Raw genomic sequence first — 144,179 nt, 5'->3', positions numbered from 1 at the left:
GTTCGTTCTGTACGGCATAAGTCAGGTTGGGTGGTCGAGTCAGGTTGGGCAGTTGGGGACGTCGACGTGTCCGGGTTCAATGGAGCAGCCATATTGGAAGCTTCAGGTTCTTGCACTTCCCCTGAGCCAGTGGGTAGCAGACCGCCCAGATCAGAGGATGAGGCAGGTTCTTCTTCTTCATCACCATCAAAGGTCGCTGGAGTGGTCACTTCGGGAACACTTGGTGCTCTTCCTTGTATTTCGGGATCTTGTGACAGGCAAGGACGTAGCATGATTCGGTGGACTACTTGGGTAGGGGGACCCTTCTTAACCTCAGCTTGGACTTCATAGACAGGTCCATCAGTCCCAATTTGGCGTTTCACCCAGGATGGAGTTTGTTCCCATCGATGCTCTAGCTTGCCTCGAGGTCACTTGTCTTGGACCAATACTCGGTCCCCCACCTTGAGAGCTGTCCGTCACAGGGGTGTCGTCTCATGGTACTTAAGTTCCCGAAACTAGTCGACGCAGAGTCTGCAAGTGATGTCGATGTTCAAGAACCCAGGTGGACACCCCCATCTGTGGGTAGTCCTCCTATGGGTCCAACTCCAGTTCGTTAATCTCTTGTCCTTTTTGGACAAACAGCAAGGTATATGCCTTGTATCCGGTTGTACTGTGCACTCGGTTATTGTACACCCAGACTAACTCAGCTACATATTTGGACCAACGCACTTTCCTGTCTTCCGCCAACGTTGTCAACATTTGAATCAGCATCTGGTTGAAATGTCCACAGGCTTCATTCCCCTGCGGATGGTAAAGTGTCATCCTGGACTTTTCAATTCAATACAGGTGGTGGAGTTCCCCATCACTCGACCTTGAAAGCAGGCGCCTTGGTCAGAATGGATTCTTTTCGGGCATCCATACACACGGATGAAATCTTGACAGATGGCCTGTGCAGCTGACTCAGCCCTCTTATCCCGGGTCAGAGTTACCACAGCAAACTTAGTGAAATGATCGGTCATTACAAGGCAATGTTCATGTCAGGAACACCGCACTGCACTTGCTCACTGAGCTAGTGCACGTGTCTTAGTACAAAGACTGTGCACAAAGATACCTGCGGAGCGGGGTCTCAGTGGTGACGATGCATGCTCCAAGCTCACAGGACCTGAAGCACGTGACTGCTGGGGGCATGTAGGTAACTACAGGGCAATGTTACCAAGGGGCAAAGACAGAGACAGAAATCAGATCAAGCCGGGTCAAAGCACGAGATAGCAATACAGTACCAAAGGGTTAGACAGAATGGATAGTCAGGACGTAGCAATAGATCAGAAAACCAGAACGGGCAATAGACGGTACAATAGGGACAAACTGTAATGGAGTAACGATAGCCAAGCCAGGAGGTCAGAACCAGAAAAGACAATAGTACCAAAACGAGAGACGGAGTACAGAGTGAGGGAACGGACCGGATCATACACGGGAAGCAAACAAGCAACGCAGAATAAACGCACACCAGGGGTCAGACACACCAGAATAACAGTATAGCTGACAGAGAACCCTGTTAAAGAGTGAGTATAAATACCCCTCCCAGATCCAAAAAGAGGCCACGAACACTTAACCCTGTGAGTGCAGGGCAATAACCCTGTTCAAACCATGACAGTTCATATTCGAGAAGAGCAGTCAAGTATTCGATCATTAACAGTTCCAAGGGAGCGGAGGTCATAATAGTCTGCGTAGGAGCTCTCTGTTCTGGAACTTTAGCCATTTCACAATTCCAACATTGCCGACAGGCCTCTTTCACTGCAGTCATCAAACGGGGATGAAAAACCAGCTTCTGTAACCACTGAAATGTCTTCTCCGGACCAAAGTGAGCCCCTCTTACATGAGCTTCCATGGCCACCTCACTGATCATCTTCTCGGGGAGTACCACTTGTCAGGTGACTCCCAATTCTCACACCAACTGCACCTTATGATAGAGCAAGCAGTCCAGTTGAAGCCTCTCCCATTGTTGGAGAATCTGCAGCATTCCTGGGGACAAGGCATTTCGCTCACTCTGGCTGGGAAGTTGTCTTAGGGCCACCCATTGCCTCAGCTGAGTGCATTCTCTGTCTTCCTGTTGAAGCCACACCAAGTTGTTTCAGGGTCACCCCAATAGGTATTTTCCAGACGCCTCTTTGGCCTGTTCACGTATCGTCGCCAATGTCCTGGTGAGGTTCTGGAACCCAGGGATCTCTACTGCCTCCAACTCCTCGCCAGGTCGCTCATGAGTCACTCTGGACAAGGCATCGGCATGTGTATTCTCAGCTCCTTTTCTGTAGGCGATCTTGTATCGATATTTGGTCATATAGACCACCCATCTTTGCTCCAAGGCCCCAAATTTTGCATTTTCTAAGTGGGCCAGGGGATTGCTATCAGTGCGCACCAAGACTTTGGACTCGGCAAACTTCTCGGTCATCGCCAAAACTAATGCCAGTAACTCCAACTTGAAAGAGCTATATTTGTTGGGATTTCATTCTGAGTCATGGAGAGACCAGCTTGCGTAGGCAATCACTCGTTCCTCTCCATCCTGTATTTGTTACAATACAACCGCTAATCCCTGGAGACTCCCATTGGTGTGGAGGATGAAAGGTTGTGAAAAGTCTGCATAAGCCAGTATGAGCGCTTCAGTCAGGGCCATCTTAAGGGCTCAAAATGCTTCCTCCTGGTCTCTTCCCCACTGTATTATCCGATTCTTCGCACCAGACGGCACTCTCCAACAACTCTAGCAGTGGATTGACAATTCAGCCTTTCATGAACCATCAATAGTACCCCGTAAGTCCCAGAAAGGCCCACACGTCCTTCTCTGTCTTTGGAGTGGGCTATTCCTGTACTGCCACTATCTTTTCACGGACAGGTCTCACGCCATCAGCGGATACAACATGTCTGAGGTATTCAATCTGCTGGCAGAAGAGGTGACACTTTTGAGGTTTCACTTTCAGGCGGTGATTCTGCAGTTGACTTAACACTTGCTCCAGTCTTCAAAAATGTTCCTCGAAAATAGCCGCGTAGACATTGATGTTGTCCAGATAAATGAGGGTGGCTTCAAAGTTCATGTCTCCTAAGTACCTCTCCATCAGTCGCTGAAAGGTGCCAGGCACATTGGTAAGACCGAAGGGCATCCAGTTGAATTCGAGCAACTCCATAGGCAGTATGAACGCTGTCTTCAGCCGATCTTGCTCAGCCATGGACACTTGCCAATATCCACTGGCTAGATCTAACAACAAGAAGTATTTGGCTATTCCCAGAGCAGACAACGACTCCTCACAGTGTCTCCATTAATCAAGACTACTTCTTTTTGGCCCACATCCTTGCCACACACGGTAATTTGCATCCAGACCACCCTTGCATCCAAGATGTGCAATCAATTGGTTGGCCGCCATCAACTTGATCACTGGGTCCCATTCAGGCTGCATCGCCTCAGAGAAGTGACATCTGAAATAAGTTTCTGGCATGGTAGTCACTTGGGAACTAGACAACAGACAGCCTGTCCATCCATTTCAACCCACACGAGGGGGTTCAGGGAAACTAAACTTGCGGGACTTCCTTCTCTCCTTGGCAGCTCAGGTTCTGGGAGGCATCCCCCAGCCATGGAGCCCACTAGTTTAACGGTCGATGGGTCAGTGGCCTACCCCGTTTAGCACATCCTCAGGCATAATAATGTGGCATCAGTCATCTTCTTTGGTGTGGCGTGCTGGGGTAGTGACATATCAACCAGGGACAGGAATAGGCTGGACAAACTGATTAGAAGGGCCAGCTCTGTCCTGGGATTCCCCCTTGATCCAGTTCAGGAAGCAGGCGACAGGAGGATACTGGCCAAGGTGAGCTACATGATGCAGAATGATTCCCATCCCATGCATGAGACCGTGACAAAGATGTGCAGTACTGTCAGTGACCAGCTACTTCATCCTAAATGTGAGAGGGAGCGCTATCGAAAGTCCTTCCTTCCTGCTGCAGTTAGGCTGTATAACCAGCACTGTCCAAAACGGAGAAGGACCCAAACAGTGAACTGATAGATCCAAAGTTGTGATAGTCCGGTTATATCTTTTTTTTTTTTCTTTCATATATGTACCTACTTACTGTCAATGTAATGCCTTTATGCATCTGAATCTGTACTTGTTCCTGCCTTGCTGCTGTAATGCTCTGAATTTCCCCATGGTGGGATGGTTAAAGGATTATCTTGTCTTATCTTATCTTATAATGTCCAGTGTCCCCACATCTAAAACAAATCGCCTGTCTCCCTGCTCGGGGTGGCCCCATTTCCAGATGGGGCTCGGGGTTAGTTTTGCCCCTGGACGAGTTCGGCACTTCCAGGGGTTTTTTCCTCAAGCCAGACCACTCTTCTCGTATGTCCTGAATTTCTTACCAGATTTCTCAAACCCAGCCTGGTTAAGCTGTGGTATCTCCCCGCTCTGGACCTTCCCTGTCAAGGCTACTATCCCCTGCTCTTGCTCGCGCACGCGCTTCCACCCCAACTTCCAGAAAAGAAATATGCGGATTGGCTCGCAAGTACTCCCACAGGATTTGTTTAAGTAGCGCATCCCTCAGGCCTGCCATGAGCAGGTCCCTCAAAATTAAATCAGGGGGCCCCACACCCACATCATCCCAGATGATGATTGATATCAGGGGAGAGAAGCATCTGGCATATCTGATTTTGAACTTCCGATCCTTTTGTTCTTCGTGAGATAAGCCACCACCAAGAACCTGGCAGAGGCTCTCTGTAGAGACCACAGGAAGGCTTAACTCAGCCGAGCACTTCTACAGTATGTATGGAGGAGTCGGGAGAGATATTTGTCAGTCGGGCCATCATTCGGCTGACAGCAATCTATAATATTAATAGAGAGGTATCTTCCAACTCTTACTACCTCTTTTCAGTTAGGCACAAGATTAGTTTAAAATCCAAGAATAGGTAGCAAAAGCTCATCTTTAGAAACCAACAAAGAAATATCCATATTTTCGAATCTGTGCCGAATTATTATGGAACCTCAACATATTTATCCACATTATCCACAAAGGCTTAAAAAACAGAAGCCGGCATATAATTGTTCTAGCAACCCTTATTTATAACCTGGTGACTTCTTTATCCCTGGAAAATGAGACAGAGTCTGTAAGGGAGAAGGTTTCGTTGATAACCCAGGATCAGTTGTCAAATTCAAGTTATAATCAACTATAAATCCCATCAATGGGTTTCCATAAATGACTTCCTACTGATACTTAGAAAATGCTGGCGGATCACAATAAGGATGCTTGTCACATTCCTTATTTCTTTTTTTTTCCCATCAAGAACATTTGATTTAGTATCTGGTTACTGCTAATCCTGTGTCATGACACCTCCATTCACTTCTGATTGTGAGCTCAAGGCAGCTTCTTCTGAAGATAAAGAGAGAGAAAACTATTGTCATGAGCTGAAATAACCTGAGCAGAGCTGTCATATTTAAATGGAAACACTCTCGTGCTCTCTTCAACCTCTAGACACTCTGAATAATTTCCTTAATGATGATAAAGTCAAATAATAAGTCTATTGATAATACATTTCATATCCTCCTCCCGGTTACAGTAATCCTGTGTTTTAATTGTTCTGATTACCTCAAATAATTACAGAGGAGAAGGACGTAGAAAGAAGTCAAAATAAATAAGGCAATGCTTGTGTCTTGAGAATAAAAAGTGTTAAGGATTTTTCTTATTGGGCCATGGTTGGTTGTATCATCGATATAATATGTTGGTTGCTCTAATACAAGCGAGCTGGAATGTTACATTCTAATTCAACTCAGACTGAGAAGACCTTACCATTTCCACATGGCCACCACAACTGGACTTCAAGATGAGGTTTTTGGAACTCGTATGTATGATTTACTAAATTATTTGAACTATATTCAAAAGAGTGGTAATAATGATATTCTTGTGACTGGTATGAGTTGAAAGTGCTCTTCGTAAGGTCCAAATCTCACCTTAAGACCCTCAAGTGTAGTCCTCTTGAAGGATTTATTAACTTGGTGCTGTACGTCAGAAATGTGGATCTATAATGACAAAACATCTAATAAGGAACTCTAGAGGTAATTAATTATCTGTCTTAATCTTCTAGTTGAACATACCTTGGACTTGGGTTTTCATCTGAATAACATTCTTGTAAAATGGAAAAAAAACTTAAGTTTGCCTTACTTTAGTGATTTCAAGCAGTCAATGCCATATGATAAAATGACAAAAAGATTAATGATCTCTGCTGTGATTTGAGGCCTCATTTGGTCTTCTATTGAAGAGTTGAAGAACATCTCTCCAACAAAGCACTCAAAAATGACCAGCAAAGTCCAACATAACAAAGAAACTTTTTCACAGATCTGTCTTCAGTTAGCAACCATTCAACAGAAAAAAAACTAGCTACTGGCAGCTCCCTTTGTAATGGCTGACTAATGACATCCTATATGTGCTCGATGAGACAGAAGTTTAGAGATGATGCAGCCATGGTAGCATGTTTAGGCCATTGAGGCTGCTCACAGTAGCACAAGCAAAATCTGACCTGGCATTGTCAAGTTGAAAAACAGCTACTGGGACACTTTAACTTTCCAACGCGAAGGCTGCTTCATAGCATTGCTCACTAGGACTCCAGACCAATCTGTGGCTATCATTGTTTTCAAGACAAAACAGGTAGTTCTCCATTCCAACCTCCATTGCTGTCTTGCTCTGCACCATGATAACATGATAACCATCGAGAGCGGTGGCGTGAAATTGATGGAATACCTGTATCTTGATGTCTGGCTTGAAGCCAAATTTTCAGCTTGATATGTGACATCTAATTTCACTTACTTTGCTGAATGGATCATTATGTGCCGTTTTTTGAATCTGATGAGACCAAGTGTGTAATGTTGGAGCGCCCTCACTCACCAGGGCTGTGGGGTACTCGGTACCGGGCCGGTTGATCTTCTCAACGGGGGTTGTCACAGCAGCGGTGACCCGGTCCGTGGCCCTGGGGCTCCATTGTAAAAGGGGTTGTTTCAGTATGCTTATGGTAGTGAAAGTTTATAAGTGATTTGTGACGCCACCTGTGGTATTCGGCAATAGAGATGTAAGCCGACGCTGCAGACAGATCCTCTGGGACAGATGGTATGGTGCAGCAGTGATGATATAGCCCTCCACAGGCAGGGCTGTAGTCCCAGAGCAGTGTAGGTGAAGTGACATGTAGATGGTGTAGTGTCAGGCGCGAGGGATGTAGCAGTGCTGGGCAGGTTGGCGCAGGAATAAGTGGAGGACACCAGGGCATGTAGTTCCAAAGCTTTACTCACAGTCTGTTGTGCAAACAGGTGCCCGCTTCTGTGCCGTGTCCTCTGGGTTAGGGACTCAGTCAACCTCCAGGCCAGATGGAATACTCCTTTCCAACACTCTGCCAACATATCTGCCTTTTCTGACCGTCTCCTCTTATAGCGCCTTTGAGTGAAGTACTCCTAGTACTGAGTTACACTGGAGTTCCTCCTGTCACATGTTCCTATGAACTCTACTTGTACCGCAGACAGCTGTAGCCTGCTTCGGGGACTCCTTGCTACTTAGTCCCGGCTCATTAACATGTTGCTGTTGTGCCCCCAAGTCTTGTGTGGGAATAAAGCGGTCACTACTTCTATTCCTACGGTGTCTGCTGCAGGACCATTAGTATCCATACAACCTCGGGGACCGGACCCCGGCCTTGCGCTTAGAACTTGAAAAGGGTTCTCCTCTAACCCTGGTCCTTGTTCTCTTATTCTCCTCATGTTCCATGCTAATCCTTCTTCCCAATGGAGAATCAAGCTTCCTTTCTCTGTCTCTTTCCTGTGCCAGTAGACCCAGATCACTGTGGCCTGCTGCAGCACTTCCTTCCTCCATCCCTCTCCAGGGGATCTTCTCTATCTCACACTCTGTCCTTCTACATCTTCACTCACTGACTGAATGAAAGACTGACTGACTGACTCAACTCTTCACGCTCTTTTGGTGCGAACTAAACTCCACCCACCTCCCAGCACGTTTCGTGTTCCAAGCAGGGAGCCACCAAGGGGTGCTTTGCTATACTCCAAGCAGGGAGCTGCTGCCGAAGGTGCTTTGCTACACTACTTTGTGGTGTTGGGTGTAGGTGTTGGAGTGTGGTCAGGTGTTTCCACCTTACCTGGATGGTGGGGCACCACACCTCAGGAGGAGGTGCAGTACCTCTGTATCGACTGAGCCTCAGGGGCACCACAATGTCAGGAATAGGCCTTCACAAGGGATCTGTCAAAAAAGGGGCTCACTAGGTGAGGTGTGTTACACCGCTCCGCCATACTCACCCGGCCTCCGCTCCCACGCCGCAGTCGCCCTCCGCTCCCACGCCGCAGCCTCTCTCCACCCTACGGCCGCGGCGGTCACCTGAGACAGGTCCGCGACCGATGCCTTCCCTGCATGCTATGCGCATGCGCCATAGGCCGCGGCCGCGCCTCCTTCCTGCTCCTTATGCTCCGGCTGTGCCCTGACCCGGAAGCACCTTTGGACCAATGGCTGACCAGACGGGGCCATATCAGGCCGCTTCCCCCTGAGGGAGGCGCCTGATCGTTGTGTTTCCTGACACTCTGGCCTCGCTCCATCTTGCACACTCTGCTCCTGCAGTTCCTGTCTCGGCTGCTCCTCACAGCAGCTTCTCAGTCCTGCTACCCATGTTCCTGGTTACCTACTCCAGTCCTGCCTTCAGTGTTCCTGTCGTCCTACTCCAGTCCTGCCTTGTGTTCCTGCCGTTCTACTCCAGTCCTGCCTTCAGTGTTCCTGCCGTCCTACTCCAGTCCTGCCTTCAGTGTTCCTGTCGTCCTACTCCAGTCCTGTCTTCAGTGCTCCTGCCGTCCTACTCCAGTCTCAGTCTTACTCCGGTCCATCCTGAGCCGCCCCTCTCGGTACCGGCTACCGTGGTACTCGAACCCCTGGGCCTGCTCCTAACAGTCCCTGTATAGGGGTCGGTCCCACCTGGCAGCTCGCCCGGGGTCCCTCGGTGCCACGGTCCAGAGGGTCCACTATCGGAGTTCCCGCTCCTGACCACCCGTGCTAACAGTACGATCAGGCCATGGACTCCGCTGGTACTACGGCTGCTACCTGTAATGTATAATAATTAGATCTGTCTCTTTAAGCAAGCCAGACTTTTGGGACTTGGGGGGTGGAGACAAGAGGGATGAGAAGGGAAGTTTCAGTTTCACTTCTGTGTAGCATGGGAATGCAACTGTTATGCTGTGTGCTGGAGGACGAAGAATAAAACATATCTAAAGTTTAATACCTTGAATTCTTCATAACGTGTGGATATTACAACTGGCGACGAGGATGGGATATAATCACCTACTGCTGTGAGTACAGACTATATTTTACCGCTTCACACGCCAGCACCACTGAGAGACTCTATCATGGCTGACTACTTGCACACATTCCCACAATTTGATATGACTGATGTCATTAATCTCTCCCATAACTGGAGAAAATGGCTAAACAGATTTGAGAATTTCCTAGAAGCCATGGACATAAAGGAGGAGAAAAGAAAGAGAGCTTTGCTCCTGCATTGTGCAGGCACAGGAGTCTATGACATATACAGTACGTTACCTGCAGCAGAAACAGACACATACAGCAACTGCACTAAAGCTCTCACTGGTTACTTCAACCCCAAACAGAACATCAGATATGAAAGATATAAATTCAGGATTGCCAAGCAGCTTCCAGAAGAGTCCATAGACACTTAGGTCACACGGCTGAAAGAGTTAGCACATGGATGTGCCTTTACAGATGTAGATGATGAAATCCTAACTCAAATAATTGTCACCTGCTCGTCTAATAACCTAAGGCGTAAGGCTCTGCAGCAGGATATCTCTCTACATGATTTGCTCAAAATGGCCCGTGCTATAGAAATAGCAGATCATCAGGCTACCGTAATGGAGAATGGGGATAAATTACATGTGCATAATCTCAAACAGAAAAATTTACGAGACAAACAAGCCCAGAAACAGAAGAAATGTTATAGATGTGGACAGGATTTCCCTCACCACCAGAACAAATGTCCAGCTATGGGACAAACCTGCAGTAAATGTAGAAAAGGGAATCATTTTGCAGCTGTTTGCAAATCAGCGCACTACAAGCCTCCGCTGCCTATGACAAAATCTGCAGATGTAAAAGTGATAAATCAGGACACAGATGAAATGTCTGCGACTGAGAACTATGTGTTCACTACCTCTGTCACTGGTTCAGTACAGTCTCCCTGTGTTACACTCTCAATCTGCAACACTGACATTACCTTTACAATAGATACAGGAGCTTCAGTGGATATCATAGATGGCACTACATATGAACAATTGAAAACAAGGCCAGTCTTACAACAAGTGCAGACTAAAATCTTTCCTTATGGATCTAAAACACCTCTAGCTATAATGGGACAATTTGATGCTGAAATTAGATATAAAGAAAACAGGCAGAAAACCACTTTCCACACATTACAAGGATCGGGAGGCTGTCTTCTCAGCTATCACACTGCCTTGGAGCTAGGGCTCATCCAAATTATTCATACCATAACTGACCCTGCGGATATGGATGTACAAACTATGGTGAACAGCTTTCCCTCCCTATTTAGTGGTTTGGGAAAACTAAAGGACTCTCAAGTACACCTTCATGTGGATGACAATGTTCGTCCAGTAGCCCAGCCTCACAGGCGTATTCCATTTCACCAGAGACAGAAGGTAGAAAAGGAACTCCAATTGCTCATGGATGAGGACATTATTGAAACTGTTACTGGTCCCACTCCGTGGGTCTCTCCACTTGTGGTAGTTCCAAAACCAAAGACCCCTGATCAAGTGAGACTGTGTGTTGACATGCGCCTGCCCAACACCGCTATCCAGAGGGAAAGACATATCTCACCTACGATTGATGACATTATTCATTTATTAAATGGAGCCACCGTCTTCTCAAAGCTCGACCTCAATAAGGGATATCATCAATTAGAACTGAGTCCAGAGTCCCGATACTTGACCACATTTTCCACCCATGTGGGCCTCAGAAGATACAAAAGATTGACTTTTGGAGTCTGCTCAGCAGCAGAAATTTTTCAGGATGCAATAAGGAGTGTCATTCAACACATCCTAAATGCCTTTAATTACAGTGATGACATATTGGTTTTTGGTAAAACTCAAGCTGAGCATAATCATGCTCTATATGCTATCTTCGAATGTCTGCTTTCTGCTGGACTCACTTTAAACAAAGAGAAGTGCGAGTTTGACAAGGGTTCATTAGAATTCTATGGTCACATCTTCTCGGCAGAAGGAGTACAACCAGACCCCAAGAAAGTGGAAGCTATCAGAACAGCCTCAATTCCACAGGATGCCAGTGAAGTGCGTTCTTTCCTTGGAATGGCAAGTTACTGTGCTAGATATATTCCGAATTTTTCAACAATCAGCAATCCACTACGGGAACTTACAAAACAAAGTTGTATTTTTCAATGGTCTCAAGACTGTCAGGCCTCTTTTGAAACAATTAAAAATGAACTCTGCTCGACAACCACTATGGCTTATTTTGATCCAGCTCTTCGAACTGAACTGATTGTGGACGCCAGTCCCGTGGGACTGGGTGCTATTCTAGCGCAGTACAAGGATAACAATCAAAATCCTCACATCATTTCTTATGCAAGTAAGAGCTTAACAAACACTGAAAGAAAATATTCTCAACCTGGAAAAGAAAGCTTGGCAGTTGTCTGGGGATGTGAACACTTTCACTTATTTCTCTATGGAGCTCCCTTCACCATTGTCACAGATCATCAAGCACTTCTTACAATTTTTGGAAATCCCAGAGCTAAAATCCCTGCACGAATTGAACGATGGGGCCTACATCTACAGGACTACAACTATAACATTGTTCACAAACCTGGAAAATACAGCAATCCGGCTGATTATCTTTCAAGACATCCTACTAATGATGATATACCTGTGCATTCCTCCATTGAAGAATACCTACGTTTTGTTACAGATCATGCCATGCCAAAAGCACTTTCTCTTGATCAATTTATAAATGAAACAACAAAAGACAAGACACTCTGTGCCCTAATACAAATCATCCAAAATCGAAGGTGGCATGAAATTCAAAAGGAAAAATTTCCTGATTCTGAGATTGATCTGAAAGAGTTAAAACTATTCTCAAACGTACGTGAGGAATTATCAGTCACTGAAGAACACCTCATTCTTCGAGGTACCAAACTAGTTGTACCTAAGACTTTGCGTAACTTAGTCATACAGATAGCACATGAAGGTCATTTAGGAATTGTTGGCACAAAGAAGTTACTCAGAGAAAAAGTGTGGTTCCCAAATATGGATCACTTGGTGGAAGAAAAGATTAGACGCTGTTCTACTTGTCAATTAATCACTCCATCATCAACCTTAGAGCCATTACAAATGTCTCCGTTACCCACTGCTGTCTGGGAGGAAGTGGCAGTCGATATATATGGACCATTGCCAAATGGCCAATACATTCTCGTAACAATTGATGAATATTCTCGATACCCTGTCATTTCATTTATCTCTTCAACATCTGCTAATAATGTTATACCAGAGCTGGACGACATTTTCTCGGCATATGGTATTCCAAGAGTGGTCAAAACAGACAATGGACCTCCATTCAATGGACATGTGTTTACACAATTTTCTGAATACTTGGGATTCAATCACAGGAAAATCACACCTTGCTGGCCGCAAGCCAATGGAATTGTGGAACGTTTTATGCGCACTCTGGGGAAACGTATCAAGGCAGCGAGTCTGGAGCACATCCCACTGAAACAGTCATTATACAAATTCATGCGTAATTACCACAATATGCCACACTCCACTACTAATGCTGCTCCAGCTCATTTAATGTTGAGCAGAACCCTGCGTATACGTCTCCCTGATGTGACCAGCCATCCCCGACCGAGTGACTCCTCAGTGAGATCCACAGATTTCTCCAACAAACAAGCCATGAAACGTTATGCAGACAGAAGGCGAAGGACACAGTCAAGTGCCATCGAAAGAGGGGATGTCATGGTGGTACGTCAAAGACCAACCAACAAGACCTCACCTGTATATGGTCCTGCAAAATATTATGTTACTAAAAGGAAAGGCAGCATGATCACAGCTGAATGAGATGGACACTCCATAACGCGAAATTCTTCATATTTTAAAGTCATACCGCAGAATGATGACAATGAACTCTCTTTGGTGGAAGATTTGGTATCCGATGGTGGAGAGGACCAACAAGAGGTAGCTGGTCCATCAATAATGAACCCTCTCAATGAGCCCAGACGTTATCCTACACGAGAGAGAAGAGCTCCATCGAGGCTTATTGAAGAAGTGTAATTACTAGAGTTGAGCGAAACGGGTCGAAAAAATTCAAAAGTCGCCGACTTTTGGCAAAGTCGGGTTTCATGAAACGAAACCCGACCCTAGGATGAGGTCGGCCACGAGGTCGGCGACTTACGCGCCAAAGTCGCGTTTCAAAAGTTTGTTTTGCGCTCTTTTTCAGCCAATCAGGATCCACGGACACTGTGGGCAACGTGATGACCTAGGCACGGGTCACCACCATCTTTCAGAAGGGCATGCAAGTGATTGGCTTGCTTTGGTGGGCGTCACAGGGGGTATAAAAGGGCGTGCACGCCGACCGCCATCTTACTTCTGCCGATCTTAGTATAGGGAGAGGTTGCTGCTGATTCTGTAGGGAGAGCGTTAGGCAGGGAAGAAGACAAAAAAACTGCTTCTGCTGCTAGCGATTTGGCCTGCACAACACACAAGTCACTGTGTGTGCAGTGCAAGGGGAGGCTATATTGTGGTGTATCAGTGGTGTTGGTTGTTGGGCTGCCTTTTAAGGCTTCCTGACACGCTGGCATTGCTGTTTACCCACTGCTCCGCAAACTGCTTTTTTAAAAGCAATCCAATCTCCCTTATCCTCTAGTCACTTTTGTCACAGCTGTGCCATCGAGCGTGTCACATAGCGCTCAGATATCAGTGGGCCTCACACAATCCACAAGTGTCCAGTGTCCAAAAGTGTACGCAGAGATTCAAAATCTCCATTATCCTCTCGTCACTTTGGTCACAGGCAGCTGTGCCATCGAGCGTGTCACATAGCACTCAGATATCAGTGGGCCTCACACAATCCACAAGTGTCCAGTGTCCAAAAGTGTACGCAGAGATTCAAAATCTCCATTATCCTCTCGTCACTTTGGTCACAGGCAGCTGTGCCATCGAGCGTGTCACATAGCGCTCAGATATCAGTGGGCCTCACACAATCCACAAGTGTCCAGTGTCCAAAAGTGTACGCAGAGATTCAAAATCTCCATTATCCTCTCGTCACTTTGGTCACAGGCAGCTGTGCCATCGAGCGTGTCACATAGCGCTCAGATATCAGTGGGCCTCACACAATCCACAAGTGTCCAGTGTCCAAAAGTGTACGCAGAGATTCAAAATCTCCATTATCCTCTCGTCACTTTGGTCACAGGCAGCTGTGCCATCGAGCGTGTCACATAGCGCTCAGATATCAGTGGGCCTCACACAATCTACAAGTGTCCAGTGTCCAAAAGTGTACGCAGAGATTCAAAATCTCCATTATCCTCTCGTCACTTTGGTCACAGGCAGCTGTGCCATCGAGCGTGTCACATAGCACTCAGATATCAGTGGGCCTCACACAATCCACAAGTGTCCAGTGTCCAAAAGTGTACGCAGAGATTCAAAATCTCCATTATCCTCTCGTCACTTTGGTCACAGGCAGCTGTGCCATCGAGCGTGTCACATAGCGCTCAGATATCAGTGGGCCTCACACAATCCACAAGTGTCCAGTGTCCAAAAGTGTAAGCAGAGATTCAAAATCTCCATTATCCTCTCGTCACTTTGGTCACAGGCAACTGTGCCATCGAGCGTGTCACATAGCGCTCAGATATCAGTGGGCCTCACACAATCTACAAGTGTCCAGTGTCCAAAAGTGTACGCAGAGATTCAAAATCTCCATTATCCTCTCGTCACTTTGGTCACAGGCAGCTGTGCCATCGAGCGTGTCACATAGCGCTCAGATATCAGTGGGCCTCACACAATCCACAAGTGTCCAGTGTTCAAAAGTGTACGCAGAGATTCAAAATCTCCATTATCCTCTCGTCACTTTGGTCACAGGCAGCTGTGCCATCGAGCGTGTCACATAGCGCTCAGATATCAGTGGGCCTCACACAATCTACAAGTGTCCAGTGTCCAAAAGTGTACGCAGAGATTCAAAATCTCCATTATCCTCTCGTCACTTTGGTCACAGGCAGCTGTGCCATCGAGCGTGTCACATAGCGCTCAGATATCAGTGGGCCTCACACAATCCACAAGTGTCCAGTGTCCAAAAGTGTACGCAGAGATTCAAAATCTCCATTATCCTCTCGTCACTTTGGTCACAGGCAGCTGTGCCATCGAGCGTGTCACATAGCGCTCAGATATCAGTGGGCCTCACACAATCTACAAGTGTCCAGTGTCCAAAAGTGTACGCAGAGATTCAAAATCTCCATTATCCTCTCGTCACTTTGGTCACAGGCAGCTGTGCCATCGAGCGTGTCACATAGCGCTCAGATATCAGTGGGCCTCACACAATCCACAAGTGTCCAGTGTCCAAAAGTGTACGCAGAGATTCAAAATCTCCATTATCCTCTCGTCACTTTGGTCACAGGCAGCTGTGCCATCGAGCGTGTCACATAGCGCTCAGATATCAGTGGGCCTCACACAATCTACAAGTGTCCAGTGTCCAAAAGTGTACGCAGAGATTCAAAATCTCCATTATCCTCTCGTCACTTTGGTCACAGGCAGCTGTGCCATCGAGCGTGTCACATAGCGCTCAGATATCAGTGGGCCTCACACAATCCACAAGTGTCCAGTGTCCAAAAGTGTACGCAGAGATTCAAAATCTCCATTATCCTCTCGTCACTTTGGTCACAGGCAGCTGTGCCATCGAGCGTGTCACATAGCGCTCAGATATCAGTGGGCCTCACACAATCCACAAGTGTCCAGTGTCCAAAAGTGTACGCAGAGATTCAAAATCTCCATTATCCTCTTGTCACTTTGGTCACAGGCAGCTGTGCCATCGAGCGTGTCACATAGCGCTCAGATATCATTGGGCCTCACACAATCCACAAGTGTCCAGTGTCCAAAAGTGTACGCAGAGATTCAAAATCTCCATTATCCTCTCGTCACTTTGGTCACAGGCAGCTGTGCCATCGAGCGTGTCACATAGCGCTCAGATATCAGTGGGCCTCACACAATCCAAAAGTGTCCACTGTCCACAAGTGTGTGCAGAAATTCTAAATCTCCCCTGTCCTATAGACACCTTGTACCTTGTTTTACATTACTATATAGTTTGTTCGATTTTGTCTACATTTCTACCAAAAATGAGGAAGGCTGGTGGAAGAGGCCGTGGAATTGGGCGGGGGTTGGCAGCTGGTAATGATGGTGTTGGTGGTGGATCTGATGGTAGTGGCAAGAGCAAAATAGGACCGAATGCAGGAGGTGCTGACCCTGCGTCATCGTCTGGCTACATAAGGCCTCGAACGCTTAGTTTTCTAGGAGTTGGCAAACCGCTTTTAAAGGCAGAGCATCAGCTCTATCGCCTCCTCTTCTTCAGTTGTAAAAAGTAAAAGCACTGAGTCGTCATTGGAGGCTCATGTTCATGAACCACACCTTTCCTTGTGTCCTTCACCCCAACCAAGATTGAAGGATGACGCAGGCCATACTACTGATTACTCCATGGAGCTGTTTTCACATACCATGCCTGGATTATCAAGTCAAATGGTGAATTACCCAGGCCAAGATGAATCTGACATGGAGTGCACTGATGCACAGCCGCTGATGGATGATTCTGCTGGTACATTCACTCAGAGCACTACATTGTCCTCGCAGTGTACAGAGCCAGATTTTGACCCTGATGAGACTCAGGTGCCCCTTCCCGCACACTATACCACCATACACGGTGACACAGAGAAAGGTGCACATGACATAGAAGAGGAGGTGATGGATGACCCAGTTGTTGACCCAGATTGGCATCCATTGGGGGAAGAGGGTGCTGCTTCCAATAGCTCAGATGAGGAGCATCCACAGCAGACATCGACATCGCAACAGCTGTTATCTGGCAGGCCCGGAGCACTCCAAAGACAGGTTCCAAACATCAAAAGAGTTGCTGGACAGCTTGTCCAGAGGGTCAAAAGATCACAGCGTGCTAGGCCGCAAAATGTCTGCCAAAGTAGGAAGAGTGCAGTGTGGCACTTTTTTGAACAAAATCCTCATGATCAGGCCAAGGTTATCTGTAAGAAGTGCGCAAAGACCTTTAGCTGAGGGAAAAATCTGAAAAATTTGAATACCAGTTGCATGCTTAGACATTTAACCAGCATGCACTTGCAAGCGTGGACACAACACCAAACCTCAAGTGCCACATGTGCAATTGATCACAACGAAGGTAGTCAGCAACGCTACATTGTTTCCCCCACTGTAAGCCCACCGGTTAGCACAGCAGCAAATGTTGAGGTGTCGTTGCAAGGCCACAGCAGTCAGGGAATCCCACTGTTATATCAACGAAAGACTGATTCTAGGCCATCAGAAAGAACACCAACTCCATCACCATCATCAACCCTCTCTCAGTCCGCCCTGTCCACCGCTACTTCCACCATATGCAGCTCTCAAGTCCAGCTCACCCTCCCAGACACTATGAGTAGGTCAAGAAAGTACTCAGTCTCTCATCCGCGTACACTGGGTTTGAACGCCCACATTGCCAAACTAATCTCGTTTGAGATGATGCCCTTTCGGTTAGTGGAAAGCACAGCTTTCCGCGAACTCATGGCCTATGCAGTACCACGCTGTGACCTACCCAGTCGCCACTTCTTCTCTCGCAAAGCCATCCCAGCCCTCCACCATCATGTGAAAGACCGCATTGTCCATGCACTCAAGCAGTCAGTGAGCGGAAAGGTGCACCTCACAACTGATGCATGGTCCATTCGGCATGGCCAGGGCCGTTACGTGTCCATCACTGCGCACTGGGTTAATGTGGTGGATGCAGGGTCCACAGGGGACAGCGGTGGTGGGACAGTGCTGCCTAGCCCACGGTATAGGAAACAGTTGGCTGTAGGCGTTCGACCCTCCTCCTCCTCCTCCTCCAGAAGCGAAAGCTCGTCCACAGAGCGCAGTCGTACGAGCACTCCATCTGCAGCTGCCACTGTTGCACACGATGTGTCCCCCTATCGAGCAGCTAGTGGAAAGCGTCAGCAGGCTGTGTTGCAGATGATGTGTTTGGGCGACAGACACACCGCCGAGGTGCTGGCCGAGTACTTGAAGCGACAAACTGAGTCATGGCTGGGCAGTGTACATCTTGAGGCAGGCAAGGTAGTTAGTGATAACGGCCGTAATTTTGTAGCAGCCATAGCCCTTTCAAAACTCAGCCACATATCTTGCTTGGCTCACACCTTGAACCTGGTGGTGCAGTGCTTCCTCAAAAATTATCCGGAGTTAACAGCCCTGCTCCAGAAGGTGCGAAGACTGTGCGCGCACATCCGCCGGTCGCCTGTACACTCCGTTCGTATGCAGAAGCTGCAGCGATTGCTCCACCTTCCCAACCACCGCCTCATTATCGACATTGCAACAAGGTGGAACTCCACCCTGCACATGGTGGAGCGGCTGTGCGAGCAGAGGCAGGCCATAATGCATTTGTGGGAGGATACACGGCCAGGCACTTTGAGAGCAGACATGGAGTTGACAGGCGTGCAGTGGTCGAAGCTGAAAGACCTTTGTAAAGTCCTTCAGTGTTTTGAGGAATGCACACGGCTGGTAAGCGCAGACGACGCCATCCTAAGCATGAGCATCCCACTTATGCGTCTGCTCATGCAAACTTTGACGCACCTTAAGGAGCAGGCGTCTGCAGCCAATGTTGATGAGGAGGAAGAGGAGGAGGGAATCCTTGATGACATTCAGCCATTGTCTGCTCAGGGACCTCTCCTGGACGAGGTGGAGGAAGAAGAGGAGGAGGAGGAGGATGATGGGGATGATTACTTAGGGGAGGAGGATGCATCTCGTGGGGCAAGTGAAAATGTTGGCGTGGCAAGGTCTGGTACAGGGTTTGTGCGTGACTGGAGGGATGTGGATTTGCCAGAAAGTGCTCCTCCACCCAGCACTCGCAGTGCATCATTGACACCGGGAACATTGGCCCACATGTCAGATTATGCCTTGCGGATCCTAAAAAGGGACCCCCGCATTGCCAAAATGATGAACGATGACGACTACTGGTTGGCCAGCATCCTGGATCCACGCTATAAAGGCAAATTACAAAACATCATGCCACAGGAGAACCTTGACCTAATATTGGCTAATAAACAAGCAACTCTGGTAAATCGGTTGCTTGAGGCATTCCCAGCACACAGCAGCGGTGATGGTTCTCACACGAGCCGTACGGGCCGCGGGCAGCTTGGCAGAGGTGTTCGTGGTGCACACAGCAGAAGTGGCGTTGGAGACAGGGGTTTCATGACAATGTTGTGGACTGATTTTTCAAATACCGCTCACACAACTGGTAATACTGCATCGATGGAAAGTGACAGGAGACAGCAGTTGTCAACTATGGTTACAAACTACTTTTCCTCCCATATCGATGTTCTCCCACACAGGTCATTCCCCTTTGACTATTGGGCCGCTAAACTGGACACCTGGCCTGAATTGGCCCAATATGCCTTACAGGAGCTTGCTTGCCCAGCTGCAAGTGTGCTATCGGAAAGAGTCTTCAGTGCAGCTGGATCAATCCTGACAGAAAAAAGGACCCGTCTGTCAACCCAAAATGTGGATGATCTAACCTTCATTAAAATGAACCACGCATGGGTTTCCAAGGATTTTGTCCCACCTTCCCCTGATGACACATAGGGTGACAGAAAAATGGCTTGCTTTGGTCCACCTCTTCCTGGTACTTCACCTATTTCGCCTTTTGCATCAGCTGAATGTCCAACATCAACATATGCCACTTTCTAAAACTCCCTAACTGTGCTGCCTCCCCCCCATGGCCGGGGTAACCACCTAGCGCACGACACCGTGCGAGTGCCGTTGCCCTGGACAGGTGGGTAGGCCGACTCTTGGGCGCGGGCACTGGCACAGGGTCCCTCATAGTGCCTGCCTCCTGAGACATATATTTTGAATGTGTACGCTATCCATACATGTTATCCAGGGATACGGTACCCTTTCTAACCTTTGTGCAATGACGTGCAATCCATACTGGGCCTAACACCGTCTGAGCCTGCCTCATGCTGTATAGACATATATTTTGAATGTGTACGCTATCCATACATGTTATCCGGGGATACGGTACCCTTTCTAACCTTTGTGCAATGACGTGCAATCCATACTGGGCCTAACACCGTCTGAGCCTGCCTCATGCTGTATAGACATATATTTTGAATGTGTACGCTATCCATACATGTTATCCGGGGATTCGGTACCCTTTCTAACCTTTGTGCAATGACGTGCAATCCATACTGGGCCTAACACCGTCTGAGCCTGCCTCATGCTGTATAGACATATATTTTGAATGTGTACGCTATCCATACATGTTATCCAGGGATACGGTACCCTTTCTAACCTTTGTGCAATGACGTGCAATCCATACTGGGCCTATCACCGTCTGAGCCTGCCTCATGCTGTATAGACATATATTTTGAATGTGTACACTATCCATACATGTTATCCGGGGATACGGTACCCTTTCTAACCTTTGTGCAATGACGTGCAATCCATACTGGGCCTAACACCGTCTGAGCCTGCCTCATGCTGTATAGACATATATTTTGAATGTGTACGCTATCCATACATGTTATCCGGGGATACGGTACCCTTTCTAACCTTTGTGCAATGATGTGCAATCCATACTGGGCCTAACACCGTCTGAGCCTGCCTCATGCTGTATAGACATATATTTTGAATGTGTACGCTATCCATACATGTTATCCGGGGATACGGTACCCTTTCTAACCTTTGTGCAATGACGTGCAATCCATACTGGGCCTAACACCGTCTGAGCCTGCCTCATGCTGTATAGACATATATTTTGAATGTGTACGCTATCCATACATGTTATCCGGGGATACGGTACCCTTTCTAACCTTTGTGCAATGACGTGCAATCCATACTGGGCCTAACACCGTCTGAGCCTGCCTCATGCTGTATAGACATATATTTTGAATGTGTACGCTATCCATACATGTTATCCAGGGATACGGTACCCTTTCTAACCTTTGTGCAATCACGTGCAATCCATACTTGGCCTAACACCGTCTGAGCCTGCCTCATGCTGTATAGACATATATTTTGAATGTGTACGCTATCCATACATGTTATCCGGGGATACGGTACCCTTTCTAACCTTTGTGCAATGACGTGCAATCCATACTGGGCCTAACACCGTCTGAGCCTGCCTCATGCTGTATAGACATATATTTTGAATGTGTACGCTATCCATACATGTTATCCGGGGATACGGTACCCTTTCTAACCTTTGTGCAATGACGTGCAATCCATACTGGGCCTAACACCGTCTGAGCCTGCCTCATGCTGTATAGACATATATTTTGAATGTGTATGCTATCCATACATGTTATCCGGGGATACGGTACCCTTTCTAACCTTTGTGCAATGACGTGCAATCCATACTGGGCCTAACACCGTCTGAGCCTGCCTCATGCTGTATAGACATATATTTTGAATGTGTACGCTATCCATACATGTTATCCGGGGATACGGTACCCTTTCTAACCTTTGTGCAATGACGTGCAATCCATACTGGGCCTAACACCGTCTGAGCCTGCCTCATGCTGTATAGACATATATTTTGAATGTGTACGCTATCCATACATGTTATCCAGGGATACGGTACCCTTTCTAACCTTTGTGCAATGACGTGCAATCCATACTGGGCCTAACACCGTCTGAGCCTGCCTCATGCTGTATAGACATATATTTTGAATGTGTACGCTATCCATACATGTTATCCAGGGATACGGTACCCTTTCTAACCTTTGTGCAATGACGTGCAATCCATACTGGGCCTAACACCGTCTGAGCCTGCCTCATGCTGTATAGACATATATTTTGAATGTGTACGCTATCCATACATGTTATCCAGGGATACGGTACCCTTTCTAACCTTTGTGCAATCACGTGCAATCCATACTGGGCGTGGGAACGGCTGGCGAGCTGTTAAGCAAGCTACAGCACCTGTCCAGACAAGTACAGGGATTCCCTAGCGAGGAGACTTATTTGATTGTTTTCAATGTTGGGACAGCAATTTTTGGGGAGCACTATACTCTGGAGAATGATAGATGGGGCCCACCATACACTGGAACATTCCAAAGGTGGACATCAGACACTGGAGCAGCATTTACAGGGCCCATTATACACTAGAGCATTAGAAATGGGGCCCATTATGTTTGGAGCATTATTTGGGCCCATAAGACAGTGGAGCTTCATCCATGGGGACCAACATATACTGTAGCATTATGTGGAGCTCATCATATACTGTTTCAAACATTATATGGGACCAATGATTCTGTATGGAGAAATAGATGGGCCTCGTCATGAGATGTAAAAAGTGAGGTATTTTTCATTGTACTATACCGCTATTTCTCTGCCGTATCGGAGCATGATGAGTTGTGGTATGTGTTAAAGGGGCGCTCTTTCGCCCAGGGCACATGAAAACCTGCAGCCAGCCCTCCCCCCCCACAACTTTAGCCAAATAACACCCATTTTTCAGTGCGTAACTTATATTATGAAGTTAATTAAGGTTGACAAGCTTAAGTAAGAAGAATTGATGCTTTTGGCATTCAAATGGGCACTGTTGGTGTGTTTCCTGTCCTCCTCTCACTGCCGACTTTTATTCCCCATTGACTTACATTGGGTTTCGTGTTTCGGGACGACCCCGACTTTTCCCTATAATCGGACTATCTTGCTCGACCCGACTTTTGGAAAAGTCGGGTTTCACGAAACGAAACGCGACCCTAAAAAACCAAAAGTCGCTCAACTCTAGTAATTACAGTTTTGTTTTGTTTTTTTTTTTTGTTTGTTTCTCTGGTTTTGGAATTGAACAAATAAGGCAAAACGGACATATGATTTCTTTGGACGTTTTCATGTTGTTGCATTTATCAGTAATATGGGTTATTTATAGAAAAAAAAAAAAAAAGGGGATGATGTAATGTATAATAATTAGATCTGTCTCTTTAAGCAAGCCAGACTTATGGGACTTGGAGGGTGGAGACAAGAGGGATGAGAAGGGAAGTTTCAGTGCCGACTCCTCCCTCTGCGTCTACTGCACCTCCGACACCCCGCCTCGCCAAGCCGCCTCGTTTCACCAGGGATCCCAAGCTCTGTAGGGGGTTCTTAAACCAGTGTAGTCTCCACTTTGAATGGCTGCCGCAGCAATATCCCTCGGACCGGGCCAAAGTGGCCTTCATCATGTCCCATCTGGAGGGAGAGGCCCTTTCTTGGGTAAACCCGCTCTGGGAACGTGACGACCCGGTCGTTTCGAGTCTCCCGGTTTTCCTGGATACGTTTCGTAAGGTTTTCGATGAGCCGGGCCGGTTAGCCTCTCTCACTGAGTCACTCTTTAACTTACACCAGGGCTCTCTCACGGTCGGACAGTACACTATTCGCTTTCGCACTATTTCCTCCGAGCTCGGCTGGAATAACGCAGCTTTGGTAGGGGCATTCTCTTTCTAGTAAAATAAAGGATGAACTCGCAGGTCGAGATACCCCGTCCACCTTAGAGGACCTTATCTCGCTGGCTACCCGCATTGACCTGCGCTTCCTGGAGCGCGCTCGGGAGTCAGTGAGAGACAGGCGCTCCTCCAGGTCAGTTTCTCCTTTCACTCAGTCGGCCAGCTCACGTTCAGTCGGATCTTCTTCCCTCTCTTCGGGTGAGCCCATGCAGATAGATAATCTCAGGTTGGCCGAGTTACGTCAGAGAGAGAGACGGGCACAAGGTCTGTGCCTCTATTGCGGTCATTCGTCACACTATATCCGCACCTGTCCTAAGAGACAGGGAAACGACTCCACCTAGGTCAGGTAAGAGAGGCCTTCCTAGGTGATGATGATGATTCCTCTCAACCCCTTACGGTTTCTGTGCTTTTGGTTTCAGGAGGGAGGCGTGGTTCCGAGGTGGCCTACGTGGATTCGGGCTCAGCGGGTAACTTCATTCGGCCGGAAGAGGTAGACAAATACCAAATTCCTGTAGTCACTCTATCTAACCCAATTCAGATTGCCACCGTGGATGGTAAACCGCTACAGGTGACCGTCACCTTGGTCACTGAAGAGGTGGAATTGCAAATCGGAGCCTTACATCGAGAGAAGATAGCCTTTTACGTTTTACCTAAGCTCTCTCACGCCATTCTACTCGGTCTTCCATGGTTAAGGACTCATCAGCCTGTTCTCGACTGGTCTTCTGGGGAGATATTCCGCTGGGGGCACCCGTGCCAAGCTCGCTGTCTGACTCCTGTCTGCCTGGGGACCGCTCCACGGTCACCTCCAGACCTCCCGGGTCTTCCTCCAGCTTACAGCTCCTACGCCGATGTTTTTGATAAGAAGGAAGCGGAGGTCCTCCCTCCACACCGGCCGTTTGACTGCCCAATTAAACTTGTTTCTGGTTCAACTCCCCCAAGGGGCAGAATCTACCCTCTGTCTCCCGCGGAGACCACCGCCATGTCCGAGTACGTCCGAGAGAACCTCGCCAAAGGCTTTGTACGGAAATCCTCTTCGCCCGCGGGAGCCGGGTTCTTCTTCGTCAAAAAGAAGGACGGGACTCTACGGCCATGCATTGACTATAGGGGCTCGAATGAGATTACCATCAAGAACAGGTACCCTCTTCCACTCATTCCGGAACTGTTTGACCGTCTCAGAGGGGCTCGGGTCTTTACCAAGCTGGACCTCAGAGGAGCCTACAATCTGGTCCGTATCCGTGCAGGTGACGAGTGGAAGACCGCTTTCAACACTAGAGATGGCCATTACGAGTACCTGGTCATGCCCTTCGGTCTTTGCAATGCTCCTGCAGTCTTTCAAGAGTTCGTCAATGAGATCTTCCGGGATCTCTTGTACTCCTGTGTGGTCGTGTACTTAGACGACATCCTCGTCTTCTCGCCGGACCTCTCGTCCCACAGAAAGAGTGTCCACCTGGTGCTTCAGCGTCTTCGGGAGAACCGTCTGTATGCAAAGATCGAGAAATGTCTCTTCGAACAGACCTCTCTGCCATTTCTGGGATACATTATCTCCGATGCTGGTCTAAGGATGGATCCCGAGAAGTTGTCTGCCATTCTCAAATGGCCTCGCCCCGTCGGATTAAAGGCGATACAACGATTCCTCGGGTTCGCCAACTATTACCGGCAATTTGTCTCCCACTTCTCCGCGATCACAAGACCCATTTCTGTGCTCACTCGTAAAGGGTCTACTTCCAAGGATTGGTCTCCAGAGGCAGAGGAGGCCTTTCTGACCCTAAAACGGGCTTTCTCCACGGCTCCGGTCCTGCATCGCCCTGAGAGCGATTGACCTTTTGTACTCGAGGTGGACGCCTCCTCGACTGGTGCCGGGGCGGTGCTGTCCCAGAGAACCGCCTCCGGTCGCCTGCACCCTTGTGGCTTCTTCTCGAAGGCCTTTTCTCCATCCGAGTGTAACTACTCGATCGGTGACCGGGAACTTTTGGCCATCAAGTTGGCCTTGGAGGAATGGCGCCACCTCCTGGAAGGAGCTGTCCATCCTTTTGTCATCTTCTCGGACCACAAGAATCTGGCCTATCTCCAGTCTGCCCAGAGACTAAACCCTCGCCAGGCCAGATGGTCTTTATTTTTTGCCCGATTTGATTTCGAGCTCCTATTCCGTCCCGGCAACAAGAATTCCAAAGCTGACGCCCTGTCCAGGGTCTTCCAACCACACGAATCCACGGAGGAACCGTCACATATCATTGATCCCACTAGGATCATCACCGTGGCTCCAGTGAACTGGCTTACTCCTCCGCCTGGCAAGACGCTTGTGCCAGAGAATCTCAAGCAAAAGGTTCTTCTATGGGGGCACTCCTCCAAACTGGCGGGCCATGCCGGAACTAAGAAGACCCTTGACCTTATCAAACGTCACTACTGGTGGCCCTCACTTCGCCAAGATGTACTCGACTTTGTGGCTTCTTGTCCATCCTGTGCAAAAAACAAGGTGCCACGGAGATCTCCGTCTGGCTTGTTGCTTCCGTTGCCTGTCCCTACGGTTCCTTGGGAGAACATCGCCATGGATTTCATCACCGACCTACCCTGCTCTGTGGGCTGCACAGTCATCCTGGTGGTGGTGGATCGTTTTTCCAAGATGGCTCACTTCATCCCTCTGCCCGGTCTTCCCTCAGCGCCAGAGCTGGCCGAAATCTTCATTCATCAAGTCTTCAGGCTTCATGGACTACCTCGACGCATTGTGTCTGACCGAGGGGTTCAGTTTACCTCCAAGTTCTGGCGTTCGCTTTGTAAGCTCATGAACGTTTCCCTCGACTTCTCCTCGGCCTACCATCCACAGTCCAACGGACAAGTAGAGCGTACCAACCAGATGCTTACGGGATACTTACGCCACTTCTCTAACGCCCACCAGAACGATTGGGTCAACTTACTCCCCTGGGCAGAGTTCGCTTATAACAACCATGCTGGTGAGTCTTCGGCCAAGTCTCCGTTTTTCATTGTTTTTGGCAGACATCCTGGTGTTCCTCTTCCGATAACCCCTGCCTCTGAGGTACCCGCGGCCAATGCCTTGTCCTCGGAATTTTCTAAGATTTGGGCTGAGACCAACACATCACTCAAAAGATCCGCTGATCAGATGAAGAACTATGCAGACAAAAAGAGGTTGGATTCTCCTCCGTATCGTGTTGGCGACAAGGTCTGGCTCTCCTCCAAATTCGTCCGACTAAAACTGCCCTCCTACAAGTTGGGTCCATGCTACATCGGTCCGTTTGAAATTCTGGGACGTATTAACGAAGTTGCCTACAAATTGAGGTTTCCTGCTTCGCTCCGGATCCCGAACACCTTTCACGTCTCTCTCTTGAAGCCTGTGGTGCTGAATCGTTTCCATTCCTCGCTTGATCTTGGTCCTCAGCCGGTGGGTGCCGACAACGTTTTTGAAGTACAGGACATCCTCGCTGTGAAAAGGGTTAGAGGTAGGACTTTCTTTCTCGTTGATTGGAAGGGCTTTGGTCCTGAGGAGAGATCCTGGGAGCCTCGGGAGAATATTAATGCTCCCCGTATCCTCAAGAGGTTTTTTGTTAACCTCCGGGGGGGCGGCTTAGGGGAGGGGGTACTGTTACACCGCTCCGCCATACTCACCCGGCCTCCGCTCCCACGCCGCAGTCGCCCTCCGCTCCCACGCCGCAGCCTCTCTCCACCCGACGGCCGCGGCGGTCACCTGAGACAGGTCCGCGACCAATGCCTTCCCTGCATGCTATGCGCATGCGCCATAGGCCGCGGCCGCGCCTCCTTCCTGCTTCTTATGCTCCGGCTGTGCCCTGACCCGGAAGCACCTTTGGACCAATGGCTGACCAGACGGGGCCATATTAGGCCGCTTCCCCCTGAGGGAGGCGCCTGATCGTTGTGTTTCCTGACACTCTGGCCTCGCTCCATCGTGCACACTCTGCTCCTGCAGTTCCTGTCTCGGCTGCTCCTCACAGCAGCTTCTCAGTCCTGCTACCCGTGTTCCTGGTTACCTACTCCAGTCCTGCCTTCAGTGTTCCTGTCGTCCTACTCCAGTCCTGCCTTGTGTTCCTGCCGTCCTACTCCAGTCCTGCCTTCAGTGTTCCTGCCGTCCTACTCCAGTCCTGCCTTCAGTGTTCCTGTCGTCCTACTCCAGTCCTGTCTTCAGTGCTCCTGCCGTCCTACTCCAGTCTCAGTCTTACTCCGGTCAATCCTGAGCCGCCCCTCTCGGTACCGGCTACCGTGGTACTCGAACCCCTGGGCCTGCTCCTAACGGTCCCTGTATAGGGGTCGGTCCCACCTGGCAGCTCGCCCGGGGTCCCTCGGTGCCACGGTCCAGAGGGTCCACTCTCGGAGTTCCCGCTCCTGACCACCCGTGCTAACAGTGTGGATCCTCTAAGCTGAAGGTTCAGGTGGGCACATGGCCACAAGCGTCAGAGCATCAAGCGGCTGAGGCACGCAGGACACTGATAGGAACTGAGGAACTGGAAACCGCAGACAGGAGACATTCTGGAGACCATAGAAAGGTTACAGACAAAACAACAGAGTAACTAGAAAGTCTGAAAACCATGGAAGCCAGAGGCGGACAGAAGATGTCCTGGAAGCCGCAGGTAGATGTGTAGTACCGGTCCTGGAAGACCAGGGACAGGTAGCAGACAGAACTCTGGAGTAAGTAGAAAACCTGAATACCATGGAAGCCGAAAGCAGACAGGAATGAGAAAATGGAAAACGGTCTTAGGAGTTTGAAACATCCACCCAATGAAAACGGATCCTCCGTCGAAACGCATTGTGGTTTAAACCCATCTCTTGTCTGAGTCTCTTTCCTGCACTCCTAACACTGTTTTCCATTTTCTCATTGCTCCTATCCTCCATTGGAGGTTTTCAGCTGGAGCTGCGGTGGAGACCTAACATCCTTGTCTGCCCGTGGGTTGCTTCCTAAGCTCTCCTTTATGACCGCTTATCATTGACGCTTATTGAAAGCAGACAGGAGACATTCTGAAGACAGTAGACAGCCGTGGTACTGAAAGGCGCAAATGGGGAATTGTAATACTGGAAGCTGCAGACAGCAGTGGTACTGAATAGATATGAGCAAACTTTTTAAGTTTCAGTTCGACTATGTTCGCCGAACTTCCCGATGTTCACTGAACAGTTCATTGAACATGACTGAACACAATTGAATTCAATAGGAGGCTACACCAAGTGCCTAGACAACACCTGTAGAGGGGTCCAAAAGCTGCCAAAATAGCTCAAATTAGGGCAGACACCAGTAAAAGTGGCCCATCAATTGCGATATAAATAATTTTTGATAACCAGCCAGGCAAAACTGCAATCCTCAGCTGTCAGCATTAGCAAGGTTACTTATCAAAAATAGAGGGGTCCCAATACTGTTTTTTTTTTAATTATTTAAATAAATTTAAAAAAACGGCATGGGGTCCCACCCATTTTTCACAACGATCCAAGAAAATACAGCACCTAGTGGAATACAAATCCACAATCTCTCATAACATAAATGGCAAATCAGCAAAAAGAGAAAAAATAAAACATAACTTTTAATATTATATAAAAGCTACCAAACGATGAAGTGCGATTAAAATAAACCACTAAATCAATTGCCACAGACTATACGATGGAGTGTCTGTCTATATTAGCACCCCAGATCACACAAAGTACATACATGTGGCTAATTCCATGTCCAAAAGTAACATAACCTGGACAGACCAATACAAGACAATGTGAATAACAACTACAGTCTTATCATGAATGGTTATTTGACCAGAGGCATATGTAGCCCCTATCATATTTAACTAAAACAAATAACTCATTCATGTATAGAAAGGGGGCATCAAAAGCCAGAACAGTGGTCCATAAATGTGCTCAATAAAGGAAGGATCTCACCCATATGTCTGGAAGATGCCAATAATCAGATGTCCATCGGAGTTGAGTCGAGTCAGGAAAAGGGAATTACCCTAATCAAACCCTGTAGGGGCTAACAAACCTGACACCCATAGCTCCCGCCCTAACAAGGGCAGTCCACATCTGACACTCACAAAAATAGCCTCACATTGTCACCTAGGAGGGAGCCTAGTTACTATGTGTTAAGTCCAGCACTTGCAGTTAGATCCCTTGAAGAGTCAGTAAATGATGAAACGCGTTGGGGTGCATAGGGACATTGCAGGGCTATTTTTGTGAGGGTCAGATGTGGACTGCCCTTGTTAGGGCGGGAGCTATGGGTGTCAGGTTTGTTAGCCCCTACAGGGTTTGATTAGGGTAATTCCCTTTTCCTGACTCGTCTCAACTCCGATGGACATCTGATTATTGGCATCTTCCAGACATATGGGTGAGATCCTTCCTTTATTGAGCACATTTATGGACCACTGTTCTGGCTTTTGATGCCCCCTTTCTATACATGAATGAGTTATTTGTTTTAGTTAAATATGATAGGGGCTACATATGCCTCTGGTCAAATAACCATTCATGATAAGACTGCAGTTGTTATTCACATTGTCTTGTATTGGTCTGTCCAGGTTATGTTACTTTTGGACATGGAATTAGCCACATGTATGTACTTTGGGTGATCTGGGGTGCTAATATAGACAGACACTCCATCGTATAGTCTGTGGCAATTGATTTATTGGTTTATTTTAATCGCACTTTATCGTTTGGTAGCTTTTATATAATATTAAAAGTTATGTTTTATTTTTTCTCTTTTTGCTGATTTGACAACGATCCAAGCTAAAGCTGGCAGCTGGAGGCTGGTATTCTCAGGCTGGTAAGGGGCCTGGCGCTTTGCTCGGCTCTTCCCACTTGCCCTGTGGCAGTGGAAATTGGAGTTCATATTTGTGGGGTTGATGTCACCTTTGTGGCATCCTTTATTTGAAATAATGACACAGTGTCCTTTTTTGACTCTAATTTAAACCATACTCATGTCATCGCCCAGTTCTCTGCAAATGAATTAGAATAATAAACAACAATATTCATCACCTGTCTGAAGTGAAGAGATAATCCATAATGTCCCTTGATGATCCAGATGAATTTGAGAGTAATCACTTCTATGACTGCTCTACGTGGCAGCTGACAACACAGTGACAGGAGCATGTAATCACTCCTGCAGTGTGTAGTGCTGAACTGCGGTGAGAAAGTTCACCGGAGTTCATTAGCTGATGGTCCCCGTTGACCTCACCACTGCAGAGGTGCCGTAAGTGCGATTGCTGGGGGCCAGGCTCATCAGTTGATGAACTCCGCTGAACTTTCTCACCGCAGCTCAGCTCTACACACTGCAGGAGTGATTACATGCTCCTGTCTGTGTGTTGGCAGCTGCCGGGTAGAGCAGTCACATCAGCTGATGTGACTGCTCTACAAGTCTTCCTAATCATCGCGGGACAGTATGGATTACGGCGGATAGGTGAAGGATATGGTGGTTTATTATTTTGTATTTTTTCTCTTTTCCAGTTGACATGTACATTGGGGTTTAGCTGTTAAGGTGAGTATATGTTTTTATTTTTTTTTTACAGAAGACAAAGGACTTCAGGGATTAAGTGTTTAAGTTGAATATATACTGTGTTTTAATTTTTATTTCAATGTGTATTTCTTTTTTAACTTTTTTGTTCTTTACTTTGAGTACAGGCCCCAGCTGATGACTATGTCCATTAGCTGCTGACTACTATTGCTATTATCAGCGACAGCAGGCATAGACTGATGGGAGTAATAGACTTTCATCAGCCGATGCCTGAGACCTACAGTACTCTTTTTACCACGGGTCACAGTCACTGCTGCCAGATCACGCTGACATCTGACAGCATTACCCCGCAGTGCTCTGAACAACAGTAACGATCTTACCGGTGGTAACATTACCGCTGATCAGAGTTGCCGTGTGCACACAGCTTAGTGGAAACTCAATCATTTGTATGAATTTTGCAGATTTTGAGGAAAATGTTCGGGAATTCAAACACAAAACCGGATGTGCAATGTTCGTGATGACTTTGAGATTGGTGAACGTTTTCCGAACAGGTTTCCTCATCTCTAGTACTGAAAGCCGCAGGTAAGGGAACTCAGGGACTGGAAACCACAGGCATCCAGGAGACGTCCTGGAGAATGTAGACAGGAACTGTGCATAGGCATGTAGGTAGGGGAGCCGAATGGGGGGTGGGCCTCTTACCGCCGCAAACAGACTGAGACAGAGACTGAAGTGCGTCCAATAGATCCTCTTTATTGGCCGTCCTCTCGACGACCCGCAGCAACATACAGCAGCGGCTAGACACTCTCCGCACACAGGCCCGGGTACCTTCGCTTCCTCCTTACTTCTGTATAACGGCCCTCGCGGCTCTTTCACTGCAGCTGCCCTAGGCCTACCACTACAACGCTTTGCCTGCCCAAGTCCGTCCGTCTTGTGGTACCCCCAGGCTCTCTCAGTCTGCGGCTTCTCTTGCCTCACTGTCTGCGGCTTCTCCTGTCAGGGCCACCCCCCTGACTGTCTCAGCTGTCAGTCCCCTCTGGAGCTTTTTCACTGTGCTTCGCCTCCTTAGGTCTTCTCTACTCCTCAGCTCCTCTCCCTGGACTGACCACTTCTAGAACTCTCCAGCCTCCTTTTATCCCCCTCCTTGGGAATTCCCCCTAGAGTTCTTGCAACCCCACCCCTCATGACTGTGCGGTTTTGTAGCCCTAAGCTGATGTTCAGTCCTTTGCTCACAACTCTCTACTCCCATCTTGTGGCCAAACTGCAGTACTACACCAACCTCTCCTATCTCCAGCTGTCTCCCTTCTTTCAATACAACAGTCCACCTAAAGCACACTATACCTTTACCTTCCCACTGCAGACAGGTCCGTACGTCAGTCCACTTCCCCTACAGGCAAACAAAGTCTTACTATCAAGTCTTAATACCAAGACTCAAGTGTGTCTTGTAGGCCATATACCAGCCTAGGAAGTTCAACACATGGCAGCACACCGGGCTACTTGCAAAGCTTGACCTGGAACACAAGAAAGTTCACTGGACCGCTGTTTAAGGAGCAGAGTCCAAACTCGGGACAGGTATGTAACAGGAATGCCACAAGAATCCTACTCCTGGGATTATGATGTGGGGTGACATTATATATGGTAGCCGAACCCATGTAATTTTCATTCCAAGTACACTAAAAGCTCAATATTACATTGATTTGAGCATGCAACTAATGGTATGGCATTTTCTCTAGAGTGTCCTAGAAGCCATTTTTCAGTACAACATTACCAGGCTGCTTATTTCTGGTGCTACTGTGAGCAGCTTGCATGGTATAAACATACTCCTACAGATAATGGAAAAAGTATTCATACCCCACATTTTTTCATCTTACACCCACATACTTAAATGTATTTTTATTGGGATTTTATGTGATATACCAACACTACATAGCAAGTATTTGTGAAGTGTAATGGAAACGATTTATGGTTTTCTAAATATTTTAAAAATACCAATCTGAAAATTGTGAGGTGCATTTGTATTCAGCCCCAATTACAGGCCTCTCTCATCTTTTTAAGTGGGAGAACTTGCACAATTGGTGGCTGACTAAATACATTTAGTCACTGTATTCAGCCTCAATTACAGGCCTCTCTCATCTTTTTAAGTGGGAGAATTTGCACAATTGGTGGATGACTAAATACATTTAGTCACTGTAAGACCTAAATCCTATGGAAAATCTGTGGCAAGACTTGAAAATTGCTGTTCACAGACGCTCTCAATCCAATATCACTGAGTTAGAGCTCTTTTGTAAAGAAGAATTTGCAAAAATGTCAGTCTCTAGATGTGCAAAGCTGGTAGAAATATACCCAAAAAAGCTTGCTGTAGAAATTTCAGCAAAATTTGGTCTTACAAAGTATTGACTCAAAGGGGCTGAGTACAAATGCACATTAAAATTTTTATATTTACATTTTTAAAATATTGAGAAAATCATGTATCATTTCCTTTACACTACACACATACTTACTACTATGTGTTGGTAGATCACATAAAATCCAAAAAAATACATTTACATTTGAGGGTGTTACATGAAAAAATGTGGAACAGTTCACTTGGTGTTAATACTTTTTCAAAGCACTGTATGGTCTGTAGCAACTCTGGACTTATCTCTTATTGAGCACATCCAGGATTGATCAGCTATGGCAATAGGAACTGTCAGCAGCGGATCTTGATGATTTGCCGAAGTGCCTTTAGTGTGGTAGAATATTCCTCAGACAACCATTGATAACCTCATTGATGGCAGCCAAGGCTGTAAGTGCAGGGATTTTGCACCTGGATATACCGTATATACTCGTGTATAAGCTGAGATTTTCAGCACTTTTTTTGTGCTGAAAATGCCCCTCTCAGCTTATACATGAGACGTTGCTGGTGGGGGAGAAGAAACATCATACTCACCCTCCCTGGTGTCATCGCTGCAGATCAGTCCCTGCATCTCGGGTGCTGGCATCTCTCTTCCTGTCTTCCTTCTTGTGCTGAGTGGTCACATGGTAGCACTCATTAAAGTAATGAATATGCACGTGTCTCAGTAGTGATACAGACAAGGCGTGCACTCTGTGGATATGAGGTAGGTGCAAGCTGAACCTGGAACTTAGTCCAGACAGTCATCGAGTGAAGAGAAAACAGCTGCACTCTGGGAAATTTTGATTTTCAATGCAAAAAATTTTTTTTATTATTGAAGACACCACAGGGGAATAGTGCGTTGAGGTAACGTTTCGACCCTATGTCGGGTCTTTTTCAAACCTCACTAGAAGAGACACATACAAAGATAGACATTAGGATATATACAGTGATAATCACAAAAATGTACAAACTCTGTAGAGGTTTAAACAGATATACATATTTACACAATTACATATTTACACTATATACAAAATCATCATATACAGGATCGTTGTGTGCAAAATCATTATAGAACAAAATTGTACAAATCAATCAGTTAGCCCATAGGATGTTGGAGTTAGATCCAGTAAATATTGATTGAAGCAGCTGTGGAGCTGGGTTACGGCGATGCCGGCATAATGGAGCAAATCACATAAATGCAACATAATCAGGCAGTGCAAGCATGGAGACTGACCTTAAAGCACAAGAGAAAAAGAAGCAATCACGGCAGTATGAATGTGCAGGAGGAGCTGAAAAAGGAGGAAACAAACAAGAGTTTTGGACCAGTATAGGACACTGCAGTAGGGAAAAGAAAGGGGGTAGGAGGGACAGAGGAGAGGCATACCTAAAGTGCCATATGTAGAAGTCTGGTCTGGCAGGGACCAGGCAGAGGTCCTAAGATGAGCTGAGGGGACAGGTAATGCAAGAGTTAACAGCATGAAAGCATTCTAAAGTAGCTCACAGTGCAGCACTGCTGCAGGACATACCTGGAAGCGTGGGGCAGCTAGCGCCGTCTGTGGTGTAGTGTGCAGGCACTGGTGGTTAGTGAGTTAAAGTAGCCTGGAGACCGGAAGTCAGTGGGAGGGTCTGAGGTGTGCTACTGTGTGGGAAAACATCAGTGGTGTGTACTGAAGCGAGGCTTGTAGCGCTGTTGGTGGGGGCGCCTGCGCTGTGTGCTGAAGGTAGAAACTACAAGGAGAAGAGAAGACATAAACAAAAGTGTGCCTAGGCGTCTGCGTAGTAGCACTTTAGGTATGCCTCTCCTCTGTCCCTCCTACTCCCCTTTCTTTTCCCTACTGCAGTGTCCTATATTGGTCCAAACCTCTTGTTTGTTTCCTCCTTTTTCAGCTCCTCCTGCACATTCATACTGCCGTGATTGCTTCTTTTTCTCTTGTGCTTTAAGGTCAGTCTCCATGCTTGCACTGCCTGATTATGTTGCATTTATGTGATTTGCTCCATTATGCCGGCCTCGCCGTAACCCAGCTCCACAGCTGCTTCAATCAATATTTACTGGATTTAACTCCAACATCCTATGGGCTAACTGATTGATTTGTACAATTTTGTTCTATAATGATTTTGCACAAAACGATCCTGTATATGATGATTTTGTATATAGTGTAAATATGTAATTGTGTAGTTATGCACGTGTCTCAACTCCCATAGGCGTGGAGCGCATATTCATTACTTTAATGAGTGTTATCACTGACCGCTCAGCACAGGAAGGAAGACAGGAAGAGATGCCGGAGCCCGAGATGCAGGGACTGATATGCAGTGCCAGGAGGGTGAGTAGGACTGGGGAAGGGTGAGCTTTGCAATTTTCACCTGTCCCCGTTCCACCGCCATGCTCTGTCTTCCAGGTTCCCTGGATGAGATGTTCAGGTCAGAGGGGGCGATGATGTGGTTAGTGTGTGCCCTCTGCCTGAACAGTCACTGCAGAGAGCCAGCGACGCTGAGGAGCAGCAGGCAGCGACGAGAGGTATGTCATTTTTTAATTGCAGCAGCAGCAGCAGCACTATATGGGGCATATTTTAATATGGAGCATCTTATGGGGCCATCATTAACCTTTGTGCAGCATTGTATAGGGCATATTTGTGTATGGAGCATCTAATGGGGCATCATTATCCTTTGTGCAGCATTATATGGGGCTTTTTTTAATATGTATCATCTTATGGGGCCATCATTAACTTTGTACAGCATTATATGGGGCATATTTTTCTATGGCACATCTTATAGGGCCATCATTAACCTTTATGGAGCATTATGTGGGTCATATTTTTGTATTGAGCATCTTATAGGGCCATCATTAACCTTTATGCAGCATTATATGGGACATATTTTTTTTTTGGCACATCTTATGGGGCCCATCATGAACTTTATGGAGCATCTTATGAGGCCCATCATAAACTTTATGGAGCATTATATGGGACGTATTTTGTATGGAGCATCTTATGGGGCTCCTGATTCAATATGGATATTCAAAAACATTTAACCTACTGATGTCTCAATTAATTTTACTTTTATTGGTATCTATTTTTATTTTTGAAATGTATCAGTAGCTACTGCATTTCCCACCCTAGGCTTATAATCGAGTCAATAAGTTTTCACAGATTTTTGTGGCAAAATTAGGGGCCTCGGCTTATACTCTGGTTGGATTATATTCAAGTATATACAGTACTACTTAATACTGATTAAATTGAGAGATTTTGAACATTCTAGTTCCATCTTTTCATTATCTACATAACCTTATCAATCCTGTGATTTTCATAAATCTACAATTTTTTCTTCTTGCTGTTGCAAGTTCAGTGTTGGGGAGTGTATATTGGACTATGAGGAGGTTCCTTTTAAAGGGGCTATGGGTCGCCCTCCCAGGGTCGTGGGGTACTCGGTACCGGGCCGGTATCAGTGGGATGTGTCACAGCAGCGGTGACCCGGACCGTGGCCCTGGGCGCCCAAATAATAGGAAGATGTATATGGTGGAATGTAGTTAGATGAATAGTTCGTGACGCCACCTGTGGTGTTCGGCAAGGGAGGTGTTAAGCCAATGCTGCAGACAGATCATCCGGGACAGATGGTGTGGTGCAGCAATTATGTCATAGCCCTCCGCAGGCAGGGCTGTTGTCCCAGGGCAGTGTAGATGTGGAGGCACTTAGATGGTGTAGTGTTTGGCGCAGGGGATGTAGCAGTGCCAGGCGGACGGATGAAGGAAGGAATGGAGGACACCAGGGCATGTAGTTCCAAAGCTTTACTCACAGTCTGTAGTGCCCGCTTCTGTGCCGTTTCCTCCGGGTCAGGGACTCAGTCAACCTCTAGGCAAGATGGAATGCTCCCTTCCACACTCTGCCAACTTATGTGCCTTTTCTGAACGTCTCCTTTATAGCGCCTTTAAGTGTGAAGATCTCCTAGTACTGTGTTACACTGGAGTTCCTCCTGACAGATGTTCCCAAGAACTCTACTTGCATGGCAGACAGCTGTAGCCTGCTTCGGGGACTCTCTACTCCTGAATCCCGGCTCTCTATCCGTGTTGCTGTTGTGCCCTCAAGTCTTAGATGGGAGTAGTGCATTTACAGCCCACTACTCCACCGGTGTTTGCTGCAGAACCATTAGTGTTCGTACAACCTCGGGGACTGGGCCCCGGCCTTGCGCTTAGAACTTCTAGGCAGGGTTCTTCCTCTAACCCACGTCCTCTGTGTTCCCTTTTACTCCTACGTTTCGTACTTGTCTTTTCCCTTCTATGGAAGCTCAGGCTTCAGTTCAATGTCTTTCTCCTTCTTTCCTTTCCTGTGCCAGCTGGCTCAGATCACTGAGGCAACTGCAGCACTCCTTCCTCCATCCCTCTTCCAGGGATCCCCGCTCCTCTCTGAGTGGCTTCCTCCCTCAGACTCTCCGTCTGACCGACCCTCTGAACTCAACTGAACCTCAATTCTGGAACCGTCCCGCTCTTTTATGTATTCTATACTCCACCCACCTCCCAGCATGTCTAGTGTTCCAAGCAGGGAACCAACAAAGGTGCTCTGCTTTTCTCTAAGCAAGGAGCCGCAATGTAGTTTTGCTGAACTACTCTATTGTGTGGGGTGCGAGTGTTGGAGCGTAGTCAGGAGCCTCCAACTTACCTTGATGGTGGGTCACCACACCTTAGGAGAAGGTGCAGTACCTCTGTGGCGACTGAGCCTAAGGGGCGCCACTGTTATGTAAACTTTCAAACTTTTTTTTCTGTTGATCTAACATGAATATTTCTAAACTTGCTAATATAATTTCCAGTCCAGGAACACATCTTATCAAGGTTATTTGATTGGTAGTCCAATGACATTTTGTATGATGTTCCTCTCCTCTCTTAAGTCACCGAAAGGCAAAATGTAACAGGCCATGAGGTGGCTACTTTCTGTACAATGACACGTCCTGAAATTAGAAACGGTATAGAGAGGCGCAATAGCGCAGTTACCAAATTAACAATTCGTTTGCTGTAAGGTAAAATTCTCATCTTTACATGTTGTGAGTATGCACAACACATATAGTAAGTATGATAGGAGGGCTGTAGAAGGCACCAGACCCATGAAGGATCTTCAAGAAATTCTAGATAGGATATTCAAGATGCCGACAACTCCGTGCTCCTCCAAAATCAGAAAAGGGAATCACAGAGTTCAGAAGAGTTGCATATTTTATTCAGGGCTATAAAACTAAGCGATTCATGGATGTCCTGTCCACTTCCTCAGGTACATAGCCATAGTTTGGCTATGTACCTGAGGAAGTGGACAGGATGTCCATGAAATAAGTAGTTTTATAGCCCTGAATAAAGTATGCAACTCTTCTGAACTCTGTGATTCCCTTGCCTGATTTTGGAGGAGCGCGGAATTGTCGGCATCTTGAATATTCTATCCAGAATGTCATGAAATTGTCACAGGTCACACAATGATTGATTACTTGTAATAAACATCATTCACATAACATGAGGGGCAATATTGGTGAAAATTGAGAAGGGAGGCACATTTGTGAAGAGAGGTTTGTCTTTCTAAGGAGGAGTGTAACAGTTGGGAATCATGGTGGGATATATTTCCCAACTTCTGTTACATCTGAGCAGGGTAAATTGTTTTAAAAATTGGAGGAAAACAAAAGCACAAAGGCATAATAAAGACAAAAGAGTAGTTGGTAGGATATAGTTTGTTGTTTTTTTAATTAAAAAAACTTCTTTCAGAGAATTTTTTTCCAAACTTTATGGGACTATGAGGTGCCTACAAATATGTTCTTGATGTCCTTTTTTAAGATTCAGTTACAATGTCCTGCTGATTTCTTAGGGAATGACAAACAATCCAATGTGTATGGTGGAGCCTTCTGTCCGAGGAGATCAACTGTTAGATTTTTGCCTGACTCTTTTCTCAGACTAGATAAACTGCCTGTAGGTTTGTCTGAAAATGTCTTATTTCCCTCTCTTTATTCAGAATACATGCATGTTTGGCCGAGCTGCGTGTCTATATGTATGGCAAGATTGGGATGTTAAGATACTGGCCAAACAATATTCACTCAGTTGACCCCTATTGAGGGTTTATGGACACTGTTCTGCGTATGACACTGTGTGGATTCCAGCATACGGCTAAACCCATCATCCACTCCCAGTAAAAAGACTGTATAGATGCTTAAGTCTATGTTTATTGAGATGATGATGTGAACTTGGTAACAGTGAACAACAATGGTGGATGATAACGGGTAAAAACTACAAAGGGAAAGGCTCCTAAATCCAGGAACAGGAAAAGAGAACAACTATGACATCTAATGGTCATAACTGGTACAGCACTTATGAAAATACTTGCTGCACATAAATGGGCAGAACAGACACCTTTATAGTATGTCCACACAACAATGTATTTTTCAGTGGGGATTCCACTCTGGAAACTATTTGAAAAAGAGCTACCGTATTTTTCAGATTATACATGCACTTTTTTCCCCAAATTTGGGGGGAAAATGGGGGTGCGTCTTATAATGCGGATATACCTTACTGGCCGCAGATCTTGGTGCTGAGATCTCCATCTGTGCATGCTCCACCCCCGTCCGGCAGCCATTTTCCCAGAGTCCAGTCCACCACATAGGAAACCATGCAACTGGGGGGGCTCTGGGCTTTCACAAGATGTTGGCAGAGCTCCCGCAGCACCAAACACCCGCAGCACCGAACACCTGCGGCGGCGCGCCGCATCGCACATCCGAACATCCCCTCATCCCAGCCTGTGGCCTGCAGCAATGCTCCACTCTTGCCTCCTCCAGCGGCGACCCTGGGACCCCGCTTCACCGCAATCATCCCCCGGTAAACAATAAGACGCATGGATAATAAGAAGCACCACCATTTTATTAAAAAAAGTTTTTTCCGTATTTTTCTCAAAATTTGGGGTTCATCTTATAATCTGCAAAATATGGTAACTATGTTGAATAATCTTTGTTTTCAGATCATTTGAGAGTTGTATTGAGGAGCCCATGATGCCACTCTTCATAGGAGAATCAAATAGGAGAACTACTTGCAAGTGGCCACCTTAACTACCTTTTCTCATGATTTGATACACCTGGCTATGAAGTTCAAAGCTCAATGAGGTTACAAAACCAATTTAGTGCTTCAGGAAGTCAGTAAAAAGTAGTTAGGAGTGTTCAAATCAAGAAAATGATAAGGGTGCCCATACTTTTGAATCGGTCAAATTTTGTTTAAATGCAGATTGCACATTTTCTGTTAGTACAATAAACCTCATTTGAATCCAGAAATATAACTGAGTCCATCAGTTATTAGATATATGAAACTGAAATAGCTGTTGCAAAAACCAAAATTGTTATAAAGAAAAAAGGTTAACATTAATAGGGGTGCCCAAACTTTAACATATGACTGTAAATGCTCAAACGAACATACGCATTTCTATGTAAACACTACTCGCTGTTCATAGGTTGTCTTTAGATCGTCTTTTTACTGATTTAGGTTTCCAAAGACGCCAAGCAATTAAAAGAAGCGACCTGACTATTCATCAGGTATTTTCTGCTCTGAATACTATACTTTCTAAGAGAAGTCATTTGGGAGGCTCAAAAGACATCTGAGCTTGGAAAAAACATAAGCAGTTTCTTCTTTGTTGAGCGCAGTTAATAAAATGACAGAAAAACATCAGTAAAAAAGACAAAATAAAAATGCTAAAAAAAAAATCACTAGTAGTCAAAAACATTGAATAAGAGGTCAGGAAAAGATCAAAAACGGTAAAAAAGACACTTCAGGAAAATAAAGAAACAACGGTGTTACCCGAAGCTTCTTCCCCTTGAAAAATTTGGCAGGTTTGCCGCTACGATAGACATTGTGTGCACATACTCTTTCTGCGCTACTTGGCTACCAGATTTTGTTAGCAAATGGCAAAACCAAAGAAGTGAGCCAGAGCATAAGTTGGTACAGTATATGTGCAATGTGTAAGAGCACACTCACACTATGACAATTTCACAGACAAAACCCAAGAAAAAACAAAATGAGCAAATACCCTGTAGTAAGTAAATAATAATAGTACATGTAAACAACATGGGGTACTTAGTTAACACTATTTTGATCATAAAAGCCATCAAATCGCGACATGGTGTATCCCAATAGGGATGGTCCTAACCACTAGTATTAAAACCATACTTTGTGTCAGCTGACCTGAATATAGATAATAGCAGAGCAGGACAGGGGCCCTACTGTTCAGCTACCTGCCCATGGGAAGCTATGTACTTTGCCTTGCGAAAGTATTTGGCTCCCTGGAACTTTTCAACTTTTTCCCACAAATCATGCTTCAAACATAAAGATACCAAATGTAAATTTTTGGTGCAGAATCAACAACAAGTGGGACACAGTTGTGAAGTTGAACGAAATGTATTGGTTATTTTAAATTTTTGTGAAAATTCAAAAACTGGAAAGTGTGGCGTGCAATATTATTCAGCCTCTATAACTTAATACTTTGTTGCGCCACCTTTTGCTGCGATTACAGCTGCAAGTTGCTTGGGGTATGTCTCTATCAGTTATGTAGATCGAGAGACTGAAATTCTTGGCCATTCTTCCTTGGCAAACAGCTCGAGCTCAGTGAGGTTTGATGGAGATCGTTTGTGAACAGCAATTTTCAGCTCTTTCACAGATTCTCGATTGGATTCAGGTCTGGACTTTGACTTGGCCATTCTAACACCTGGATATGTTTATTTGTGAACCATTCCATTGTAGATTTTGCTTTATGTTTTTGATCATTGTCTTGTTGGAAGACAAATTTCCATCCCAGTCTCAAGTCTTTTGCAGACTCCAACAGGTTTTCTTCAAGAATGGTCCGGTATTTGGCTCCATCCATCTTCCCATCAATTTTAACCATCTTCCCTGTCCCTGCTGAGGAAAAGCAGGTCCAAACCATGATGCTGCCACCACCATGTTTGACAGTGGGGATGGTGTGTTCAGGATGATGAGCTGTGTTGCCTTTACGCCAAACATATCATTTGGCATTGTTGCCAAAAAGTTTGATTTTGGTTTCATCTGACCAGAGCACCTTTTCCACATGTTTGGTGTGTCTCCGAGATGGCTTGTTGCAAACTTTAAACAACACTTTTTATGGATATCTTTGAGAAATGGCTTTCTTCTTGCCACTCACCATAAAGGCCAGATTTGTGCAGTGTACAATTGATTGTTGTCCTATGGACAGACTGTCCCACCTCACCTGTAGATCTCTGTAGCTCATCCAGAGTGATCATGGGCCTCTTGGCTGCATCTCTGATCAGTCTTCTTGTTTGAGATGAAAGTTTAGAGGGATGGCCGGGGCTTGGTAAATTTGCAGTGGTTTGATACTCCTTCCATTTCAATATGATCGCTTGCACAGTGCTCCTTAGGGTGTTTAAAGTTTTGTAAATCATTTTGTATCCAAATCCAGCTTTAAACTTCTCCACAACAGTATCACGAACCTGCCTGTTGTGTTCCTTAGTCTTGTTGATGCTCTCTGTGCATCAAACAGAACCCTGAGACTATCACAGAGCAGGTGCATTTATACGGAGACTTGATCACACACAGGTGGATTATATTTATCATCATTAGTCATTTAGGACAACATTGGATAATTCAGAGATCCACAATGAACTTCTGGATTGAGCTTGCTGCACTGAAAGAAAAGGGGCCGAATAATATTGCACGCCCCACTTTTCAGTTTTTGAATTTCCACAAAAATTTAAAATAACCAATACATTTCGTTCAACTTCACAATTGTGTTCCACTTGTTGTTGATTCTTCACCAAAAATTTATGTTTGGTATCTTTATGTTTGATGCATGATATGTGGGAAAAGGTTGAAAAGTTCCAGGGAGGCAAATACTTTTGCAAGGCACTGTAGATGAATGCCTAGCTTAAAAAAGAAGGGCCATGCACCTGTTTGTACAAAGTGCAAGAAACTACAGCAAAACGAAAGAAATTAGCTGCAGCATAAGCTTCTTGTACTTTGTAAAACCAGGGGCATGGTCCTCCTTTTATGAGCTAGGTATGTCATCAACATAGCTTCCATGGGTAGGTGTCTGAACAGTCTGGCCTGTGTCCTGCTTTGCCATTCTCTATATTGAGATCGGCTGGCAAAAGGTGAGATTTTAATGCTAAAGACAGGATAATCCCATCCCGATTGGGTACACCTTGTTATGGTGGGATGGCTTTTATGCTTTTTTTTAATCAAAATAGTATTAAATAAGTAACCTTTGTTATTTACATCTACTTGTCATGGGTGTGTCAGGGGGGACTGACACTCATCCTGGATCCGGCTGTGGAGGATCTTTGCGATTAGCTCAAGCACCTTCTTGATTTTTGTATCTCTGCTGTGGAGCTATATCTCTCTCCTTTAGGACCCAATGGTTACCTCCACCTTCTGATGCTAATTAGACACCTTTGCTGATGATTTATATTCATTCCGTGTCTGCATGTGTCTGCAGCATGTTGCTGCGGTTAGTTCTTACTTGTCTCTGTCTAGTTGGAAGTATGGGTCGCCCTCCCAGGGCCGTGGGGTACTCGGTACCGGGCCGGTGTCAGGGGGATGTGTCACAGCAGCGGTGACCCGGTCCGTGGCCCTGGGCGCACAAGTAATCAATGGGAGTTTGTAATGTAGTTTAAGTGGAATGTAATAGTTCATGATGCCACCTGTGGTGCTCGGCAAGGGAGGTGTTAGGCCGCCGCTGCATGCAGATCCTCTGGGGCTGGTGGTGTGTTGCAGCATAGATGGTGTAGCTCCCCACAGGTGAATCTGTAGCCTCAGGGTCGTGTAGTTGCAATGTTTGAGGAGAGGCACAGGCGGTGTAAATAATGGTACCCAGATGTAGCGGTGCTGAGCGGGTTGGCGCAAGAATGAATGGAGGACACCGGGGCTTGTAGTTCCAAAGCTTTACTCACAGTCTACGGTACACCAGGGTGCCTGCCTCCAGGCCGTGTCCTCCGGGTCAGAGACTCAGTCAACCTCCAGGCAAGATGGAACGCTCCCCTCCAACACTCCACCAACTTATGTAACTTATGTGCGTTTCCTGAACGTCTCCTCTATAGCGCCTTTAAGTGTGAAGATCTCCAGTACCGTGGTACTCTGGAGTGCCTCCTAACAGGTGTTCCCAAGAACTCTACTTGTACAGCAGAGAGCTGTAGCCTGCTTCGGGGACTCCCTTCTCCTGAGTCCTGGCTCTCTATCCAATTGCTGTTGTGCCCCAAGTCTTAGATGGGAGTAGTGCATTTACAGCCAACTACTCCACCGGTGTCTGCTGCAGAACCATAAGTGTCTATTCAAACTCGGGGACTGGGCCCCGGCCTTGCGCTGAGAACGTATAGGCAGGGTTCCTCTTCTAACCCACATCCTCTCTGTTCTCCTACGCCATCATTCCGTACTTGTCTCTCTCTCTTATGGAAGCTTAGGTTTCAGTTCTACGTCTTTCTCCTTCTTTTCCTTTCCCGTGCCAGCTGGCTCAGATCACTGAGGCAGCTGCAGCACTCATTCCTCCATCCCTTCTTCCAGGCATCCTCACTCCTGTCCGAGTGACTTCCTACCCGACTGACCTTCTGTCAGACTGACCTCTCATCCTACACTTTCCCACTATTTTATATAACTCAACTCCACCCACCTCCCAGCACATCCAGTGTTCCAAGCAGGGAACCACCAAAGGTGCTCTGCTACTCTCTAAGCACTGAGCCGCAATGTGGTTGTGCAGAACTACCCTGTTGTGTGGGGTGCGAGTGTTGGAGTGTGGAAATGAGTTCCCACCTTACCTGGACGGTGGGGCACTACACCTTAGGAGAAGGTGCAGTACCTCTGTGGCAACCGAGCCTCAGGGGCGCCACAAGTACTAACAGTTAATTTGCAACTTCTCAGAAGTAGGATTGTTGGTGTGACATCTCACTGGTCTTCAAGCCAAGTGTTGGTCTACCCTTTCTGTCATTAGTATTAGTGGGGACTGATTAGTGCATACCCCATCCTCTCCCTATGTAGGACCTATCGCTAAGGTCATTCAGGCATTATGCTCCTGCTCACCGATAAGTGCAGAACATATATAGGGACATTTAGGGCAGACAGGGTGATTTTAGATCTACCTAGGGTGCTCCACTACCCACTTCCCTAGTGTTTGGGCTCCCCCTCCTTCTCCCCGCTGCTGTGCACTTACTCCTTTCTCACCCAGCATGACAGTACTATTACTATTTACTTCTTTCAGGGTATATTCTCGTTTTTTTTTTTTTTTCTTGGGTTTTCTTTGTTAGCAAATGGTACATTTGGACATGGTCCATGTGCAAAAATTAATTTGATACATTTTGACACAGTTGCATGACTGCAGTACTACAAAACTGTACATCAATGAAGCAAAATACAGCCTTGGGCATAAGCTATAATAATGAAAACAATTGTTTCTAATCATTACAATTTGATAATATACTTATCTTTGGTTTTGCCGCACCCATGGCATTGTAGCGCAAAACTATCTAGTCCGTCTCCAAAATACAGCCCATCTGGATCTTCTAATTAGCACTATCCATAATCCCATTGCTTAGTAATCAACATAGCAAAGTTAAATAATTATAGGTCAACTCGAGAGAAAGAGAGAATCGCTTAGGGAACATAGCCGATCAGAGCCGCTGTAAGCAGGCCATTAGCTAAACTAGTATTGCAAAATTACCGTGTTTCAAAGAAATTGCTGGCTAATAATGCATTAGACATTAATATGCAGTATATAAAAAGCATTCCTCTTGGGCTGTTGCGGCATGCTATAATTTTCTAATAAGTGACTAATAATATCGCACCTTGGAAAAAAAAAAAAATCACAAGAAAATAATTATATTAATGCTTCGTGAAAAGAAGTGCGGGGTCCCCGAGGAAAACGCAATTTTAATTTCCAAATAGAGAATTTCAACAGATGAAAGTTTTCTAACCACTTTTTATCAGGTTCTTGTAAGCACTTCAAGACCTTTTAGCGTTCTGTTCCCTTCTTACTGAATTACATGCCAGTGGTTGTAAATTACTATTCTATAATGCACAGATGGTAGCACACAGTTGTTCAAAATACCTGTACGTTTTTTTTTTTTTCTGCAATATAAAAAAAAAGAAAAAATCCCATTTTTTTGTGTCCTTAAGCTAAAAAAATACATGCAACTACAGTAATAACAAATATATCATTTCCTTGTAAATTGTCTTGTGGATATATTTCCAGGTTGTGTATAGACACGGTTTGGTAAAATATCATGGCAGCTTAGCAAGGTTTATGTACCTGTTTGCAGAAGCAAATTAGCGCGTCCGGCGAGAACGAAGATCCTAAGTCTCCTGTTTGTTTGTGTTTTCAAGGATCAATAGAGTAATAAATAAGAAAATAAAAAAAAGGAAAAGAAAAAAAAAAAACACAGACAGTTGCTGCCCATGTGGTAATTCGCATGGTACGCTTGAGTCAGGACGAGAACCAAACAATCTCTCACAAAACATCTGCAACCATCTGACCCTGACCATAACCTTTAAATCTATCTTTTCATATTCATCTCAAAAGACCTTGTCAATGGCGAAGGAGAACGAAGAAAAGGGAATCTTCAACAAACAATAAACGATACAAAGGAAATTCAACCCAGATTAGGTGGCAGTAGATAATACAGTTTGCTCATTTTTATTCCGCTGCTCAAACCGGAGTTGAATTCATTTTCCCCTCTATCTTTATTCATGTTATTTAAACATTACATTCATTAGGATTGTGAACTGCAACAGATAGAAAGAACAAAACTACTCGCCAAATTTGTTGGGCATCTGTTCCCACTAGAGACGGCCTTCTGCCAACTTCATATCATGTCATTTTTCTTGCTTTCTTTTTTTTTTTTTCTATTTTGAATTCATTTCAAAGACAATCCATCAGTTTATGAACTGTTTGATCAAACTTGTCATTAACCAAGAGAAACATTTCATTTGTATTAACACACACACAAAAAAATTGGGACAAATAATTAGCACGGCGATTAACTATGTGACTGCTTTATGTCCCTACTTGCCAAAAGTGTTTAATGTTGTTCTGATTTTTTACTTTTTGTTTTGTCTTTTTTTAGGTGTATTTTATGTTAAGGGGGGAATTTCTGATTGCTGTTATTTGTTATTTTGTGCTTGCAAAAATGTGCATCCAGTTAGCATATTTTCCTAATCCTATGGAATCACTTGGACATATGTAAACATATACAGGATTAAAGATGGTATAGACATATCCAGACATTTCCATGTATCTCAGAGTCTAAACAAACAGTATGATAGCCTACTGTGGCTTCCAGTGGTCACATAGAATCTTGAAAAATGTAAAAAATTAAATAGTTTCAGACTAGGAATACATATAAAGATTAAACTTTTTTGGCGTGATCAAAGTCGGGATCCATATCACATAGTACATGTTTATTCACCAATCTGATTTTTTGTTGCTGTTGCAGTAATCAAGTATGGGTTAGAACAAAGTTCAAAAAACAAAAAAAGATGGAGATGTTTACCTATCCAGGCCTTCAAACAAATGCACTAACAGGATGCAGTGGACCCATTTTAGGGTGGTTTCACATTTGCGTTTAAGGCCGCAGCGTCGGCCTGCGCACGGCCGCCGCTAAGCCCCGCCCCCTGCCGTGCCTTCGCCAGTAGCTCCGCCTATGGGTGCATGACGCTGCATGTGTCCCCTATCTTTAGCACTGGGGACGCAGGCCTGTTGCGTTTGGTGCTGGTCGGCGCAGCGTCAAAAGGACGCATGTGCCGCCAAACGCATACCTGCGCACGGCCTGCGTCCCCAGTGCTAAAGATAGGGGCCGCAGGATGCATGCAGCGTCTTGCGCCCGTAGGCGGAGCTACTGGCGGAGGCACGACGGGGGGCTGGGCTTAGCGGCGGCCGTGCACAGGCCGACGCTGCGGCTTTAAACGCAAATGTGAAACCACCCTAACACAGGTGCAAAAATGCAGATGAGACAACCAAACTCTTCATGGATTGGCAGGCTGTTTGGCATATTAATGCACGAAAAAGGTCTGTATGCAGTGCTGTTCACACACAGGCAATGCAGAGCATCTGGCTTACAGCATATTGGTGACACCCATACTATTATATTAGGCGGGTTGCCCAGTGCTATCCAAAAATCATTTATTGCATTTGTCTGGAGGCCTGGGCAGATAAACATCTCTGCCTTTTTTCTGGTTGTTTTTCAATTTTTTAGAGGATCTTTAAGTCCTCTTTTTGCTGCTTAGTGTAAGAAGAAAGTTCCCAAAAGCTTAGAGGCAAATGGATAATTAAAAACCATCATAAAGTACAATGTTCCAGAAAAAGGAAATGGATAGAGGATAAGTTGCTGCGCTGCCAGAAAAAGGAATTCAGGAGACGTAATGATGGCCAATCATGCAGGTTATTTGCTGCTTTTCAACGTGTTTCAAAGTAGTACCAACTTCTTCCTTAGGGGAACCACATTGACAGGGCATGAAAACTACATAGCATTGGTTTAAATAGTTTGAAATATGCTACCAAAAAAGGCCTCTGTGAGTGTAGATGATGTTTTTGTCCTTTTCAGTAACTTAAAAACAATTTAAAAAAGTAAAAAAAGTGAAAATAAAAGAGAAAAAGGGGGACTGTATCTCTTTCTAAAATCGCTTCTTTTCCTTAATTTTCCAATAATTTTTTCCACTCAAATCCATAATTATGCTCATGCTTCTTCACATACACATTGGTATATATTTTTCCTCTGTTATACACTGCCGTTGTTTTGTACCTATTTTAATTTCTTCTTTTTTTTATTGTTTTAAACATTATTTATGCTCCCAGAGGGTGTTTTTGGCACAATATTTCAAACTATTCAGACTAGCACTGTGTAGTTTTCTTGCACTGAAAATGTGGTACTCCTGAAGAAGAATTCAGTACGACTTCGAAACGTGTTGAGAATTAGTGAATAAACTGTATGATTGTCCATCCTTATGTCTCCTGGATTCCTTTCGCCGTCAGCGATTGGGTTTCCCATTTGATGCTACCCAATAAGATTAACTTTATGTAGGTCCTAATATTTAGAGATAATAAATAAAAAAAACTTTTACAAATTGAAAAAAAAAAAAAAAATCTCCATTTCTATTGACTTGATAAGTAAGAGTGAACCAAAAAGAAAAAAGTGCCATATATGAATAATCTCATGTTCAATAAAAATTTGTATAGCTTTTATGGAATAACATTAGAAAACACAAGAAAAATGCCAAAAATAAATAAAATGATGAGTGAATGAACAAAAATTTTTATGTATATGCATGGAACAAAAGGAATCACTTCAAGGAAATGAAGATATAAATAAGGAGCAAAATATTGACATTAACAATAGAAAAAGGGGGAATACTGACAGTAATGGTCACAGTGGCCCAAGATTCACTTTGATAAGAGTACCGATTCCATGATTGCCATAGTTGAAGGAATGTAAAGATTTCTCAACCACCAAATTAAGCATGTTTCACTAAAGCTTCAACTGGGGGTCTTGCGAAATGTCCAATTTATTCTATGTATCTCTGTGTTTTAGCAATTTTCGTGTTTTAATGTTATTTAATAAAAACAATACATCTTTTTATTGAACATGTGATTAGTCATCATCTTGCACTTTTTTTGTTGGTTCATTATTGACACATGTGCATTTGGATCTATTTTTTGGCGTGGGCCAATGCCCCTTGGTTTATATTAAGTAAGAGGAGGCAAGGGTGGATGAGGTACTTTAGTAGGTTAAAATGTTTGCACTCTTCCACTACATATTGTGTTGGTAAGATAAATATATAAAAATAATCCGTATGGGGGAATTTCTGGAGTTTTATTTTGAAATCATTAAAACTTTTGTAGTAAAAGGATTTATTTGGTTATTTGACCACAACTCTATGGGGTAATTTGCACAAATGGGCTCGAAGTTCAAAGGGTCCGTTACACATAGCGATATCGCTAGCAATATCGTCACTGGTTTTGTGACGCAGCAGCGATATTGCTAGTGATATCGCTATGTGTGATACTTACCTCCGACCGGCTCCCCCGCTGGTTATCGCTGATCTCGCGAGAGTGTCCTGGGCCGTTTCTCGTCGTCTGCTTCCTGCTGTGGCAACGAGCGATGCGTGGACGCGGGTGGGAGGATGTCTTCATCGCCTCGTCTGACAGGTAAGTAGCGACTGCCAACCGCTGCTATGTCGCTGGTGAGATCTGCCTGTTTGGCAGCTCACTAGCGACCACTTAGTGATGCACCAGCGATCCTGACTGGGTCATATCGTTGTTGGGATCGCTGGTGCATCGCTAAGTGTAACGGTACCCTAACTTAATTTGACACCAGGATTGCTGACCTCTATTATTATTTGGTATAGCTGGGATCTAGATAAGAATTAAGTTAAATTGAGCTTAGAATGTGGTCACACATTGTACCTTGTAAACATGCAAAATAACTATGTGTATTAAATTATCTGAGTCTATCATTCGCACACTTGTCAGAAAAGTTAGTGGACGATCAGACTCTATAGTGTATTTGGATCACAAAAATATTTAGCAAAGGTGTTTTCAAGAATTCAACTGATCAGTTGAATCTGACACTTATTGTGCCAACTCAGTCAAGAACTACATTGTACAAATTACTTTTGGAGGCTAAAGAATATAGTTTTGAATTTTAAGGTTAAAAGTAGACATAGGTCCATGGAATTCAACCTACAACCTAACATGTTGATCCAGAGAAAGGCAAAATCCCCTCTATCTCCTACAAGGGCCATGTACAGCCTTTATGAAGACTATATTATTGAAGAACTTGAAGACACTCGTATGCGCACACCCAAAATGCTCACTTCAAATCTGTACTATTCTTTTTACAATATTTTTCTCTTTGTAAGTGCCATTTCATAATTCCAAATAGCATAGCAAAACAAATAAAAAAACTGTTTTTAGAGTGGGAGAGTATGGGAGGAAACTGAAGTTTCTGGTAGCAAGTAGAGATGAGCGAATCCATTGAGCTTCTAATTTGGCAAATCATGCGGATTTCTCAAGGAAATTCAATTTTCAGTGAATTGAATGTTCCCTATTATATTCTGGCACCTTTACAGACCCCAGAGCATAATTAGTTATTGTAGGATCTAAGAAAAAGAGAGTTAATACTCACCTCATTCACTTCACTAGGCGCCATGCCATAACTTGGCCAATTTATGTCGTAACGACACAATGTATGCCACAATGGCATGGTGCAAAGGGACTTTAGAGGCATAGAAATGCAGGGACTCCTAGCCTGGAAGGAAAATTCAGAAGAGGATCCTCGCCATGAGGGAAGGGGAAAAGAAGAGGTGCTGAAGATCTGACGAGTCATGAGAGTGGCAGGACAGGTACAGGTGAGCCGTGAAGTATTTTTACTTTTTAATCTAAACCGTTTGCTTGGTTCTCTATAGTCCTGCAAAATGGTGACCGCAGCTGACTGCTACTTTGCTGAAATCACGTACAGCAAATAAAAAAAAGTCTGTATTCTGTAGAAATTTTGTTAAATTTGAGAATTAAATTCCACTCAAATAAATTCCCTCATCTTTAGTAGCAATGGCAACATACACAAACATGGCAGCTCTATGGAGCCCCATTGATACAGGTGCTTCTCACAAAATTAGGACACCATCAAAAATTTAATTTATTTCAGTTCTTCAATACAAAAAGTGAAATTCATATATTATATAGAGTCATTACAAACAGAATGATCTATTTCAAGTGTTTATTTCTGTTAATGAAGATGATTATGGCTTACAGCCAATGAAAGCCCAAAAGTCATTATCTCAGTAAACTAGAATACTTTATAACATCAGCTTGAAAAATTATATTAAAATCCAAAATGTTGGCCTACAGAAATGTATGTTCAGTAAATGTACTCAATGCTTGGTCGGGGCTCCTTTTGCAGCAATTACTGCATCAATGTGGCGTGGCATGGAGGCGATCAGCATGTGGCATTGCTGAGGTGTTATGGAAGCTCAGGTTGCTTTGATAGCAGCCTTCAGCTCGTCTGCATTGTTGGGTCTGGTGTCTCTCTTCTTCCTCTTGACAATACCCCATAGAGTCTCTATGTAAGGAGTAAGGTCAGGTGAGTTTGCTGGACAATCAAACACAGTGATACTATTGTTTTTAAACCAGGTATTGGTAGTTTTGGCAGTGTGGACAGGTGCCAAGTCCTGCTGGAGAATGAAATTTCCATCTCCAAAAAACTTGTCGGCAGAGGGAAGCATAAAGTGCTCTAAAATTTCCTGGTAGATGGCTGCGCTGACTTTGGTCTTGACTTTGGACCTACACCAGCAATGACATGGCTCCCCAAACCATCACTGATTGTGGAAACTTCACACTAGACCTCAAGCAGCTTGAATTTTGTGTCTCCCCACTCTTCCTCCAGACTCTGGGACCTTGATTTCCAAATGAAATGCAAAATTTACTTTCATCTGAAAACAACATCTTGGACCACTGAGCAACAGTCCAGTTCTTTTTTTCCCTTGGCCCAGGTAAGACGCTTCTGGCATTGTCTGTTGGTCATGAGTGGCTTGACTCAAGGAATGTGACACTTGGAGCCCATGTCCTGGATACATCTGTGTGTGGTGGCTCTTGAAGCAATGACTCCAGCAGCAGTCCACTCCTTGTGAATCTCCATCAAATTTTTGAATAGCCTTTTCTTAACAATCCTTTCAAGGCTGTGGTTTTCCAGTTGCTTTCTCTACCACACTTTTTCCTTCCACTCAACCTTCCATTAATATGCTTGGATACAGCACTTTGAGAACTGCCGGGTTCTTTAGCAATGACTTTTTGTGGCTTACCCTCCTTGTGGAGTGTGTCAATGACTGCCTTCGGGACATCTGTCAAGTCAGCAGTCTTCCCCATGATTGTGGAGCTACTGAAACAGAATAAGGGACCTTTTTAAATGCTTAGGAAGCCTTTGCAGGTGGTTTTTGTTAATTATTCTAATTTACTGAGATATTGACTTTTAGGTTTTCATTGGCTGTAAGCCATAATTATCATTAATAGAATCAACATTAATAGAAATAAACACTTGAAATAGATTACTCTGTTTGTAATGACTCTATATAATATATGAGTTTCACTTTTTGTATTGACGAACTGAAATAAATTAACTTTTTGACGATATTATAATTTTGTGAAAAGCACCTGTAAATGCAAAACCAAGTTGCTAGTGCTTCAAATAAATAATTTAGTATTGTACTTTTTTTTATACCTATTGGGTGTTAAAAGTTAAAAATTACCCAAGTATGTAAAAAAATTCTATAAATTGTCTAGAAGATGTCAACAATCAAGATCAAGGAGGGGTAATGTGCACAACAAGTTCATTCTATGGTTTATTGAGAAATAACATCTTAGAAATATTTGGGTTGTACCTGACTTTTGAATCCTCCTGCGTCATAACATATTTTGACATTGTTATGTTGCAGAATATTTCCAACTCCTATGTATATGTTGCCATAAGATATAATTCCAATTAGGAGAATACTCAAGATTCTGTTAATGGTCTTCATCATTAATCTGTTGTCCAAAGGTTAGAATCGATCATAAATGGATATCGCGGACTTGCTGTAATTTTTGCTATCAAAAATACAAAAAATAACCTTGAAAAAAAAGTGAATATGGTCTAGCAATACTATAAAAAGTAGTGTTAATAAAGTTTGGAGAAATTTGCTAATTACAAGTATCACAGAGTATATCTTGTTTAAGAATTGGGTGGTGCCACTTTGAAAAATTATGCTACGATGTTATGTACTTAGGAATTATATCCATCATATCTAGTTTTACCCCGTGCATGAAAAATATTCTAGCAAGCCACAAACATATTCCTTGGCCGAAAACCGTACTTAAAACCCGTCTTACTGTTTTTGAACTCCAAAAAGAAAAAAATTCTAGTGCTGATGTGCTTCATTGTCACCTTCACAAAGGGCTGAGCCTTAAAATCCTTTACTCAACTAAATTCTTAATAAGTAAACTGAGACTAACCCTCTAATTCCAGATTTGTTGAACAACATGATTTAGGTCTTTGCTATTCATGCACCTTGTACTACTAAAATGACTGTTGAAGCTAAAATCATGAAAGAGTCATTTCATGTAGCTGTTAAACTCCTCTCAAATCTCCTTGCAACTTAACGAGGAAAGAAAGCTCAACGTGTAATGCCGGCTAATGTGGTTTATGGTAGAAAATAGTATCAACCTATCTTTGTAGCTTATCTAAGCCAGGATAATACTTTTAGCTTTTATAGTAGTCCCAACTCTTATTTTTTCAACTCTTGACTATGTATCTCCTGAAATCCTTTTCCAAAGAGTTAAATTGAATGTGAAATCTGTACCAGGCTACGAGACTCTCTTTGTTCTAAGACTAGACTGCAAAGCTTAGCCGCTATATCACTTTCATTGCCTTCTGATTGAGCTTGACAGTGTGACAGCAAAGTAAAGGTTGGCAGTTCCAAAGTGAATGAGAGTCTTTTTCAGCCACACAGCAGCCCTCTCCTCTTGAGCCCCCTGTGAAATGGGGTAGCAGATGCCTATAGCAGGAATCCCTAACAAAGTCTCAACTTTGATGCGGACTGGAGGGAAAAAAAAAGAAAAGATTTTCCCACTTCTTAGATCTTTGCATGGAACACAATGGAAGATTCAAAGGGATGAGATACGGAGACTGCAAAAGGAAGATGGAGGTTTGCACCAACTGTGTTAGGAACTGAAGGACATTTACTATTTTCTTGTAATCTTATCCCGCCATTTGCGTAGAACAAGTGTCTTCCTAGAGTCCTCAAATGTGCCTTTAGACAGTATGTATTTCAAGAGTTACAAAATTAGATCAAATTGAAAAAGTCAAAATTTTCATAATTTTTCTATAGGAAACAGAAGAGCGAAAGTTTAAAACTCTCTTCTCTAAGAAATCTTCCTGATGGGAATTGACTTAGATCACTTCTTAAACCCTGCTTATCACTGCTATCATTTTATGCAAATGAGTACATATAAAAAAATTCTCATTTCAGGCTTGACTTGGCCTTTGATATCACTGGACATTATGTAGGCGCGGTGCATATCATGACGTGACGCTGTTACAAAGTGTTTTGATGGCGCAGTGCTCAGTGATGTCGGAGTCTAAGTCAAGTTGGAATCTGGAAGATGCCAAAGAAGATGTGTGGTAAAGGGAGGGTAAAAGAGGAGGAGCGTAGGACTGGACGGCGGGCTGCAGGTGAGCAGTGAGGTGAGTATTATGTTTTTTCTTTATTTTTTACATGCCATGTTTATTATGCTCTGGAGTCTGGAGAAACCCTCCAGCATAATAAGGAACATTGAATTTGCATTTAATAACAATTTTTTTTTTTTTTTAGAGATAGTCATTACTTAGTTGTCTTCAAAATCAGTAGGTTCACTGTCAAGGGTGAACTACAATCTCTTTGGGGTCTTCGATCGCTGGGAGATGGGGATTATTGGCAGGCAAAATGAACAAAAATCTCCACCAGACCTTCCTGCAATTCTGCTTATTCTACACATTCCACTTTGTCATCACAGCCAGGTCCTCTGCAGGATGACCCAGTGGTTCAGAGCAGAAGGGACCTGTCATGTCAGAGTGGGCCAGACAGCAGAAAAGCTCAGCAGTGATGAGCGGTGAGTAAATCCATTCAAAAGTTTGCTATGGGCCCCTAGATTGTCTAGTCATGTTCCTGGTAATTGTGTTATGCTTTAAGGTGATGGGATCATTGGATCTTTTTGCATTAATTCTCCACTCATAGATCACGTCCTGAGCATGGTATGTCCCTCTGTGACTTGTTGTACATTTGTAATAGGGTTGTGTTTTTAGTTTTCTTTTTTTTCTGAAAAAAAATATTTTTAAATAATAAATATCTTTAATGCTACTGCATTTAATCTCTATATGTAAATGCAATAACAGTTTGTGTGCCATCAATATTCCTTTTCTGTCCCTGTAAATGAAAAGAATAGTTTGTGAATGTGGTTTTTACAGTTCAGTTCCATTTGGCTTTAGGCCTCTTTCACACTTCCGTTTTTGACAATCAGTCAAGATCCGCCAATTTTGAAAAAAAAACGGATCCGCCATTTGCCATTTTTCTTTGTGGATCCGTTTTTTTCCCATTGACTTTCATTATTGGCGGATCCTGACTGATTGCCGTCCGTTGCATCCGTTTTTTTGAGGATCCGCCACAATGTTAGTGTCCGTCAACATCCTCAAAGATTTCCAAACGGAGCTTGCAACTTTTTTTGGCCGGCGGATCCTCCAGACACTGAATTAACCCCAAATTCTGTCTGGGTGCCGGACAAAAAAAAAACTCTCTCTCTCTCTCTCTCTCCCAGCCAGCGGTTCCTTTAAATTTCCTCATTTTCAGGATCCGTCTAAAAACGGATCCTGTGCCATCCGTTCACATCAGTTGAGAACGGGGATCCGCTTGTCCGCCTTTTTGGTGGATTTTAACTGATGCAAATAACTGAAGTGTGAAAGAGGCCTTAACAGGCTTTAGCAGAGTTTTTGGAAGCAACTATTGGTGAGTTCCAAATGGCACCAGGAAAAAGTCAGGAGCAGAAATCTACATTTGGGAAATGAAACGAATACTGATTTTTTGATTCCAGAACTTAAAAACTCTAAAAATGTGGTTATCTATAAATAATGCATACACCAGAGATGTCATATTTACATAGATTGCGGCAGTGAATCGGGTCTAAAACAGTAAGAGAAATGAATTTTATAAACCAATTTTCTGGATTTGAGTGGGTGACATTACCTATGTGCATCCAAATTTGAAATTTGCAATAAAGAATTTATAAAATGTATCCAGAATTTGTTCTCTGACCCCTCAAAATAAAATTTCCTCTACCGAAGCAAGCAAATAAAGGAAAACCGTATTGCATCTATGCGTTTACGATTAAAAACAATTGACTCTTTGTGCAATGTTACTGTGGTTTCAACAAACCTTGCATAAATTAATAGTACAGGAAATTAAAAGAAACTTTGTAATGTATCTTGTTAGAGAAATCCATTTCCTTTGTCACTTATCAAACACTGAGGATTCAGGAGCAGGGAAGGGAGCAGGGAGAGGTAGACTGAAAAACATTGTGCAGATCTCTATAACAAGTGTTTTACCTTACATCAGAGCTTTATTCAGATCAAGACAGTTAAGCTCTCTCTAATAATCTTCATGTTGCTACAGCTTTTTTCTGTGAGCTATAAAGTGAATGAAGAGCAGGTATTCCCCTCTTTTGTTCTGTGCTGTGCATGGGAAAAAAATCACTGCAGCTCGTCTCCGCACCCCAGCTCAGAGTAGATTGCATATTTGACACAGAGCATGTAGAGGGAAAAGCTGGCGAGCATGCAAGAATAAAGAATAGAATGGCAAGAAATGATGTTATTCCTCATGTGCACACACAGGACACCTTATTTTGAAAAGTTACATGAAAGTAAAGTTATCCTTTAAAAGGGTTTGTTACTTTTCAAATATAGTTAATTCTTCATGCATTTTGTTTTAAAAACAAACAAACCATGCTGTACTTGCCTTCCTTGGGTCTTCCAGCGAGTCTTTGCCTCTGCTCTTAGTGTTGGGCATTGGTTGTGGCGCTGACATAATGTGAGCAGCCAATTAGTGAGCTCACATTAGTGGGGGGAATGCCATACTCAGAGTTGCTGTGCTCACTGTTTGGCTGCCATTCTGTCAGGGTGATGTCAGCGCCGCAGCCAATGCCCCATACTGGTAGCAGCAGAAGCAGAGACTTGCCTGCTGACATGGGAAGGGGAGCACACAGCATTTTTTTTTTTTTTAAAACAAAATACAGAGAGGAGCGAATTATATTTAAAAAGGAACATCCCCTTTTAAATTAATTTACTATGTTCATCAATACAGGATAGAGAAATGTGAGCTTTCAAAATATTTATAACTATGGATTGGAGAAGCAGGAAGCTCATCTGCATATTTCCAGTGCATTCTGGGAAGAGGAGAAGAGTCGCCTTAAGCTGATCGATCGCTGGGACTTGCCGGGTCTTGCTGTTTGAGGACATCGCAGTTTCCACCCATCATAGACTGCAATAGCAATATGGAAGAGAAGAAAATCCACATGGTCACCTGCAACACATGCTACATGTTTACGGATCTTCCGGCCCAAAAACTCAACTTTACCTGTCAGAAGTGCAAACTTGTTGCCCTCTTAGAGGAAAAGGTGCAGGGACTGGAAGAAAGAATAGCAACATTGAAGGTAATTAAAGAACATGAGGACTTCTTGGATGAAGCAGAAGCAACTATTCAGGATACCGAAAGTGAGAAAAGCTTCAGAGCACATACAGAGGCTGAAAAGTGGAGCCATGTGACGAAAAGAAGCAAATGGATCAAGTGGTCATCACCACCCACACAGCTTAGTAACCAATATGAAGCCCTCATGCTGGAGAACGAAAATGGCACAGCTCAGGATGATACCGTATCTACAAGAGAAGACACACTATCAACAAAAGAAGCTACTGTGTCAACAAAGTCGGAAACAAATGACACTGAAAAACACTCACGATCAACAAGCAGTGCGTCCGGAAAGAAAACAAGAGTGGTAGTTATGGGCAACTCACTACTAAGAGGCATGGAGGCAACTATCTGCAGGCCGGACACAACCGCACGAGAAGTATGCTGCCTCCCAGGAGCAAAAATCAAGGATGTGGCCAACAGGATACCAACTATCCTCAAATCCAAGGACGAATACCCTTTCCTACTGATACATGTAGGCACAAACGACACGGCAAGAAATGATCTACCAACTATCTGCGAAGACATTGAAATTCTGGGGACGAAAATAAAGGAACGGAACGTACAGGTTGTTTTCTCATCAATCCTCCCAGTCGATGGTCATGGCATCAGGAGATGGAATAGGATACTAGAGGTGAACAACTGGCTACGACGGTGGTGCAGGCAGCAAGGATTTGGATTCTTGGACCATGGCATGAATTACCTCTACAATGGACTTCTCGCAAGAGAGGGGATACTCCTCACAAAACCTGGGAAACACACATTCACCAGAAGACTTGCCACACTCATCAGGAGGGCTTTAAACTAGAAGAAGAGGGGATGGGAGGAAAAACAGCAGACAAGAACATGCAGCAGAAGGACAAACTAATCAAGGATACTAGATGTGGTAAAGAGGACCCAAGACAGGGTACTCAGAAGGAAGCTAAGAAAAAGGAAGCAAAACTTCTTTCCTGCATGCTGACCAACGCAAGGAGCCTGACCAATAAGATTGAAGATCTGGAGTTGGTAATGTATGAGGAAAAATATGACATAGTAGGAATAACTGAGACATGGTTAGATGACAGCTATGACTGGGCGGCTAACTTGCAAGGATATGATTTGTTTAGGAGGGATCGTAAAAAAACGAAAGGGGGTGGAGTCTGTCTATATATAAAGTCCACTTTAAAGCCCACACGAAGAGAAGATTTACAAGAGGGAAACGAAGAGGTGGAGTCTCTATGGGTGGAGATACAAGGAGGGAAAAGTAATAAAATTCTCATAGGGGTTTGTTATAAGCCACCAAATATAAGAGAAGCCACTGAAAATCTATTATTGAAACAAATAGACAAAGCAGCAAATCACAATGAGGTGATATTATGGGGGACTTCAACTACCCCGACATAGACTGGGAAACCAATTTCTGTCAGTGACCAAGGATAATTATCTGTCACAACTTGTGCAGGGCCCAACTAGAGGGACAGCTCTTCTGGACTTAATTTTAAGCAACAGGCCAGATAGCATAACAGAAGTACGAGTCGATGGGCACCTAGGGAACAGTGACCACAATATAATACAATTCCACTTGTCCTTCAGTAAGGTGCCCTGGAAGGGGGTTACAAAAACGCTGAACTTCAGGAAAGCAAAGTTTGATCAGCTTTGAGAGGACCTTCGCCAAATTGATTGGGACAATGTCCTCAAAAATAGGAGCACAGAAAATAAATGGGAAATATTTAAATCAGTTTTACACACCCACTGCGAGCTAGCCATACCGTACAGAAATAAAAGGGCTAGGAACAGGAGAACACCAATGTGGCTAAATAAGGATGTAAAAAGGGCAATAAATAACAAGAACAAGGCATTTAAGAAGCTAAAACAAGAAGGCAATGAAGAAGCATTAAAAAGTTATAGAGAAAAAATAAAATGTGTAAAAAACAAATACATTTAGCAAAAGTGGAAACTGAGAGACTCGTTGCTAAGGAAAGTAAAACAAACCCCAAACTATTCTTTAATTATATAAACAGTAAACTGATTAAAATTGATGGTGTTGGCCCTTTAAAGAACAATGAGGGTGAAATCATAGAGAGCGATGTGGGAAAAGCAAATGTTTTAAATACTTTTTTCTCAACAGTGTTCACACAGGAAAAGGATTTGCCAGGGGAAATGCAGAGTGATAATGTAAACTCCCCATTAAGTATTACCTGCCTAACCAAGGAAGAAGTGCAGAACCGCCTTAGTAAGATTAAAATTGACAAATCACCAGGCCCTGATGGCATTCACCCTCGGGTATTAAGGGAGTTAAGTAATGTGATAGACAGGCCTCTATTACTTATATTTAAAGACTCTATAGAAACAGGGTCTGTTCCTTTTAATTGGCGGCAAGCAAATGTGGTACCAATATTCAAAAAGGGGTGTAAAAGGGAACCTGGAAACTATAGGCCGGTAAGCTTAACATCTGTTGTGGGTAACATTTTTGAAGGGTTTCTAAGGGATACCATTATGGAATATCTCAATGTTAATAAATGTTTAACTCCATATCAACATGGATTTATGAAGGATCGCTCTTGTCAAACTAACCTGATCAGCTTCTATGAGGATGTAAGCTCTCAAATGGACCAAGGAGAATCATTCAATGTCATTTATCTCGACTTCTCTAAAGCATTTGACACTGTCCCACATAAAAGATTGGTAAGTAAGATGAGAAAGCTTGGGCTAGGGGAAAATGTGTGTAGATGGGTAGGTAGCTGGCTTAGTGATAGAAAACAAAGAGTGGTTATTAATGGTGCATACTCAGATTGGGCCAGGGTTACTAGTGGGGTACCACAGGGTTCTGTATTGGGCCCCCTACTATTTAATATTTATTGATGATCTAGTGGATGGCTTACACAGTAAAATATCAGTATTTGCAGATGATACAAAACTATGTAAGGTAGGTAACACAAAGGAGGACAGTTTGCAACTACAGACAGATTTGAGTAAATTGGAGAATTGGGCTGAAAAATGGCAACTGAGGTTTAACACAGATAAGTGTAAGGTTATGCACATGGGAAGGAGAAACAGATGCTACAATTACTTACTAAATGGGAAACTGCTGGGGAAATCAGACATGGAAAAAGACTTGGGCATCTTAGTCAATAAGAAGCTAAATTGGAGTGCCCAGTGTCAGGCAGCTGCCACCAAAGCAAATAGGGTCATGGGATGCATTAGAAGAGGTCTGGGGACACGAGATGAAAACCTAATTCTCCCTCTGTACAAATCACTCGTCAGACCACACTTGGATTATTGTATGCAATTTTGGACGCCGGTGCTCAAGAAAGACATTACTGAACTTGAAAGGGTTCAAAGGCGGGCTACTAAAATGATAAATGGAGTTGGTTCACTACAATACCCAGAAAGGTTATCAAAATTAGGTCTATTTACTCTAGAAAAGAGAAGACTTAGGGGAGACTTAATATATAGGTACAAGTATATCAGAGTGCAATACAGAGATCTCTCCAATGAACTGTTTGTACCAAGGACTGTGACAAGAACAAGGCGGGCATTCTCTTCATTTGGAGGAAAGACAATTTCTGCACCAGCATAGAAGAGGGTTCTTCACGGTAAGAGCAGTGAGGCTCTGGAATTCTCTTCCTGAGGAAGTGGTGATGGCCAACTCACTGAATGAATTTAAGAAAGGAATGGATGCTTTTCTTGTGAGTAACAGTATAGAAGGTTTACGAATAACATAATATTATAGGTAGATGGTTGACCCAGCTTAGGGGAAGGAATTTTTTTCCCTATGGAGAAAATTGGCTTCTACTCTGTGGGTTTTTTGCCTTCCCAGGATCAACAATGCATAACAGCTGCACTAAAAATAGGCTGAACTAGATGGACATAAGGTCTTCCTTCAGCCTTCAAAACTATGTTACTATGTTACTATTAAAGCGGTTTTTCGAATAAAGAAAGTTATGCCCTATAAAGTGGATAGAGGATAATTTGATTGTCAGTGGTCTGAGCACTGGGAATCCCAGAAATCACAAGAATAGGGCTCTGAACTCCCGATTAGAAAGGAGCAGATGTGTCCATGCTTGATCTACACTCCATTAATTGTTTATGAGACTGCTGGAAAAATCTGAGTACAGCGTTCGTCAATTTCCAGCAGTCCTATAGAAAAGGAATAGAGCATGTGCACTTCTGACCCATTCAAGGCGAGACCATGCAGAACCACATTTGCGGGATTTCTGATCCAGTCTATGGGAGGCATCCAGTAAAAAAATATACAGTACTTTTTTTTCTTTTACATTGTAATCCCAAATGTTGCAGATGCCACTTAACAGTATGCATTAAATATATAAATCCGTGGTCTGAAAAATCTTCCAAATGTTAATCTTCTCCCTTCACTGTAATGCAGTGTAAAGGAGCCTTCCGTGCAGATTTTTCTGCAGATTTGTCACAGATCTTCCACAGATTTCTCAGTTTCCGAATATTCGCAGCAATCGCACAATGGGTATCCTGCAGATATTAAGCCCCAATCACATTCATTATAAGTCATAATACTGTATCTCAATATTTCCTCCAAGATTTCATTGCTGAAGGCAAAACAGATGAATGTGTCATTATGAACCATTGACTGATATAATAGCATTTTGAGCTGCAATCAAAGGACATCATATGTAAGCAAATCAATTAATCCATTCAATCCTTGCCACACTGTGACAATCAGATAATCTGATATTTTACAGACTTTACACTGTATAAGAGGGAATTTATCTGATAGCGTTTCCAATAGTACATCCCCATGTTTCCATTGAGCCTTCGAGTGGTATTAAAGCCTTACTTTAATATGTTAAACTCCAGCTTTTTTAAGTATTACCTCTGGATGGACTGCGTATTAGATTTCCAGTATGGATACCACTGGAAAGTTATAGTCAGTGCAGCATAGTAAGGCCTATCCATAACATCAAATTTCTAGAGGTTAAAAGGGATTTTCTATTAGGTCTAAAAGCCTGAGCTGTTAAAAACCTTATCTCCCTCTCTGGAGGATGCATTAAGGGCCTGTTACACTTAGCGATATCGCTAGCAATATCACTATAACTTGTGACGTTATAGCGATATTGCTAGCGATATCGCTGTGTCTGATACTTACCTCCGACCCGCTCCCCCGCTGGTTATCGCTAATCGCGCGAGAACGTCCAGGACTGTTTCTCGTCGTCAGCTTCCTGCGGCGCTTCCTGTGGAGAGACGAGCGACGAGCGTGGAGCCGGGCGGAAGGACGTCAGGATCGCCTAGTGTGACAGGTAAGTAGCGACCCCCGACCCCAGCGATGTCGCTGGTGAGATCTGCCTGTGTTGCAGCTCACTAGCGACCACTTAGCGATGCACCAGCGATCCTGACCGGGTCATATCGCTGGTCGGGATCGCTGGTGCATCGCTAAGTGTGACAGTACCTTTAGTCATCCATTCATCTCAATAGATGTCACAATTCCTTCTGGATCCATAGCAATCAGTCGATTAATAGAGGATCATTATGTAGAGAGCAAATGAAACAAATTATCCAACTGGGTTAACTTCTGTAACCAATGACCACCATTTCATGATGGACATTAAAAAATGTGATCCTCATTTTAGTAACCTGCTCATCAGATTCATTTTCCAGCCATGGAAAATGTATTTTGAAATTGTACTCTATTTTCTTCCAGTGTCCACCATTGAATCTACAGAACATTATAATTTCCACCCATATGTCCTTTTAGCTGCTGAATGGTGAAGAGCAGCGGGGTTGGTGCAGTGTGACTGGCAGTGACCACAGGAAAGTTCAAAGCAAAGTGTCTATAATGTCCACGTACTCACAAAAGGATAATAAATGGTATTCTCCGGATCGCAGCCAGGAATCAAGACAGTCAGTATCCGAGAACGGTTGCCATCGGCAACTGCACCACCATGTTACGCTGAGGGATGCCAGGTCTCTTGGCTTCGCTTCACTCAGTGTTACTTCACACAGGCTGAACCTTGCAGAGCCTCATCTGCAGTTGCAAATCAAGACTGACACACCCAACCCTTTGCTGAAGGGTTTTTAAATGGAATCTTTAGCCTTGGGCCACTTGTAAGACCCGGCCTGGAGGCAGCGAACCGCTCCACTACCATCCTGTAGTTCACTCCAAAAATAAAAGCCCATGCCAGATTTTCTTAAATCTGCCTTGGGCAAATAGCTTGTCCAAGACCAAACTTTCTTTTATCTTACCAAACTTACTTTTTATCTGTGGCTGCAATGCACTCCTACGGCCTTAATAAGCCTCTATGTGCATCCTAGGGGATACATACCATCCCTCACATATGATACCCCTCACTGCCTCACAATGGGCAAAGCTGAAATCAAGCAACTACATTGGGTTAACAGTCCAAATGATAGACTGCACTTAAAGCAATTCTTTTAAGAAGATTTATTAATCCAGTGGTATAAAAGGTACAACAATACAAATATTAAAAAGGCAGAAAAGAAATATCTTCTGCGCTCCCAGGCAACATGTTTCATTCCTGCATGGTCCTTTCTCAAGCCATGTTGGGTTAGTTGTGATCATCTTCAGGAGTGGTTTGTTAGACATCCATTGGTGGTCAGACATTGTGAATAACTCGATAAATTGTATACATGAGAATTCTCCATAGCCTATCAGTTTACATCTATAGGTTTTTGGTAATATCATCATGTTCAGGCAGCTTGATGAAAATCTCAATTGGCCATAAAAACTTGACCAGTCCTACCAATATGTTTTGACTACATCAGGTTATAGCCATCTAAGTCCCCGCCATAGCATTTTTATGGCCTGGTACTGTTGAATGAGGTTGTCCAACCAGGGCAACTTGCTGTTGTGTAGCAGTACCCCCTGATCAGGAGATGATTGATGGGTCTGACTGGTTGAATAGCTATTGAAGTTAACGACCAACCATGTAATAAATAGTCTTGCTGATCTTTGTAAAATTTTTTACCATCTTTGCTGTGGCTTTCTTACCTTGCTTATCCATAGAAGATCTCTACCCATTTACTATGGTGGGACAATCCCTTTTACCTGATAAGCATATCATACTTCATATAAATCATCAATGTCTGATCATTGGAGGACTTTGGAGATCCTTGACGATGACAAAAAAGGAAGAGGCCATGGTTTTACTACTTTGTTACCAAAGGTGCATAGGTTCATCCACATGGCTAACAGTAGGTGGTACTGCAACTCCTACCATTCAGTCCTATTTGAGTGAACCTTTCACTATGAAATAACATTACTATGATATAGGTCTTATCACAGATAATTTCTATTCCTATACCCTGCTAGGTAAATGAGATCCGAAGAAAACTTGAGTTAGAGGATCAATTTTGCCTCAATTCTGGTGGTGTGCAATGCTGAATGTTTGGATATAGAATCATAGAATCATAGAATCATAGAATCGTAGAGTTGGAAGGGACCTCCTGGGCCATCTGGTCCAACCCCCTGCTCAAAGCAGGATTCGCTAAATCATCCCAGTCAGATGTCTGTCCAGCCTCTGTTTGAAGACTTCCATTGAAGGAGAACTCACCACTTCTCGTGGCAGCCTGTTCCACTCATTGATCACTCTAACTGTCAAAAAGTTTTTTCTAATATCTAATCTGTGTCTCTTCCCATTCAGTTTCATCCCATTGCTTCTAGTCTTTCCTTGTGCAAATGAGAATAAAGTTGATCCTTCTACAATGTGACATCCCTTTAGATATTTGTAGACAGCTATTAAGTCTCCTCTCAGTCTTCTCTTTTGCAAACTAAACATTCCCAAATCCTGCAACCTTTCCTCATAAGACAGGGTTTGCAGACCGGTCACCATTCTGGTCGCTCTTTTCTGAACTTGCTCCAGTTTGTTGATGTCTTTTTTAAAATGTGGTGCCCAAAACTGGACACAATATTCCAGATGAGGTCTGACCAAAGAGGAGTAGAGGGAAATAATGACTTCACGTGATCTAGACTGTATGCTTCTGTTAATACATCCTAGAATTGCATTTGCCTTTTTTGCTGCTGCATCACACTGTTGACTCATATTCAGTCTGTGATCTATTAGTATACCCAAGTCTTTTTCACATGTGCTGTCACTTAGCCCTATTCCTCCCATTCTATATATGCTTTTTTCATTTTTATTGCCCAGATGTAGTACTTTGCATTTCTCCCTGTTAAAAACCATTCTGTTAGTTGCTGCCCACTTCTCCAGTTTATTTAAATCTTTTTGAATCCTCTCTCTCTCTTCTCTAGTATTAGCTATCCCTCCTAGCTTTGTGTCATCAGCAAATTTAATCAGTTTACCCTCAATTCCTTCATCTAAATCGTTGATAAAGATGTTGAACAATACAGGGCCCAGGACAGAGCCCTGTGGTACCCCACTTGAGACATTCTTCCAACTGGATGTGCAGCCATTTACGACCACTCTTTGGGTCCGATCACTAAGCCAGTTATGAATCCACCTAACAGTTGCCTTGTCCATTCCATACTTAGTCATTTTTTCAATAAGGATTGTATGAGAGACTTTGTCAAATGCTTTGCTGAAGTCAAGATATACTATATCTACAGCATTTCCTTGATCCACCCAATCAGTGATACCATCATAGAAGGAAATTAAGTTAGTCTGACATGACTTATTAGTTACAAACCCATGCTGACTCTGTTTAATCACTTCATTCTTATCCAGGTATTGACATACATGTTGTTTAATAATTTGTTCAAAGATCTTTCCTGGTATAGAAGTCAGACTCACCGGCCTATAGTTGCCTGGGTCCACCTTCTTCCCCTTTTTGAAGATAGGAACAACATTTGCTCTTCTCCAGTCTTCTGGCACTTCTCCTGTTCTCCAAGAACTTTCAAAGATTATGGAGAGGGGTTCAAAAATTTCTTCTGCTATCTCCTTCAGTACTCTGGGGTGTAATTCATCTGGACCTGGAGACTTGAATTCATTTAGGTTAGCTAAGTGTTTCCTCACTATCTTTCTGTTTATAGATATCCTGGATTCTTCTATTCCCTTAATAGGACAGTGAATAACAGTTGATGTTGCATTTCCTTTCTGAGAGAAAACAGATGCAAAATAGGAATTTAAAAGTTCAGCCTTCTCAACATCCTGTCTTACCATTTCATCATTTTCATCCTGTAAAAATCCTATAGCATCTTTGACTTTTCTTTTACTTTTGACATATCCCCAAAATCCTTTATTATTGCTTTTGACATCTCTTGCAAGCCTCAGTTCATTTTCAGCTTTAGCTAATCTGATTTGTGCCCTGCAGGTTCTGCAGACAGCATTATATTCTTCTTTAGATATGCCTCCCTCTTTCCATTTTATAAACATTTTTTTCTTCCTTTTTAGCATGTGCTTAAGTTCTGTGTTCATCCATCCTGGTTTCCTTAAATGCTTCCTATTCTTCCCTCTTTTCGGAATTGTTAACAACTGTGCTTTGAGAATTTCATTTTTCAAGATTTCCCATCCTTCCTGGACATTTTTGTCTTTAAGGATATCCAGCCATTGGATCCCTCCAATTCTCTTTCTGAATCCCTTAAAATCTGCCTTTCTGAAATCTAACCTTGACGTCTGAGTCTTCACAGGTCTTCCACCTCTAGTAATCCAAAATTCTAAAATAGCATGGTCGCTACCTCCTAGGGTCCCAGCCACTTTTACCTCCTCAACCATTTCCTCCCTGTTTATAAGGATTAGATCCAAGGTAGCAGTTCCCCTTGTTTTCTCCCTTACCTTTTGGAAGATAAAGTTGTCAGCAAGAGAGGATAAGAATTTCCTTGACCTGTTAGTTTTGCCTGAGAGAGATTCCCAACAAATGTCTGGATAGTTGAAATCTCCCATGACAACTATGTCATATTTTTTGGAGAACTTGGCCATCTGATGCATAAAGAGTTCATCTATATCTTCGGCTTGCACAGGCGGCCTGTAGTAAATGCCTACAATGGTGTCCTTTCCATTGTTCTGTCCTTGTATTCTTACCCAAACAGTTTCCACAGAACTCCCAGTCTCTGAAGCTTCAATCTCTGTGCAGATATACGCGTTTCGAACATACAATGCGACACCCCCTCCTCGTTTATCAAGTCTATTTCTTGCAAATAAGTTGTATCCTTCTAGTCTTGTATTCCAATCATGTGTATTGTCCCACCAAGTTTCAGTGATTCCAATTACATCATATTTCTGTTCCTGTGTTAGTAGTTCCAATTCTCCTTGTTTGTTGCCCATGCTTTGTGCATTAGTATAGAAACATTTTAGTTTGTGATTGGTTTCTCTTTCTCCATTATTTTTATTAATTAGATTCTTTCGTCTTTGTTCTTCCTTTCCACTTCTAATAGCAGAGTTCTCAATAGCATTTGTCAGGTGTATGGCTTTTTCTGGTCTTTTGCTTCCCTTCCCATGTTGTTCTAGTTTAAAGCTCTCCTTACAAGTGTAGCAAGGCGACTTCCAAATACATGCTTTCCAGTCTTCGTAAGGTGCACCCCATCTCTAGCAAGTAGTCCATCGTATAAGTAGTTCACTCCGTGATCCAGAAATCCAAATCGTTGCTGACGGCACCATCGACGTAGCCAGTTGTTCACCTGCAGAATCTTATTCCACCTCCTTGTTCCATGGCCATCCACTGGGAGGATGGAAGAGAAGACCACCTGCGCTCCCAGTTCTTTCACTTTCTTGCCTAAGTCTTCAAAGTCTCTGCAGATGATTTCCAGGTCGTTTCTTGCGGTGTCATTTGTCCCCACATGTAGTAGCAGGAATGGGTAGTCATCTGTAGGTCTGAAGAGTCCTGATATCCTGTCAGACACATCTTTAATTTTTGCACCTGGAAGACAGCACATTTCTCTTGTAGTTATATCCGGTCTGCAGATAGCGGCCTCTGTTCCTCTCAGCAGGGAATCCCCCATGACCACCACTCTCCGTTTCTTCTTCACAACATTTTTCTTTCTCCATCCAGGAGGACTCTGAGGGCGTACAAGGTTGCTGTTTGTTGGCAAAGTCTTATCCTGATGTATTTCTTCATCGTTTTCCTGCGTGAGAGCCTGGTACTAGTTCCTGAGCAGTATGGGTGCTGACTGCCTCCTGATCCTCCTGCTTCTCTGGGTCACATGTCTCCATTCCTCTGTTTCTTCAGGTGCACTTCAAATTTCTTCTCTTTCTGTAACATGAAGAGATAATTCTGCTCTGTCCAAGAACTCTTCACCTTCCTTAATGATCTTCAACGTAGCTAACCTCTCTTCGAGATTTTGCAACTTTTCCTCCAACAGGGACACAAGCTTGCATTTGTGGCATGTGAAGTTTGGCTTTTCCACTGGTAAATCTGTGAACATGTAGCAAGAAATGCAGCTCACCAAATGGCTCCTGGCCTCTTCCATCTTGAGATTTCTTAAAAACGATGAAAGATGAGCCAAATTTCCAATTTCCTCTTTTCAGCTGCAACGGCCAAAACCCAGTGATCGTTGAGCTCGCGGAGACTCTTCACTTATCCCAGAAGGCACTGGGAATATGCAAATGATCTCCTCAAGACTCTTCCCCTGGTTTTCCGATTTCCTCTTTTCAGCTGCAACGGCCAAAACCCAGTGATCGTTGAGCTCGCGGAGACTCTTCACTTATCCCAGAAGGCACTGGGAATATGCAAATGATCTCCTCAAGACTCTTCCCCTGGTTTTCCGATTTCCTCTTTTCAGCTGCAACGGCCAAAACCCAGTGATCGTTGAGCTCGCGGAGACTCTTCACTTATCCCAGAAGGCACTGGGAATATGCACATGATCTCCTCAAGACTCTTCCCCTGGTTTTCCGATTTCCTCTTTTCAGCTGCAACGGCCAAAACCCAGTGATCGTTGAGCTCGCGGAGACTCTTCACTTATCCCAGAAGGCACTGGGAATATGCAAATGATCCCCTCAAGACTCTTCCCCTGGTTTTCCAATTTCCTCTTTTCAGCTGCAACGGCCAAAACCCAGTGATCGTTGAGCTCGCGGAGACTCTTCACTTATCCCAGAAGGCACTGGGAATATGCAAATGATCTCCTCAAGACTCTTCCCCTGGTTTTCCGATTTCCTCTTTTCAGCTGCAACGGCCAAAACCCAGTGATCGTTGAGCTCGCGGAGACTCTTCACTTATCCCAGAAGGCACTGGGAATATGCAAATGATCTCCTCAAGACTCTTCCCCTGGTTTTATAATATTAATAAAAATTGCAGAAAAATAATTTCCTATTTTTTTATGGCCTGGCACTGTTGAATGAGGTTGTCCAACCAGGATATAATATTAATAAAAATTGTAAAAAAAATAATTTCCTATTTGTTCAAAGTCTGAATAATTTTGGGCGTACAACAAATAAATAAGAATGCTATTTTTAGTCTTCATTTCCACAATACGTATAAGACAGCTTCTCAGAAACCCATTGGATTTTAATATGAGCAGAATTAAGGAGGTTGACTTTCCAGCATTGTTCACACTGCAACCTGCAGGATTCAGCGCTCTTTTCACATCTTTTTTTTTAGCACTTGACATCCTTTCTCTCTAGGGCACTTCGCCTGAGAATCCGAGACTTCACCAAAATTTAAAGTGCAGGGATTATCGTAAGGAAAAGAACCAGAGAAGATTTTCCTTTCAAGTGAGGACATAAAAAGAAGACTGAATTGTCACATAGTTCTTGCAAACGCACAATTACTATCTTAAATGTAATGGAGGCATCATTCTCTCAACTTAATATTTGCTGCTGGAGAAAAATCCTTAATGAAAATCCTGCGATGTGAACGTGTTCTTCACTGTCCCTTCATTTGCTGCTATTTCTCTCACTTTGCATTCAGGCTGTAGTCAAGACAATTTCTTAGTAAATAAAACATTTTTCTCTGCTTGATTTTTGGAGCTCGAGAAGACACTTGAGAGAATCGACACTTATATGAAACGGTCTGAAGTGTATGTCCTCGTTGTGTAGAGCTGTGGCACAGAAAGCATTTGCATGTTGTTTAATACGTTATAGTCATTTTTCTTCTGTCTTTCTCATGAAATTAATTGAAATGTTAAAATCGTTTGTACCGATGGCTCCATGGGTCGCTGTGGGTTGCAGATGTCCCTTTCCCTTCTTGGTAGATCCATCTGTCCAGTATACTGGCTAGTGATGGCAAAAGTAGGCATTAATGAGGGCACCACAAGGCACATGAGGTCATGGTTGGTCCCATCTGGATCCATTTTTAACTTTATGAGGACATCATTACTATTAAAAGTAGTGGTAAAGCAGTGAACTCTGCCCTCCCTTCCCTACCTGCGTCCAAAAGGGCATTCGGCAATGCACAGGAGGTCAGCATCCCAGTACAGGGAGAATGATGATGATGACACCACTTCTTGTTGCCTGCCCTCGACTACTAATTCAGCAGCAAAGCACTCCACTGCTCGACATCTTGAGGTTAGGAGAGTATAAATTTTATTATATTTTTTTTTGGATGGGGATTTCACTTTTTAAACCTTCACAACATGCGCCGTACATGTATGACGCATGTCGTGTCTCCCTCTGATGTGGGCTCCAGCTGTGAGCTGTTTTAAACAGCTGACATGTGCCCGGAACACCTACGGGTGGAATCGCGATCCACCCATGGCTATTAACCCATTAAATGCTGCTGTCAAACTGACAACGGCATTTAACGCACGCTTCTGGCCATCGGGCCAGAAATCCGCCCATCGGTGACCCCCATCACGTCATCGTGGCTCACATGACAACAAGAGGTTTCCTGCAGACATCTATGGTTGTCACTTCCTCATTGCTATGAGTGCCGCCCTTTCGTCAGCGCTCATAGCAAGTCAGCAATTCTGCTACATACAGGTGATCTGGTCATCGCCTGTATGTAGAAGAGCCGATCAAGTTATGGAAGCTTCTAGTCTCTCAAGGAGACTATTGAAATATGTCAAAAGTAAAAAAAAAAGTTTTTAAAACTATAAAAAAATAAAATATATAATAGTTTAAATCACTCCCCTTTCGCCCCATTCAAAATAAAACCATAAAAAAAAATCAAACATACCCATATCTGGTATTGCCACGTTCAGAATCATAGCGAGAAAAAAAGTCAAAATGCAGAATTACCGTTTTTTGTTCGCCACGACATTTCATTACAATGCAATAACGGGCGATCAAAAGATCGCATCTGCACCAATATGGTATTAAAAACGTCAGCATGGCATGCAAAAAATAAGCCCTCACCCAACCCGAGATCATGAATAATGAAGATGGAAAATGGCACAATTTTTTTTTACAAAATTTGGATTTTTTTCACCACTTAAATAAAGAACCTAGACATGTTTGATGTCTATGAACTTGTAATGACCTGGACAATCATAATGGCAGATCAGTTTTAGCCTTTGGTGAACATGGTAAAAATAAATCCAAAAAACCGTTGTAGAATTGCACTTGTTTTGCAATTTCACAGCACAATTTTTTTTTACTGTTTTTGAGTACACCAATGGTGTCGTTCAAAAGTACAGCTTGTCCCGCAAAAAACAAGCCCTAACATGGACATATTGACGGAAAAATAAAAAAGTTATGGCTCTTCGAAAAAGGGGAGCGAAAAACAAACGCAAAAAAACGAAAAGGGCAGGGGTTAAAGACATGCTCATGGGCAGCTATTGGTTATATAAGAGGCTCGATCACCCATAATTTGGCACTATTACTAAAGGAGGCACTGTTAACCTTTAAGTGGGGCATTATTACCCTTAAAGGGGCAGTATTATTACTCACTAAGATGCACTCTTAGCATTATTATTCGTATTCATTAAATCACCACTCCAGCTTTTTTTTATGGCATCGCTGGAGTGGTGCTACTAATGTAAGTACCTTGTCCTCTGTCTTATACTTACTAGCTGCTGTCTTCAGCTGTTCCCATCACTGCTTCAATTGGTCTTCTGCAGGTTGTGATCTGTCGGATCGCTCCAGTGTTTGCTGGGTGATCCGGAAGTCACAACTCAATGTAAGTCTATGAGAGCCAGAACGAAACCAGAACCAGGCTCTCATAGACTGTTAGTCAGACGTGGTGGTTGCAAGATGACGCTGAGAAACCGGAGCAGTGCCAGGAAGAGTTGAATATGGCGGCTGCTAAGTATAATAGAGAAGTTACATTAATAGCACCACTCCAGGGCTGAAATAAAAGAAAAACGCTGGAATGGTGCTTTAACAGGACATTAAATCTTACATCTTATTAAGGGGGCAGTTAATGGGTATTTTATTACTTTCTGGGGCAAAAGGGGGCATTGTTACTTTGGAAGTGGCACAATGGTAGGTATTATAACTATTTTAGTGCACTAAGAAGATCACATACTGTGTGGAGCACAAAAGGAGGTACTTTTACAGTTTTGTTTTTTAACCACTTTCATCTAGAGTGCAAAATAGGTCACTGTGGGGATAATACTATGCTTTGAGGCTCTATCTGACACAAACAATAAGACAGAAACATGTGATGCCTGGGTTAGATGTCCACTTGGAGGTGTTACACCACCCTTGTGGTGACCTCCTAGCTTTGTCTCTCCATCCCACCGTTTACTTGTCCAATCTGTAGAAGATAAATATGGTAGGTTTTTCTAATTGTAAAATTGACCATGTTTGAAGCACAAGGACTGCAGTAAGAAGTGCATTATATTTATGGTTGGGGCAACAATGGGTTAGAGTAAGGCCATGTCCTCATGTTAAGAATTCTGTCAGGATTTAGGTCTTCTGTGCCTAAATCCAGACATAAATATCCATTATCTATTATTTAATCCATACTAATAAGGTACTTTATACCAAATTCACACGCAATAAATAAGATGAGAAGTATAACATCAGGGCGAGAAATCCAAGTTTTGACCTCAGATTTCTGATGCAATTGCCTTAAAAAGAATGAATGTCAAATTTGCCATCTGCAAATAAAGACCAAAATGTATTGACCCATCTGAGACCATCCTTATTGGGCAATTAGCTGGCACCCCTAGGGACAATGGCATAGAAAGGCATGGCTGGCCAGACAATTTCCCAGCAATGGCAAATACAGCAGAAATGTACTATTACAAGGTGCTCAATTAATGTGTTTTTTCTTGTGTTATTAGGGCTTCTCCTAGATGGTGGCCATATAGAGGCACCCTCTATGGCATAGGGCTTTTTTCTAATGGCATGTGAGTCCTGGTGACTTGATGGATGAACATTCTGTAGGAAGATCGATTTTGTGCAAGCCTAGATAGGTCCACAAGGGTCTTCTTCACCATTATCTTAATAGTATTGTGGTGTAGTAACCACTGAGTCTGCTAGGGGGTGCTGTGTGGATGTCCCAGGAGAAAGGATGAATGCAGAATACGAAATGGCCGTTATGTATCCCAAAGTGGGTGACTTTGGGATGAAGACTTATGTGTTGTTCAGCAATGATATTGCTGAGGTGTTGTGTCAATGTGTAAGGGAGAAGTCTCCGGGTAGCTAGAGAGATGGGCGGCCTGGTTACCTACAAACCCACCCAGGGGGTGTGTTTAAAGCACTGTTGGAAAGAGTGTGTAAATGCTTGAAGGACCTGTGAAGAGGTCAGAGTCATGTGACCCGGTGGGCATGGCTATGAGCCATATAATGTGGCCAGGATAGGTCACAGGTGGTGAATGCTTGGACCCGGTTGGTCCAGTGTGGAAGGTCCCGCTGAGATGGGGCTTCCTGCCTGACAGCACGTGTGGATGCTGTGAGTAATGGCTGCAAGTGCCTAAGAGTTCCCTGGAGGGAATGAATGTCTGCAGTATGGAGAAGTAGCCTTGAGAGAACCCTGACAGGGTGAGATATAACTGTGAGGCTGAAAAGCCTGCGTATTGGACATTGCTAACAGAGTGAAGCTCTGTCATGGACGCTATGCCGTTTATATATTGCTGGTCATGGTTTATGATGTGTAATAAACCGCATGGACTATACTGGTTTATGGAAAACCTGTGCAGGATCTGATTTTGTGGCTGCCAAGCGAGTGATCCCCTACTTAAATGACAGCGCTACCTCACAGTATCAAGCTGCTGATCTTCCTCTTTGCCTTATTCCTTCCAACCATAATGTACTTCTCCAGTGATTGTGCTCTTCGCATGATGTATTAAAGGTATGCTAGTGACAGATTGGTGATCCTTGTCTCGATTTGTCTGGCAAAATTGATATGTTTTTTCTTCTTGCTATCCATGGTATTGGTAACATCCTTCTCCTGCACTATTCAAAGGTGTCAGTTCTTCTTTTGTCTTGTATCTTTATCGTCCAGGTTTTTTACCCTTATGTTATCACAGAAAAGACCAAACTATGAATTAGCTATTTCATCACCAGTGAAATGTTCCCCAATTATTTGAAGACCTTTTCCAGTGACTTCACTGCTGATTTTCCCAGAGCTATTTTCTTATTGATTTCTGCTGTCATCGCTGCATCTTGAGTGATCATTGATCTGAGTAGGTTAAAGTCCTTTACAACTTCCAGTCCATCTCCATCCATATCAAATGTGTCCCAGTCTCGTACCTGGCAGCAGTCAATATCTTTGTCTTCTTTGTGTTGAGTAGCAGTCCCATGTTCGAAGTTTCCATCACCTTAATATGTACTTGATTCCAGCTACGCTTGTTGCTATCAATGTACGATATAAAGCAGGTCATATATGTCTATAGACATACATTTATAGAGTGTTCAGAAAGAGATGACTCTCCCTAAAGCCCCCTTCACACATAGCGAGATCGCTAGCGATATCGCTAAAGCGTCACCGATTTTGTGACTCAACAGCGATATCGCTAGAGATCTCGCTACATGTGACACTTACCTCTGTCCCGGCCTCCTGCTGGATATCGTTGATCACGCGAGATCGTCCTGGTCCATTTCTTGTCGTCGACTTCCTGCTGGCGCCAACGAGCGACTCCATGGACGCGGGAGGAAGTCGTCACCAGAGCTGCCGTCTGACAGGTAAGTAACGACTGCTGACCGCTGCTACGTCGCTGGTGAGATCTGCCTGTTTGGCAGCTCACTAGCGACCATTTATGCACCAGCGATCCTGACCGGGTCGTATCGTTGTCGGGATCGCTGGTGCAACGCTAAATGTAACGGGACCTTTATGGGAGAAGTGACGTGGAGCCTTATCTGTGTGTATAGTGTGACTAGTCTGCCTAATCTAGTTCCTTTGCCATTAACCACCTTCATTCTATTTAATATGACATGATTCTGCTGACTCTGTCCCAGTCTACACAGTAAAATTGAAACTTGAGCAGGAAATGTCAATTTACTTTGTGATCTCTAGTCATTAGAGTGAATACTGAAACATTTTCAGGATTTTTTTCTATGGATAGTCAAGTAAAAAACATCATCCACTATAACACATAAACAATCATTTTGAAGCAGATTATTAAAAATGTGTTTAGCACTTTCCCTGACATAGGAGGTACCAGTAGTACATGTTATGTCAGTTGCCAGCACCAGCCGATAACGACTCTGTCGCACCAGTCGTCAGTCTGACAATGGCATTTCAATATTACGATTGCATGGTGCAATCATTCTTATGCTCATAATGCATGTCAAGATCACAAGGTGATGATGTTTTAATTTAGCAGCCAGGGGTTTCATAAGAGATCAGTAACATTGTAGTACTGCAGTATATATAACAATTGAGCAAATCAATACAGGTTAAAGTACCCTGAAAGAGCAAAACAATAAAGTAAGAAGTAAAAAAAAGTTTTAAAAATATCAAGCTACATGGAGGATATATATAATTTATTTTTTAAACTAATTTTCCAAGTTTGAAAAAAGAAAAACATATTTGATATTGTGTCCATAAAAGTCTAATATATATGAAAATATAAAATTCTTTAAATAGCTCATTGTATGTTGAAAAGAAAAGAAAAATCAGAACGCAAGAATTGCTATTTTTGTGTGCAATACAAAGGAATCAAAACATTTTATGTAACCCAACATAGTATCAATAAATTGTCTTCTTGGACCTCAAAAAAACAATCCTTCATACAGGTCCAAGTCTCAAAAAGTAACACAAGCCCAATTTTTTTTTTTTTTTTTTTACAAAGCTATAAACAAAAAAAAAAAATAGAAACAATACAAGTTTGGCATTGCGTAATAGTACTGTCCTGAGGAATTATATTAGCCAGAGCACTTTTACTCTGCAATGAATGCCATTAATATAACCCCTCCCCACCACCCTCTTCCCCCCAAAAAACAAGCCAGAATTATGTTTTTTCACCATTTTATCCAGTTTGGAACTTTTTTTATATAGTACAATAAATTATGTTATTCTACAACTCATGCCACAAAAAAAGGCAATAAAGCAAGGCTATAACGATGCAAAATTTTAAAAGTTGTGTGTCTTGGAAAAAAAGAGGAAGAAAAAAAAAAAGGAAAGCGCAAAAAATGTAAAGTTGCCTGGGAGGGAAGGGTTAAATAATTTTTTTTCTCATAGATATAAGTATGTAAGGAACAAAGGGATAGACTCTAAGTGAAACAATTTAAATTACTGTGCCCACGCAGAAGAGACACGGGCACCCATCCATCGCCGGCGTAAGTGTGCAACCCTCAAAAAACAAATTAACAAGGGAACCGATTCTTTGTAACTCGGGAGGTTAAGTGACCCACTTAGATTTCCCAAGTGAAGTGTCACAGTGCTCAGGCCTGAGCAATCTCATTTGGTTTTGAAGAGCTGAAGACACAGAGACTACATCAATAATAATTTTACACTGTTGACACACATATTCAGACAGCTACTTTGCTCACTGATGCAACCAAAACAGACAGTGGCTTTTTATAATGTGCTCCTCTCTTGGAAACTCAATGTTTATATAATGCAAATGATAGTTATTAACATTCAGATTCCTTTGTTTTTCTTTTCGCACATTACCTAATCAATGTGAAGTATTCTGTAAAATGTATATTTCTTCTTACAAGTCATTTTGAGCTAGTCAAGTGTTGCCCCACAAATAATCCAATCCTATGATTCAATTACCTTTCCTTATCATTTGTTTAACTTACAAGACAAATTTGTGCAAGACTTTTGAATTGTTACAGTAAATTTACTTAAAGAGGATGGTTCATGAAACAACCTATTTCCATATGCCAATATTTGGTCATATGAATATCGTCTTTTAGGTTTGACGAGTCAGAAAAGCTCTGCAAGGCCTCACCTTGTCTCTGGTACGTGTGGTGACAGACACACGTACACACATTATAATCTATGGGTCTGTGCACATGTGTGTGTTTTCACACGGACCTTGTGTCCGTGTACAAAACATGTAGACATGTCCGTTTTTTTCCGACAGTATGTATCGCAATACGGACAGAACATGTGCACACCGTGTACTGTTCGTATGCATTTTTGCAAACATTGTATCACTATTGTAGACAGGTGTCCTGAATTTGAGACGGAAAAAAAAAAAAAAACTCTCTGGCCTGTTCTTTGGTTCTTTGGTGAGGTAAACTAGTTGTGTGTGGAGGCACATGTGTGTAGTTCTTCGCCTGTATTTTCATGATATCATGGCACTCGTGTGGAGGGATACCACGACTGGCTGAATATCCAGCGTGGATGGCGTGCAGTTGCAGCAGCACTGTTTGCACGAAGTGGTTGGTCAACATATTCCCCATCCAAGCAAGCAAAGTATGGTGAGTGCACCCATGGATGTTCCTATGTCATAACAAACTACTTACTTAATTCATATTTCAAATAGTGCTAACAGTGCTGATGTGTTAGTGATTCAGTTATTAGGCCATCAAAATAGCATGTCATTTGTAAGCCCTTATGAGTATCATAGTCACTAGACTTCTGAATGTGCTTGTTGAATGCCAAACATAACCTTCAGGATGTAGATTGGAATAGTCTTTTTAAATACACTCAAAAAACTTTAAAATTGTTGATTCACAATGCTATCACACATTACTGTTGGGCCTTGTCTGGACAGCCATGCTTCTGCAAGCCCCCAAAGTATAGTTCCCCTGTTCAGTGTTGGTCATACACAAGTGTTAGTGGAGCCAGCACTCTTTCCCTCTTCACTTGTTTCTTTCAGCAGTAGTTGCTTATTTTGCAAAACCGCAGCAAAAATCTTCCTCCAATACTGCCCTTACAGGTGTCAGGCAGGCATTGTAAAGGCAGTGTATACTTACTACTCTACACACAAAAATCTTGAAATGAAATTTTTCTGTTACTAACCCTAGCACTGTGTACATTATGGTGCTGGGTACAGTTGTAAACGTTATGCATGGCATAAGGTATCTAAGTGCCAAGAATTAGATGTATAGTAATGCAATAGCTGCTGTTTCCTTTTGTGAACATACTGAGAAAGTTAGCATTAAAGGCATATTATGTTTTTAATAATTCTCTTTGCGTATATTAAATAGGCGTAAATTGTCAGATTATGAATTTTTTTTTTACTATGTCAACAGTGGCTTTGTTGAAACTACGCTGGCAAGGGACCAGTACCGCTGGGAATATAATCCCCTTCCCTCTACATCTGGGGCAACTAGAAAGCGCCAATAGGTGTTTTTCCAGCAGTTACAATTCCTGCGCCCAGTCATGGAACTCAACCAGTAAGTGTACTGCTTCAAACAGCTCAGTTTTAAGTGTTGTTTCTCCCACACCAATATTGTTTGAGGCTAATTATGTAGGTGGTACTGTAAATACTCAAGGAAGCATCATTGTACATGCACATGTAAAATGCCTTGTCACACGCATATTTGTGTTGTTTTTAAAATTAAGGTTCAAGATGAATCCTACAGAAACCAACAAAAAAAGGGACAAAAATTGGTTGACTAAAGATACCAAGGTTGCCAAAAATCATAGTTGTACTAGAAGGGTGTGACCTCACGTTCCCTATTGCTAGCTCAAATTTTTTACATTTTGTAATTTTTAAAGAGAATATTGAAAACATGTTTATGTGACCCCTTTTGTTACAATATCCATTTCTTTCATCCTAGGACTGAGGACAACTTGGATGATTCTGATGAATCCCCAACAGCGGCAGCCTCTGCACCTTGTACGTCAGCATCGGAGACGGATCAAACAGCTGAGGCCAGTCAAACAACACAGCCACAACAGCCATCTGATGCTGGGGAAACAACCACTGAGGGTACGATTGCAAGCAGTCAAATAACAGAACAACTATCACAGGAACAATAGCCCCAGCACAAGCATCACCAACCATTCCACCACGGTACACAGCACCTAGTGTGAGAGGAAGATTCAGCAGGTGACATGAGATCAGGATGTTGCCTGAAGCAATTGATGCAAGAGTCCTGCATATCATGAACTCACTGATGCCAGAAACAGATGTTGACTGGTTTTGCCGCTCACTGTCTTCCTGTCTGGCAAAAGTACCAACACAACGTCAAGAGCGTGTCCGAGCAGCTATGCTCACCCTCCTTGCTGCCAGCCAGGGAGAGAGAGCCCAACCAGGTGCTTGCACCCATAGAACAGTGGTGTGCAGACCAAAATCTGACCCAGTTGACAACTACAGCGTCAACACACCACGAGCAACAGGTGCCTGCAACCTCTTATGGCCCGGAACAGCAATCAACCAGCCAACAATACCCACAAATGGCCACACCATATTCTGTCTATGAACCACCCCCTGCATGCAGCCAACAGATACAACATAGGCCACTGGGTGAAGTTGCTCATACATTTCAAGTGCAACAGCAGTACACTGTGCCACCAAGGCAAATGACACCTAGCCTAACTAGATTTGTGCATCCGACTCATCTGCCAACAACACAACAAACAACTGGCCAAACATATCAAGGTTACATATCACGGCCACAAAGGCAAATGAACCTGTTAGTCAGGTTGTACAATACTCAGTCAGCGCAAACTACCAACAACAACCCTTTTATGGCCCCTCCTAGAAACCCAAAGCTACCACACTGCTACCTCAGGATACCGACAAATGTATGTTAGAACATCCGTTGATAATCCACCACTGCAGCCAAAAATAACACAATCTCTCTGACCTTTCCTGGCACCTGCGCACTGCAGTACTCTGCTCTGCCCTCAATAGGGCAGATATAGTACACCTGCGCAGGAGCCACGGCAGGAGAAAGGAGGAGGACGTCATCGCTAGAAGATGGGAGGCGCCGGACCGGACCATGACACTCATCGGACCAGACCGCTCCCGGGTGAGTATAATCTAACTCTTTTTTCTTATCTTTCAGGTTACATTGGGGGCCTATCTACAGCATTACAGGGGTGGTGGCTGCATCTTATATCAGAAAAATGAGGTGACAGATTCCCTTTAAAATTTTATAACATTTTTTGAGGGGAAACACATTTATATTATTTTTAAGAACATTAATGTCACTTAAAAATTCAATGGCAAAAAAACAATGCCTCATTGTAAAAAAACATAAAACCTCACCCACAAACAAAAAATACATAAGCCAAAGGAGAAATGGCCAATATCAGTGTATTTATTAAGCTTTAAAATACAAATTTGGAAATTAGCACACCTTTCCCTCAGCTAAACCTTTTAATTACAGGCCCAACCCTTTATTTGCAGACTCAAAAAATTCTCTCTGGTACTTGTCCACACGGATGGCACATGGATGACACACGTAAATTCTACATGGACACACGGATGACACACGGAGTATACACATGGATATACGGACACGGATATCTCCGGTATCGGTTTTTCCAGTATCGGAAAAAAATGGACGTGTGAAAGAGGCCTAAGAGAGTATCCTAATCTAGTGGACCCAGCTTGTGCATGCACTAGATATTTGGGCATTCATTAGAAAGGACCCCATGTATTACTCCAGGCTGCTCCATGGGAAATTACTGCAACTCTAGGGTTTATAGAAGCAAAACCCAAGAGATTATCTCTTTACTAAGGATACCAGTCCTTTAAAGGAACTCTGTCAGTACATTTTTGCTCTGGAATCTGAGGACAGTATGATGTAGTTGCAGAGACCCTGATTCCAGTGATGTGTCACTTACTGGACTGCTTGGTGCAGTTTTGATAGAATCCCTGTTTTCTCTGAAATAGAGGTAGCAGTGTTCTAAATTCTGAGCTGTGTTACCCTGTCCACACCACTGATTGGAACGCTTGTCAACAGTGTACACAGGAATCTGCCAATCAGTGGTGGGGGTTGGGTTACACAGATTAGCTGGACTGCTCTGCATATGATTACTAGTCCTGCAGTGATAATCTCCTGCTGATAAAACACTGATTATATTGAAACTACTGCAAGCTGCTGAGCAAGTGACACATCCTTAAAAACAGGTTCTCTGATTATATTGCAAAAACCTGTTGACAGATTCCCTTTAATATGCAATCTTTAGAAAAACATATTTTTGCTATAAGGTAAAACCACTTTTGGTGCACATACCAGTGGTACGTACCTGTTTCCGATCCAGGCTTTGCGTCCCGTGCCACTAGACTCTATTGTTTTCCATGTCGATCTTTGCAACTAGCCCTGTGTGCTCCCATGTGTTTATTTCCTAGACCTACAAAAGACCCTCCAAGACACACACAGGTGCCTTGTTATCAAAATTTCCTACTAAGACTTTTAGTTTGTCTGTGCACAGTTCCAGTCCACAGTCATCAGGACGTCTCCTGGCTGTCAGTGGTTTCCCGTCCATAAATTGCTTGTCTGCGGTTTCCCGTATTCCTACTACCTTCCAGTGGCCTTCAGTACTTCTCCTGTTCGTCTGCAGTTTTCAGTAATCCCGCATTATGTAACCAAATACCAAGACCATGGTACATACCAAGACCATTGTTCCCAGTTTCCTGTCTGCTTTCTGTGTCTTGCATGCTTCACACATTTGCTGCACCGGTGCCCATGGCTAGTGTGCCCACCCGGGCCTTGGGATTAGAGGATCCACCACAGTAGTGGTCTCTCTTTCCATGACAACCATTTTAATATCCCCAGAAACGGCTCTGATTTTCACACTCATCACTTGTCATCCACTCTTTTTCAGTTCCTCTGTCAACATTTTGCCAGTACTAGTTGCTAGAACATTCTTTCCGTTGCTTCCAATCATACATTATTCCTGCCTTGTCCAATGGCTTACTTACTCTGAAATAAAAGCATGCCTCCTTCTTAGGCCTGTATGCATATTGACAGACAGAAGAGCAGGATCAGAGACATATAGACTTACCCTTAATTGGTCTTGGCTTCTCTGCTGCTTGAGATTGATTGCACTTGACAACAGGCAGTGGGCAGAAGGTTAAAAGGGAGATTTCTTGCGTCTGGAACTTTTGAGTGATTTTGTTAAGGGTAACACAACATTATTTTTAAATACAGTGATTTGTAGATTACCTCATTGTAATCACTGGGGTTTCTAGCTCATAGAAGTAAGAACGTCAGATGCATAAATATAATTTGTTCAGGAGTTGCAATCAAACCCAGGCACTGGAGACTAGGGCCAAAAGATCCCTTTGCCCCATATGAAAAAACTATTACTATTACAGTGCCTTGCGAAAGTTTTCGGCCTCATGGAACTTTTCAACCTTTTCCCCACATATCATGCTTCAAACATAAAGATACCAAATGTAAATTTTTGGTGAAGAATCAGCAACAAGTGGGACACAATTGTGAAGTTGAACAAAATGTATTGGTTATTTTACATTTTTGTGGAAATGCAAAAACTGAAAAGTGCAATATTATTCGGCCCCTTTAACTTAATACTTTGTTGCGCCACCTTTTGCTGCGATTACAGCTGCAAGTTGTTTGGGGTATGTCTCTATCAGTTTTGTACATCGAGAGACTGAAATTTTTGCCCATTCTTCCTTGGCAAACAGCTCGAGGACAGTGACGTTGGATGAGATCGTTTGTGAACAGCAGTTTTCAGCTCTTTCCACAGATTCAGGTCTGGACTTTGACTTGACCATTCTAACACCTGGATACGTTTATTTGTGGACCATTCCATTGTAGATTTTGCTTTGTGTTTGGGATCATTGTCTTGTTGGAAGACAAATCTCCGTCCCAGTCTCAGGTCTTTTGCTGACTCCAACAGGTTTTCTTCAAGAATGGTCCTGTATTTGGCTCCATCCATCTTCCCATCAATTTTATCCAGCTTCCCTGTCCCTGCTGAAGAAAAGCAAACCATGATGCTGCCACCACCATGTTTGACAGTGGGGATGGTGTGTTCAGGGTGATGAGCTGTGTTGCCTTTATGCCAAACATATCATTTGGCATTATTGCCAAAAAGTTCGATTTTGGTTTCATCTGACCAGAGCACCTTCTTCCACATGTTTGGTGTGTCTCCCAGGTGGCTTGTTGCAAACTTTAAATGACACTTTTTATGGATATCTTTGAGAAATGGCTTTCTTCTTGCCACTCATCCGTAAAGGCCAGATTTGTGCAGTGTACGACTGATTGTTGTCCTATGGACAGACTGTCTCACCTCAGCTGTAGATCTCTGCAGTTCATCCAGAGTGATCATGGGCCTCTTGGCTGCATCTCTGATCAGTCTTCTCCTTGTTTGAGATGAAAGTTTTGAGGGACAGCCGGGTCTTGGTAGATTTGTAGTGGTATGATACTCCTTCCATTTCAATATGATTGCTTGCACAGTGCTCCTTGGGATGTTTAAAGTTTTGGAAATCATTTTGTATCCAAATCCAGCTTTAAACTTCTCCACAAGAGTATCACGGACCTGCCTGTTGTGTTCCTTGGTCTTCATGATGCTCTCTGTGCTTCAAACAGCCCTGAGTCTATCACAAAGCAGGTGCATTTATACGGAGACTTTATTACACACAGGTGGATTATATTTATCATCATTAGTCATTTAGGACAACATTGGATAATTCAGAGATCCACAATGAACTTCTGGAGTGAAAGTAAAGGGGCCGAATAATATTGCACACCCCTCTTTTCAGTTTTTGTATTTCCACAAAAATTTAAAATAACCAATAAATTTCGTTCAACTTCACAATTGTGTCCCACTTGTTGATTCTTCACCAAAAATTAACATTTGGTATCTTTATGTTTGAAGCATGATATGTGGGAAAAGGTTGAAAAGTTCCAAGGGGCCGAATACTTTTGCTTGGCACGGTAAATACCAGTGATAGTTGGGGACCCTGTTGGAGATTATGCACTGGGTTTTCTGAGCTTCAAGTTAGGCCAATGGATCGCATATTTATTACATCATCTCACATGTTATAAAGATATAACTGAAATCTTACGAATGGTGAGAAATTAGAATCCCAATTCATTGGGAAAGTCCTCCTTATTAGCACTTTATTCCTTTTAAAACCCAACATGTCCAATTCCTATTTTCCATGACGGCAGCTGTCCCTAGTGCCGGCAATTGATTTGTTACATTCCACCAGTGCCCCATAGTTCTCCAGATGTCTTCATAACAATTGGGAAAGTACGTCCCTTGAGGATCTTTATGTGGTCGCTCATCCAGCATTCGTTTGCATACAAGAGGAGGTACCCTCCCCTCCGAAGATCTCGTAAGGCCGGAGTCACACTAGCGAATAAATCGGACGAATGCAATGCGATTAAAAAAAAAAAAATTGCATTGCTTTCGTCCCAATATTATTCTATGGTTTAGCTCCCATCATCCGATTTTTTATCGGATTTGTTCCTCGGACCGAGACAATCGCAGCATGCTGTGATTGTCAGCGATTTTCGGATCGGATTCGTCAATGCAAGTCTATGGGTGCGATTAAAAATCGGATTCAAAACGGACCACACGTGTGACTTGCGATTAAATCGCAACACTTCTCCTGGTCAAAAGGAAATAGCATCAGGCATTGGCAGGAAGCTTTGGGATGCAAATTACACTTGCAACATAAAAAAAACCCAGGAAGAATGCCTCCACGGAGTCCTCCATCATGTCCACGCCAGTCAATGTGGAAATGCTGATAGTTCTGGTCCAGGAGAGGCCTAGAACTATGGGACCAGAGAGATCCCCACTATGCTGACCAGACACGCAAGGAGGCAGCGTGGAGAAAAATCTGTGCCCAGATGTTCAGTGGCTATGCGGCAAGACCTCGGGAGGAGCAGGAGAAAATTAGTACGTTATAATGTGTACACATAATCAAAAACTCTAATGTAATATGCTCAATGTAAGTTACAAGATGTGGCGTTAATGTGTGCTTATTTTCAACATCTAAATTACACCTCCCTGACTGGTGGCCCCATGACGATTTTTGGTCCTAAAAATTTAAATACTTAGCTAATTGTTCTACCACCAAATGCAGTGCTCTCCTTGTTTCTTTGTCCGTATCTTAGCCAGTATATATCTTTTGTTTTTTGACTCAAAATGTAATAGATGTTCGCATCATTACCACAGGTTTTTCTACATTTTCTTTGAAATTCGGTTGTTTAGAAGGTCCTTTTTTTAGTAGGCCTCAACCTGTTACTTATTTTGGTAGTATTGGTGTCGAGCCATCAGAAATATTCATTTAAGTTTCAAAATGTGTGCCTAAGCATATGTAAACCGTTGATAACATAGCCATATGTGTGGTCTTAGGAAATGCTGTGTTTTGTTTCACATTGTAGTGACTGATGTGACAAGGAGTTGGCGCAGCTGTAGGGACACATATAGGAGGGAGAGACAGCTGAGGGTCCGTAGTGGAGTGGCCGGAACCACAAAGAGGAAATACCTCTACTTCGACCGCCTGCATTTCCTTGCTCCTGTGATGGATCTGAGACCGTAAGTGCAGGGTTTAATGTAGTACTTTGTATTTTCGCTATGCAAACTCTAAATATATATATTTTTTATAATTGTAGCACCGAGTCAAACCTCACAGAGAGGGAGACGGGTTCCGACTCTGAGGTGGTGATTGATCCAGAGTCGGATGTTGCTGCAGGGTCAGGCCCATCTGCAGGACTTCCCAGAGCCACACCACCACCACCAAGGTCACCACCACCAGAATCTGGTAGCCAGGCAGCACAGCATGATGACCAGGGCAACAGTAGCAGCCCCACCATGCCTCTGGATCCCTCGCCACAGCCTTCTGCCCTACCACGACGAGGCAGGCGCAGGAGAGAAGGAGCACCTTTGGGAACAAGGATGCAGGTTGACCGAGGTGTCTTGGACTACTTGTCCACAACTGCTCATGATGATGGGGAGGAGGCTTATGGGCACAGTACTTGAGGGCAATTCCCTGTGGGTACAGGCTGCGTACCAGAGGGGCTCTCCAAATCATTTTGGATGCCAGCACACCACCCAATAATCCCCGCACTGTGTTTCAGTTTCTGGAAAGGTGGCAGCTGTCAGATGAAAATCAAATTGATAGGCTGGTTGGACTTGATGTGACAAGTCAACCATCCTTGGAACCTGTTCCTCCTCCTCCGCCACGGGTGCCAACACCTCCACCTCAGCCTGCACACATCCCCAATGTGGCTCCACAGGTCCAATATATGGGCCAGGGCGCACATGCCCATTATGGCCACTTTAACGTACTCAATGTTGGAGGGTGGCCCCAACATGGGTATGTTAGACATGGCCATATTGGGGGATATGGGCAATTAGGGCAGCCCTACCATGACTACCCCCACCAATTTCAAAATTACCCCTACCCAAACCCCCAAATAGATCCTGCCAGGATGCAACAGATGGCACAGCCAACTGGCAGCGCACAGGGGGACAGAGATGTGGCCCAGCAACCAAGGGCAAATGTCCAAACAGGACCCCCACCTTCACCACCCCCAACCTACCATGACTTGTAGGTTTTCCTTTTGGCCTTTTTTTGAGGTTGTCTGTTTTATACATGATGTTTCTTTTTGTGTCTTTAATGTTAACTACTAATGTGCTGCAAACATTATGCCATATGGCATTAATATGGTTATTTGCTTTTGGCATTCCCCCCCCAAAAAAGCAAGTAATAAACTTGTTAACATTCACAATGTGTGCCTGTTCCTGTTCGTACATGTTCTGTAATGTGTTAGATAGATCTACTAAAAATTACTCAGAAGAAAAAAAAAAACAAAAAGGGCAAGCAAAAAATCTTTATGAGAACACAACACAACCAAACCACTACATAGATAAGGCATCATTTTGCCAGGGAGTAGCACCCTGAGGTGTTAGAAAATAAGTAGTGAACACATCACGTACTTTGAGTCCGGAAATTAGACGACGGGGTGGGATTACATGTGTCCTAGGCCTAGACACATTTGCAGACTCAACTTCAGCATCATCATGTGAGGGTCAGTCATGAATTCTTGTGAAGTTATGTAGGACCACACAGGCTTTAATAACTTCATTGACATTTGCTTCACTCAGCTGAATTGCGGACTGTAGGACCCTCCATTTTGCCGAAAGAATGCCAAAGGCGCACTCCACCAGTCGCCGAGCACGTGATAGGCGCAAGTTAAATATTCGACGCCGGCGGTCAAGGGTTCGTTGTGGATATGGCCTCATGACATGTCTGCTCAATTGAAACGCCTCATCTGCTACAAGAACATAAGGTACCGGTTCCAGATTTGAGTCTGGAGGCTGACGTGGTGGTGGTAGGTCAAGCTCATTATTACACAGCCGCCGACCCATAATGGAAGAATTGAAGACTCTGGAGTCTCCAGTTCTTCCATAGGCCCCAATATCTACAATTATAAGCCTGTAGTGAGTGTCGACCAGAGCCAACAATACTACAGAAAAATATTGTTTATAATTATAGAATTGGGACCCCGAGTTCGGCGGCTTACGCACATGGATGTGCTTCCCATCCAGGGCTCCAATATATTGTGGACACTGGCACGTGGCCTCAAATCCACGGGAGATACGCAACCAGTCTGCCATTTTGGGCTCCGGCATTACCACATGATGGAGTCTGGTCCAGATTTTGGAGCATGTAGACCGAACCATGCCAGAGATTGTTTATTTCCCAATTAAAAATTCTAAATGCAGACCAGCATATGAAAGGCCAGTTGAAAGGAAGCTAAAAAAAAAAAAAAAACCACATGAGTACACAGCCCAACAAACAACAGATAAAGCTTAAATCACATTTCAAGTCTAGGAATTCTAAAGTAGGCATGATCAACATTAAATTACATGCCATGGCTTGGTTAAGTAATACACAAGCATATAATGTTTATTTGTAAATGTGCTAGAAAAAATGTGATCAAAAATTGCAATAATAAATAAGGTTCAAGGTCTGGTAAGGAAATATGCTGCTTCACACATCATCAACATATTGCTTTAAGACATACTGTAAGGTGAGGAGTAGACGCTCCTCTGCAGAAATAGCTTTGCGCATCCTCGTGTCCTGAAATGTGATACCAGGGCACACAATCTCGAGCAAAAGATCAAATGTAGCAAGGCTCATCCGACAATATTTATAGAACTTCTCCGGATGGCTACGCAGAGATGTATAGAGACGATGGAAATGGCCTTTAGATATCCTGCGTACTAAAAGCGGATGGACCCACATTCATCTACGCCTCCTCGGATCCACAATCACAGGGTATTGCTCCCCAAAACGTCGGGATATAACCCAATAGAAAAGAACATGCTCAGTGGTGTTAAAAGTCAGCCTGTCATGTTTAGCACAAAGCAGAGATAAAAAAATCCAAGCACTGACTGTATGGCAAAGGTAGCAGGCTCACACCTGTTGGAGAGCCCATAAATATAGGGCGGGATGAATTTTTAAATTAGTTTCAGGCCTAAAAACCGTTATTTGTCCATTTTGTAAGACTCCGAAAAAAAAATAAATAAAAAAATAAATCGCAAGACGGATGTCAAACGGATGCTTACATGCGAATAAAATTGGATCAACGATGAAAAATCGGACCACAGACGGATCACTGGTCAAGAAACCTTGGTGCGATTTCGGAACGTAAAAATCGGACCGATTTTTTAATGGTTGTGTGTGACTCCAGCCTAAGGCTTGCACAGTATCTGACTTTTCCCATTTTCTCTCTGCAGACAACCGCATCCAAATGACCCGTCTGGAGTCATTTCTATGCACCCAATAACTGAGACTTTAATGTAGCAATTATCTTACGAGGATAGCTCCATGGTGATTTATTTAAAAAGACATGTGTGCTATCATTATATTCTCCTGCAAGCAGCATCACCCATCTCTAATGTATGTACATTGAATGACCCAACGGCATAAGCAGCTTGTGTTTTGCACAATTCTGCCTGGCAGATCTACGTCTATAAAAGCTTTCCGCTAGGCAGGAGATCCGAAAAGCACATGTAACTCTCCTGCTCGATATACTCCATGTTAAATTAAACAGCCTGTGGCACAGATATGTTTTTTTATGATCTGCATTTAAAATATAACCAGAACGCCATTAGAAAAAGTTACAAGTGCAGGGGGGGATTCAGCAAATGTTGTACTGTAGCTGCTAACGCCGCTGCGTCACTTCGAGCTATGTTTACCCTGTGCCATTGAATAAACGTTTCCCATCTACACCCAGATGAGCTGCGAGGGCTGGCAATAAACCGAGATCCTGCTTAATAATTTACTTGCGGAGCTTTAATTCACACACTGTACACCTAGGAGCAGATACTGGTAAAAAATTGCATGATATTGCCACCTAATACCCTACTACATAAAGAGGTAGAGAGCTAGAATTGCTGGAGATATCAGTAGTAAAAGGCGATGGATGAGGTTGATCCCAGAGAACAAAAGCTTGACCATTCACAAATGATCTGTGTTTTAAGCCAAGTTCACACTATCAGTATTCAGTCAGTATTTCACATCAGTATTTGTACACAAAAACCAGGAGTGGGAGTTAAATCCAGAAGTTTTGACGTGTTTCTATTATACTTTTCCTCTGATTGTTCCTCTCCTGATTTTGGCTTCCAAATACTGATGTAAAACACTGACCAAATACTGAGTGTGCGATCATGGCCTTACTGATACACATCATGTAGCAACTAACAGAATGGTTTTTAACAGGGAAAAATGCAAAGTACTACATCTGGGCAATAAAAATGAAAAAAGCATATACAGAATGGGAGGAATAGGGCTAAGCAACAGCACATGTGAAAAAGACTTGGGTATACTAATAGATCACAGACTGAATATGAGTCAACAGTGTGATGCAGCAGCAAAAAAGGCAAATGCAATTCTAGGATGTATTAACAGAAGCATACAGTCTAGATCACGTGAAGTCATTATTTCCCTCTACTCCTCTTTGGTTAGACCTCATCTGGAATATTGTGTCCAGTTTTGGGCACCACATTTTAAAAAAGACATCAACAAACTGGAGCAAGTTCAGAAAAGAGCAACCAGAATGGTGACCGGTCTGCAAACCCTGTCTTATGAGGAAAGGTTGCAGGATTTGGGATTGTTTTGTTTGCAAAAGAGAAGACTGAGAGGAGATTTAATAGCTGTCTACAAATATCTAAAGGGCTGTCACATTGTAGAAGGATCAACTTTATTCTCATTTGCACAAGGAAAGACTAGAAGCAATGGGATGAAACTGAATGGGAGGAGACACAGATTAGATATTAGAAAAAACTTTTTGACAGTTAGAGTGATCAATGAGTGGAACAAACTGCCACGAGAAGTGGTGAGTTCTCCTTCAATGGAAGTCTTCAAGCAGAGGCTGGACAGACATCTGCCTGGGATGATTTAGCGAATCCTGCTTTGAGCAGGGGGTTGGACCAGATGGCCCAGGAGGTCCCTTCCAACTCTACGATTCTATGATTCTATGTTTGAGAAGAATTCATGGATTCTTTGGCTACTACTTCTTCCACGCTCATCTACTATCTCCTCTGCTTCAATATTTCATTAAACTCTTATTTCTAAAAATGAAAATAATATCTTTGCCTTTAAACTTAAATAAAAAGCTCTTGCCATTTAATGTATACAGCTCCGATGCATAATTACAGTGGGGAAAATAAGTATTTGATACACTGCCGAATTTGCAAGTTTTCCCACCTAAAAAGAATGGAGAGGTCTGTAATTTTTATCATAGGTACACTTTACCTGTGAGAGACAGAATCTTAAAAAAATCCCGAAAATCACATTGTATGACTTTTACATAACTAATTTGCATTTTATCGCATGACATAAGTCTTTACAATAGAATACAATACAATAGAAAAACAGAACTTAATATTTGGTACAGAAACCTTTATTTGCAATTACAGAGGTCAGACATTTTCTGTAGTTCTGGTCCAAGTTTGCACACATTGCAGCAGGGATTTTGGCCTTCTCCTCCTTACAGATCTTCTCCATATCTTTCAGGTTTCGGGGCAGTCGCTGGCCAATATTGAGTTTCAGCTCCCTTCAAAGATTGTCTATTTGGTTCAGGTCTGGAGACTGGCTAGGCCACTCCAGTACCTTGAAATGATTCTTACGGAGCCACCCATCATCCCTATAAAGGTTACGCACCTATTGCCGAGCACAGGTACGGACTGTGGCTGAAATTCAGCCCTGACACTTGAAATCACACAGGCCCATGCTGTCAACATCCCCAAGCACCAAATGGGATATATTACTAATATTACCCTGGATGGAGGAAAGCAAGATTTACTACAAGACCAATATTTCTAATGATTCCCGTGGCCTGCTGGGGTAAGATACAGAGTCAGTGACTTTGTGCTCCGTCACAACTCTTAACAGTATGGGTGTCTTGAGAACACCGATTCTGCTAACAAATTTAGCAAACAAGGCAGCCCACAACCAGGCAGGCCCTTCTTGCATTTGCCAGAACTAGCAGATGGCCAGTCCGGCCCTGGCTGAGCAGGATACCTAATCCCTGCCTGACCCTGGCGATAACCCAGGGGAGGACATGATGAGTGCTAGTCAATCCTCACTATCGCTAAAGACAACTGGGATAAACAAACGAAACTATGGAACACTTAGCTTGAGAAGAACAGAGAGAAACTTGGACGTCCTCCAAACATCAGAGAGGACGCTAGCAGACTTCTGTAGCACCAAGCCTTTGTAGGGAAGGTGACTTGATGGACGTGTCAGAATAGAGAAAGGAAGGTTTGCACAGCTTAGATAGGTGACAGTTACTGCAATGGGGAAACAGCTAGGAAAGTGTAGTGGACGTGCAGTACCTTGGGTTGACCATTAGATGGCAGGGAGGAGTGTGAGCAAAGGACTTGACATCAGCTTAGGGCTTTAGAAACCGTTGGTCATGGGGGGCAGAGTTACAGTGACAGGGGATCGGGAATGCTATAAATACTGAAGGAGGGTTCCAGAAAGTTCCAGTCCCCAGGGGGAGCTCCAGTGACAGGAGGACTACGACAGTCTGTGCGCTGTGAGGAGAATCCAAACCAGGGGGACTGAGGAGAGAGAACATCAGGGGGGTGGTCCTGACAGGAATACCGCAACAGAGACGAGTAAAAGAGAGTAGGCATACCTTGTTAAGGACGACGTTTGACTAGTGAAAGGACTGTCGGTGATTAGGCCTATGGCAGCCACAGTGTCGGAAGCTGTCAATGCGTCAGCAAGGAAAAAGGGACAGGACGTATATATAAGTCCCAGGCGAAAAACACGGTGTGTGACGTGGCCCTGGACACGGAGGGCCATGAGTGAGGTACTGTGTTGTAATGTGAGGGCCGTCAGTCGGACGGCGAGAGCACGATTAAACTTGGACCTGTTGTACCTGAAAATGGCCTCTATTTGTCTATTTTTATCTCTGTGCGGTATGATGAGGGATCACCCCCACAGCTCGGCTACCGACTCTACATTTGGCGTAGTCAGCAGGATCGCCGCCGCTAATACCTCATCTTCTGCGGCAGGCCTGCCTCAAATAATGGAAAAGAACTTGGACTATGCTGCTTGGAATATAAACACCTGTGGATTACAAATGATTTACCTGTGGAATATGAGTTGGGGGCGCTGTGACAGATCTGCGTGGCCAGCAGAGGATCCGGGGCGGTACTAGGTACTGTGCAGTATGGCGGTGTTGCTTCAGCGCAGAGGAGAGGTCCGGGTGTTTGCAGTTGTTCAGAATGGACTGGGACCCCCTCCAACGTACCCCAAAAGGAAGCAGTATGTGTCCGGAGACCAACGCTTCCATATATTGGACCCTGACAGGTGGGTGGAGAGGCCAGCCGACACCGCATCCCACAGAGGGAGTGGCACAGAAGAAAAACTTGGCTGTGGCTGTCTGGCACCATTCGAGTGCTGCCCAACGGACGGTATGAGACGCTGCGGGTGTCGGGGCATCGGCCGCCTAGAGTGGCAGTGGCGGCAGGAGATGGAGCTGCACCAGAAGTCATCTTCAGAACCACGGGCAGGCAGCGGGATGCTGAGCCGGGGAGCGGAGCCTGAGCGGAGTCAGCGAGAGCGGCCGCCACCAATACCGGCAGAGGACTTCTCAACGGAGCCCCCGAGTTTGGAGGAAAGGCCCGCAGGACAGTGGAGCTAGGAACGGAGGCTGCGGGGGAAGCAGCGTGATGCTGTGACGGAGGCCGCAGCGCCGGGGAAGGTGAGAGTACCCCCGGCCCCACCAGTGCCTCCGCAAGCGGCCCCCACCATTCGGCCGCAGCACACGGCCCCCTGCGCACCGGAAGGCCTAGTTACATCGGACCCTGTGGTGTATGCAGAACTGAGCGAGGGCCCTTCTCAAGTCCCCAAACTACCCCGCCCGGAGTCACCAGTGCAGAGCTCACCCAAAGAAGACGCTGCTGCGCTCCCCCTGCTAATAGCAGCTGCATCGTTGGAACCGGCTGTTACTCCAGCTCCATTGGAAGTAGTGGATGTGGCCTGTCCTGAGGCCGCGGTTATGCCGGTGCTGGAGTCGGCTGCGGCCGACTTAGCGGGCCCTGTGATTCCAGCCCCTGAGGACCCGGTTGTCCCCATTTGCCACCTGACCCCAGCGGCTGCTGGGCCACAGAAATCATCGGTCACTTCTGTCTCACGGTCTTTCTCAGCGGAGTCCCATCTACCGGACTTCAGGGCCTGTGCTGTACCCTCCGTGTGGATAGCGGAGGTGATCAGGAAGTAGAAGGCCCGGGAGCAGGAAGTGTGGAACCTGCTCCATACTCAAGGAGAGGCCGGCATGGAAAAGAAGAGATCTAGGGGACGGCTGGTCTATACCAACCTTGACCGGGGATACGGGTTTATCCGTGGTGAAACAGGCCAGAAGGTCTACATTAATGTGGCTTCAATTCGCCACGGTTGGGCTCTACAGGAAGGGGACTTAGTGTCCTACTATAAGGAATACTGTCCCCACGGGTATTATGCGGTGGCCGTACTGGCAGAGTCCGAAGGGAGTGAACGCCCGTGAAGAGGACTTAAATGGACACCCTCAGTATCCCCGGGGCTCCACGGCTGTGGGGTCCCTCACAACTAGCCACTGCGTAGTGGAGTAGACTGTCGAGAGTTCGGTGCACTGTAGTGCAGGTTCTGCAGAACAGTTCTAGAAAAAAAATGTTTTATTTGCTGAGTGTATTATTAGTATGTTCCTCTTACAGGATGTTATTTGTTTATTTGAAACTTGACAGAACGGGGATACGGAGAAGCGGAGGAGTGTCCAGGTCCAAGGAAGGGGGGGGGGAAGAAGACATGCAATGTTTGTTGTTATATGTTGGTCTTAGAAGTAAAAAGAAAAAAAAAATTATAAAAACTGGGGTACTTGTGCTATTATAAAGTTGTTTTGATGTATAATATGCAAAAGTAAAGTGCAACAGGTCCGGGTAAGAGAAGGTCTGAGGGACCAAAGGGAAGTGTGAGAACCAAGAAGGGTCTATGTGTGGAGAAGGTCTGGGAGACCAGGACGCCGACCATGACATATAACTGAAAGAAAGGTAAGAGAGATGGAAGACGTGAGAAAGACAGCCGTCCTAGGTCAGGTCCCCGACACCACGGACACCCCTGAAGAAGGAAGGCGGGCGCCGGCAATGATCTGGTAGGTGTGAGGCCTCGATCATGGCGTACCGGTTAGTGGAAGGTGACAGAAGGGGATAGTAGGGGAAGGTACATGCCATAGAGAGAATATGGGTGTACCTAGCCCAATTTGAAAGATGTTGTCATGTGGCGTGCGCGCTGGTGAGTAGCAGTAGGCTGCTCAGAGCATGGTGCTCCCAGTATGGTTCGGCCCCCGCAGGAAGTGGGTTTGGCCCAACAGCTGGTCTTACAGACAACAGAGTGTAGGTGAAGCTTCAGAACGACGAAGGCAGGGATTACGAATTGTTGAGGACGACAATAGACAAAGGAAGGGAGAGTGTAGGGAACGTGACCTGACTGACGGACGTGTCAGAATAGAGAAAGATAGGTTTGCACAGTTTAGATAGGTGACAGTTACTGCAATGGGGAAACAGCTAGGAAAGTGTAGTGGATGTGCAGTACCTTGGGTTGACCATTAGATGGCAGGGAGGAGTGTGAGCAAAGGACTTGACATCAGCTTAGGGCTTTAGAAACCGTTGGTCATGGGGGACAGAGTTACAGTGACAGGGGACCGGGAAAGCTATAAATACTGAGGGAGGGTTCCAGAAAGTTCCAGTCCCCAGGGGGAGCTCCAGTGACAGGAGGACTATGACAATCTGTGAGCTGTGAGGAGAATCCAAACCAGGGGGACTGAGGAGAGAGAACGTCAGGGGGGTGGTCCTGACAGGAATACCGCAACAGAGACGAGTAAAAGAGAGTAGGCATACCTTGTTAAGGACGACGTTTGACCAGTGAAAGGACTGTCGGTGATTAGGCCTATGGCAGCCACAGTGTCGGAAGCTGTCAGTGCGTCAGCAAGGAAAAAGGGACAGGACGTATATATACGTCCCAGGCAAAAAACACGGTGTGTGAAGCGGCCCTGGACACGGAGGGCCATGAGTGAGGTACTGTGTTGTAATGTGAGGGCCGTCAGTCGGACGGCGAGAGCACGATTAAACTTGGACCTGTTGTACCCGAAAATGGCCTCTATTTGTCTCTGTTCATCTCTCCGCGGTATGATGAGGGACCACCCCCCCAGCTCGGGGGGGGTGGTCCCTCATCATACAAGCAAACAACCAACACCTTTTGTAGACAGATGCATTGCAAGGGTCTGCAGCCTCTGACACATCCGTGACAATACGACACTGCAAAAGCCCCTGGTAGGAGGGAGAAGCTAGGTCAGGAGTTTAAGAGGGGGATGACTTGTGAAGGGAAAAGAGACTTTCTACATAAAGCAGAAAAAAAGAGAAGAATTAGTTGAGTAGAAAGGTAAAATTAACAATTGTAAGGACACAGAGGATAAAAACTTTGCTGGGAGTGATTCTTTAAAGCTAAAAACCTTTTTAGTGCAAAAATTAGGAGATTTTGTAAAATGTCCTAAAAACTGCATAACATTTTTTCTGTACTACTTAAAATCACTTCGGGGAGGACTAAAGAACATTTTAACAAAATGTTCCAACATTTTGAAAAGTTGCACAAGTGAATAAGGTAAAAACACCTCGAAAGCCTAAACATTGTGCAAAATAGTGAACTAAAAAATGACTACTGGATTGAATTGAAAAAGTGACTTAAAAAAAAGGCGTAAATGAAAAAACTAAATATGGCGCAAACAAATAACAGATACAAAGAACACAAAACTAGGTGAAAAAAATGGCGCTAGTGTGAACATAGCTTAAGGGTATGTGCACACTTTCAGCATTTGCAGCATAAAAATCTGCTGCAAATACTGATGTTTTGACAGGAAAAACGAAGGTTAAGATACATTTGTTTTTGACACTTTTTTCTGCATGTGTTTTTGAAGCGTTTTCCCCCATTCGTTAGTATGGGTAATATCTGTAGCAGAAACACTGAAAGAATTGACATGCTGCAGATTTAAATCTGCTGCAAATCTGCTGCAAATCTGCAAGGAAAAAATAAGCAACTTTGCTGGTACTAGGAAATACTTCAGGTTTTGTGACAAATCATAATCACAAATGCAGATTCTTTACTGTAAGAGCAGTGAGACTATGGAACTCTGACACATTTTGCTGTACTGGTTGATTGTCTACTAAAAAGGTTTGGACGCCTTTTTTGGTAACTATCATTTTACAATATATGGGCACTAGATTCTGTGATGGGGCGTTAATCCTGGGAACTGATCTGATTGCTGATTGGAGTAGAGAAGGAATTTTTCTCCTAATATCGAGCCATTTGTTTCAGCCCCATGAGGTTTTTTACCTTCAACCATAAAAAACAAAAACTATTAAATCTGTGCAGAAAAAAACGGAACAATACCAGAACGTGAGCACAGATCCCAAGAATAATTTTTGAAAAAAATCCCTAAGCATGTTATGCCGATCATAACCCATTATTGTTTACTCTACGTGTTATTTTTTCACAGTATTTTATGAATATATTAGCCAATATTCTTCGATGAAGAAAAGCCTCTGAGTTCGAGAAGATTTTATGCTTTTGCAAATATAATAAATAACCCCCTGGATCTCTTGAAAAGAATTCAAAAGATTCCCTCTACAGTTTTTAACAGCTCAGTTTAGTTCACTTTTCACATTCATATTATCTGCATAGCAGTTTGTCCTAAAACTCAGAAAATTAGACTATTGTATTGTTTTCTAGCAGCATGAGGCCCCTGTGCCTTAGCGAACATCCCTTTCTTCTTATTTCCCAGATACATTTCCAATTCTAATGCATCTGAACAAGGCTCCTTGAATGAGCTGCAAATCTCTTTCCATGGTTAAAGTTGATTAGTGGGACAGCAAGTGAAAATTAGCAAATATCATCAGCCTGCCAGCTATTGTGTCCTCGGGGCCTTTATGTCTTAAATGGTTCCTATCTTGTATGAAAAATACAATCTCTTATTATTTTATGTGACGAATGGCATATTTTAGCAAATGCTTAAAATAATGAAACGGTAAAAAAAAGCGTAGACAATTCTTGCATTAGTTTTTTATAAATACTCATTGTCTGATCTTATGCACATGGCTATATTACGTATTGTCATGACAATACCAATAACAAGGCAGCCATATACATCTATGGGGTCCAATTATACCTCCAAAGCTAATTCAGCAAATGGTTATCTACTCCAAACCCCAATACACATGCCCACAGTTTGGCCGAGCATGTTGCAGATTTCGGCTTTCAGATATGCTTGCATTTGTTTTTTACCTTGAAAAAGGCATCGAATCGTCTTGGTGTAAGGCTGGGGTCACACTAACCGACGCAAAATACGGTCAGTATTTTACATGTGTAATACGGATGAATTACCCCTAAATAGTGCTCCGTATGTCATCCGTAAGCAAGGTGTGGCATCCGTATGGTGAGATTTTCTCGCAGGCTTGCAAAATGGACATATAATGGAGCCCTATGACAGGGTTTCTAACAGAAAACAAAGAATAGATATAGACACATAGAATGCATATATATATATATATATATTTATATATATGTGTAATCTATGTGTCTATATCTATTAATTCGTTTCTTTATTAAAACTGTCAGTGTGAGTTTACTGTAAAGCGCACTGAATTGCCGGCTTTGCTAAAAGACACCTGGTGCGTATTTCTCGCAAGTCACATGTGTGGTCCGTGTGTAATCCGTATTTTTTGCGCACCCATAGACTTGCATTGGCGTACTACGGCCGTAGTACGCTGACAATCGCAGCATGCTGCGATTGGCACGAACCGTAGAATACGGATGAGAAATATACGGCTGGTGCGAGTGACCCCATAGAGAATCATTGGTCCTTGTCTAATGCGTGCTTTTAGCGCCTCTCACTCGGCCGTATTCCTCGCCAGTGTGACCCCGGCCTAATAAAAATCTAGATTCTATTGAGGATTCTTAATTTCCTCAAATGCAGCTCAGGTATTGTGACCTCTCCACTAAAGTGAACTCCTATGCACATGCACACTCAATTCAGCCAAGCATATTGCAGATTTGGGCTTTCAGCAGAATCCTAAGCACTCAGGTGGTGTTGGAAAATGAATCGTTTTACTTGGGGCAAACAGCAAAGTTTATCTGCATCAGTACAACATGCAGGTTTGTAGGACCAGACACAAACAAGTACAGGGTGTCATACAATACAGTGTAGAGAAGAACTATACACATATAAACAAGCTGTGAAAATTAACACTGCGCCATCTGCTGTCTGCTCAACACAGTCTCCAGCATAAGCCTGCAGCTGTTTTGTAGTCCAAAAGACCATGCATGTGTTCTGAATCAGGAGTCAAAGCTTAATGGTGTGTGCACACATTGCGGATTCTGCTGCAGATCCGCAGCGGATTTGGCCCTGCAGATCTGCAGCAGTTTCTGATGAGTTGTACAGTACCATTTTAGTGTATGTAAAAAGAAAAAAACAGTGCACACACTGTGGATTTTTCCATGCGGATTTGCTGCGGATTTAAAACGCAGCATGTCACCTTTGTGCAGATTCCGCAGCAGTTTGGTACCTGCTCCATGACAGGTGTCAAACCGCAGGGCAAAACCGCAGGCTAATCCACAGTAAATCTGCAGCTAAACCGCAGGTCATTTGACCTGCGGATTTAGACAAATCTGCAGCAGAATCCGCAACTTGTGCACACACCCTAAGGTGGATTTTTTATCAGAGAATAAAGGATTGTGCATGTTGAAATCCAACAGGCTGATCTTTCCTTTCCTTGACATCTGATGCCAGGGAAAAGTTAGGACATTTACACAGTAAATGGTCATTGATTCCTGCCAAGATTGTCAGGTTTGACCAATATCTGTTTCATGCTTTTGGCAAACACTATCAGTCTCCAGTATAAGTATTGCACTAATGTGAGCTACTTTTTCTAGCTTCTATAAGATTTGGGAAGACTTGTTAGATGTAATGGTAGCCCTTTACTGGTCAAGATCTTAAACAGGGAAGCAGTGGACTCCAACTACCTGAACATTCAGGCAACTTTCTATAGACCAGGTTGCATGATATCAGAGAAGCACACTAGGTTACAATGTGTGAGCAAAGTCCACCCTCTTCTATGCCTTTTGAACTCCACATTAATAAAATTTGTTTTACGAGCACTCGAGAAATCAGTACAGCACAGCTTTGTATGGTGTACTCAAGACTTTTGCTTTTTTTTAGCACATGCAATCTAAGTGTCACAGACAGGAAAGCTCCCTCTAAAATATGTAGCCAATAGGAACGTTATGGGAGTGAATAGAAATGTGAGTCTTCTCCTCACCCTAGCAATGTTAGGCTAGGTTCACATTTGCGGATGGCCAAGCTGTGGAGGTCTGCAGACTTCCTCCGTGAAGCTACGCCCACTGCCACACCTCCTCCGGTCAGCTCTGCCTACGTCGGCATGCGTACCTATCTGTAACAATGGGTACCCGCGTCGTACGCAACATGTTGGAATTTGATGCGGTCGCTGCATCGTCAAAACGACACATGCAGAGGCATCCGCACGACCTACGTACCCAATGTTAAAGATAGGTACCACGGACACACTCCAGGGAGAGAGTGTAAAACATCAGCATGACAGGTTAAGGCTACTTTCACACTAGCGTCGTGTAACGTACGTTGCAATGAGCCATTTTGGAGAAAAAACGCATCCTGCAAAGTTGCCCGCAGGATGCGTTTTTTCTCCATAGACTTGCATTAGCGACACATTGCGACGTATGGCCATACGTCGCATCCATCGTGCGACGGATGCGTCGTGTTTTGGCGGCCGCGACGCACAAAAAAAGTTACATGTAACGTATTTTTGAGCGTCGTGTCCGCCATTTTCGACAGCGCATGCGCGGCCGAAACTCCGCCCCCTCCTCCCTGGACATTACAATGGGGCAGCGGATGCGTTGAAAAACTGCATCCGCTGCCCACGTTGTGCAAATCTTTCACAACGTGCATCGGTACGTCGGCCTGACGCATTGCGATGGGCCTGTACCGACGCAAGTGTGAAAGTAGCCTAAGGGAGCTTGGTCTCCAGAAACGCTTCGATCTGACTACTTGTAACCTGTCATGCTGATGTTTTATCCTCTCTCTGGAATGTGTCCGTGGTGAATAAAACTTTGCTTTTCACTACGCTGTTGAGCTGGACATTCTACTTCATTTGGATTCCTCACGCCCTTACACATCGGGTCGGTGCTCCAGGCACTAACAAGATGCAGAAGAGGTGAGCTGGAAAATCTTTCCCCTCAAAGATAGGTATGCAGGCTGCATGCATACGTAGGCAGAGCTGACCGGAGGAGGTGCGGCAGTGTGCGGAGCTTCACGGAGGAAGTCCGCAGCCCTCCACAGCTTGGCCATCTGCAAATGTGAACATAGCCTTATTTGATCACAGGAGTTATGAGACAAGATGGATACCACACATACAAAGTGGAATCTGTTTTCTCACAGCATGCTTATCCAATGTGCACAAGAGTAGAGACAGACAGACAAGGCAAGAAGAATATGGAGGATCCAGAGTTGGATCCCGGAGAGTTAATATTATGGCACTGTAAATTTGTCATCACCATCTGGTTTTCTTATCTGTACACTATATGACAGTACTCTTTGCTGGGTGGAAAGTCACTAACTGTAACTACCATACTTGTGAAAAATATTGAAGATATATAAAGATAGCGCAGGCAGTGCACAAGTGGTGAGGTGTGATTTGGAGAGGATATGAGCAAGCTTCCCTTAAGTGATTTTGGAGAGGGAAGTTACGAGGTTAGGGCATTGGTCTCGTATACAACGTAGTTGTGATGGCTGGACAGCAAGACTTGCCTTGTTTGATCTATCTTATTTTTGAAGTGCGTGGCAAAGTCCTCGGCAGAGATTATGGAAGTCGAAGGGGGCAGTGATGGGAGGTGGAGGGAGTTAAAAGTATTGAACAACTTTTTGGCGTTGTGGGATAAGAAAGATACAAGGGATGTAAAGTAAGCCTGTTTAGCAGAGGTGAGAGCTGATTTGATTGCGAGTGTTGCTTGTTTGAACGTGGTGAAGTCATCTTGCAAATGCATTTTCTTCCAACACCACTCTGCAACTCTGGACACTTGCCCAAGCTTTTTAGTGATGTTATTGTGCCAGAGTTGTCTATTGATTCGTCGCACTCTGCTATGCATGAGAGGGGCGACCGAGTCGATGGCTGATGCAAGAGTGGCATTGTAGAAACTAGTGGCAGTGTCTGTGTCATAGAGTGAAGATACGGAGGACAGTGGTAGAGCAGAGTCAGAAAGTATGCGAGTGTCTAGATGTGTGAGGTTTCTGCGGGGGTGCGCAAGTGTAAGCGGGTCACAGAAGCTGTCCTGAACCTCCAAACATGTCCCAGTTTAGTGTGTGTAATTGTATAAGTGTATATATATACACTGTTGGCTTGTAATGATGTATAGAGAAAATGTAGTATTGTTATTAGGCCACTAGAGGGAGATATAATAGTGTATATACTGTAGGATAAGAGTACAAGAGAAAGTAAATAGTTAACATAGGAGGGGCTGGCTGAGGGGTGAGGCCGGAAGAATTCCTAGTTAGAGTTAGTCAGGGCTAGGCAACCTGAAGTGCTCGGGTGGGCTTAAATCCCCGAGCTACTCAGCACCCCACAACGTTTAAGGAGGATGAAAAAAGGGAGAAACTGAGTCCAAAGCTACGATAAGGCAATATAATTTATTGAGAAGAAGCAATATGGAAGCAAGACAGAAAAGGCCTAAAATAAATTCAAATGAGGTAGCATAGTCATCATCACCGGATACAAAAAGCACCCTGAACAGAGGTGGGTGTTAGGCTGAACGAGGGTATGTATAAAAGTTGACACATAACGGGCAAGCAAAAAGACACAGAGGAAAAATGAACACCCTCCAAAATCCACATCTAAAAGGTGACCATCCCATATGAATGCAATCATCATAAATAGTAAAGTGGAGTGTAGGAGACAAAATCCATTGATTTAAGCACTAAGCCCAGGATATTCACAATATGTAAAACATACCCATCATTACAGCTTCCAACCGGCCACTGTCCAGGAGAGCCCCGACGCACGTTTTGCGGGATAACCGCTTCCTCGGGGGGCATGGCTTAAGTAATGACAAGTGCCCAATTAAATACTCAAAGGAGTCAGTCACAAGGAGCCAAATAACCAATCATGGAGGCAGACATTGGCGCCTGCGCTCTGAACAGGAGTGGGGACTTCCGCCCTCACTGCCCCAACCGGAAGTGACGCCGACAGAGGGACGGCTGGCGCCTAGCCGTTACCTAGCGACGGCGCATGCCAGAAGGAGCAGCTGGACAGGAAGAGGAGACTCCGCCCACAAGCGCCTCAGAATCACGTGCGCCCAGTGTGTCCAATCACGGGAAGGGTAATAACATCTGCAAAGTGGAGAATGTAAACTCAACCCCACCGCCCCAGCCGCCCAACAGGAAGCCGTGCAGTAGGCGGGACGGCCAAAAAAGGCCGTTACCCAGCAATTGCACCCGCCCGGTGGCAGCAAGGGAGGGAGGAAAGGGGGTCAATCCTCCAAGGCGCATATTAAAAAATATAGCCATATATTGATTATAAGAGCAACAACAAGATACCATACCTAAAAAAATGCACATATACAGTAATACAAAAAGACAATCTTTTATCAAGTTATATACATTGATAATCCTCATAAACGGGACAGAAGGGGAAGGAGAGTGTCCTATTCACATGGCTGCTCTTATAAAAGAAGGACAATACAGACAATGAATATTTATATCTATAACAGCACCTAGATGCTAATATGTCCAATTGCAAGTAAATACCAAAGGCATAAATTGTTATAAATTAGTGAGCAGTCAAAAGAATTCTTCTCTCTCCTTCTCTCCAATGTACTGTCTCTTGATGTTTTCTTAATAAGGAGATAAAAGGATTGAAGAAACACCAGAGGCCTGGCAATCTGTTAAAGTCCAAAGTCATGGAAAAAGATGGATGATCTCGAATCACAATGTGTATGGTATAAGACAACCAAATGAGTAACTATGGGCACAAGAAAAAATAATTAAAAACATATAAAAAACAATAAGCTTAAAAACAATACATGCGCAACATATATACACACAATGGGGTCGAGGGGACCAGAAGACACAAGAGGTCAAATAGTAGTAATAATACTGACATCAGCATCATAGGAATGAAGCAAAGCCCAGGGACTCATTGAGTACATGGGGGGTCATGGTACGAAGGATGGTGATCCACCTGCACTCAGCTTGTGCTAGCAGGCGTTTAATATCACCACCCCTGATGCCACTCCTTAGATGTTGTATACCCCTCACCAAAAATGATTTGGGGTCACAACCATGATGGACTTTATAGTGTCTGGGTATAGTTTTCAATTGAGAAACGTCAGAGACATCTGCCGCCGCCATGATGTCCCTGACGTGCTCTCTAGTACGCACCTTCAGCTGACGGGACGTTCGGCCAATATATATTTTCGAACATCCACAAGTAGCATAGTAAACCACTTGGGTTGTACTACAAGTGATGTGTTGGCGGATGGAAAAGGTCCGTACTCCATCAGCTGACTGAAAGGTGGACGTTCGTAATATATTTTTACAAGCGACACAATGACCGCAGGGAAAACACCCCTGTGGAGGACCACGGGAATCAAAGGCATTTTTCTGATGGGGAATGTAGTGGGAGTGTACCAAAAGGTCTCCCAAATTGGGACTCCTGCGGTATGTCATGAGAGGACGTCCCGACAAAAACCGGTTCAGCCTTGGTTCTGTCCGCAAGATGTCCCAATGTCTATCGAGACATTCCCTCATGGTATCCCACTCCCCATTGAAGGTGGAAATAAATCTCACCGTGTCCTGTGAATCCTTCCTCCTAGGCCGAGGATGCAGCAGAGCCGAACATTTAAATTTCCTAGCACGATTGAAGCCCCTCTTGATGCTGCGATGGCTGTAGCCCCTCACAAGAAAACGCTCCCTTAAATCATCAGCCTGTAATTGAAATCTCTGGTCTGTGGAGCATATGCGACGCATTCGCAAGAATTGACCAACTGGGATGACCCGTATCGTTGCATATGGATGGCAAGAGTCGGCATGGAGGAGGGAATTGACGGAGGTGGGTTTCCTATATACATCTGTCTGCAGACATAGCTGTTGATCCACAAGGATTTTAATGTCCAAAAAATCCACCTCCGTCTGACTATAATTATATGTCAACTTGATGTTAAATCTATTAGAATTAAACTCCTCCATGAAAGTTTGAAGTTGATGTTGCGACCCCTGCCAGATGATGAAAACATCATCTATATAGCGTAGCCAGCACTGCACATGGTCCGTGGCTGGCACGCCCTCCCCCCAAAAAACCTCCCTTTCCCAGAACCCCAAGAAGAGGCCAGCGAAAGAGGCCGCAGAGGCCGCGCCCATGGCAGTGCCGCATTGCTGTAAATAAAAAAAGTTTTTAAAAATGAAAAAATTATGAGTTAAAATATATTCCAACAATTCCAAAACCAATTCACACATAGGGCCATCCCAGTTGCTGCCCCTCAGAAAATACCTGCAGGCTTCAATGCTATCCTCGTGGCGAATGCAGGTATATAGAGATTCAATGTCGGCTGTAACTAATATCATGTCAGGTTCAAGGGAAACTCCATCAATCCTCCCCAGGACGTCCAACGTGTCACGGGCAAAGGAAGGCAGTGCCTCAACCAAAGGTTGGAGATAGTAATCAATAAATTTACATACTGGTTCACACAAGCCTCCAATGCCCGACACGATTGGACGCCCCGGAGGATCCAATGGGTTCTTGTGAATTTTTGGCAGAAAGTATATAGTAGGTATCTTGGGGAACTTGGTCAGCAAGCCATCATGAATCTTTTTTGGAATAATCCCCCTATCCAAGGCTGTAGCGAGGATTTCCTCCAGATCATTGGAAAAGGTCCTCACGGGGTTGTGGTCCAATCTAAGATATGTTCCCTCATCTCTTAATTGTCGCAAGGCCTCCTTTTCATACATATCTTGAGGCCATATTACCACATTCCCCCCCTTATCCGCTGGTTTGATCACTATATCAGGATAAGATCGTAACTCATTTAAAGCAAAACGTTGCTTAGCGGTCAGATTGTCTGACCTCTGCTTTGTGGTGATTTTCCGGAAGTCATCCACCACCAATCTGGTGAATATTTCCGCCGCAGGACATAAAAATAAGGGGGGAATTTGGTAGACCGAGGTAATATTGACGAGGGAAACATACCTGCACGGCCAACATCTTGCTCCCTAGGAGCACACTAGGTGCACGTGATTCTGAGGCGCTTGTAGGCGGAGTCTCCTTCCTGTCCAGCTGCTCCTTCTGGCGTGCGCCGTCGCTGGGTAACGGCTAGGCACCAATGTCTGCCTCCATGATTGGTTATTTGGCTCCTTGTGAGTGACTCCTTTGAGTATTTAATTGGGCACTTGTCATTACTCAAGCCATGCCCCCCGAGGAAGCGGTTATCCCGCGAAACGTGCGTCGGGGCTCTCCTGGACAGTGGCCGGTTAGAAGCTGTAATGATGGGTATGTTTTACATATTGTGAATATCCTGGGCTTAGTGCTTAAATCAATGGATTTTGTCTCCTTCACTCCACTTTACTATTTATGATGATTGCATTCATATGGGATGGTCACCTTTTGGATGTGGATTTTGGAGGGTGTTCATTTTTCCTCTGTGTCTTTTTGCTCGCCCGTTATGTGTCAACTTTTATACATATCCTCATTCAGCCTAACACCCACCTCTGTTCAGGGTGCTTTTTGTATCCGGTGATGATGACTATGCTATCTCATTTGAATCTATTTTAGGCCTTTTCTGTCTTGCTTCCATATTGCTTCTTCTCAATAAATTATATTGCCTTATCATAGCCTTGGACTCAGTTTCTCCCTTTTTCATGGTCTTTTTGAGTCGTTCCTACGTCTCCATCTACATTTGGGGCTTTTTTGTGCACTTGCACAGCATGCATTAAAAATGTACTTTGAGGGTTTTTTCTTTTTATTTAACGTTTAAGGAGGAGCCCAGCCATCCAGAATCAGTGGCCTAACTTAGCTACAGATACAGCAGCGGCAGCAGCTACAGGAACTTTGGCTACAAGAGAAGTCACCACAGCACAGCAGGGCAGGTCGCTCACCATGTGGTAGGTCATTGCTAGGGCTGATGCCTTCAGATCCAGGGCGAAATGGCTGAGGGAACACCCGTTTGCTGTGAGGCTGGCCAGGCAGGAAGTTGTGGAGCCGTTGGAAATGGTCCAACCCAGGAACGTGAAGTGTGACAGGGAGAGGAGTGCAGAGAAAGATGAAGTATCGTGTAACGTCCAAGCTGTTGATAATGTTGTAATGAATCTGGATGTGTTGTGAAGTCATGAAAGTAAAGTTTTACATTTTGAGCTGCACCTGGACTGTGTCTGTTTATTCAGAAGTGGCCAGAGGTGACTTTAAGGAATGGAGAGCAGGCTCTGACGGCGTAGGGGACTGAGAGTCAAGTAAGCTGACAGTGAAGCATGATTTTTAGGTATTGGTAGGCCAGGACACACAAGGCCCGATGAACTCAGCCATGACTACAGCCCTGGCTGACCTCTACACTAGTTGGTGGACATGGGTGACAGGTGAGGAGGACAGGGATGAGAACGTGATTAGATCGTGGTCAGGTAGAGAGAGAGGAAGTGAAGTTAGATAGGGAGCAGAGACGGGTGAAGACCAAGTCTAATGTATGTCTGTCTGTGTGGGTGGTGGCTGATGAGGATGACTGAGTAAGTCCAAAAGATGAAGTGCGCGAAAGGAATTAGTAATCTTGCAATCTTTCCACTTGCCACTAGGGCTTTTCATCACAAAGAGTTTTCAGCAGGATGCTTACCATCAGAGGCAGGGTTACAATTACAGGTAACACCTCTGTACACAACTGTTTACACAGAATCTGCCAATCACAATATGCGATGTCACAGCTCACATCCTTCTCCTCTCACAATGACCTTTGCACGCGCTCGTTGGATGCTTCAATACAAAATATAGGGTCTGGATTTGACCACTGTGGCTAATGTACATGTGAATTTACTTAAACAACAGGAAGTTAGTGTCTAAAAAAAAAACCCAGTGGACTGTGCGATAACTGCAAGATTTCTAGTTTTTATTTTTAATGCAATTTTGTAATATGGGAAAAAAACATTGCCAAAAATTAAAATATAAATACAAAACAGCTAGTTTATAACGATTATGATTTTGTAATGATAGCTTCACTTTAATCAATATCAAAGTCCTTACATTCAGATTAACCAAAACTGGTCGAAAGAAAAACCAACCAACCAATCACAGCACAGCTCTCATTTTATCAGTGGAGTTTAACAAATAAAAGCTGAGCTCTGATTGGTTGCTTATGAGCAACAAAGATGGCTTTTCTTTTAGACATTTTGATAAATGAGGCCTATGATTTTTTATTATAATGCAGATTCATTTTTTTGAGTGCCAATTCTAAAATGGAATCAAATTTGGAATATATATTTAACCCCTTAATGACAAAGCATTTGCGATTGTACCATATTACCTTTTTGCATTCTATAACTTAATCTATCTTTTTTAATGATGCATATATATTAGGACTATTTCTAGTTTTCCGGTTCACTGCACTGTCCAGAAGAACCCACAGGACTCGACGATTCTTGATCCAGGGTTTAAATACTTAAGCTAATGTTATCCTATTAAACAGAGTGTAGAACTCAAAAGGACGGCTTAAAATCAGTACCTTAATAATTAGATGTCCAAATCTATCTTCTTGGACGACAAAACCACATATGCTTCGCATAGAATTACTGGAGTGGAGAACAGATGTAGCGGTCTCTCGTGTGACATAATTCAGCAATAATTACGCTCAGATTTGATCGTTGAGATTTGCTGTATGCATTTTTAAAGTTTTATTTTTTTTACATATTACTTATCATATGTTATACGATTTAAATAATAATAATTTTTTTACTAATAGATTACTGTTCGCTCTCAGATTCAGAAAGAGTATAGATCAATAAGACAAGTTAGGGTGCGTTCACATTGACCAATTATTCCAAAGAATGCACGTTTCCTGATAATCCCGATTAATCTTTCAGTCTAAAGGCTGCTATATCGTCTGACGAAAGAGCAAAGTGATCGTTCGTCTGGTGAAATGATTTTTAAGTTTGCTTAAAAAAAAAAAAAAATCATCGTTCTCGGCAGCACATTTTCCAATATAAACATGATATGTGCTTTTGAGATTAATGACAATCATTGTGTATAGTGAAATCTGTTACCGATCGTTCTTTACACATGGAAGTGTGGTCGGCCTCTCTACGCAGGCTATTTAAATAACAATCAATTGGAAAACGTATTAATGGTTGCGGATAACATATGTAAACCCAATACTTTGGGAGTTGCTTGATTATCTGGGAAATTCCTGGTTAATTTTTGCTACAGATGTTTTGATAATAGCTAGTAACCGAGGGTCTTTTTAAAGCCAGTGGAATACTTTTAGGCAGTTTTAGTAGCAGAATCAGTACTGCTGCCTTTTATTTTTGGTGTATGTATGCCCTTATACTTTGTTTATGTGCCTACTGTGTGTGAACATAAGGGTATGTGCACACAATCAGTGTTTGCAGCAGAAAAATCTGATGCTAATCTGCTGCAAATACAGATGCGCTGGAAAGAAAAGCGCAGCATAAAATATCCACGTTTTTACACCTTTATCCATTTTTTCCCCATTCTTAAGTATGGGTGAAATCTGAAGCAAAAACACTGAAAGAATTGATATCCTGATTTTAATCTGTACCAAATCTGCAAGTAAAAAATAAGCTTCACTTATTCACTTGCAGGTAATAGGAAATCCTTCAGGATTTGTGACAAATTTGGGCAGATAAAAGTGACAAAACCGCAACGTGTGCACAGACCCAAAAGGATTTCCCATTAAAAGATCACTTTTAAATAATCTAAATGTAGAATATGTAGAAGTCCTTTTAGGATCCATTTATACTGCGCTGTTGTGAATTCTTTTTCTGGGATCCCTCTGCTGGTTACTGAAGGTAGTGGAGCTGGTCAGATTGACAGAGGTGTTGCGAGTTCTCTTTCTGGGATCCCTCTGGTGTTTACTGGAGGTAGTGGAGCTGGTCAGATTGACAGAGGCTTGCCACCTGATAATGATGATGACGATTGGAGATCTGGGGTTTCTGACTGGTGTATTTAAGACAGCTGACTTCCTTCCATCCCTGCTGGTGATTTTCTTCCTGTGCCTTCTGAGGTCTGATGTCTGATGTCTCCTGCTCTGTTCCTGCATGGTTCAGCTAAGTGGCTCATTTGCTAATCTTTTTGCATTTGATCTGGTTTTGTCTATCTCTGCTTTGTGCGGGTCAGCATGCTCCTGCTGGGGCTGTGCTGGATCACCGCCCATATGTTACTGCTTGTGTCAGTTTGTTTTGTCCCCTGTTATATTGGTCTCTTTTTGCTTTGCTTTCAGTATATACCAGAGTGCTGATATAGTGGGGGCGAAGTCGTGTGATTTTTGTGCATCAGACATGTTGGATTTTTCAGGGTTTTTTGTGTGATTGCAGACAGTGTATTTCCTTTCCTGTCCTGTCTAGTCAGTTTGGGCCCTATCATTTGCTCAGTCTATTTTTCTGCCTGCGTATGTGTTTTCATCTTGTCTCACCGACAATATATGTTTGGGGGCTGTCTATTCCTTTGGGGTCTGCTCCGGGGCAGTTTAGATTTCACCTTTCTTGCTTTAGGCTGTTAGTTCTCCGGCTAGGGCATCGTAGGTATGCTCCACGGCTACTGCTAGTTGTGTGGATAGGATCAGGGGTCTGCAATCCGCTTGGTTTCCAACCTCTCTGGTTCTCTGTGGCTTGGCCTGGTCCTGTTATCCTCCTCGGTGACCCATTCATAACACTGAGCAGTTTAAACAACCGTTAACACATTTGTCAGACATTTGATACCTGCTGCCCCTTTTATATGTAGTTCGATTTTCACAGACTGACGGAATGGAGGAGATGGAGAATTTGTTTTTATTTTCTCTCCACCTCTGAGAAAAACTCATGATACACTGATCAAACTGTGATCAGAAAAATCAGACCATTTTTTTCAGATGGAGAGAAAATGGTCGTGTGCACCTATCGTAGAGAGGAGAAAATCGTTAGTGGTCTGTGGCTATTGGACAGTAGATATATGAAGTGCCTCTGACCTGTTGGAATCTCTAGCAATTCGTCTGATTAGTGGACCACATGATGATGATATCGGGGCCTACAAATCAGAGTTACTTCACAGGGTTCTGCTCAGGTGACATGACTGCAGAACCACCACCACATGGTCCTCCGGATCTATTTGCTCCTCTGTACTTAACAGGATTAATCAACAAAAGGCTGACCAGCTAATACAACTCCTTTAATTACTACTAATATAAAAAAGTTCAATGCAATCATAAAACTATGCCCCAGAGGGGCAATTAGAATGGGGCAAAGCTTAATTTAAATATGCATCTCATTCGAATCTTGCCTCAAAATACCACTCATGGGGCTTGTGTATGACAGCTAAGCGGCATCCTTTGCTAGATGAGATATGCATGTGAGATGAGGACTTTGTGTCTCCAGGCTTGAGCATTTTTCAACGTGAAATCTACTAATAGTCATATGCTATGAATTGCACCTATCCCCCCTCTCACTTACGTGTGCCAAATTTACAACCAAACACTACTACAAATAATTGCTAACTAATTACAGTTAGTGAACAACGAGAAAAGTGCTCCATGTAGGAATCAACAACAAGAAGCAAACATCAAGGTGTGGATGCTGTTCACCTAAAGTAGCTGTGCTGGGCAGGCACATCGCTGCAGAAAGCAATGGTATGTCCAACAAGGGGCTGCTTCACATCCACTGATTCTGATTACCTCCTCTTAGGATTAAGCCAGAGAGAAAAAATGTTGCGGTATCTTCTGGACGCTGCCGTGGATGGAGACAATCAGAGTGAAGAAGGTAACATTTTATTTGAGTATGTTTTTTAGGGATGGTTCATCCCCATGATCATGGAGACAATCAGAGTCAAGAAGGAGGTAACATTTTATTGGATTATGTGTTTTGTGAATGTCTCCATGATGATGGGGAAGGACCAATCAGTCAGGAAGGAGGTAGCGTTTTATTGGATTATGCATTTTATGGATGGTTCGTCCCCATCATCATGGAGACGATCACAGTCAAGAAGGAGGTAACGTTTTATTGGACTATTTGTTTTGTGGATGGTTCATCCCCATCATCATGGATACGATCAGAGTCAAGCAGGAGGTAATGTTTTATTGTACTACGTCTTTCGGGAACAATCCGTCCCCAAAACACAGTCCAATCAAGCGCGATCTCCTTTTTTACTCTGATTGTTTCCAATCACGTCAGCGCCTGGACGATACAACAGCAATTTTTCTGTCTGGTTTAATTACAACTATTGCAATGATGCCGTTGGTCATTGAGACAATATACAAAGTGTACATACTATTGACGGATCGTTTTTATTTATTTACTTTTTATAAAATCCCGACTTCACACAATTAACTTTCAATGTACATATTATTGCCTTTTGTGTGACTTTCCATAATGTGGGAGACCACTGGGAAACTGAATAGTCCACCCCCCCTCCAAAAAAAACAAAAACAATAATATGTAGTAATTTAGACTGCCCTAAAGGTATTGTCAGGGGCACAATTGCCTTTATGCAAATGTAATGGGGATTCCCATATATCTCTGTTTGGGACAATTTTCTTAATGTTTAGCAAGGCTTAATCTGTTAGCCTTAATGTTTAGAGCCATTAACAGCTAAAGTCCAAGTGTCCACATCTCAAACTGTTAACAGTAAACAAGAGGTTTGTGGAATGGTCTCCAAACAATGGTTTAAGCCATCAACCATTTTGTAATCAGATGCTGTAAATGTGTGCACTTCAATACAGGTCCTCCTCCCCCAGTTATGCTGAGTTACAGTAGACCTAACTGTCCCTTTTCCCACCAGTGTGTTGTGATACATAGCCCTCATATTTACTTAGGCTGAGTAGTATAACTATTTGATTGTACAGGTGTTACAGACAAATAGACCACGACTAGAGCATATAGATTAGGTTCTAGTTACCTATCCTCACATTCATGGATGGTGACCAATTTTACCAGCTACAGAACAAAAAGAGAAGAGAAATAAGAAGGGAGACTGTGAATAATATCCATCAAGTCAGATCCTAAATCAGGGAAAGGAGAAGAAAAAAGTGGGTTTATAGCATATATGTAGACCACAGAGCAGTATTCACTCAACACTGTTGATCTCTTATTAGACCAGTGTCCGAAAATGCTGATCTTGACGGGTTCAGCTGATAGTCTAATGTGTAAGGTGTTTCTGAACAATTGATGGTTGGGAAGGTTTTTGATCTGTCATGTCGGATTTCGAACTACCATTCCTTTATTTCTCCCAAACATAAGTCCCCATCAGTGGCTCTTTCATGGAGGACATAAGAGTGCTCATTTGGACAAGCACTGAAATGGTTGGTGGCCGAATGATTGGCCAAAGCATTACTCATTCAAAAGCCATTTCATTTGTATGATGGGCTTTAACGTTAAGCGAACCATACACTTTAGATAGCTGTTGGTCAAGAGCTAGTTTGGCCAACAGCTGTGTGTCCCGACCTCATACACATGCATGCACTGCTCAGCTGAGTGTGCATGTGTTCTGAACAGGAAGAGAGGAATGTGCTGATTTATCTGATGGTGTCTTATGACTCCTGGCAACAAAAGAATGTTAAATTCAAAAGAATGTTTGAATTTAAGTGTCCTGTTCTTGTGTCCTCTGGCTGATTGGGGGGTGGGGTAGGAAGATGAGCAGTCCCTCATACACATTAAGAACTTTTCAGATCCCATCAAAATTGAAGGTTGAGCAGCACTAATCCAATGTGTATGGCCACTGAGAAAGGATAAACCACTGATAGTCGAGTGTCCAAGAGGAACAAATGTTTGAGCATGTTAAAACTCAACATCTATTATCCTATACAATGAGTTGCATTTGCTTTTAAGAAAGAATGCATCCTAAAAGCCCCCATACACATAAGATGAAAGTCAGACAAACCTGCCGATTTTGGTGAGACTGGCTGACTATCTGATTTTTTTTGAGTTTTTATGAGAGTCAAATCTCTTCTAGAAGTGTCTCCTCATTCTCCATTTATATGCATGAACAATTGGCCAAGTCGAGTGTTACTATGTATGGTGGAGTCAGGGAGAGATGGCTGTCTGCCGAGAGTTCTCGAGAATGGCCTTCTTAAGACCCTATTGTATTGCCTACTGTTGATCTTACATAATCATTTACAGATTTCAACAGATGCATTGTTAATTTTTTTTGTAACTCCATGGTATAGATTTAAGGTGCAAGTTATCTTTCAACCAAAGCCTTACAGTTATATGTTTACATTGATACCCTTTTATGTGATTGCACCATACCTAAGGATTGAATTTTATTCAACATTCCAGTTCTCAGCAGTGAATAGCAGGTAATGAACTTATATTTCTTTATTTGATAACCTCTCCCGATGAGTAATAGATCATGTATTTCCTAGTATATGTTCTTGTTGGCAGTGATAGGACAACCTCATGACTATGCAGTTCATCGTATTGTGCCATACCAATTTGTCCAACTTTCATTGAATCAAGACATAGATATCTTTAAGCTAATAGACTATTGGGAACCTAAATCCATCAATTAACCCAAGAGGCCCTCTATGAAATGGTGCCAGTGAGAGAGATATATACCCTACTATGCAGGACTGCGAAGACCCTTTCTGTAAACTAGCAAAGTAAGACCATTTGCAATTAGTATAGACTTAATGGTGGCCATTCCAACACATACTTAGCCAGCACTCCACACAAATTTCTAAACAAATTAGCACATTCCTTGTTACCACCCCACCCAACATAATTGCACCAAAGTAACCTTCTCCACTACAAGTTCTTCCATAATTGGATAGTTCTGCTAGCCACTCATTTAGTTCTATAGCAGATATGATAAAGACTTCCTTTTACTTTTGCAGATAAGTAATATCCATTACAAATAGTTGTTAACTTCTTGTTTTGCAAAAGAAAAAAGTAAGTGCATAAGTAGATAACAAAAAAAAGTTTGGAAAGCTCCATAATGCAATAGGTCACAATTTACCCTTCCATACGTCAGATTATGCTACATTGCTGCTACGTAAGTTGAGATGACTGAGAGATGAATGGATCAGGTAAAATCTAAATTCGTATGTTCATGCAGATTTCCTGGGGTGGGGTGGGGGGGGATTTCCAGAGGTTATTTTAGTTTCAATAAATTTTTTATTTAGAAACTTATTAAACCAAATCCAAGTTATGAACTCCCATGCAAGGGAGCATAAACTAACAATTTAACATACATTCAATAAACTTCAAATAATATAAGGGAAGACAGGACATAGACAGGGGTAGGGAAAGGCACAAAGGATTTAATTATATGATATCGAATAATCTATAATGGTATCATCAATAACCAATCCAGGGCATTTAAAGCGGTTATGCAACCCACTATTGTAGGATGCAGAGGTTATTTTATCCAAAATTACCATATTTTTCGGACTATGACTCACGTTTTTTCCTAAAAATTTTTTGGGGAAAATGAGGGTGCGTCTTATAGTCCAAATGTACTTACCAGGAATGTGGTGGCAGCAGGAGTCAGGCGATTCTGCCAGCCCTGGACTGGGAAGAGGGGGTGTTCAATGGTCCAGCGCTGCAGGGCGATGATCTGACTCCCATCTCAGGGTGGTGTGGCATCTTTGGTGGTGTTCAGTGGTGCGCTGGCTCCGCCAACAGTTTGTGAAAGCCCGGAGCTCTCACAATTCCATTTCTGCAGTGCGGTGGCCTCCGGGAAAATGGCGCATGTGCAGATTGAGATCTCAGGAACAAGATCTCGTCCTGAGATCTTTGGAGACGAGATCTTAATCTGCGCATGTGCCGCTTACAGCGGCCACTTCCCCGGAGGCCACCGCTGAGTAGCAATGGATGTGCGGGGGTTCTGAGCTTTCTGCAGAGCCCTACACCATGGAGCACAGCCGGACCAGTCGCACCAGCCTGTGATGGGAGTCAGGTCATTGCTGGACCACCGAACACCTCCTGTGACAACGCTCCACCAGCGCTGCCAATACGCCACTCGGTAAGCTAAATTCTGTCTGTAAGACGGACCCCCATTTGACGAATTAATTTTTTCCCTATTTTCCTTCTGAAAATTTGGGGTGCGTCTTATGGTCCGGTGTATCATATAGTCCAAAAAATACAGTATTAGACCCCAGAACATAATAAACGTAATATGTCAATTAAAAAAAATAAAATGCTTATACTCACCTTAATGCTTACCTCTCCGGACCCTCTGCTCTTCACCATCACTCATCTAGTCCTCACTACATATTCTGGTTACTGTTGCGAGTGCTGAGACCCCAGCATCCTCAACACTGAGCCAGGACTTCCGGTTTTTATGAAGCCAAGGAGAGTTCGAGAAGTCACTGCGTCATGATGTCATGATGTATGCACACGCATACGGAGAACCACCCGTGGCCTCAGAGCTAGAAGTGATTTTCATAGGATAGGTTATCAATATCAGGTTGATTGGGGTCTGACACCTAGAAGCAGGTGTGTTTTACTTCCACCGATCTGACATTGATGAACTATCCAAATGGTGGAAATCCCTTTTAATGTAATCACAATTCGACAATTGTTGTCATGGCTAACCAATGATCTCATGTCTTCCTACTTTTAGGAAAAAAAGGTTGCGCTCTTGGATCTCAGTATGCCCAATTATTTTGTTGAGAAATCAGATAAACCTTCAAACGTGTTGCTAAAATTTCTTTCTAGGAATATGCAACGCAGCAGCAAATCCATGGCTATTCTACAGCAAAATAATGTGTTGCATGTAGATTTTACTTTGGGTTGTGCTTATGGATTCACCATACTTTGAGAGGGTGAAATCAATATTGAAAAACCTTAAAAAAAAAAAAATGTACATATACATTGGGGCGCTTAATCCGCATAGCAAATCCGCAGCTAATATGCAGGGTGTTAAATAATTATTTCTACTGTTCAACTACTGTGAGTTTGCCCTAAGAGAAATTGTAGCAAAGGTAGCCATTAGGTTATCCATCTAAAAAATAGCAAAAGACTCACTGGCACATCCAAGCTAGTCTGAATAGGTGCAAACCAGGAGCCGCTACCTCCATATACAATGTACAGAAAAGGTTGCACTCTATTATGCTAAAGCATGTCAAAAGCCGTATTGCTATTCATATTTCATATATTCCACATTGACATACTTTAGCATGACAGAGTTCAACCTTTTTTATACATTAGGCTATCCATAGGCATGAGAAGCTTACAATTACATCTACACATAGTATAAACGATCAGACGATCCCCTAAATTTTTTAAAATGTATTCAATTACATAAAAATTGCAGAAAGCAACTGTACCACAACTACATTGTGTGAACCCAACCTTAAGGTTCCCAGACACACAAGAGCATATTTGCCTGAACACGTTAATTTAGTCTTTATCAGACTATATTATATACATGGGGACCTCTCAACTTCATCCAACAGGGGAAAGAAGGATGAGATATGTTGACTATCAACATGCCCAATCTGGAGTTGTCTGTAGGTGGTTTACTTCCCACTCTTGAATGAAAACACATGAATGCACAGTCAAACCAAGCAGCTATATATATGGGAACAAATAATGGTATGTTAGATAGCCGGACAAACCTTAGATAGCTGCAAAGGTATGTTAGATGAAAACTCAGCCAGGCTCGGACTGGCCCACATGAGAACAGGAGAATCCTCCGGTGGGCCCCTGTGCATGAGTGGCCACCCCACTCTCTTATGTGAGAAATACTTGGCACAATATAGTTGCATCACTATGTACAGGCAAAGGTGGCATCTTATTTAACAATTTACCCAATTCATTGTTATATAAATTTGTGACTGAGGATAATGTCACATTTGCATGTAGCTGAAAAGTGGAGCCCTGAAGTTGGTTACTGGTGGACCTTTGGCACCCCCAGTCCAACACTGTACTCTGCTGAATTCATCTGTGTTCATAATCAGCTGCTGAAATTCAAAAGGCCCAGATCCTTCTCTCAGGAATTTTTTTGGAGAGTTGAGAGGTACCCATAGACGTTCACCTGATATGTATAGGTGCCGTAATTATTAGTTCTTTAGGGCAGCATGTTTCTCCGTGATTAGAATTGTAGCCTTGCAGTGCTTGGCTCCTGGGGTTGAAAATCCACCAAAGTCAACATCAGAAAGGAGTTTGTATGTTCTCCCCATGTTTTCATGGGTTCTCTGGTTTCCTCTCACACTTTATTTGCAAACTAATAGGGAGACTCCAACATACGTGTAAGGAGAAGGACCGGGCTGCGGGTACCTGTTCCGAGATGGGTCCGGAACTGTTGAGGCTGCCTCCCCTGTTGCCAGGGGGGGGAAGAAATGAGAAGCCGGACCAACCTCGTGACCCGGGGAGGTGGGGTTACATAAAAAGAAAAGCGCACGCAGCAGCTGGCAATTTGGCACCAACCGGTAGCAGTGCACAGTCAGGTAGCAGCGCAGTCCGTTCCCCGAGTACCAGTGCAGTGGCAGGCCACATTGTTTGGTCCCCGCCACTCGCAGAAAGACCTCTGCACTGAGAGGTGTTGAGCGCTCAGTGACTGCCAGAGATAGAGGTGCCATGTTCTCCGTGACTGAGTACTGCACGTGTGTAACGGGGCCCAGGGCTGTAGTCATGGCTCTCAATGGGGGTGTTGTTGCACCCTGGCCCTCCGTCACATACACACAATGTTCCAGCGGTAGCGTACCTTTTTGTCTATTTTCTCATCCATCTGGATTCTCTCTGGTCCACTGGGGGTTCCTTTTTTGGGGTTCCACACAATTAGAAACAGAGTCAAATTCCAGCTTAAAACAAATGATTTTACTTAGTTCCTTTATCAGCTCGTCCAGTTCACATTTAGGTAGAGCAAGAGCACAAGATACTTCACAAGACACAACATTTTCTGTCCCACTGCTCTCCCTCACTTCTTCAGGAATATCGCAGGGTCGCACCATTGTCCCCAGTACCACAGCATTCTGTCTGACCAGTCTAACTAACTGTAGGAGTTCCCAGTCTGTTTTGCTCCAGACATCTTCCTAAGTAGCTGACCTCCTTCATGACAAAGCTGCCCTGTATTTCTTGGCTTCTCTGGCAAAGGTTACTCCTAGGCCCTGGATGAGCTGGGCTCCTTTACTTGAACGTAATGTTACGGGGCTCAACTACTCTTTCTGGGCTCCTAGGCCCTACTGACTAAAAACCTGGAAGCTCACTATCTAATCCCAGTTAGCTCCTCCTATCTTAATTCATTCATATTTTATCCTAAGTTCCTATTCCTGTCGTACAATTCCCCCCTCTAGTGGGCTATTCCTATCACTACGCTTTCCCTATCTACACTATATATATATATATATATATATATACATACATACACACGCACATACATTGCACTATACAGCAGTGTTATAATATACATTGCATTATCAAATATAGCAGCTTTACAGGGACATGTTCAGGAAGGGTAGGGGATGAATCAGTCTCTGTACCACCTTACACGTGCACAGGAGGGAAAGCCGAGTACCGGACGGACCCCTGTGGCCTTCCCTGCCACTTGCTCCACAACCGTTCCAGTTGGACTCCGAAGGTGCTGTCACCCTTTTTGCCCCGTCTGCACGTGTTTATGGACTAGGGGCTCAGCGGAAAGTACCGGAGACAGACTGCCTCCAGAAGACGGACCACATAAGTTCTTTCTTTGGACTACCCCTGTTTTACAGTTATTATTCCTACCATTCACCCTTTAACCATTTACCTCCCTGTGAGGAGTGAAAATCCTGTTCTATGAAAGTGTTACCTTTTGTTAACCCTTGCTCTGCTTCTCACCTGTCACTGCATCCCGCAACCTGCTTATATACACATAAATATTCGGCGAGGCTGAGCATTTGTGTTTATTCAAAGGAAAGTGCAGAGAAAGCCACTCTTGATAGGCTCTGGCAGAGACTTACATTCTGAGGAATAACAGGGTCAGCATGGGTCTGTAACTAATAAGTCATGTCAGACTAACTTAATTTCCTTCTATGACGGAATCACTGATTGGGTGGATCAAGGAAATGCTGTAGATATAGTATATCTTGACTTCAGCAAAGCATTTGACAAAGTCTCTCATACAATCCTTATTGAAAAAACGACTAAGTATGGAATGGACAAGGCAACTGTTAGGTGGATTCATAACTGGCTTAGTGATCGGACCCAAAGAGTGGTCGTAAATGGCTGCACATCCAGTTGGAAGAATGTCTCAAGTGGGGTACCACAGGGCTCTGTCCTGGGCCCTGTATTGTTCAACATCTTTATTAATGATTTAGATGAAGGAATTGAAGGTAAACTGATTAAATTTGCTGATGACACAAAGCTAGGAGGGATAGCTAATAATAGAGAAGAGAGAGAGGATTCAAAAAGATATAAATAAACTGGAGAAGTGGGCAGCAACTAACAGAATGGTTTTTAACAGGGAGAAATGCAAAGTACTACATCTGGGCAATAAAAATGAAAAAAGCATATACAGAATGGGAGGAATAGGGCTAAGCAACAGCACATGTGAAAAAGACTTGGGTATACTAATAGATCACAGACTGAATATGAGTCAACAGTGTGATGCAGCAGCAAAAAAGGCAAATGCAATTCTAGGATGTATTAACAGAAGCATACAGTTTAGATCACGTGAAGTCATTATTTCCCTCTACTCCTCTTTGGTCAGACCTCATCTGGAATATTGTGTCCAGTTTTGGGCACCACATTTTAAAAAAGATATCAACAAACTGGAGCAAGTTCAGAAAATAGCGACCAGAATGGTGACCGGTCTGCAAACTCTGTCTTATGAGGAAAGGTTGCAGGATTTGGGAATGTTTAGTTTGCAAAAGAGAAGACTGAGAGGAGACTTAATAGCTTTCTACATATATCTCAAGGGCTGTCACATTGTAGAAGGATCAACTTTATTCTCATTTGCACAAGGAAAGACTAGAAGCAATGGGATGAAACTGAATGCGAGGAGACACAGATTAGATATTAGAAAAAACTTTTTGACAGTTAGAGTGATCAATGAGTGGAACAAGCTGCCACGAGAAGTGGCGAGTTCTCCTTCAATGGAAGTCTTCAGACAGAGGCTGGACAGACATCTGACTGGGATGATTTAGCAAATCCTGCTTTGAGCAGGGGGTTGGACCAGATGGCCCAGGAGGTCCCTTCCAACTCTACGATTCTATGAATCTAGGGTTAGGTATCAAAATTCAAACTACTCAACCCTTATCTCCCCCCACATCATCATTAGAGAGAGTCGGGGGGGTCTCCATACATTGTAGACTGTTGGCCAATCCTGGTGGTATATGGGGGCCTTTAATTTCCTCAAGAAACAAACACCATTTACCTCTAAATGGTTAAAGATATAGTCCGTTTTAGGCACTCCAAGTGAGGAGAACCCTCCAAGCCTTAGGTCCAAGTGGACACACAGACCCCAGACGTTTATGTAGCAAGCAGGAAGGTACATGGGCAATGAGGAATTGGCACACACTGGTATCTCAAGAGCAGCAGGAGGAATGAACTGGATCCCAACAAGGATGAATGCAAGCACGAATTAAAAAAGCATAGATGGTGGAGAACACCAAACATAGGACTAGAGTCCCAATCCCAAGACACAGGTGTGTGCTTCAATGGGTAACAAATAAGCTAAGGCAGAGGATGACACTGATCCACAGCAGGCATCTTAAAGAACCCAACATGGATCACAACAGAGGGCCACGGTACCAGGGGAAGGAAGTGGAGCCTGGCATACCGGGGACAGGTGTATAATAGTTTGCTCTATCAAAGACTATCTCTGCTCTTTACAGCTCAGAGGTTGTTCATTGTTGCAAGACAACCATGTGCCTGAGAAACAGTAGTACCATAAGAAAAATAACATATTAACCTTACTATTAACCAGTATGTCTATGATTAATTATAGTCCTTAAAAGAAAACTCAAAGACAGAACTAAAACAAGTGGCAGCCTTGTGTTTTCTACAACTGTAGAAAAATAGTTTTTCACATTTATTATCATTATTAACACTCCGGAAATCCTGCAATAGATTTTAGTTTGTACAAATAAATGATGCAGAACAGAATAGGAGGCTTAATATGAAAAAAGTAATTTTATTTCTGAAAAAAATGATTTCAGTGCAAGGGTTATTTCTCCGATTTGTACATCATTTATATGCAGATAGATATTGAAATATAAATTGAGAAAATATATAATTCCATATGGCGCCTATTTGTTCCATGCTGGTAAATTGCCACATTATAATAGCACAATAAACAACAGATAAAACATCCTTAAGCTACAGCACCCTTTTCGTTAAGAGATAATAGCTTCTGTTTATGGACACTGCAATTTCAATGCACTTCAATTAATTTTCGCTAATGTTCTCTGGTTCCTTTAAAAGAAACTTAAATTAGTTTTTCTTTCTGGTATTGGACTTCCATACAATGAAATAAAAAAAAACTGTTTACCCAATTAATAATTTATTTCTAGTGAATGGCTATTACGGTACCAGTAAATAATTGCTGTTTTTTTTTGTCTCATTGTCTGACCTATCATGAAGTATAATTAGAACGATTCTCAAATAGAACCATATTTTTTATTTCTCAAACATAATTGTGTCGCAATCTGTCAACAGATTAAAATAATTGAATGCAGAAAAGATTTTTGCTCACAGTCAATAGACCCCAAAAAATGGATTGTATTTAATAATAAAGATTGAATGATTGTAAGGTCTAAAACGTGAAAACATCAAGATTGTAACAATGAACCTAAAAACAACTATGATAAATTGATTATGATTGATTGATAAATGGCCGACTTGTTAGGACCTGAAATTTGTGGGTATTTTATGATAGATACATAGATAGATAAATCCTATAATGTGTTCTATTTATTATCTATCTATCTATCTTATTATCTATCTAACCCTTATCTATCCATCAATCTACAGCTCTGGCGAAAATTAAGAGACCACCACATCAAAACCATGTCATGGGCAGCCCATTCTCCAGACCTGAATCCCATTGAAAACCTCTGGAATGTAATCAAGAGGATGATGGATAGTCACAAGCCATCAAACAAAGAACTGCTTACATTTTTGCGCCAGAAGCAGTGTGAAAGACTGGTGGAAAGCATGCCAAGACGCATGAAAGCTGTGATTAAAAATCATGTTTATTCAACAAAATATTGATTTCTGAACTCTTCCCGAGTTAAAACATTAGTATTGTGGTTTCTAAATGATTATGAACTTGTTTTCTTTGCATCATTTCAGGTCTGAAAACACTGTTTTGTTTTAATTTTGACCATTTTTTTTTGTCAGAAAAAAAGACAATATTTATTGCTTGGAAATTCGAAGACATGTTGTCAGTAGTTTATAGACTAAAAGAACAATTTACATTTTACTCAAAAATATACCTATAAAGAGAAGAATCAGACAAACTGAACATTTGAAAGTGGTCTCTTAATTTTTGCCAGAGCTGTATTATCTATTTATCTATTATCCATCCATATATCTTATTATCTATCTTATCTATTTATCTATTTATCCATCCCATATATATTTATCTATCTGTCCCATATCTATCTATCTATCTATCTATCTATCTATCTATCTATCTATCTATCTATCCCTCCCATATCTATCTATCTATCTATCTATCTATCTATCTATCTATCTATCACAAAATGGATTCTTAAACCTTAAGGGTACCGTTACACTTAGCGATGCACCAGCGATCCCGACCACGCTATGACCCGGTTAGGATCGCTGGTGCATCGCTAAGTGGTCGCTAGTGAGCTGCCAAACAGGCAGATCTCACCAGCGACATAGCAGCGGTCAGGGGTCGCTACTTACCTGTCAGACGAGGCGATCCTGCGTCCTCCCGCCAGCGTCCACGCGTCGCTCGTCGCCACAGCAGGAAGCCCAGCAGGAAGCTGACGACGAGAAACGGTCCAGGCCGTTCTCGCACGATCAGCGATAACCAGCGGGGGAGCCGGTCGGAGGTAAGTATCACACATAGCGATATCACTAGCAATATCGCTGCTGCGTCACAAAACCAGTGACGTTATAGCGATATTGCTAGCGATATCGCTTAGTCTAATGGGTCCTAAAGATTAGAATAGGCAGGTGTTTGAAATCTGAGCAAAATAGATATTAGACCTCTCAATAAATGTAGTCCTTTGACCATCCCTTCACCGGAAACTGAAATCAATTCCTGCTCTGCAGAGGAGGAGAATTACCCTTCAAGTTGAGCCATTTACTATCGTGATTAATAATAAGGGTGTTGGACTTGTAATCACCTAGTTGCCATTTAATCCCAGTCAAGTTTCAGCCTAGCATAGGTTTCACAGGGCTTTGACATCAATCCCATCCAAAATTTTGCAACCAAGACAGACCTTATTAGCCATGCAAATGATGTCATGCAAATTAATTCTCATCAAGGAGCAAAAAAGCCAGCTCTCTAATGTCACCAATTGGAGGTAATTTCCCTAAAAATCAATGTCCAACCCTTTGACGAGTCTTGACACATGACTTAGGTGTTTAGACAAACTTGAATTGTCGCCAAAAGGACAAGACACCATCATGTTAAAGATTTAGACATTGACTTCAAGGGCAGCGACCTCCAATAGATTACACTAAAAAGCTATTTTCCTTCTACCAAATAATGAAAATTTGCACATTGTTATCCCATGGCCATTGCCTGGTCTACAAGTCTCGCTACACTATCTTGTAGGCCTTTCAAAAGGTAAAACAGTAGAGGATATTACAGAAATGTTCTCGTGGGAGACTACTGCAGAACATGTTGGGATCAACTACATTTTAATACCTTTGGTTTTGTAATGAGAGATTTATTTTACTCACTTACAATGTATAGCCCCTTTAATTTCCATAGTGCCTTATAGTTATTAGCATTACTGTCCCCACTGGGGCTCAAAATTGAAATTCCCTTTGAGTATGTCTTTGGAATGTGCGAGGAAACCCACGGAGAACATACAAACTTCATAGATATGCTTTCATTTTTGGGATTCAAACCCAGGATCCCAGTGCTGCAAGGCAACATTGCTAGCCACTGTGCTGCCCATATTCTGTAATGGGTGGGATATTCTGGTGTCAATATACTTTGAGTCTTGTAGCATCTATGTACTGTAAATGTTTTTCGGAAATAATCAAGATATATAAATCGCACAGTAGTGTTCATTAGTTCAATAGGCATTTTGTTAGTTACTAGTGTTGAGCAAACGTGCTCGGAGAAGGTGCTATCCAAGCATGCTCAAATGCTAACAGAGTGTCTTCAGTGTGCTCGAATGTTCTATAGCCGCCACACATGCAGGAATTGCCTGTTTGTTACGCAATCCCTTCATGTGTTGCCGACTTGAACATAGTATTTGAGCACGCCAAAGATATTCTGTTAGCACCCGAGCATGCTCGGATAACACTTTCTCCGATCACGTTCGCTCAACACTATTAGTTATCCAATTGTGCAACAATTCCATTCAGTCAAAGTTTCATTGGAGTTCAGCTTTCTGGTGGGGGACCATTATTGGCTTGAATTTTTATTCCAGGCACAATTATAATAGAATTTTAGCATAAATTCTTCCTACAAATCTCAATACAACTCCATAGATTGGCTATCACTCTGCCGGAGATCAATATATTTCAAAGTTTTAATAAATTTAAGAAAAAAATCATCTATAAGGCTGCTTTTACACTTACTGTGTTTTTGCTGGCCCGCAAAATTGCCCCCAAAAGTTCCACGTTGCGCCGTGTGCCCTACGGCCATGAGGGCCGTATTTGCGGCTGTGATGAAAGATCGAGCTTACTCAATCTTTTATATGGCGTACGGACATGGCCCCCATTGTGAATCAATAGAGCCGCAAAAACAATTGGAAGTTTATTTTTGCGGCACACCGTGACTTCCGGTTTTGCGGAACGCCGTTTTTTTCTAATACTATTTCCATAGTATTGAAAAATTAAAAAACGGCGATCCACATACAAAAATGTTCTTCAACGCTCACTGTTTTTATTGTCAGAAGGGTAACAGGAGAAATTGCACCATACAATTTGTTGTGCAATTTCTCCTGAGTGCACCTACACCCTATATGTGCTCGTAAATAGAGTTGAGCGAAATGGTTCAGCCAAATTCAGAATTGGCCGACTTTTGCTAAAGTCGGGTTTCGCCGATCGAAACCAGACCATAGCGCGAGGTCGGCCATGAGGTCGCCGACTTGAGAGCCAAAGTCACGTTTCCTACAATCCTTCAAGCGCTTATTTTCAGCCAGTCATGAAGGACGCACACTGTGGGCAACGCGATTACGTCGGCAGCGGCCCCCACCATGTTAGAGAAGGGCATGCAAGTGATTGGCTGGCTTTGTGTGGCGTCACAATGCCTATAAAAGGCCGTGACTGCCGACCGCCATCTTACTTCTGCCGATCTTAGCATAGGGAGAGGTTGCTGCTGATCGTTCTCAATAGGGAGAGTGTTTAGGCAGGGAAAAAGTCAAAAAAATTGCTTGTGCTGATAGCGAATGTCACTGTAAAACACAACTGTATAGTGTGCAGTGACAGGGGAGGATATAGTTGTGTGCAGCAGCTCTGTTGGTTATTAGGCTGCCTTACAAGGCTCCCTGATAGCTGCATTACTGTTTGCACACTGCTGTGCAGACTGCTTTTTTTAAAAGCAAAAATCCTTTTATTCCTTTTTTTTCTGCACAGTAGATACTGAGCGTAAATTTTTTGACACATCGTATAGAGGTGTACGCTCCTCACACACTACCGTGTACCGGCTGGTATCACGGACAAATAAATGTTATATGTGTGTAACTCCGTAAAAAAAATACACGGAGATTAACATTTTTCCATACATACACTGTATAGAGGTGTCCGATTATCAAACAGTATCGGATATCTGGTGTTCTTATAACGGTCACATCTACACAGAGTCAGCGTGTGTGTGACACTCCATAAATACATATACGGACATTTCCATTTCTTTATACACCGTATTGAGCAGTCCGATTGTCAAACAGTATCGGATATCTGGTGTTCTCATTACTGTCACATCTACACAGAGTCAGCGTGTGTGTGTGACATTCTGTAAATACATATACGGAGATTGACAGTTTCAACAACGCATACAGCTATACACCTCTGATACAGTACAATATATCTGCTTGTTGGATTACGGTGAAATACATACTGGGTGAGCGTGTGTGACTCACAAAATATATACGGAGATTTCACTTCTTACATACACCTTACACAGCTGTACGCTCCTCATACAGTACCATTTCTCTGCTGGTATTTTTGGTACATTTTCCCAAACATGAGGAAGTCTGGTGGAAGAGGCCGCGGACGTGGGCGGGTGGGGCGCAGCTGGTACTGATGGTGGTGGTGCATCGGCTGGTTCTGGCAAAAGCACAATAGCAGCTAAGGCAGGAAGTGTTGAGCCTGCGTCATCGTCTGGCACAAGAAGGCCTTTAAGGTTCCCTTTTCTGGGAGTAGGTAAACCGCTTTTAAAGCCGGAGCATCAGGAACAGGTTTTGGCTTACATTGCCGAAACAACCTCCAGCTCTATTGCCTCCTCTTCTGAAGTTACAAAAACTGCAAGCACAGAGTCGTCAGTGCAGGCCTCTGGTCAGGAACAACACCTTTCGTTTTGTCCTTTACCCACACCAAAAGTGAAGGATGCTGCAGCACACACTTCAGATTACTCCATGGAGCTCTTTTCATATACCATTCCTGGGTTATCAAGTCAAATCCTGAATTCCCCAGTCCAAGATGAATCTGACATGGAGTGCACTGATGCACAGCCACTGCTAGACGAATCTGCTGGTACATTCACCCACAGCACTACATTACCCTCACAGTCTACTGAGCCCGAATCAGACCCTGATGAAACTCAGGTGCCCCTTCCCGCATACTATACCACCTTACACGGTGACACAGAGGAAGGTACAGAGGAAGGTGAAGATGACATTGAAGACGAGGTCATGGATGACCCAGTTGTTGACCCGGATTGGCATCCATTGGGGGAAGAGGGTGCTGGTGACAATAAGTCAGAACAGGAGAAGGATCCGCAGCAGGCATCGTCATCGCAGCAGCGGTTATCTGGCAGGTCCGTAGCTGTCAAAAAACTTGGTAAGAAAACTAAAAGAGTTGCAGGACAGCTTGGCCAGACGGTCAAATTAGCACAGCGTGCAAGCCCTGAAAATTTGTATTATAGTAGGAAGAGTACAGTGTGGCACTTTTTTGAACAAAATCCTCCTGATGACGCAAAGGTTATCTGTAAGAAGTGCTGAAGGACCTTTAGCAGAGGGAAAAATCTTAGAAATTTGAATACGAGTTGCATGCTTAGACATTTAACCAACATGCTCTTACAAGCGTGGACGGACTACAAAAGCTCAGGTAGCACATGTGCACTTGCTCCGACTGAAGTTAGCCGGCAAAGCTCCATCGCTTCCCCCACTGTAAGGCCACAGCTAAGCGCACCACCATCAAGAAATGTTGAGGTGTCATCGCTAGGCCAAACCAGTCACGCAAACACAATATTTTCGCGAGGAAACACTGAATCTAGGCCATCACCCTCACCAACCCCTTCTCAGTCTGTCATGTCCAATGCTAGTTCCCCCATATGCAGCTCTCTAGCCAGCTCACCCAACCAGACACTCTGAGTAGGACAAGAAAGTACTCATCCTCTCATCCGCGTACATTGGCTTTGAACACCTACATTGCCAAACTGATTCATTAGAGATGATGACCTTCCGTTTGGTAGAAAGCAAAGCTTTCCGAGAGCTCATGGCCTACGCTGTCCCACGCTATGACCTACCCATTCGGCACTTCTTTTCTCAAAAAGCCATCCCTGCCCACCACCGGCATGTGAAAGACCGCATTGTCCATGCACTAAAGCAATCAGTGAGTGGAAAGGTGCACCTCACAACAGATGCATGGACAGTAGGCATGGCCAGGGCCGTTACGTGTCCATCACTGTGCACTGGGTTAATGTGGTGGATGCAGGCTCCACAGGGGACAGCGGTGGTGGAACAGTGCTGCCTAGCCCACGGTATAGGAATCAGTTGGGTGTAGGCGTTCGCTCCTTCTCCTCCTCCAGAAGCGAAAGCTTGTCAACAGAGCGCAGTCGCACGAGCACTCCATCCACATCTGTCAGTGTTGCACACGAGGTGTCCCACTATCGAACAGCTAGTGGTAAGTGGCAGCAGGCTGTTTTAAAAATGATGTCTTTGGGCGACAGTAGTCACACCGCGGAGGTACTGGCCGACTACTTGCATCGACAAACTGAGTCATGGCTGGGCAGTCTACATCTCTGCATCATCATCTCCAGTCAAGGTAGTCAGTGATAATGGGTGGAATTTTGTGGCAGCCATAGCCCTTTCAAAACTCACACATACCTTGCCTGGCTCACACCTTGAACCTGGTGGTGCAGTGCTTCCTAAATAATTATCTGGAGTTAACAGCCCTGCTCCATAAGGTGCAAAGACTGTGCTTGCACATCCGTGGCTCAAACGTCCACTCCAGTCGTATGCAGAAGCTGCAGCGATCACTCAACCTCCCCAAGCACCGCCTAATCTTAGACATTGCTGCAAGATGGAACTCCACCATGCACATGGTTGAGAGGCTGTGCGAACAGAGGCAGGCTGTAATGCATTTGTGGGAAGATACACGGGCAGGCAGTTTGAGGGCAGACATGGAATTGTCGGATGTGCAGTGGTCAAAGCTGAAAGACCACTGTAAAGTCCTTCAGTGTTTTGAGGAATGCACACGGCTGGTAAGCGCAGACAACGCCATCATAAGCATGAGCATACCACTTATGCAGCTGCTCATGCAAACTTTGACGCACACCAAGGATTAGGCATCTGCAGCTGAGGAGCAACAGGAGGAGGAGGGAAGCCTTGATGACAGTCAGCCATTGTCTGGTCAGGGAACTGTCGTGGACGAGGTGGAGGAAGAAGAGGAAGATGAGGAGGAGGATGAGGGGGATTATTATATTGGGGAGGAGGATGCTTCTCAGGGGGCAAGAGAACATGTTGGTGTGCCAAGGTCAGGTACAGGGTTTGTGCGTGACTGGAGGGATGTGGATTTGCCAGAAAGTGCTCCTCCACCGACCACTGGCAGTGCAGCATTGACACCTGGAACATTGGCCCACATGTGTGACTATGCCTTGCGGATCCTAAAAAGGGACCTCCGCATTGCCAAAATGATGAGGGATGACGACTACTGGTTGACCAGCATCCTCAATCCACGCTATAAAGGCAAATTACACAACATCATGCCACAGGAGAACCTAGAGCTAATATTGGCTAACAAACAAGCAACTCTGGTAAACAGGTTGTTTGAGGCATTCCCAGCACACAGCAGCGGAGCTGGTTCTCCCATGAGCCGTAGTGCGCAAAATGGAAGAGGTGTTCGTGGTGCACACAGCCGAACTGGTGTTGGAGACAGGGGTTTCCTGACCATGTTGTGGTCTGAGTTCTCGAGTCCCGCGCACACGACAGCTAATACAGAATCGACTGCAAGTGACAGGAGACAGCAGTAGTCAACTATGGTTACAAACTACTTCTCCTCTCATATCGAGGTTCTCCCTCACAGGTCATTCCCCTTTGACTATTGGGCCTCAAAACTGGACACATGGCCTGAATAGGCACAATATGCCTTACAGGAGCTCACTTGCCCTGCTGGTAGCGTGCTATCTGAACGAGTCTTCAGTGCTGCTGGATCAATCCTGACAGAAAAAAGGACCCGTCTGTTGACCCAAAATGTTGATGATCTAACATTCATTAAAATGAGCCATGCATGGGTTTCAAAAGATTTTGTCCCACCCTCCCCTGATAACACATAGGTTGCCAGAAAAAAGGCTTGTTTTTGTCCTCCTTTTCCTCTGACTTCTCCAATTCCTCCATTTGCAGCAGCTGAAAGTCCAGCCTACACATCAACATATGCCATTTTTAAAACCACCCGAAATGGGCTGCCCCCCACCCCAGGCCCAGGATCAACATCTGCCGCACCCGGGCAAGTGCTGTTGCCCTGAACAGGTGTGTGGCCCAACCCTTGGGTGACGGCACTGGCACAGGGCCTCTCATAGTACAACAAAGCATCTGACGGTGGGGGGGCCCACTTGCCATCAGACACACTGGTGTACTATGAGGGGCCCTGTGCCAGTACCGGCGCCCATGAGTGGGTCCCCCCTGCTTGCTCAGGGACACAGTCCTTGCAATACTTACCTCTCCCTGCTACACCGCTGTGTAGTCTGGCCAGTTAAATCCGTCACAGGGATGGCCACTACAAATTTGGTGTACTGATCGATGATGGTTAAGATGTAGCTATGTCCTGTCCTGCTGGCCTCTACCTTCAGATTACCAATGGCTACCATTTGTAATGGACATCAACTCCCAATCGGATGCAATGGTGCTTTATGATCTCCTTTCACATTTTTCATAGTCACAGACGTGTGACATTCCTGCCACCATTTTTCAATGTGTCCTCTCATGGCAATCCAATAGGATCCCCTACGGCCTGTGGCTTGTGTACTGCGATACAGCAACCCTTTCTTCACTAATTTGCGTTTTAGCTGTATCCACAGTTAAAGTTATTGAGGGTCAGCATCGCCTCTGCGAATTCTCCCGGGATGTTTCCCCGTTATTACAAATTCAAAAACATCTGAAATCACTCGACTTTGCGTCTGTACTTTTAACCATCTACCTTCCTATAGCAGAGAGTCTGGACTGGCAGACTGACACTGAAATATAAACGAAGATTTCAAAGTATTCCAACACTGTATACTGGTGTTCGTTTCGAATACATTTCCCTTTTTCTCATTTTTATATTCGGGTGTAATCCATACTAAGCCTGTGAGAGTTTGCGTCTTACTCTGGTAAAATATAAGGAGATTTAAAATGACAACACCACTGTATGCAGCTGACCGATTGTAAAACATTACCCTTTTTCAAGTTTTTATATTCTTGTGTAATCCATACTGAGCCTGTGAACGTCTGTCTGTAACTCCAGAAATATATTTGTAGATTTAAGGTTAACCCAACACTGTATACAGCTGTACGCTTGTTATACCTTACCCATTTACTGCTTTTTATATAGTGGTGTAATCCATATTGGGCCAGTGGGAGTCTGTTTCTGGCTCTGGAAATATCTACTGAGATTTACAATTACCCCAACACTGTATGCAGCTGTACACTTCTTATCCATTACCCTTTTACTGCTTTTTATATTGTGTAATCCATACTCACCCTGAGAGCGTCTGTGTCTGCCTCCTGAAAAAAATAAGGAGATTTATAATGTTTAAACAATACTATATGTACCTTGTATCTGTTGATACAGTAACCTTTTTATACTTTTTATATTCTTGGCTAATGCATACTGGGACTGAGAGCATCTGTGTCTGCCTCATGAAATGTCTACGGAGATTTAGAATGTTGAAACTATACTATATATACCTTGGATCTGGTGATACTGTACCCTTTTTCTACTTTTTAGTTTGTTGTCGAATCCATACTGGCCATGACAGCGTCTGTGTCTGCCTCCACAAATATATACGTAGATTTAGAATGTTGAAACTATACAATATATCCCTGTTACCTGGTGTTAAAATGAAACGCCATGCAGGACCGGGGATTACTCCGTACCGGGCCTTTCAGGCTCTTTTAAGGGGGAAGTATGTCATGGTGGTGATTTGGGACCCGGTCTGTGGCCCTGGGTGTCCAATAAAGAAGATGACATTTCAGATGAGGGGGAAGATGGTATGATAAATAATTTGGAAAAGGGGATCGTGATGCCACCCGTGGGACTCGGCTAGGGTAGCCGACGCTGCAATGCAGATCCTTTGTGCCGGTGTTAAAGCAGCCAAGATGAAGCTCTCCACGGGCAGAGCTGTATCCTAGGGCAGTTGAGATGGTGTTTGTGAGCCTTTGACAGTGATGGTGAGTGTAGCGTGTGTAGCAGGCGAGTTGTAAAAGCCACCAAGGACACAGTTGGGTGCAGTTTCTGAGTTTTTCCTCAAAAATTTTGTGCACAAGATGACCCGATTGGTACTGTGTCATCCGAGGGAGGGGTCCGGCAAACTCAAAGGTAGATCAGGAACACCTGTTCAAGACTCCTCCTTGTGTATCCTTTCTAAGCCGTGTCTCTGTGCTGATCTCTCCCTTCCTTCCTGCTGTGGGCCTTCGCAAACAGTGTCCCAAGCCGGCAGCCACGGATCACACCGGGTGACGTGTGTCAGACTCCGGAGTCCTTTATTCCACCTGCTGCCTTTTTGAGTATTGAATGCCGCTGCGACTGAGGCACTTAAAGTTACCTCAGCCTCCGTCTTTCTAGCTGAGCCCTGTATTTCTCCACTACCTTCAGGAGCCACCTTCCCCAACGAGGCCTGGTCCTTCCTTCTCCAGAAACGGGCTTCACAGGTAGCTTATTGCACTTCCCCCTGCCCCAAGGACCCCTTCCTTCCAGTTTAGGAGCTTGGACAAGATTTTTCTCTTATCTGACCCTCAGCCCTCTCACAGCAATCCTGCTCTTACTCTGTCCTATCACCGACTGACAGCGCTCTAGAAAGATCCATTTACCTCAGACTAGCTCCACCCATCAACTGTCAGCTTGCTTTCTCTGGATGCCCACAATCACTCCACTACCTAAGCTCCTCCCACTGTACCTACCTTCCACACTAACCCCCAACACCCTTTCCTAGTCAGTCTGGGATGAGGCCATCCTCCCGCCGGGTACACCCAGAAAGCACTGACTAACGTGTGTGTTGAGTGCAGGGTTAGGAGTCCTGAGTGGTGTATGCAGCTGACCAATTGTAAAACATTACCCTTTTTCAAGTTTTTATATTCTTGCGTAATCCATACTGAGCCTGTGAATGTCTGTCTGACTCATGAAATATATACGGAGATCTACAATTATCCCTAGACTGTATAGAGCTGTCAATTTCTGAAACAGTACCATATATCTGCTGGTATTTTTAGTCCATTTTCACAAAAATTATTACGTATGGTGGAAGAGGCAGTGGACGTGGGTGTGGGGGGGGCCAGCTGGTACTGATGGTGTGGTGGTGCATCTGCTGGTATTGCCAAAAGCACAATAGCAGCTAAGGCAGGAGTTGTGGAGCCTACGTAATCAGCTGGCACAAGAAGGCCTTTAAGGCTACGTTTTCTGGGAGTAGGTAAACTGCTTTTAAAGCCGGAGCATCAGGAACTGGTTTTGCCTTACATTGCCAAAAAAGCCTCCAGCTCTATCGCCTCCTCTTCTGAAGTTTAAAAAAATGCAAGCACTGAGTCGTCAGTGCAGGCTTCTGGTCAGGAACCACCCCTTTCCTTGTCTCCTTCACCCCCACTAAAAGTGGAGCGCTTTTCACAGGCTATGTCCAAGTGAAATTCTGAATTCCCCCAGTCCAACATGAATTGGAGATGGAGTGCACTGATGCACAGCCACTGCTAGATAATTCTGCTGGTACATTGACCCACAGCACTACATTCCCCTCGCACTCTACAGAGCCAGAATGTGACATTGATGAAACTCAGGTGCCCCTTCCCGCATACTATAACACCTTACAAGGTGACACAGAGGAAGGTGCAAATGAAAGTGCCGCTTCCCTGAGCAGGTGGGGGTCCTACTCGTGGGCGACGGCAGTGGCAGAGGGCCCCTCATAGTATGCAAAAGTGTCTCTGCCGGTGGGAGGGCCCACTCGCCGTCAGACATACCGTCGTACTATGAGGGGCCCTGTGCCAGTGCTGTCGCCCATGAGTGGGGCCCCCATGCTTGCTCAGGGCCACAGCACTTGCAATACTTACCTCTCCCTGCTCCACTGTTGTGACGTCTTCCGCCTTTCCTGACAGTGACATTCAGGTTACAGAGCGCAATGACATCACGTCTGTATGCCCTCTACCGAAACAGTACAAGTGCAGAGAGCTTTCAAATGGCAATGCTGAGGAGTCCAGAGTAGAGCAGTGCCCAGCGAGGAGAGGTATTTAATTTTTTTAAATGTTGGGAGCATTTTTTGGGGAGCAATATACACTGGAGAATGATATATGGGACCCATCATACACTGGAGCATCATCCATTTGGCCCATCATATACTGGAGCATTCCAAATGGGGGACATCAGACACTGGAGCAGCATTTATGGGGCACATTATACACTGGAGCATTAGAAATGGGGCCCAATATATGGAGCATAATTTGGGCACATAACACACTGGATCATCGTCCATGGGGACCAACATATACTGGAGCATTCCAAATGGGACATCAGACACTGGAGCAGCATTTACGGGGTACATTATACACTGGAGCATTAGAAATGGGGCCCATTATATATGGAGCATCATCCATGGGGACCAACATATACTGTAGCATTATGTGGAGCTCATCATATACTGTATGGAACATTATATGGGACCAATTATTCTGTATGGAGAAATATATGGGGCTCATTATTTTGTATGGCGCACTAGGTGGTGGCAATAATACTGTATGGAGTAATATACTGTCCAGTTTTTGAGCTATTGTAGGATTTAAAATAGATATCAGTCATGTCATATAAGCAGTGAAGTATTTTTCATTGTACTATACCTATATTTCTGTACCGTATCGGAGCATTATGAATTGTGGTATGTGTTAAAAGGGCGCACTGACACTCTTTGGCCCAGGGCACACGAAAACCTGGCGCCAGCCCTACCCCCCCACAACTTTAGCCAAATAACCCCCAGTTTTCAATGCATAACTATTATTATAAAGTAAATTAAGGTTGCCAAGCTTAAGTAATAAGAATTGATGTCGTTGGCATTGAAATGGGCACTGTAGGTGTGTTTACTGTCCTCCACTCCCTGCCGACTTTGCTTCCCCATTGACTTGCCTTGGGTTTCGTGTTTCAGTCGGACCCCGACTTTTCCCTGTGGTCGGCCGATTTTGATTTTTGAAAGTCGGGTTTCATGAAACCCGACTCGACCCGAAAAAAGGAAAAGTCGCTCATCTCTACTCATAGACTACTTTTGAGGCACAGTGCAAAGCTCAGAAGGGAAGAAGCACCATATTAGAGTTCAGATTTTGCTGGAATGGTTTGTGGGTGCCATTTCACATTGACAGAGCCCCTGAGGTGCGTAAACAGCAGAAACCCCCCCATAAGTAACGTCATTTTACAAACTACATCTCTCAATGAATTCATCAAGGGGTGCAGTGAGCAGGTTTACACCACATGTGCCTCACATAAATTTGTGCCACTGAGCGGTGAAGAAAGAATAATTACATTTTTACAGCTAAAATGTTGATTTCGCCCCAAATTTTAAATTTTTATAAGTGCTCACCACTGTGACGCGAGTCATGGCAGTAAATATATATACTACTTACTATAAGTAAAGGGAGGTCAAACAATCCGAGTTCAGGTCCAGGAATTGGCTCAGTATGACAAAGGGAAGTCAGAAACAAAGTCCAATACATGAGCCAAGGTCAGGAAAGCCAGAGAGACAAAACAGCTTACAGGGAGCAGGCACAAGCAAAGTCAGGTTACAAGCAAAGGGTCTGAGTCCGGGAAGAGCATCAAGTCAAGCAGGGTCAGGCACAGAACGTAGAGGGATCAATGTTCCACAGGCAACAGCAAGTGTACAACTGACACTGGGGAGAGGAACTAGCATGCTTAAGTAGAAGCCTGATTAAGGAAAATGAACACAGGTGATTGCAGCACAGACCCAGCACAGACTCAGCACAGACTGACAGCCCCGACACAAAGTAACAAAAAGACAGAAATAGAGTGGAAATTGTGACAACCACTTGTGCAATTTCTCCTGATTGCACGAATACCCTACATGTAATCAGGAACTACTTTTCAGGAACAGTGCAAAACTCAGAAGGGAAGGAGCGTGATATTACAGTGCAGAATTTACTGTTATGGCTTTCCAGTGCCATGACCCACTGCGAGAGCCCCTGAGAAGCCAGAACAGCAGAATCCCCCATAACTGACCCCATTTTACAAATTAGACCTCTCTATGAATTCATCTAGGGGTGCAGTGATCATATTGACACCATGGGTGTGTCACAGAATTTTATACCATTGGGCAGTGAAGAAAAAGTAATTACATTTTACCACAAAAATGTTGTTTCAGGCCAAGATTTTACATTTTCACAAGGGAAGATGGGTAAAAATAGCACCAAAATATCTCAAAATTTCTGCTGAACATGTAAATACCCCATATGTGGTTGTACAGTACTACTTATCCACATGGCAAGACTCTGGAGGGACAAAGTGCTATTTGCCTCCTGGAGCGCAGATTTTCATAAATAGTTTGCAGGCTCCATATACAGAGCCCCTAAGTGCTAAAAAAAGGTAGAATACCCTCTTCAAGTGACTCCATTTGGGAAATTATACCCCTGAGGGATTCATTCACTAAAATGAGGCAGCAGAGTTTCTCTGGACTCCATCTGGCCTCTGTACAGCGGTGTTAGGCATCAGGTTCCTGCAACTGCACAGCAGGAATCCAGAGCCTTGCATCCAACAGTCTCTCATTCTCCACCAACCGCTCAGGAGCCTGCACAGCAATCTTGGCGTCCCAGACGCTCTGCTTAGACCAGCTCTGTAGGACTGGTTGCTGCTGCCACCTCTGGGTCAGCAATAGCAGCGCAGGCTGTCCTGCAGCAAGTTACTCCAGAGGCTAAGTCCTCTCATCGTTCTACTGGGCATGCTCACGAGACGATCTCTCATTGGAGATCGGGAGTCACGTGCTCAGGTCCTTCTCCGGATCTGATTGGTCCATCTCAGAGATCTGGAAGGTCCCGGAAGCGCGTGGCTATAAAAGGCCCACATGGCCGCTCGGCCATGCTCTAGTATAAACTCTAATTGCTATCTGTGTGAATGATGATGAATGCATGTGCCTGTGAATGACTCATTAAGATCCCCTCCCTCTGATATTACGTGTGGGGATAGGGACTTAGTCATAGAGTCAGCGCCAGTCAGTGGTGCGCTACAGGCCACAGTTCACATCTTACAGCACTAACGTCCAACAGTGCGCCCCCTCTTGGGCATTGTCATGTGGCGGCTGAGTCGGTCGCCGTGCTGCAGTCAGCAGCCCTTGTTGGCGTCCGCGGTAGCGACGGTAGGTCTAGACGGACATTGACCCTGAGTCTTGGGCCTAGTCCTGTGACCGTATACCGTGTGTGCACACCGCTGAGACCTGTGAGGTCAACAGGCTCGGCAGTTATGTTAATAACTTAGGTGTTTCTGTGAGATTAACAGAGCTCGCCAACGCACATCGCGTGATGTATAACCTGTGTGTGCTATACCGCCATATAGCACGTCTGCCATTATATAGCAGCAGTTTAACACCTCTGCACGGTGGACCCCGGGCGGCGAACGCACTTTCTTTTATCTAATATTTAGTGCGTTCTGCCGTCCCTGACTGCGGTGTCCTTCTTTTCAGAGGTGTACAAAACTGTGGCCAACTGCACTTTTATGCACTCTGTAAGGTAGTGCTTATTGTTAGTGTTGGGGATCACTCACTTGGCAGCGGATTCAAGGCACACAGGAACACTTCCATTTAAACAGTCAATGTGGTTTATTATACAGCATAAACCATAAAACGTAACAGTCTTACATCAGACAGGTCAGAGTTCATATTAGGGCTCCGCTCTCTCAGACCTGTGGCGACACAGGCTGTGCCATGTCCAGTAAACAGGCTCTATAGCCTCACAGTTATTTCCCCCTGTCCGGGGTTACCTCTTAGGAGCTCCTGCTCCAGATGCCGGCTCCATAGTCTGAACCCAGTCTCTTTCTGACCTCGGTCAGTATCACTCACCTTTGTCAGGGAAGCTGCCGAACTGGGATCACCATCCCAGACAACGCCTTGCTCACTAGGCCGCCTAACAGTTTCAGATCCTCAGCCGGGCGGTAGCTTCCCAATGCAGAGCCGTCACTGACTCTGGAAACACAGCCTCTCTGTGTGCTGTTCAGGACTTCTGTCCCCACTTGGAACCGTCCAACACACAGGCCACCGGGTCCAAAAGCTCCATGTGCTCTTCAGGGAGATAACACACCTTCAACACATAGGCCTTCCAGGACCTTCCACATGAACCATTCTGGTCCACACACTCTCCCCATGTGACCAGACCTCAGGCACATTATATGGTCCATAACCACACCCACTGGTGAGGTATCGATCACATGGTTATGACCTCACTAAAGGTCCTATTTCACACAGCCACACACACACAGGCTTTATCCTGGGCATTCAGACACATGCCCCTGGATGGCTTTGTTGGTGACTAGTCCCACCCATCTCACCAAGTCACCTGGAAGCTTTCCCAATACACAATAACAAACCCTCAGCAGTACATCTGCTGAACAACACACGTTCCGGCTTCCATCACAACACCACCCAATCTTGTGATACATATTGGCCATTCACAACCCTGCTGCTCATCATTTCCCCATCACAATAAAGGAAACGGCTGCATGCATGTCCTGGGAAGGCCATACAGTACCCCCTAGCTGTCACAGGGGTCACTGCATCACAACTCCTACAAAGACGGACCATAAGTAGCTACACCGCGCCCACAGTGCCTCCATCTGCCTCATTATAGGAAATCTTCTTCCAGGGGTTCCATCTGAATCACATATTTCAGAGATTTACAACCCTGATGGAAGCACTCAGCATAGAGTGCACGATAAATGTGAGCCGAGCCTTACTGCAATCTTTGGGAGGCAGAATGAAAAAATCAACAGCAGGTGAAAAATTGTGTTTTTTCCCACTCTTTACACCATTCATCGCACAGTACGACTTAGACAACTTTATTCTTTGGGTCGGTGTGATTACAATGATACCAGATTTATATCGGGTTTTTATGTTTGACTGCTGTCACACACTAAAAGACGCCTTTTTGGAAAAAACTTGTTTTTGCATCGCCATATTTTGAGAGCTATTATTTTTCCACATTTCTGCCACCAGAGTCATGTGATGGCTTGTTTTTTGCGGTTTGGCGTTTTTATTGGTATCATTTTTGGGCACATGACATTTTTTGATTGCTTTCTATTCTAATTTTTGGAAGGCAGAATGAACAAAAACAATCAATTCAGGATTTTTGTTTTTTTGCCATTCACAGTGTAGTAAAAGTGATAAGGCAGCTTTAGGGTGTGTGCGCACACGTAAGCGTTTTTTCACGTTTTTTTAAGCGTTTTTACCAGCAAAAATGCTTGAAAGAAGCATCCCATTCATTTTAATGAATTCTGCACTTTTTGTGCATATTGATGCGTTTTTTTCCGAGAAAAAAACGCATCGTGGTAAAAAACGTAGCATGCTCATTCATTTCGCAGAAAAATCTGCATTTCTAAGTATTTTCTATGAGACGGGCTGCTCCGGAAAAAAACTGCATAAAAAACGTTCGTTTTTTGCGCAAAAAACGCATGGCAAAAACGCACGTTTTCTAGGAAGAAGTCTGGTTTTCATGCAGAAATTTTCTGCATACATGTGCACATAGCCTTATTCTTCAGGTCAGTACGATTACAGCAGAACACATTTATATAATTATTTCACGTTTTGTGCTTTTACACAATATAAACTATTAGAGAATTATTTAGAATTATTTTTGGTAGCTTTTTTTCTGGGACTATACCATTTTTATTTTTCCACTGATGGAGCTGTATGGCAGCTTGGTTTTTTGAGGGACAAGCTGATGTTTTCAGTGGTACCATTTATATTTATATTCATCTTTTTTATTGCGTTTTTTTCCATTTTTGGCTATGCGGTATGATGATAAAGCATTACTTTTTTGCTTCATTTTTTACTTTTTTATGGTGTTCACTGAAGGAGTAAACTAGTGATTTTATAACGCGGTGATACCAAATATGTGTCCTTTTATTGCTATAAAGCATAACAATGCAAGAAACTAGACAAGGTTAGATTTGATTATTCTACTGTCCCCCAATGGATTTTTTTCAAATAATGTTATTAATGAGAAAAAAAATAAATCACTACCTATCTACACTTGTCTAGTATATAATTAGTGTGTTTTCATTCCTGAATAATATTGGATATTGCAACGTGCAGTGTTCAGGCGTCTTTTTTTAATGATAAAAAAAATATTTTTATCATCCATGTTTTGTCTGTCTGTCCATTTTTAACCATTGGGGTGAGTGCACACGCTGTGGATTCACCTGCGGATTTTTCCGAGCGGATTTGCAGGTAAAATCGCAGGTAAAGTGACCTGCGGTTTTCCTGCGGATTTGCAAGTGGTTTTCTCCTGCGGATTGTCACCTGGACAATGGTACAAGTGTCAAATCGCTGTGGAATCGGCAGAAAAGAATTGACATGCTGCGGATTTAAAACTGCAGCAAATCCGTGCTGAAAAATCCACAGCATGTGCACAGCAGATTTGAAATCCCATTGGCTAACATGGTACTGTACGATGTCTGCGGAACTGCTGCAGATCTGCAGGGCCAAATCCGCTGAGGATCTGCAGCAGAATCCGCAGCGTGTGCACATACTCTTATTGTGGCATCAGTTTTTTAGCATGCAAAAAAACCTTATTTTCCAATCTTCTCCTTAGATAATGAAAAACAGACTGCACTCAGATGATACAGGTGCTTCTCACAAAATTAGAATAGCATCAAAAAATTTATTTATTTCAGTTCTTCAATACAAAAAGTGAAACTCATATATTATATAGATCATTACAAACAGAGTGTTTACCAATTATTGTTTGGATTTTATGTATACTTAGTACTAGATCCTTGTCCACTCCGTCCTGTGTGTGTCGCCAATACATTGGGTGATTCGCTTATTAACATGTAATGTCTAATTTTCGATAAAGATATACATTTTTAATATCCCTTTACATTGGTTCATGATCTACCTTTCTATTTAGGATTAATAATTATATTTTGGTGCAGAGTAGAAATTACATGCTTTTGTGACATATGAGGACATATTTTTGGTATTTACAGAATGCATCCTCTGGTGTATGTGTCACCGCTATATGCAATAAATGGATGAAGACAAAAATAAAATTATTACTTTTTTAAAATGTTTTTATTAACTCCTAGCTGTAATAATAATAATTTGCTATCAGTAGCACTGTATATTGCTCATCTGTGTCTGAACTGTCCCGAGACTTACAGTACATCAATGCCCCTCGTACATGGGATCCAAGACTGTACTTCCTAATTATACGTCGTGAAAGGAATTTGATTCAGTGTAAGATGATCCCCGAGATAGGCTAATCCCCTTTTCTGCTCCGTGCAGCTTGGAGGCGCCGTCTAACATTTTTTTTTTAGCTCTCTGACAATAAAAGTTGAAACAACAAAAGAAATAAATAGGCAACCAAAGTAGGTAGAGCCCAGCACATGGCGGACCATCTTGCTCCTCTTCTTTCGGTTGTTCTTTTGTAGGTTCCAGATTCTCAAGTCAATAGCCCAAATCCAGGCACCTTAGCAACTTACCATGACACCCTTCCTCTCTCTTTACATTCATGAATAGTCAGTACCCGGCAGACAAAATAGAACTAATCTTTTTTGACAGAATTGTTCGATTTTGGGAGAAAAGCTTTAAGACGCCCCCCTTTTTTTTCCCCACCCATACACACACTCCAAGCATAGAACCAAACAATGGAGGCAATCATGTTTTGCATAGCAGA

At 43.8% G+C, this 144,179-nt stretch overlaps 1 long non-coding RNA gene across 2 annotated transcripts; it reads left to right on the top strand.

Moving 5' to 3' along the window:
- Positions 1 to 80,128: 80,128 nt before the first annotated feature.
- On the top strand, positions 80,129 to 124,963 carry LOC141097867 (uncharacterized). Of its 2 annotated transcripts, none has more exons than XR_012234067.1 (4): positions 80,129 to 80,259; positions 80,647 to 81,945; positions 87,181 to 87,334; positions 124,498 to 124,963. It is a non-coding gene; the product is annotated as an uncharacterized lncRNA (long non-coding RNA). The 2 variants fall into 2 exon arrangements; XR_012234066.1 differs by lacking the exon at positions 124,498 to 124,963 and adding an exon at positions 87,412 to 88,642.
- Positions 124,964 to 144,179: the final 19,216 nt, after the last annotated feature.

The sequence above is a fragment of the Dendrobates tinctorius genome, unplaced genomic scaffold (genome assembly GCF_039654945.1).
Source record: "Dendrobates tinctorius isolate UK_male_01 unplaced genomic scaffold, ASM3965494v1 ptg000010l, whole genome shotgun sequence".
In the NCBI taxonomy this organism is placed as follows: domain Eukaryota; kingdom Metazoa; phylum Chordata; class Amphibia; order Anura; family Dendrobatidae; genus Dendrobates; species Dendrobates tinctorius.
The sequence above is the reverse complement of the archived record's forward strand: the minus strand, read 5'-3'. Positions and strand labels throughout refer to the sequence as shown.